Source organism: Sabethes cyaneus, chromosome 2, assembly GCF_943734655.1.
Source record: "Sabethes cyaneus chromosome 2, idSabCyanKW18_F2, whole genome shotgun sequence".
Classification (NCBI taxonomy): Eukaryota; Metazoa; Arthropoda; class Insecta; order Diptera; family Culicidae; genus Sabethes; species Sabethes cyaneus.
In genome coordinates, this window is record NC_071354.1 from 86,202,267 (window position 1) to 86,346,445 (window position 144,179).

Genomic DNA, 144,179 nt, shown 5'->3' on the forward strand with positions numbered 1-144,179 from the left:
AATGCCCTATAGGCAATACAAGTTACAAAGTTAGGTACATACTAATAAAGAACTGTAGCAAGCTTCAAGCAGCGTTTTAATCAAGAATTTTCTTCGGCTGCAAGGGGCTGTCCATACACCGAGTGTGTAACCGTATAGCTATGGTAGAGGCAGGGAGTGAAAATGCCGCTTGTACTTGGAAAGACGTAAGAAAGTATAAATTCTATCCAACATTCACTATTATATTGTTCTGATCGTTTTCGTGAAGTAAGTAGATCAGATTTTATACAGACGACATATTGTTAATAAAGATTGCTTTGTAGACAGTTGTTCAAAGGTAAGCAAAGCAACATTGAGTTACTAGCGAAATTGAGTTTCTAGGCCAAATGAACAAAACCGTTTGCTTTGCTTTTCCCGTGTAAAACTCATGGAAGAAGTAAAGCAAACTCTTTTATTCATACGGGCCAATATCAGCTTTGTATATGAATAGCCCAACAAACAATTGTGTTTGAGAATAGCTTATTCAACTATAGTACAGCTAATTCCCGTGGAACAAGTACTTGATAAACTATTATACAACAAAACTGTTACCTGGGAGGTAACTTTCAAGATCTAAAGTATAAACGTAATGTTAACTTAATTTCAATAAACATGTAAAAGTTGTTAGAGATTATGCCGTTGCTATTAAAGAAAAAATATTTTTCAGATCAGTTTATGTTCAGTGCGCACTTGCATCGGGAGCAACCCGCTGACAGTGCATGTAAACATAAAAATTTTATCTAATAGCCGTTACTCCGTTGGTGAGATGCACCAAATTTCTATTTCACAAAGCTCTTCCAATATCATTGAATGCCATAGAAAACTACATGCTCAACCGCTAGCGTCTCCTGCATTGATTGCGTCACGTTTGCATGCTCCAAATACCGAGTGAGGCTGCAAATTTCACTAGGTAGGTGCTCTCACTTCGGTGTCAGGCGCAATACTGCAGTTGACAAGGTGGAAAGGATGCCACGAATCCCATAAACAACCCAGCCTTATCAGGAAACGAGCCCCGGGGAAGATGAAGGCAATTTGGCTGATGTGATAAATTTTAAACATGTTTCCAATTTCACGTGGTTGCGGTACGCCGCGCCGCCGATGTTCGTTTACACGGTGTCCCGGCTTGTTTTACATATCCTTTCTATTTTACGGATTCATTGTGCAGTCATAGTGCCGTGCACGTGCATCTGCCACACAATCGGATGAGGTGCATTCTAGTTGCTAAACCAAAACCACATCGCGTAAAATAAAAGCAATGAAGTAAACTTTTTAATTAAAACTCGTATGAGTTGCGCGGATTAACAAATATGGTTATGTTGATTTGAGAAATATGGTTATATGGAAATAAGTTTAATAATATGCTTCGTTATCTTCCGTACAACATTGAATTGCCTCTGCCTAAAATAGATTAATCACTCTATTTGACTTTAGTATAAGTAGAAGATTATTAATATAACTCAGCTCCATTTGGAGTATCGCTAGGTTGAATAAACAAAAGCATATGCAATATTTTTTCTGTATACCTATGTATATAGTATGTCATAATAGTCAATAATCACATCACATTTGTTGTATGTAGTATAGAGCTACTCAGTTATTCAACAAAGACCAACAGAGTCATTTAGGCACTTACTTTGTGTTCATCTCCTCCAGCATATCCAATATAGCGAAATGGTATCCTTTGCAAACTGTCGATATGCGATGGCCATGGCTAGACTAGGTCGCCAAAAAAGAAAAATGAGAGTGAAGCAGGGCAACACAAACAAATCATAAAGTGCTGAATAATGCTAAGTGTAATGATCTTCCAATTGATTTCTTCTCGCATCAGCGGCGGCATTCAATGGCAGTATGTTAGAACATAGGACCCAATTCATGCATAACTGATGTCTTCATCATAGAAAGTGTTTCCACAACAATCAGTTGAAAGGAAAACTAGAGCGTGTACTTTATGATCGTTATAATCTGCTTGCAATCGCAAGCATAGGCAGATCGGAACAAACAGTGTGGGATATGAAACTGGGTAATTTCTCATATATCAATCATTAGCTATCTACACGCATAACTTTTAGAAACTGGCTTTTATCAGGGATACGAAATTAACTGATTGATGTACTGGAATCTCTCACTAACAGAATAAAATGTTTGGCTAGATAAAGATCCAATTGATTTGCAAATAATTGCATAGAGAAACAACTCAACCTAAAAGCATTCATTTTACGATCAATTATGTAAGCGATAATCATTTTTTGATATGTCTCCAGTCGATAATAGGTAAATATTGTTTGACACACTGGCACTGCTTGCAGTGACTGATTGATCAGCCCACAAAGCTCCTCCGTCATTGATGGTTAAATATTTAATGTTCGTAACTGACAACATTTCCCTAAGCAGCAAGTTTATATAGATAAATCAGAGCATCCATCGGTGTACGTTTCGCACCGGCATTTCTAACGTTACCAATCTAGATTTCCAGACAGAGCGTCGGCGACAGGTTGATCGAACCGTAACTCGAGGCGGTATTGCTCAATTTTTGATGCCATATTTAAATAAATTGTTAACAAACAGGTTTTCAGATACGCAAAGCTAAAAGTTGTATCAAAGATTATGTTTTGAAGGTCTTATAAAAGTTCAATATAGTCAATACAACTTTAAGTCAAACTGAATTTAGAAAAAATGGAATTTTTGGATTTAGAATACTGCAATTAAAATTTTTTAGCACTTACAGTTAACATTTTATTACATTTTTATTTCAAAAAACTTTCAAAGCCTTACACGTACCACTCACAATTTATCCTTAGAAATTGTAACAATACAAGATGTGTGTTTGACGTATCCTACTAGTAGAGCTGAACGATGATACTCCGCTGTACGGTAGTAATGTTTTCCCAAATTGAGTGACACGTGTAAATCACGCTAATTGTTTATCTACTTGGGGAACACAAACGCTGTCGTTGTTGACGTAGAAACTAGAAAAGAAATCAATATTTGTTCAATGAATCATGATAATGGTTATGGGGTCGCATCGTTTACAGATTTGATTGGAGTAGACAATGGGGAATTTCCATTCAAAGTGTATGTAATCTATTTAATGAAGACATTTGGTGAGTTAACCTTCTGAAGCTGACTTTCAATATAATACCTAATTTTGCTGATTGCTAGGTGATTACTAGGATGTTCTTTTGATCTTGTGTTGCGTGTTCTCCGTAATTTTCAACATGGCTTCAGTCAAACGTACGGTTCGGAAATTTAATAGCAGTGATTCGTATTTGGCTAATTTTTAATCTTAGCACAGGAACAAAAAAATTGCTATTGTGAATATTTTATCATTGAAATAATGTGAATTGAAGAAAAAGCCAACTAAAATTTGTGTATAAATTTATGTAATGGAAACTGGAAACTTTACCAGTTGACAAAATCCGAATTGCCGAGGCTTTTGTTTAGCTCCTGCCATCACATTCTGTACAACCACCTCTACCACTTTGACTTCTTCAGGTTTTAGCTTACGAAGGCCCAACATTTCTAGATATTTCGATTGAGCGGAATGTTCTGGTCCATGGGCACCACCAGCATGTTGCGGCATACCACTCAATGGCTTTTGATCCGTACAGGCAAGATGTCAAATCCGGCTAAAACAGCACGGAACAATCGAGAGTTCATCAGTCATCAATCAAGAAATGCAGCAACACTTTTTCCAGTCACACATGCTCGTAAATTTCCCAACAAAAGCGGTAAACACTGCCAAACCAGATATTGCTAAGCGAACTTCAACAGATTCATATGCCTGAAAATGTCTACCACCTGTCCCCTTTTGGTTGCCTAGCATCTGGCACCAGCACGGAAAATAGCCTGTTCACCCTAAAGCTACGTTAATTCCGGTTAGCAAACTTGATGTCTTCTGTACTTAAATAATGGCAGTTGAGCTAATTCAACCGGCTTAATGCGACTCGTTAAATGTTTTTGCGTTTTAATATGAAGGAATGGAGACAAGTGCTTGAAACAATACAAGCCACTCCGGTTTTATACTGAATACTGCTGACTACGACGACCATTTTAGCAGGGTAGCTGTCGGGCAATCTAGCGACATGAACTGCCCATCGTATCCGGCCAGCTTTAGCCACCTTTTGAACACTGGATTAGCCGTAAAGCTGCGCGAGTTCCTGGTTCATTTTCCGCCTCTAATCTTCTTTCTCCTGTACGCCGACGAAGATCGTTCTTTAGCACTCGTCTTCCAAAACCCTTCTTTTCTCCTTTGCGCTTTAGTCTAGTGTACTGTGTACCCAAGAAACATTTTTGTTTAAGAATAGCTTATTCAACTATTGTACAGCTGAATCAAACGGAACAAGCGCTTGATAAGCTGTTATACAACAAAAATGTTCCTTGGGCAGCCACTACCACAGATGTTCTGCCGATAATATCATGCCATAGGCAAATGTTGAAGATCGTGGCCCTCGTATTGATATCCGCTCAGTTTATAACACCGTGTAGCGCTATGTTGAACAGAGAGATCTCCTTGAGATCGAGTGTACTCCATTAGGCATATGGACGATAGGTATACGTCCATTATGCCAACGCCTAATCTCCGTATGCCTACCGTCCGTATGCCTAAACTCCGTACGTCTTTCGTCCGTATGCCTAACGTTGCGCACCACTTGAGATCACCTTGACGAAGACCTCTGTGTGATTCCAAAGAACTTGACAATCCACCCGAAATCCAAACACAGCACCGTGTACCATCCGTCATAGATTGAATTGATTGATCAGCTACTTTGGGAAGTCGTTCTTGTCCGCGATTTTCCAAAGCTCTTTTCAGTCGATGGTACCTTATGCAGCTTCGAAGTCATTGAACAAGTGGTGCTTGGGAAATCTGTATTCTGTAACTGACGGGGTCGTAGTCGTAACAGACCAGCACATACGAGACCCCCTATAACAAGCCTCAGGGATGGCAAACGTTCGTGACTTATTGCCAAGAAAATACCTGTACTAACCTGTAACCTTCTGCTTAAGCTATTCCTGTTATTTACGGATTTCCCTCGGGTGACACCTGCCTTGTGCTATCGGGGTTTCACTTCCGGCAGAGCTGCTGACCGTGATCAGTTGCGGTCAAGTCGGCGACTTTTGGCACGGGGTTCGATGGCTTACTCCCGACGCTTCGCCTGCGGGCGCACTTAGGAATCTGAACAAGCGCGATGGCGACGACGTGGCGGTACTGCGAAGGCGTCGATGGCAGGGACGCTCTTTCAGCTTCGGGGTTAACGGATGTGGTAACAACGGCGGACCTTTGCGGACGTGAGGCCCCAAAGTCGGTACAACTCATGTACAGTACGGGGTCACGTTAGAATACGTTGGATAAACGCAGGAAACTCAGGAAACGAAGGAAACGCAGAAAACTCAGGGGTCTTAAAAGCGAGAGGGCCTTTAGCAAAGCAAAGCCTTGGGGTTATACCGTCTTTAGACTTCGTTAGTGGGATTATACGAGCCGAAAGACTTCGCAGTCGGCTATTAGAGTACAAGAAAATTAAGGGGCCAGTGCACCGATCATACTGACTCTATCTAGTAAGCACCGCCTAGCTGATATTCGAACGAACGACGACTGGCTTGTTAGACCAGCATCGTACTTCGAAGCTACCTGGGCGGCTGTAGGGCCTTTAGCATTAGGTCTATAGCGGTCATGGTCGGGAGTGTGGTCGAAGAATTTCTAAATAGCCATACCTTTTGTTGCTTTGATATGCACGCCATTTCTTTCCTCCTTCAAGCTCTCGGTATTTCTATCTTCCACTTTTGTCTTCCTTCTTATTTGTGTATTTGTTCAAACTCAAGCTTCTGGTCTTATTTCGTCTTTTTATGTAATTTTGTGCACTGCTGTGAATTTAGATTTTGACGGTTTGACTTCAGACAAGGTAATGGCTTTGATTAGCAATTCTGTCCAACAACCTTTGACATTTCTTCGCGCCAAGAACGCTACTCTATCTTACTTATCGTTTATTTGCCGTTATCAATCCACGCTAGCTTGACTCCATTTTCCGCCCTCTGGTGGTCCGTCGGCGGGCAAAGCTCTCCGCAATAGGGTGCTCCAAGCACTTTCTTGACATAATATTGCGTGACATATATGAAATAATTTACACGCGCGACAATCTTCTAAATCTTGGGCAGAGATTAGGCAGACAGTCCCTGCATCTGCCGCAGTGTAAGAACTTGATCCGTTGTTGACCGTTCTTCGAAGGATAGATAAATTTCCACAAATCTGTTCATGATTGATGAGAGTCTGCGGAAAATAATTTGGCACAGCAGTTTTTATGCGGTATCCCAATTTACTGCCATCTTGACGTAGGGCTACGTCTTTGTTTACTATACAGCGACTGGGTATCACTTTGTGAAAACGAAAATAGAAGTGTAACGTTTGAATGAAAGATTTCAAACGCTAATAACTACTAAACTACTGAACGAAACTGAACAATTTATATGTCGTTGGATAGATAAAATGATCAGCAATTTTAGAGGGGGATAAGAGAGAAATTTTAAGCAGGGCGTAAGAGGGGGAACTCCAATATAAATAAGACACAAATTTCCTCAAAACTCGAGAACTAATTAAGCAAATGGAACCAAATTTGGTATGTGGGGGTTTCAGGAGACAGGATTTTTTTCTATGGTGTACTGAGACCCCTTTCCCTTCTAAGAGGGGGGGGGCTCCCATTCAAATGAAATACAAATTTCCTCATAACTCTAGAACTAATCAAGCAAATGGAACCAAATTTGGTATGTGGGGGTTTTAGAAGGCAGGATTTTTTTCTATGGTGTACTGAGACCCATCCGTCTTTCAACAGCGGGGAGGGGGTTCATATACAAATGAAATGCAAATGTCCTCATAACTCAAGAATTATTTAAGCATATGGAACCAAATTTGGCATGTGGGATTTTTTGGAGGCATGAATTTATTTTATGATGGTTTGAGACCCCTCACCCCTGTGGTAGGAGGATAAGGATTCTCATACAAATAAACAGAAATTTATGCGTATGTGCCATATTTTCTGCTACATAACAACCTTCTCGGAGCAAAAGACAGTGAATTGACGCCGCTAACTTATGTGCCTGTTGCCATTCATGTCAAAAGAGAAGGACATTCGAATGCCACGTCATATTTGGGATGAACGTGCTTTGGCTTTGATGTTATTTGTAACCAATGACCCTTTTAAAGGCCACAAGCGAGTTAAAGTAAGATTATTGAAACATGTCAAGCTACGCATAATTATATTTAATACAATAATCTGTGGGCTGGTCATTCATTACTATTTCATCCTTTATGATGCACGCAAGTGATTTTTAAAAGAAATCTCTATGTCGTAATGGTTGCAGGCGTTGTACTTATAAACCCCCGTTCACGTATTTTCAAAGCCACCATTGCATTCAATGAAGAATTGAATCTGAATATTTCGCTCTTCTCTTTTATACATTTACTTAAACAATGGCACTCACAGATTCTTATAAACATACATATGCTAGAAATGCTGTTTACATTAGTCTTTAATCTAATGATCTGATATAGCCCTACGTCACCCTTTCGTACAGCCCTTAGGGCTGTATACCTTGTACTTTCTATATCGGGTAAATATTTCCATCGTTCCACATCTCCGGTAGCTGCTCTGTATCCCAAATTCTAATAGTGTTCTTCTCATCTATCACCCTCCTGCATTCATCGTCAAGCCAGTCGTTCCACTGATTTCGTGCCACGCGCCCGCGGAGCTATCCGCTACACTGCTAATGACTGTTTTCATGGTATTCCAGCATTCCTCGAAAGGGGCTTCGTCGAACTCGTCCTCTACCGGAAACGCAGCTTCGAGAGAATACCCGTAGTTTACGGCGACATCTGGCTGCTTCAGCCGCGCGAGATTTAGCCGAAGCTGGCGTCGGTACCGAATGCTATTTACAATGGAGAGTTTTAGGCGCATCTTGGCTATCACTAGGTAGTGGTCCGATTCAACGTTAGCCCTTCAATAGGACCTGACGTCAAATATGTCTAAGAAGTGTCGACAGTCCATCAAAACATGGTCGATCTGTGATTTTGTTTAATTTAGTGACCTATGTAGGTGTACTTATGTCGGAATCTATGATGGAAGAAGGTACTAAATACGACCATGTTCTTGGAGTTGACAAAGTCTATAAATCTTAGGCCCATTTCGTTGGTCAGCAGGTACACTGAACCCTGAAATCACCGGTTTGTATTCCTCCACATGGCTGGCCGAAGCATTGAAATCCCCGATGACGATCTTCATATCATGTTCTGAGCAGCGGTCGTATTTTTTCTATTTATTTATTTACTACGTCTTCAGTAAAATACTGTACAGACTGATCTATGCTAAGTATCTTATGCTAGTTTGAAAATGATGTCTGCTTACGTGAAAATCGAGCACTTCTAAATTATTTAACAAGCTAAAACATTTGTACATCGGATGGTTTTGTCCAAAAACTGTTCTGTGCCTTACAATATGTATTAACGAACGTTGTCGGGATCGTCGGGCTGGGACGAAAAAGTTCGCTAGTCGTAATAGGTCGGGGCAATCAATCCTATTGCACAGCACGTCAAAAGCAAACATTCTTTGAAGGTATATGCGTCGTTGGTTCAAAAGCTCCAGTCTTATCAATAGGCATCTCTGCTCATACGGCGGTAACCTTTGCGGTTCGTTCCATGGCAGTCGTCGTAATGCGAAACGAACGAAACAACGCTGCACTCTTTCAATGCGAGCGATGTGAGTTGCATGGAAAGGTGCCCAGATTTGAACAAAGTTTGCAGTTCATTATCACTCCCAAGTCTTTTATCGATATAACACGATCCAAACGGAAGCCATTTACACTATAGTCATAAGTTAGCTGCGTTCGCGCTTTGGTAAAACTTATTATTTTGCACTTTGTTGCGTTCATCTCCATGCCATTTAAGACACACCAACTGGCTATGCTGTCAACGTCTTGCTGTAGAGCAGCACAGTCGACCAATGAACTAACGGTGCGATATATCTTCAAGTCGCCAGCGTAGCTCGGTAGCTCAAGTCATTCACGAACAAAACGAAAATCAAGGGACCAAGATGACTGCCTTGCGGTACGCCAGATGGTGTTGAAAAACTACCTGACTCGACCGATCCTAATTTAACGACTGCTGATCTATCCAATAGATATGACTTCAACCATGCGATGAGCCAATGAGGAAAACCAAACTTCTCAAGCTTCTTCAGTGTCAATTCGTGGGGCACTTTATCGAACGCCTTGGCAAAATCCACATAAACGCTGTCCACTTGACATCGCTTTTCCAAACTAGAGTTGAGCGTGCTAGTGTATGCCATAAGATTTGTGGTAGTAGAGCGATTTTTCATGAAGCCGTGCTGATATTCACATATTATGGGTTTAGCCGCAGAGTACATTCTATCGTGAATTAGAATTTCGAACGTTTTGGCTATACAACAAAGAATCGAAATCGGTCGGTACTTTTTAACATCGTGAGCGTTACCGGCTTTTAGAATAGGTGTGACAGCAGATAACTTCCATGCTTCTGGAAAGACACTCTCCGAGAGCGACACGCTCCAACTGCGCGTAGAATTCCTCTTTGTCGTTATCGGTACTTCTAAGGTGAGGGCTATGCACGTTGATGCTGCTTATATTGAAGAACCCTTCCTTGATTCTCAACCTGCACATTACAGGATGGATTGGCCACGAACTAATCACTCATTTCTACATCCTACCCATCACTATGAAAGCTGTACCCTATATGTATGTTATGCCGCAGCTCTGGTAGATCTTTATCCATCAACACACCTCCTGCAGCGCTGCGTCGAACTTGCAACTCTTCAGAACGTCGGAAAGTACTCGAGTGCTCGCTTGGAATTTCCACAAAAGTTGCTCGTGTTCCGGCTGGTATGTATCACGAGAAGGTAGGGATAGAAGTTACTGCATAAGAGGCTGTGGTACCCTATAGGGTATATTTTATGCCTGGTACAATATATTTCTTCAGGGCGAATACTACCACGACAGTTTATACAGTTTTAGAAAATTCAAACAAACTTCATGAACATCGTCGTTTACAGCTTCTGGGAACGTGTTTTGGCTATCTTGTTTTGTTTATTGTCGCGATTTGGAGTCACAACCTTGTATAGTTGTGAACGATGCTACCAGATTGTTTGTGACATCTCGCATGGAGATTCTTTTTTTTTTCGTAACACCCTTTATACTAAAATGTTGTTCATTTGCATTAGCGCATCACAGTTTGCGTTTCAGAAATATTTTATAGTTAAGATGACCGTATTCTATTATGATCAGAGCCTATTCTGAATAATGTTGTAGGAGATAGTTAAGATTGTAATGGTGTTTAAAAGCAAGGCATTATGTATAGCAATTTGTCTATTGCAACGCTTTTTTCTTCTTCAAATATTGCTGTCTATGGAAATCATTGGCAAAAGTTTATAAATGATAAGTGTTGACATACTTAGAATTTATTAACAAATTACCAAGTAATAAACGTTCAAATCCTGACCCTTTTCCGAGGAAATCGAATTTTTAGATTATCATTTTCGTGTAACTATTGACTTAATATTATTGGTTCACAGTGAAACGAGTACGCGGTAAAATGCATTTTCCACGAAAAATCAACAATCAATGCGAAGCCCACCTACCAACCAATTAAAAGCACTGGAAGCTATGTGATGGCTTCAACATTTTGATTGTCATTAAAAAAATTGTTCCATCAACCACTCAAAAGTTACGTAATTAAGTTCCCTGATGACCGTCCACGAATACCTCCGCCTGGCGACACAATTAGTATCAACCATCGACGAAATATACACGCCAAAAGCTGCGAAACGTACCCAATTTATTGGAGCCAATCGAAAGCGTCCGATCTGCGACATAGAAAAAGTTTTCCGCTGCGCTACGGCACCAAATCAACAGACCATCCGGCAGCTGATGTGCATTGCTGCTGCTGCAGCTACCACATCAGTAACGGTCGGATTTCCAGAAGGGAGCCGCACGAGAAACTTTTCAGTTGGCATGACTTTTTCGCCTTCCTCCCCGAGGAAATGCTATGATTTCGCATCAAAAGTGCATGTTTTAATTAAAATTCGCAGAAACGCAGTTATATTTAAGTCGCAAATATAAAATTCATATGCTTACGAAGCCAATTTCCAATATATAGAGCTCCCATTATGAGCCACGGTGGTCCTGAAAATCATCATTGTAGTCTTATAACCTTGTCTGTAAGTTTTGAGCAACTACATCAATTCCGAAAATTGTTTTTATCAAATGAAAGGCATTACTATGCGCTTTTTTATGAAAATTATTGGGTTGAAGCGTAAGATTCTTTATAATTTTAAAAGAATCGATGATAATGTTTCCATAGTGTGACAAACTTTTTAATATTTTTGTGAAAAGCTTAGATTGTTTGACATTACATATCAAAAATTCAGATAATGCAATGGAGACGCATGGTATTTTTTTTAAATTAAGTACAGGTAGTAGCAGTAGTAGTAGTAGTAGTAGCCATATTTTATTTGAAAAGATACATACTCTGCAAGGTGGATTTAGGCAGTTTTTTTTTCGCTAAAGAATAACTATCCCTAGGATGGGCCAGCACGTCGGAAACTGCTGGGTGAAGAACAAGATAATTGAACACTTTATTTGCTGCATTTTGGCAGCAAAAAGCACTTTCGCCAATTCGGTTCGATGACCAGACATTTTTGAGCTGCCTGCTGCTGCTTTTTATGTATACATTCATATCTTACAAAGCTTGGCTGCTCCCAAAGAATCAGCACATTACAAATTAAGAACATAAAAGTGGTGATAATGATGACAGAATTGCCAAAAAAGGGAGTGCATTAATCATGTGATAAGTCTATAAGAACTACAGCTTAGTGAAATTAAAACGGGGAAATACAAACGCTACTTGTATAGTGGAACACATCCTTTTGAAGATAGTTTAGATTTTGAATGTAATATGATATTTTAGATACACTTGAATGATTATACTTAATTATAAGTCCAAAACTACTAATACTTCATATCTATTTGAAATCGATAAAAAAATCAAAATAAGTAGGTAGGTAGATTGCTTGCTACCTACCATTCTAAGTAGCTTCAACTATATTCTACTAAGTCCACGTCCAATGAGAAAAGCGAAAGGATTGTGGTCGTCAATTCGTGTATAATTTTTATGGACGTCCCCTTTGTACGCACTACGTAAATTGAATTGGACAGCATTTCCTTTACCATCAACTAGAGCACGCTGCATAGGTACTTATAAATATACAAACACGGGTACAGTGGTACAGTCTAGCGAAATACTATCTAAATTAAACTTTTATGTACCCAGTCGTAGCTTAAGATTGGCAAATATTTTTGGAAAACTCAAACAGAACAAGCTACGTAAAAAATAGCCCCATCAATCGCATGATGCATTTTTACAATAAGCATTGTGAAAGTATTGACATCACCATGTCCAGGAAACAGCTAAAAATATGACTAACCAATAGCAATAATACATAGTATGTAAGCAATCAATATATGTAGTGTATTGTATTGTATATAGTCTACTTTGCTTGACGAAATAAATAAATTGGTTGAACATTCTTCGGGAATTCACGCTGCAGTTGGCACACACCCTTTGTTATCTGCGAAATATTGTAGTCCAAGCAGATCAAGAGCAAAAAAGTAACTTCAAAAAAATGCTGAGTGTCAGTACGAGTAATAACTTTGCCAGCCATGAGCGTCTCTTTTCTGGTCAGGAGCAGCTCTTGGCGGCTCGACGGCTTGTCCCTCAACCTAGTGAGTGCATGCACTCCAGGTTAGGAGCAGCTTTCGACAGCGTTTGATTTCAAGCGGGCGGCTGAATTAAGAACGTGCTGTCGCGGCACTAAAGTTGAGGCGGTAGCCTTAGGATGAAACTCGGTAAAGTGGCCCTAGTAAAGCAACCTACCTAAACAAAGTTACTATGAACAATCAAGACAATTCTACCCGGAACATTTGACATGGACAAAGGCAACGAAATAAGGACATGGAATATATGCTTGGTATCTGGAACTGCAGATCGCTGAAATTCGTGGGTGGCCATCAGGTGCTCGAACAACTAGAACCCCGAAAGTTCGATATCGAATCGCTGCAGATAATCTGTTGCAAAGGCGAGTGTGGAGGATCCGAGGCGACAAGACCCAATTTTACCAGAGCGGTGGAGCGATCAACGAGCTGGGAACGGGCTCAATGCGAGGACTACACCATCATAAACGTCCACACGGAGGTATGCCCGACGACGTGAAGGGTGCGTTCTGCGCATAACTGGAGGCAACCTACGACAGCCGTCCGCCACCGGACATCAAGGTCATCATCGGGGATCCCAGGTATGTAGGGAAGTGATGTACAGTGATCGGTTCCTACAGCCTGTACACCAGATCGAACGAAAAGGGACAGTTTCTCGAAGCTTAATGATCACAAGCACTGGTTTAACGTGAAATGCCGTTTTTCAAGCAGAAGTATTTGCAATATACATCTGTGCAACAATATGCTTGAAACGAAAGTACAGGCTTGCGAAAATCGATATCTTCACGGACAGCCAAGCAGCACTACTGGCACTCAAGTCCGCCAAATGCGTGTCCAAATTAGTTTGGAAGTGCAGCACAGCATTGAGGGAGCTCTCCCGCCAAAACAAAGTTTTATTACTTTGGGTGCCCGGTCAGTGCGGAATCCAGGGCAATGAATTTGCTGACAACCTAGCAAGACAAGGATCAGCTCAGCAATTTATTGGTCCTGAACCGTTTCTGGGCACCTCCACATCCGCCGTGAAAGGCGAACTGATGACATGGGAAAAGCTAGAAATAGCATCCCGTTGAAATCAAACATATGGTTGTAGGCAAGCCAAACAGTTTATCTACCCAAACCCTGCAGTAGCTAAAAAACTACTCCACGTAGTGAACTACGCACAATCACGGGACTCCTAACAGGACACAGCCTCGCTCTTTATCATTTAAAGAATATCAGCAAGGTATCATCCGACACCTGCCGCTTTTGTAACTCTGAACCTGAAAGTTCAGCGCATCTGCTCTGCTATTGCGGAGCTCTTGCATTATCAAGGCACAACTTCTTAGGAAGTTTCCTTCTTACTCCATATCAGGTATGGAGCCTAAATCCCAAAACGGTCATTGGCTTTATAAATCATGTAGTACCGAATTGGGGCACAGGATTACAACTATCCCGCTCAACTCCATCAATGGGTATGAGCGGTCCGTAAACTGTGTACAACAATCGGGGCCTACCACAAAAGACGATCATTAAGACTGTCGCAGTGGTCTTTTAACCCAATGCCCTTCTGGCATACAAAAAAAAACGTGGAATGCTAGTAAGCAGTAAAGAAAAAAAAGTGCTTGAAAACCCTATCTAAGCGTTGCCACGAGTGAAAATTTGCCCAAGTATCGACGAGTGCGGAATGAGTTGGTCATGATCCAGAAGAGACAAAAACGCCAGGAGGAGGATGATTTCATAAAGGATACACACCGAAGTCTGACATGTATACAGAGACGAGGCGGAAAATCTTATTATAAACGAGTACGAGGTGGTCGACAGCTGGAAGCAGATTTTCGATTAATATTTCAATGGCGATATACAGGGATACCTCGATATAAGACAACCTCGTTATAAAACAACCTCGATATAAGACAATTCGATATAAGACCATATAAGGGGCAATAGCATTCGAAGGAACATTTTTCTTGTATAGTAGCTTATCATGCGCTTTTTTTTTAATTTTGCTGATAAAGGTCACGTGGCTTTGGTACCTCGAACGATCGTTAGAGCTACCAAAGCCACGTGACCTAGCGGTGACATATTGGACATATAAGGGTCCCCCACCTGGGGTGACGAAATTGAATATGCGATAGAGAAGCAGCGGACGGAGTGAGATCTGCCAGAAGGCAGAATAGGACGGAACTAACTCCATAGGAAAGAGTTCCATTGGGAACAACATTCAAATGTATTGATCGAAACAAAGAATTGCCGGATAAAGGATGCAACAGATTTTGTAGAACTGTGCCAGGCAAGCTTTATGGGAATGTTACTACAGATAAAATTTTCACTCTAAAACAAATCCTCCAGAAATTTCAAGAGTACAACATGGCCGCGCATCATATTTTTGAGAATTATAGGGAAGCATACAGTACAGTCGAGCGCGCACAGCTATGGCAGATAATATACGAGAACGGTTTTCCGAAAAAAACTGACGCAACTGACCAAAGCTACCCTGGAACGAGCAATGTGCTACGTGCGTGTTTTTGGGCACTACCAAGTTTTTGAAAATATGCAGACGGTTGCGGCACGAAGATGGAGAAGATGTTATTTAACGGCGCCTCGGCGTATGATCCAGCGAACGGGCATCCTAACGATAGATCGTAGTTACATCCTAGTTACAAATCAATGTGACTGACTGATGTCAACTGAAAAATACTGCGTGCCAAATTTGAAAAGTTCTGTGAAGTTTTTTTTTGAATCGGTACACTGATGCCGTGCCTGATGAAATGCACTACACGCTCAAAACAAAGCAGCCGCGACCGGTTTCGGTGTAGTATTTGGGGTAACGATTTTCAACATTTCGGGAACACTCGGTATCGCGTACGCTAGCTTCGTTAAAGTACTCCGAAAATATGCTGGACAAGCGTGAACACGTGTCTTTTTGCTATAGCGTTAGTCTTTCGTATTCCCTTTTCTATTTTCATTTACTCACAGGACCAATTGTAATAAATGAGGCGCCTTTATACGTGTTCTTGCAAACTTGAAAATACCGCTCTGCGGTGAATGCCGATGTCAGTTAACAATCGGAGATGTGTTGACCAAGTGCATTGAAATCCGGCGTTGAAAATATTACATATTCAACATCACTGGCGTTGCGTAATGCTTCCTCCACTTCGTGTTTGCTTGCATATACAGGCACGGCGTGTAAAAAGAAACGAACTTTTGCGTCCTTTTAGGCAATGGTTGCGACCGTAGCTCGGTTCGGTTTTTTTGCCCATGGCTGCCCGAAACCACACGCCCTCCATTAGGGTGGTTCACCAATCCCGGTATGCTTCTGAATATTGCGTCGTACAAAATTAATACTTCAAATGTTCATTGCTCTAGCTGCGGTAGCATTGTCAAGCCATTGTCGTTTGTGGTAGGATTAAGGCATGTTCATGTCTTGGTCACTCTCCATAGGTCTTCACGAGAAGTTCATAAAACACCTCCATCGTGTCATCGGCGCATCTCGATGCTTTTTATACATTCCTATTTAGAACAAAATAAACTTCGTACCTACTGATTATTCAGGTCAGCAACTGAAACTTTGTTAACACTAAACGGACTTTCGGTAGTTTTCACTATAAAATAAACACGTCGTTCTTCGCTAACGTTCTAAGTTGGAATGCCAGATTTATTCTTAGCTATTCATAGGTTTGCTGAACAGCTACAGTGTGTGTACATTATGTATTTGTTTATATTATGTAATTCCCCCGAAGGGGTTTGGATATTAGGTCGACTGCTATAGATATTTACATCAAAGTATTTTTATGATTGGAAAGGTATATTACAATATCTTCCCTCTTAAGATACTACTTATTAACATTCATTAAACCTATCTAAATACATTCTTATAAACTATACCAATTTGTAATTCTCCGCACTCAGGTATTTTACTTGAAATAAACAAAATTTCTATCGACCTTCTTCTTAAAAACTCTAGAGGATCTTCTTAAATTTTCAGTAGGATGTCTTCCAGAGACTCCTAAATCATTACAATCATTGGAACGAAATACCTTAGGGTGTATTTCACTTCTGACTGGCGGTGGCATCTCGAATGCGGGTGGAAATCCACAGAACAGCTCCTCGTCCTCGGATTCCGCATATCGCCTTTTTGTACCTCGAGTATGCTCCGCCGTCTGTTGGTCCAGCATCTGAAGCGCCACATTACGCCTACGTTCAGATTCCTGTATAAGTCTAATCTGCCCCCTGTGGGCCGAGATCAAGACTGATCCTATCGAGATCTGAAAAACATTCGTAGAAATCCTTTTAATAAATTTTGCCTCTAACCATTTTTGTGTTTCATTTAGTTTAGGATTTCTATAGTAAACCTTGTCTCCTGCGATTAATTTGCTAAACGGATCTGTGGGAGTTTTTTCAAATTGTGTATAATTTTCTTTATTTTCAGCGGAAGCATTTGGAAATATTTTTTCGTGATGTTTATTAGGGTGCGTTAAATCGAGAAGAGTTTTTGGCCTGTAATTTAAAACCCTCTCTGATGGGAAATCTCCCCCTTCTGTCAAACAACTGTTTCGGTAATTAAATAGAAAATAATCCAACTTGTCTTGAATATTTAAATTTCTCATTTCAGGGTCAAGCAAAAGTTTTTTTAGAACATCCTTTGCTACTCTTACAAGACGCTCTGCTTGTCCATTGCTCTGTGGATGGTAAGGTGGACTTTTCATTACCCGGACTCCTTGCCTCTCAAGAAAATGTATAAAATGTTGAGAATTAAAGGGTGGTCCGTTATCGGTTACTACCACGTCTGGAATACCGAAACTTGCGAAGAAATTTTGGAATTTCTTCGTGGTTTTTTCCGCATCCGTGCCATGTTTCATCCAAAATATTTCCAGCCATTTCGAAAAACTGTCGACTATTAATAAAAACGTGTTTCTTTCGTGAAAGAAAAAATCAGCATGCACACGGCTGAACGGTCTAGTAGTTGGGACCCACTCATATGCTATGTTTTTACCTGGTACTACAGCCATTTTTAAGCAAATATCACACTTTTTGACATAACTTTCTATGGCCATATTTATACCAAACCAGTAAACAGATCTTCTTGCTAATTGTTTCATTTTTATGACACCAGCATGGTTTGCATGGAGAAGTTTTAGTATTTTGTGCTGCAGAGAAGATGGTATTACTACTCTGTCTTTGAAAACCAAACAACCTTCAACCAATTCCAGTTCTTGATGCTGTGAATAAATGTCCCTTAAACTTTTCTCCAATCGTTCTGGCCAGCCATGTTTAATAAAATATATTATTTGCTGCAAATGACTGTCTTTTTCTGTTTCCTTAGCTATAAAAGAAAAATCTAAGGGAAACTCCGTAGAAAAATTTAAACTGTTTACACTACCCGACTCAATAGCCTTTGGGACTTCAATTTTAAGTGGAAATCTAGAACAGAAATCAGCGTTGCTCATTTTCTCTGATGGTCTATACAAAATGTCGAAGTCGTATATGGATAATTCCATAATATAACGCTGAAGTCTAGTAACAAAAATTGAATTTCGCCCAGTTTTCCCAAGAATTCCCAAAAGAGGCTTATGATCTGTGAAAACTGTAAATTTCTGGCCATATAGAAATTTATGAAACTTTTTTATTGTTGACACAATAGCCAGCGCTTCTAGGTGGAGAATAGGATAAGATTTTTGTGCCGAATTGAGTGAGAAAGAAACAAAACTGATAGGTCTTTCTACACCGTCGACTAAATGGGCTATTACACCTCCCAGACCATAGGAAGAGGCATCAGCGCAAACAATAATCGGTTTCTTAGGATCATACAAGGTTAGAATGTTAGCATTTAGCAACTGTAATTTGCAGCTTTTAAAAGCCTCGTTACATGCAGGGCTCCATACGTACCTAGCCTCTTTCGTTAACAATTTATACAAAGGATTCAAAGTAGAAGATAAATTTGGAAGAAATTTTCCATAGTAATTGATTATACCTAGAAATGCTTTCAGTTGAGTTACGTTTTCAGGTACCTTCGCTTGTTGTATGGTTGCCACTTTATCAGGATTTGGTTTTAATCCTTTCCCAGAAATAATGTGTCCTAAATAGAGGAGTTCGTCGACAAAAAATTTACATTTTTCAAAATTCACCTTTATATTTGCTTTTTTCAATCTGTCCAATACTAAAAGAAGATTTTTATAGCACTCCTCAAAGTTTTTTCCAGCAATTAATACATCGTCCAAATAGCAGAAAACAAACTCCAGTCCCTTTAAAATAGTGTCCATAATTTGCTGGAATATGGCCGCGCTTGAAGAAGCGCCCTGAGGAAGCCTGTTATAAGTGAAAAGTCCTCTCATTGTATTTATTATCACAAACTTGCGTGATTTCTCTGATAGATTTAATTGTGTATAAGCATTGGACAAATCTAAAGAACAAAAAACTTTGCAATCAGCTAAAGAAGCGAACAAATCCTGGGCTGTAGGCAAAGGGTAAGTATTAGGTATTAGTACTTTGTTTATTGATGCCTTGCAGTCGATAACAAGACGAATGCTATTGTCCTTTTTCATCACAACTACCACCGGTGAAGCCCATAAACTTGCCTTAATAGGCATAATGATTTTATCTTTTTCCAGGGCTATTAAATAATTGTTCACTTTATCTTTTAAGCGATAAGGTACTTCATACGCCTTTTTAAAAATGGGAGCATCTTCGCGAAGCACCAAATCAGCTTCAAAACCAATGATGGGAGACGAAATGTTTTTATCAAAAATGTTTTTGTAATTGTATTTAATTTCACCTAATGCTTTATCTGCACGACTTGGTAACTGTAGGGAATTGATCAAAAAAACATTGGAGAAACGTTGCCTCCAACCTTCACAAAACACATCGAGCCAATCTCTTCCCATTAAGGGAATGAAACGATGTTCACTATTCAGCACAATGAGCTCCATTTGAGCCTGTTTGTCATTGACCAGAACTCTAACCACGATACTACCTAATATTTTTAAAGTCGATCCGTTAACTACTATAAGCTTCCGTTTAGTCATTTTTAACGAAATATGTGCTAAATATTTAGCATAGTCAAATTTGCTTATAACGGATACAGATGAGCCACTATCAACCTCCATTCTAAGTATTTTATCCTCAATAGTAGTCTCTAGGAAACAAGGTTCGCTAATTTTATTCACCGATTTAATCATAAAGCATGCATAATCACCTGGTGAATCACTGTCGCTGTTGTAATCAATTCGTAGACGCTTAAAATAATCAGGCACGTTACCAGAACCTTGTGTATCTTCGACAAACTTCACCGAACTCCTGCCATTTTGTTGATTTTTCAAGCGATAGCAATTTTTCTGAATATGGCCTTTCAATTTACAGAAGTTACAAATGAAATTTGCATATCTTCCTCTGCTAGACTGCCTACGCTCCGATCGCTCTCTATCATGATCACGGCGGTAGACCTGCCTATCCCTGCTTCTGCTTCTGACACGATTCCTATCATTGCTATATCGAGTATGATATCTTGGCTCTCTATCTCCTAACCTGCTTTGTACGGAAAGGACATTTGCTGTATAATCCGCATTCAAAGCATCAGCACTAGATTCCACCATCTCTGTATTTTTTATCATTCTTTCTGCTACTCGCAGGTTTAAGTCGTCTACCTCTAGCATTTTTTTTTGCAGTTTCTTATCAAAAACACCAAAAAGCAACTGATCCCTAATTGCCGACTCACGAAATGCACCAAAATCACATTGCTCTGCTAAAAGCTTCACCGCCAGAATGAAGTTTTCACCGGATTCCGCCGGGCCTTGTTTCCTATTGCGAAATCTAAGCCTCAAAATCGTATCCGACTCAACTTTGTCAAACCTTTCTTTCAGTTTCTTTGTTATTGCTTCATAACTGAGAGTTTTTAAATCTGTACCCGGATATAGCAATTTCAATTCCTCAAATATGTGCATACCGGAAAAACTCATAAAGATATCCTTTTTTTTATCATCTGCAATATTGTTGCAGGAAAAAAAATATTCAAGGCGCTCCACATAATTGGAGAAAGACGTGCCCATGACGTAAGGGTCAATGCTTCCCATTAGCGCCATGCCTTAAATTTTACTAAAATCCGATAGATAGACAGTCGCTGAAAGCGTAGAGCTGTTTTTTTCCGGTACCGGTCCAATCAATCCAGTGAGAAAAATCCAAAATTTCCAAAAAAAGTCCTAAAAACTCCGAACGATGATGTTCTGTTTGGTCCGAATCTATCCTACAGTATTTGCTTTAGCATGCTATTATTTAGCCGATGCTATTAAATAAGCGTCGCTAGCGACCGGCTAGTTATCAAAAAAAAGAAAATAGAACACAAAAGAAACAATTAGTTCAATGCTTAGATTGTGTAACTAAACAATTTCTATTATGCTTTCTCCTTATACAAAACGTTCCACTTTCTAAAGCTTTCTTTGTTCAATAAACTTACCTGTTGAATAGAAAACAATTCCACCCCAAACGTCGAACAAAACCCTGTCCGGAAAAACACGGGAAAAGCTTTTCCCCAAACTGCTGCGCCACTGCGAAATCAATAAAAAAACTTGCCCCGGTACACGTCTGTGTAGCAAGAAAACTTTCGCACCAATACTGAACACACGCGAAACCAGATTTTCTCGTCGCCACTGAAACTTTGTTAACACTAAACGGACTTTCGGTAGTTTTCACTATAAAATAAACACGTCGTTCTTCGCTAACGTTCTAAGTTGGAATGCCAGATTTATTCTTAGCTATTCATAGGTTTGCTGAACAGCTACAGTGTGTGTACATTATGTATTTGTTTATATTATGTAATTCCCCCGAAGGGGTTTGGATATTAGGTCGACTGCTATAGATATTTACATCAAAGTATTTTTATGATTGGAAAGGTATATTACAGCAACTTTCTATGATTCTAGGAATAGGCATAACCAGAACAATTCCTCAGTGGGGGACGCGGTCACCTCGACTCACGAGATGGATGAAACCTTACCAATAAAAAGCAGCTTTTGATCCTTCGCTCACTGTTCTCGGCAACGTTTTGGATGGATTATCAATCGCATTTCATTCTTATTGTTGTCTAAACTCGATTGATAGCTCATTATGGAATATCTGAAACTTTTCCAAAATATTTGCTTTTTCAAAATGTGCTTTTTATATTTTTATCACATATTACGACCGTACCAAGGTATATGAATTCCTCAACTATGCCATACCGTTCTCCATCTAGCTCCACCTAGGCACCAACACCGTTTGGTTTCCCACGTTCCCTGCCAGCAATCATATACTTCGTTTTGGTGGTGTTAATGGCAAGTCCCAATCCCGCTGCTTCCTGTTGTAAAGGTTTTTTCCACACCCTACGGTTGGTTCCGATGATATCGACGTCATCCGCAAAACCAAGAAGCATGTGTGATTTCGTGATGATCATCTTGTTCTTTGCCACGTTTGCTCTTCGCATTGCGTATGGCAATGTTTAATAGCACGTTGGAAAATGCATCCCCTTGTTTCAGACCATCCAACGTCTCGAAAGCGGCTGAGGCCTCATCCGCTGTTCTGACGCACGGCTTTGACTCATTCAGCGACTCGCGCGAACCGGCATCATTAATTTCATCGGAAAACTATGTTATTGCATTATCTGCCACAGCTCATTTCGTTTGACTGAATCGTATGCCGCTTTAAAGTCCACAAACAGATAATCGCCTCTATTCTACATACCAATCGGGGCCGGATCCGATCAGAAATTGCGCTTCGATCGGAATGCATCGTATGCTATAACTCACGTCGATCGGGACGTTTCTGATCGGAACGAGCCCGCGCGGAATGCAGAATCGAGGCGAATGAATCTGCAAGTTGTATTCCCGGAACTTGTCTAGCAATTGACGCAGGGTAAATATCTGGTCCGTCGTGGAGCGACCCTCACGAAAACCAGCTTGATACTCGCCGACAAAGGATTCCGCTAACGCTCTCAGTCTACAGGACAGGATATGGGAAAGCACCTTTTAGGCAGAATTGAGCAATGTAATGCCTCGATGGTTTTTACACTCGAGTCGATGTGCGATGTCGTCGGTGGAACTAAAATGGTACAAAAAAGAGCTTGTCTGCTCCCCATTCCCACTCCAAAAATCGATTTCGTTATTCTACAGAGCAGGATATCTTAGTGATATTATAATATAAGAGAGAAGATAGTTTGCTTGAACTATTCAATTTAATATCGCGTGCATTAAAGCTTATTTACAAAACCTGGTTGACTCCATATTTTTGTAATTACTCATACCACAATGGCGCACCTACACTCTATTCGGGTGGATGCTTTTTTCTAGTAGTCCCAGGACATCAATCAAATGTCGCGACTTTCTTGATCCCTCCTGTCTATTAAGAAGTTATTCAACAACCTTCTTTCATAGTATACAAAAAATATATATATATACCTATATATATTGCAAAATATTTGTCTGAAAATATAGACATATTTCCATTGTGATTTAGTGTTTGCTTTTACCCCTCTGCTTTGCTTATTGTTCCAAGTACTTTTGTAGCCCTAAGTATACTTTCTAATAGTTGTTATAGCTTAATCCCAGATTTTATCCGTGTATTTACTTATTTCAAATTTAAAATATACTGCGCCTAACTACCGAAGTTTTGCTATGCTTGTCTATGTTTTCTACTAATCCACCAAATGGATATATTTTCCCTTCTAAGACAGTTTCTTCAGGTGCTTCTAGCTAAAGCATTTTCTTGAGACATTTTTGCTACTGTTTCTACTGGAGAGAACAAACGGAAAATAGCTACGCGGTAACCGACACAATTGAAATGAATTCTATATGTTTATTCATACTTTATGCACTATTGCGTACGTCCTAACATAATTCCACTTGAGACTAGCTCATTTTTTGCTCGCAAATAAACAACGCTTGTCATATCATAGCTGTGAGTAAGAAACTGACTTCATGCCTAAAACTACTACGATTAATCTAAACGAATAAGAATATTTAACAGCAAATACAACTAAATAAATCTGTAACTATTAAATACAATTTGAAAATTTTAAAAAATATAGTACATAATATGCCTTGTTCGTCCGAGACCTAATTCATCCACTTCTTGCAGTTGGGAGCGCCGCACATACAGGAAATCTTATGAGCATCATCCTCAATATCAAACTTGTAATCATAGGACAGTTCTTCACCGCGATTGATGCGCCGCTTGGCAAAGATGATAATGCGAAGCTCCCGTTCGACTTCGACGATTTCCGTCACGCAGTTTGGATTGCATGAGTGATTGATATACCGAGCCAGCCCACCGGAAAGTGTCGCATCTACCACGCGTTCCTCATCCAATCGGAACATATAGATACCGCGATTCTATGTTAAGAAAAAAAAATTAGACACGGCGAACATGCTTAGTGAAGTGAATATCTTACCCTTGCTTCGTATTGCTTTTCCCGAAGCTCAGAAACTTCCGTACGGATAACTTCTCCGATGTACTCAATCACCATCGTATGCTTTTCCAAATCTCGAGCAGCATACAGTCCCAAACCTTGAATCTTGGAACGCGCCAGGAATACATTGTTACGCCACTCAAGTTTCATTTTTTTATATTGCGAACTTTTGGAATGTACAAATTGTTTACTGTAAGGGCAGGCAACCTCTCCGGCGGGTGAACTGGTGGGAACGAATGCCGGCCGTTGGCTAACCGATCCGGTTCGCTGGGTATGTGGTTTCTTCCAGGTTAGAGTGTGTTTGAGCTTAGGCTCTGTTCGAGCCGCCCCTGACGGATTGATTGCCAAAGGTAGCTCCAGTAAAGGATTTCTACCGTATTTGAAACGATAGTCGGTTAGTGTTTCGATGCCCGGTAGACTTTCCAAAATCCGCACGACTGCCGGTTCAGTCAGTCCGAACAGATCTTCGCCGGAAACGTATTTTGGAAATAGTTGAACAATTTGATTTTCCCTCCGGAGAACAGCCATCGGTTCCAAAATCCGCTGCCAAACGGCTTTTGGCGTATTATCCCGCAGTTCAATGTCCTCTTCTGCAGGTTCTTGTACTAGCACTCGAAATTCGGGTCGACCAGAAACATCCGCAATGGAGCATACATATCGACAGCGTTTGTTTGGCCGTCGCATTGACCAGTAGAATCGCATCTAGAAATACACAAATATGAAAAAGATTAAGAGATATTTAAAACGAAAAAAAACATCAATACTCACGATTTTGTACCCAATTGGATAGATATAGTTTGGCGTGTGGAAGTTCTGCAACTGATGAGGTAATAATTGACCCACGCTCAGAAAGATCAAGCTGCCAACCCGTAGGAGATTGTTGGATTCGGAATGATGCATCACAGAAGCCACCTGGCGGCTCTCGTCCCTATCCACGTACACGCGCCGCTGAACACTGAGGGTCGTCAGCTCGGAATCTTTTTCAGTCTTCGATGCATGTGACTGACACATTGTGGATTTGTTCTTGTAAAAAACACAATTATCCTTCATGGCACAACTGAGATGATATACATTAGCACAACGGGTCTTGAAACACTTGATCGTTGCTCCCAGATTGTTACAGAAGGTGCATGCAGAGCTAAGACTTTGCTGTAGAGCGTTCTCTAGATTCATTAGAGCACCGTTGATTGTTTCGTACACTCCATCCGACCAGAGCGCACAATTTAAATGAACCCATTTGTCAACGTCATAATTTAGCAGCCGCGACGGGCCGTCAGCCACGCCATCGCCGATGGTATGGCAAAAAATACAACGTCGTGTATCGTCAGGCATTCTTGGAGTCGGTGTCACAGTGATGTTCATTCGGAACAACATCTCGGTAATTTCTTTCTCTGACGGTTTCTTATAACGATGAAGAAGGAAGCAGTTTGATGCGAAAAATTTGTATTTTACACCTCTGAACTGCTTAGAAGGTGGTCCTACCTCCTTGTCCGCTTCGTCAAACTTCTTTTTCCGCTCATTTATTAAGGAGTCTCGACTGTCGAAGGATTTAAAACTGGCCATACTTACGTCAGCATCATCCATCAGCTCTTGCTTGACATCGGTATTGTTAACACTTAGATTGTCGTCCATGTCCAGGTCATATTTCGAACTAAGACTTTCGCGTTGTTTGCCGGCTTCACTACCAAGCAGTTTATCCTCCAGAATGTTCGTAGGACGCCACTGAAACTGTCGGTAGCACACTTTGCTACAGAAATAGAGTTCTTCAGATTCCAATTCCTGGTTAGCGTTATTCGATAACAAAGGAAATTCCGATGGCTTCGCAGTGATTAATGTGTTCAGTATTACGACGTCACAATGGCGACAAAATTTGGCAGCTCCGTTTAAAATGGTTTGAATATCAATCGGGGCGCCTTCTTTTCCATCCCGACCTTTGGTCCTGTACAAACCAAGTTTTTGACTGGGGGGAGTAGTAGTGCGCTCTACGATTTGATATGCCATAGGTGGTGGTATTTCCAGAATGTTTGCTAAGTCCCGCAGCACACCAATAATGTCCTCTGCAGCGGAAGATGTTAGAGTGAGTGTGACTGTCACATTGCTGGAGTCCTTCAGAGGCGTCGGTGGTCCAAATCTGGATTTAATTCCCAGAGGCTCTTTGCTGCCTTCATTCTCCTTGTTGCTACCGGGCAGTACACTACTGAGGGCCTTATCAGCGCTAAGCGAGATTCCTTTCTTCAATCGAATTGGAACAGGTGCCACAATCGGAATCAAAGGAGACATTCGCTTGTAGACTGTTGTTTGCTCATCTTCGCTACACTCTTCTTTAATAACTCGCAAACCAGGGAAGTGAATTGGCGAATCCCATCGGACATTTTCCGGACTTGAAGTACTAACGATCGTATCCGGCGAATCCAAATCGCGATCTTTGACGAAGTCATAACGATAACGATCGTCAGTTTCGAATTTGATTGGTGGAAATTCTTGATCGTAGAAACCTCGCTGCGTTGAAACTGGAACCGGTTCCGGTGGAGGTTCTTTTGTCCCAAAAGGTTTCGTGTTGTAAAAATCGGCAACATTAGGAATTTGAGCATTCCCAAATGAACCGCATAGGTCTCCTGTTGCAATGGAATAGTTCTTAACGTTGGTGAACTTACTAAGTTCACCCGTACCGAACAGTTGGCAAACTCCGTAGTTTCGCGGTAGTAGAGGTTCGAGAATTTGCATCGGAGGAAGCTGTCGAAGCTGGAGCATCAACTGATCGATGTACGTGTCATAGTCTTCCTCTAATTTGGCGGACTTCCTTGGTTTCTTCTTCGCCTGGTGTTGTTCTTTGTTGGAAAGGATTTGCATCTGACGCCGATTTTTCTGGTATTCTCGACGCTTTTTCTTTTTCAATTCGTGGGCAATTTCCGCAGCCGTTTTAGGTGCTACCTCTGCGGCTGGCTGTTGTTCAGTTGGCTCCTGCTTGCTTAAGGTCAGCTGTGGTTCGCGCTTTATAGAATCAGTTGGAGTCGGAACAGGTGATGAGAAAACTGGTGAAGGACCGGTAACTAACTCTTCCGGGAGCTCCTTTTTTACTTCCATAGGCGTGACAGCTCTTGGCATCTGAGAAGGTGGTTGTTGAAATTGTTGTTCCGGTCTTATCGCCGAAGCCTGAACCGGTGTAGGTTCTCTTTTTATAAAAGTTACGTTACTGACTTCGGCTGAAGATACAGAAGCTTGTTGTGGCGGGTGTGTCTGTTGAACAGGATGCGTAATCTGGGTAACTGTCATTTGGCCGCATTCGGTTTTAACTGTACTCTGAACCGTAATTTGTTGGCTGATGGAACATGCAGCAGCTGCAGCAGAAGCTGCTGCTGCTTGCATCATTTCCTCTTTCTTCATGCTAGCAGCTAGCATATTGGCGGCTAAATTTGGTGTTGGATGACTGGCTGATATCGACACAGATGATGGCTTGGACACAAACGAAGTTTCTCTAGATACCAACTTGCTAGTTGTAGTTGTCTTTTGCTGTGCCTCGGTGGTAACCGTGGAACCGCTGGTTGTCGTAATCGTAACCGCTTGAGTACTGATTATTTGAATTGCGGGAGGATTCGCTGAAGGTGGAATTACCGGTCTTGCCAATTGGGCTTCTAAGGAGCTAACAACGCCAAGGCTAGGAGCTCGTTGGTTCGTCATCAAACTTGGTACTGGACGAGAAATCTGCGGCGGCGTTGGCGAAGGTGTTGATGTTGAACCAGTGTTCTGAAGAAGCTGCTTAAGCAGCACATTTTGACTATCCGATTCCGACTTCGCTCCCGAAGGAGTTGTCATTGTGGAAAATTTGCAACCCCCTCCTATTTGACCGGAAGATGAACTAACGGCGGACGAAGACGAAACGTTATTATCGTCTGCGCTATCTACTGGTTCGCTTTTAACAACACTAGAAGCTTCCAAACTCAACCGTTTTCCAACTGCTTGTGCAGGTGTTTCCCGTGGAAAACCGGCAGGAACTTCATCAGTCGACTTTGATCGTCGGAACGATGGCCCTTGGAGCTGATTCTGCAACAAAGTAGACATCGTTGGTGTGTTTGTCTTCATCGGCTGAGAAAGTGTTGCACTCAAAATACTCGTCGTTGCAGTTGACATCAACGAAGAATTGACCACTTGAGGACTTGGCCCAGCACTGGAAATTACGCCCGGGCGAGAAGTCATTATTAATCCCGGCGGTTGACTGGTTATGGTCGATACTTCACTGAAGTTAACGATCCTTGTCTGAGGTTGTTGCAATGTGCTACTTAGAATACTTGCTATACTGCTCGTGCTGCTACTGTCCACACTACTTTTGGCAACTTCCGCTGGTTGAATTCGAGTTTGACTTTGAATTATAACGCCCGCTTGCTGAATGGATTGATGCTGAATTTGCTGTTGTTGAAGGGTGAATTGTTGGCTTTGTTGTTGCATTTTCATTTGCTGTTGCTGTTGTTGTTGTTGCTGCTGCTGTTGCTGCAATTGCTGTTGATGTTGTTGGTGCTGCTGCTGTTGCTGTTGGGCAAGCACAACTAACTGCTGCTGATGCTTTTGCGCTTGGGCCTGACTAATGTGTTTCTGCATTGGTGCACGCACTTGTTTGACAACCAAAATATTACTACCGCTAGAGGAAACAGCAGGTGAAATTCGTCCAATTTGCAACTGCTGATTAAGCAGCTTTGTACCAGGCATGGATGAAATTGAAGCTGTAAGTCCACCTTGGTCCGATTTGCTAGCATTGGACGCATTGGCCACAGCAGCCGCTGGTAGAATGGTTTTTCCGGAAACGGTTTTCAGAATACTTGCGATGGTCTCTGGTTTACTCATGTTATCTCCCTTGGTAGGAATCACAGTGTCGAAAGTGATGGTAGAAATTGTGTTGGCAGCAGTTGATAGTGCTGTAGAAATTATCGTTCCGCCCGACTCCGGTTTCAGTTGACCAACCGATGAGGTAACCGTAGTGGAGTTGATCGACGACATAATGGAACGCACCTGCTGTGATACGTTCATTGCGTTTATGGTAAGTTCATTCGGCTGAGATAATGGTGATAATTGAGGCATGGCCGAGACTACTCGCTGCCCTGCTGGTCCCAAGATTGGACTTTTGGAATTCTCTCGCGACTTGGAAATAACATGAACTGGAATGACGCTGTGTTTCTTCATTTCCCCAGAGTGAGAATCATTCGAACCTTCTTGAGAGCTGATGGGAGGTTCAACTTCGGACACAGGAGCTTCTGCCCTTGTTGCATCATCGACCAGTACAGCATCGACCTTGTCCATGCCGGAAAGTTGTTCCACATCCTCTTGACCAATCGAACTATCCGGTGAAATAGAATCGTCCTCAAAGATTTTAGTTGGTAACGAGGTGTCTTGCGTAACTGTAAGCGTAGATAATTTGGCGTAACCTAAACTCGGCGATGGAGCTTTTGGTTTAGATTTGGCAATCAAATTATCGATCGGACTGGATGAACTCTGTGATGCTAGCTGTTGTTGCATTTTAAGCTGCGATGTATGTGGCCCCTGGCCGTGATGCGGTTGTTGATGTGATTGCATACTGTTTGACGTTCTCGAGAATGTTTTTGTAATGAACGCAGACGATTGCGGCAAATTGATTGACGAAAGCGTAACGATGCTAGTCGTGTTAATTTTTTGACCAGCAACTGAAATAACTGTACCTGATTGTTGGTTCTTCGAAATATTGGCCAATGAAATTGCTGTTGAGTTTACAATCTTTTTAGATTGGCTTTGCTTCTGCTGATTGGAAGAGCTTTCTGCTGGAGTTTTAGGTGGTGTGGCAGACATCGGAAAACTTTTCAATATTGGAACGGAAATAGTGGTATTTCCAATAGACAGTTTAGCCGTCGTTTCCGTGGCATCTTTTACGAGTTTCTTGTGTGCTGCTGATACGGTTGTAACGATTGGCGGACGGTTCTGCAGCAAGGTTTGTTGAATAGCAATTCGTCCAGGATAAGTTATAGGCTTCGGACTTTGTTGAAGGCTTACTGAAATAACGCTTGTATCTTTGGAAGGAGTTTTCATTCCCATCTTCGCACCATCGTCCCCAATCTGTTCCTTGCCTTCTTCATCAGATTTAGTATCCGGATCTTTGGGTCGGCTATCAATCATAGCTTCGAAATCTTCTGTAGTGGCAATATTACGCTCATTGTTTTGTTGTCCTTTATCACCACTTTCGACTGCTACAAAACGAACATTCGAATGCTCGCCATCCTTCGCCATAACTGATTTATTGACGTCACTCTTCTCTCCATCTTTTCCGTTATCTACGCAGTCCACTACAACATCTTGAACAAACAGATCGTAATCGCTGCTCACTATTTGCGCACCAAGCGGGCTTGCACCAATCTCATACCCGGAGTGACTGAACGATTCCATGATGTCATCTCCCTCGGTAGTTGATTGTGCAACCGAGCTTAAGGAAACCTCTTTCGCAACAAGTCGCTTATCACTCTCATCATCATAATCGAGCACCCTTTGCTTCTCATCGGGGCTACTATCGATGACGACGATATCATCGACAGCGGGTTCCCTGCTACCTGACTGTCCGGATTTCTGCACGATAGTTATGCGGTTGCGCATCATCGCTGCGACAGCCTTTTTCGCCGCATCCGCTTGCTGGCCACCGGCAGCCGCACTAGAACTACCTGCGGTTTGACCGGGCGGCTTGCTGACATGCTGCGGCAATTGTTGTTGTTGTTGGTGTTGCTGCAAGTGTCCCATTGGATTGGGAGTTTTTTGATTGCGCGCGTTACCCCACATCGGAGAGCCTCCTCGAAGTCCGAGTTTGATGAAACCATATTTACCGAAACAAGGTAGCATAGGAATGGGGTTCCCCGGAATGTTACCTCCACCTCCGCCACCACCACCGTTACCGCTGTTAGCTACGGAGCTACTTGAAGAACCTTCCATCGAATCCTGTTGCATATATTGGTTCGACGCGCTGGGAGGACGCCGTATCATTTGCGACTGAGGTGGTGGTTGCTGTTGTTGCTGCTGCGGAGGCTGTTGTTGTTGTTGCTGCTGTTGCTGTTGGTAGTATAGCATGGGACTCGGAGGCATTGGGGAGGAAGATGGTGTATTGCTTCCTCCCTGACTCAAAAGTGGCGAAGGTGGCTGTTGATGAACTGGACTCTGTTTGGCGAAGTTCATCTGTTGTTGATTTTGTTGTTGCATCTGACTGAGCTGCTGCTGAATGTGTTGCTGTTGTTGTTGGTGCTGTTGTTGATGCTGTTGCTGCTGCTGTAATTGTTGCTGCATTTGCAGTTGTTGGGGCATTTGCTGTTGTTGCATCATCTGTGGTAATTGCTGTTGCTGTTGTTGAATAATTTGTTGTTGCTGTTGAAACTGTTGTTGCATCATTTGCTGTCTCTGTTGTTGGATTTGCTGCATTCGTTGTTGCTGCTGTTGTATCATTTGTATATTTTGTTGCTGCTGTTGTTGTTGTTGTTGTTGCTGCTGTTGTTGCTGAGGTGTACCAGGCGACATGATCGGTTGAGGACTTCCGAGTGGCGAATTGTAGCCCGGCTGCATTGGCCTTACATTGGGATTCTGTTGCATAATTTGTTGTTGCTGCTGCTGTTGTTGTTGTTGTAAAGAATTTGCCATGCGCATTCGCACATTTGGATCATTCGGGATAATTTGTGGGCGAACAAAACGAGTTTGTTGCTGCTGACCCATCATCTGATTCTGAACAATGATATTTTGTTGTGAATATTGCCCCCCAGGACTGGTTACCATCCGACCGGGAGCAATTTGCTGTCCTGATACGCGATGTTGTGGAGAGGTCATTCTCGGAGCCGGGGAAGTCAACCTTCCCGGAATCGACGGCGATGGTGAGGGCCCTGGACTGAATGGATTTTCATCGGCTGCCTGCGAGTGCGGTGTTCCAATGCGTGGTGATGGTTGCATTGTATTATACGGAGACATTGCACTGTTTGAGTTCGTATGCTGTCCAGGGCTTTGCATAACCGAATTTACACTAGCTGGACCCGGACTTTGAGACATTAGCGGACCGGGAGAGTGTAGCGGACTTTGGTTCGGTTGTAAGATCGGATTGTTCAGTGGCGACTGTGCCGGTGCTTGATGGATAATATTTTGCTGTGAACTTGGTGATGGAGACATCAACGGCGAAGGAGGCGCAATCTGTGCTGGCGAGCTTCCAGGTGCCGTTGCCAAATTAGCTTGAATCTTTGCTTGCTGTTTGGTTTTATAATCCTGAATAAGAAGAGTGTGTTGCCGTTGCTGCTTTCTAGCATTGTCCAACTGTTTCTGAACGATGGCATGATCCGATGTGATTTGTGTCAATTCCTTCATGTCGGCTTCGGGAAGTTCGTTCCCAGCTTTTTTCAATTGGCGCTGTTTGGTGTTCAACTGCTTTTTCACTTTTCGAAGCTTACCGATTTCAGTTTCATAGAATTTGAGCTGATTAGTGAGCACAGTATTTTGTTGATTCATCCAATTCTCATAAGTAACCTGGATCTGGCGTTCCTGATCGTTGGTAATATTTTCCGGTGGAACAGGCGGTGCCGGTTGTAAATTTGCTTGATATGTTTGAATAGGCTTATGAACTGGTTCAGCAGGTTGCGCGATTGGCTGGACACTGCTTGGACCAGGAGCCATTGGAGGCGCCACTTTATTAAGTGGATTGATCAAATTAGCAATCGCTCCTCCAGGGACCGGCGTTTGAGGACGCCATTGAGGATTGATTCGCTGCTGCTGCATAATGTACTGGCCACCAGTGGGAGATTGAATTTGGCTGGGTTGTGATTGTTGAACATGCGGTGGTAGCTGACCAGGGTTTTGCCCTGGAAGTAAATTCTGCTGTATTACACGCATGCCTTGCTGCTGCTGCTGTTGTTGTTGCTGCTGGTTGTTCAGAAGCGACTCGTAGTCCTGTAAAAAAGAGAATAAACCGATTCAAATTGTTAGATGTACGGTTTTTGTAAGTAAATAAGAAGAAGCTTCAGCAGGCAGACGTATATGTTTACATTAAAAAACCAAGATTTTTGAAATCATGGAGGAATCATGGAAGAAACTATACAAAAGTAGATTACAAGAAATACAGTATGACCCCTTGTAATAAAGCTAAATACAAACAGGATACAAAACTAAATCCTACAGTAAATGTATCAGATTGACTTATATTTTGGGAAATGCATCGATAAGACAAAATCAATTTAAAATCATATGAAAATTAACGTTAGATACATGAAAACATTATTACAGCAACCCTTAATTTCTAAATCACCCTTGATTTGGAATTGCCTTCTAATCCATTTCCAACGCTAATTATGACGAGCCTCATGAAATAAGTAATGAAACTCACTAGTCCTATGTATTCTTGCGCTCTACTGGAACGCGAATCCCATGCAACAATTATCAGGGAATAACTTTCCACAATACTTCCTACACAATTCCTCTCCACATTCTATTTCATATGTATTGAGACCGTTATAGGAAAGCAGTAAGTTTTTTGGGAGAGACGGTCCACAGCGGACCAAACGCGTACCTTGCGTTGATGTCATTGAAAAGTGCTGTTTGGAGGACAGAAATGCAGAAAAGCTGTACAATCATAATGAAGCCACAAGGCAAATTACAGTGAACTGGCCAAGAGTTTCGGATAAGCAAAAGCTTTATTGTATGAAAAGATGAACCAATCTCGTAAAAGATACTCATCGAAACCTGATATGTTTAGGGACGAGGAGGGAAACCTGATCACAAATGAACGCGAGCTGGTGAACAGCTGGAAGCAGTTCTTCGATGGGTACTCCAATGGCGATATAACAGAAAGTGGAACGGAAATTTAACTAGGAGTGCCTACAAACGATAATAGCGTTCCGACTTCGAAGATATCCGGCAAGAAATCGGACAGCTAAAGAAAGTACTGACTCCCGACCGAGCTCTACAAAAATACTAAGGAACTACTAGCAACGGCTCTTCACTGGATGATTTTCAAAGATTTGAATTTGATGGAAGATGTGATTTGTCTTATCTAAAAAAGAGCGGTCGGCTCGGTTGCTGTATGGTGCTCTCCCAGACCTTGTCGACAGCAAAGGATTTCGTAGGGCAGTATCAGGTGAGGGCCCGTTATAAGGGCCCGTGCTGCTACGGATCAAATTTTTACATTCCGACAAATCCTCGAGAAATGTTAGGAGTACAACATGCACACACATATTTTTGTGGATTTCAAGGCAGCATACGATAAAGTTATACACCGTCGCGCAAAGCCGACGTAGTACAAAATTTGAAACTGTAACTTAGCTTACGGAAGATATATCTGCACTTGACGGCTTTGAACGAAAGTGTTGCGCAGTTTTTGGCAGTATATAAAAGCGGAAATCGGAGAGTGGCGCAGGCGAACCCCACCGACACTAACGTACTAGATGGCTCGATCGAAGCTGACTTGCGTGTGTCGAGACACACAACGAATTGGCAACCCAGGACCGAGCACATTGGAGAAAAATTCTTGACACAGTACGAACCACTCCTGATCAATGCCGCTAGATGAAGATGCTCAACCGTACGTACGATCAGGGATGGTCAATTCATCTACCAGAGCAAGGTAAAGCTTTCGAGTTGATGGACGGGATGGAAGACGGGTGGTGGTCAATTAGTCCTCGAACGCCAGGTTAAAGGACCGGCCTTAAGCATAAGCATCTTCAACGTTCACTTACCCTCATCTGGGAGTTTCGCTGATAACATGAAAGAATTCTACGGATAGTTGGAGCATCAATAAGATCACTGACCAAATAATGACATCAAGATCGCCCATGTCAATCAAGGAGTACAAACGGGTGATTGGAGCTCAGCGTACCAGCTAACCAACAAAATGGGCCAAAAACTTATCAACTTTGCCACCTCCAAGAAAATGGCCGTCATAGTATCTTCTTCCAGCACAAACTCCTACACAGGTAAAACTGGAGGTCACCAAATCAGGCAGAAATAAAGATCTACAACGCTTTGATTGATGATTGATTGCGGGACTTCTCAGACATAAGCCTCTGTTGATTTTCGCGTGGCTGAAGAAGCCGCGACGTCGCCGGAAGAAGACGAGCTAGTTGAAGCTTCTCTGCAAGACTGTTGGAACACCATCAAAAGATCTATCAACAGCGAAGCATGGACACTCCCCACATTCCGCAAAGGCTTTGTACCGCGATCCGAACAAATACATCGCAATACAAGTAGAATCTTAGAGGAGGGGTGTGAAGGCCTGGCAAAGAGGGAACATGTGCATTCCATAACCACTGTTCACTAACTCCTATCCCTACCTCCACGTGGTGCCGGCAGGGGTTTCCAACTTCGGTTGTCGTACGCTAACAGCGAAGGGGCACAGCTTCCACCTACCTTAAGATGGCAGCCCCGTCAACGGTATAGAGACCTTAGGAAAGCAAAAATGTTAATGAAAATGTAAGAAAAAATCTATCTGGATTATTGGCAACGACTTTTAGCATAAAAACACGGACACGAATCGCGCGCGGCGGACGGAGGGAGTGCATATCGGATAAAACTTGGAGGAAGATCGACGAACGGAAAGAGGCGAAAATCAGCATTGAGCGAGCGCTAACCAGATCGGCTAAGACAGCTGCCCGTCAACGATACGCCAAACTGGAGAGGGCTATTGAACGAGCTTGTATGCGGGACAAGAGAGCCTGGAATAACTCCCTAGCCGAACAAGGGGAAACCGCTGCCGCCGCCAATGCTGATATCCGCCTTAGTGGTGCCAGGATGAATACAAAGATGCCGCTAAAGGACAGAGCTGGTCAGCTACTATAGACCATCCAGACCGTACAGAACAGCTTAAGTGATGGGCTGAGCATTTTGAACAACTCTTCCGAGTTTTAAATGTCAGAGACCAACAAAACCAGCAGCGTATGACGCCTACAGTTCGTCAAATAATTGCGTCGACTCAGAGGCGCCATCGCTAGATGAAATTGAAGCAACCATCAAGAGTATGAAATCCAATAGAGCGCCAGGGATAGGTTGTATTTCAGCCGAGATGCTCAAAGCTGACCCATCTTTGTCAGCCCAAATGATGCATCAGCTTTTCAGCAATATATGGGAAGCCGCAACTTTTCGGGTGGACTGGATGCAGGGCATATTGGTCAAAGTTCCTAAAAAAGGAGCCCTAACTGAATGCGGTAACTGGCGTAGCATTACGTTGCTTTGTATATGTATTACTCTCAAAGTACTCTGTAAGGTAATCCTCAACCGGAACCAGGAGAAGATTGACACTACTCTCCGGCGGCAGCACGCTGGATTCCGTGCAGGCTGATCATGTGTAGACCATATTAGCAGATAAACGAAAAGGCGTTCGACCGTCTCAACCACGAAAACGTCTGGGGCGCACTTAGGCGTAGAGGAGTTTCAGATGAACTAGTCCAACTCATCGAGGCTCAGTACGAAGCGTTCTCGTGCGAGATTTTGCACAACGGCATCTTGTCCGACCCTATAAGGGTTACTGCTTGCGCGAGACAGGGCTGCATTTGATTGCCGCTTCTGTTTCTCATCGTGAGATATTAGTTGGAGCAATTGACAGTAGACCAAATCGATGATTGCCTTGGAATCCTCTAACGATGGAGCAGCTAAATGTCCTTGTCTGTACTGCTGTGTGCTTGCGAAACGTGGTGTGCGTCTCAGCGGAGAAAACGCAAAAACTGCAGGTATTTATTAACCGGTGCCCGCGATATATCATTTGTGCCTGGTGGCCTGACAACTGAATATCCAATGAGGAACACCATTATTTCATCAACAGCCGATAACAGCAGAAACTCGTGAATGTAGGTGGAAGTGGATCGGTCACACCTTGAGGAAAGGAACGAACTAGATCTGCAAAGAAGCACACGACTGGAATCCGCAAGGACAGCGTAGAAGAGGCAGACCCAGAAGTTCATGGCGACGCAGCTTAGCCAACAACATCCAGGCTGTAGACGAGAACCTGTCGGTAGGTAAAAGTCATAGTGTGTAACCGTCAACAGTGGAGATCTCTGATTCCATCCCTTTGTTCTGCCGGACCGGCGGACATGGACACATAAGTAGGTAAGTAAGTAAGTAGGACGTGACCGAACGTGAAAAAGGTGTCAACCCCTACGATATGCGAATTTAAGAGTGCCATGAATTGCATGAAGAACAATAGATCAAATGGGAAAGATGACTTCGAAGCGGAGCTTATTGAGATATACCCGCAAAGCTGATCATTTGGCTGCAACATTTGGAGTAAAGAACAACTAGTCGAGTAGTGGAAAGATGTGGCGGCAAGCTGGTTTGTGAGTTCTATCGTGCGATCACTGTTCTCATTGTCGCCTAGAAGGTGCTCTCTAAAACCATCTCTCACAGACTCTCACCAATTGCGAACAGATTTATGGACAGTTATCGGGCCGGATTCGTTGAAAAACGGTTATCGACGAATCAAATTTTTACGCTGCGGCAGATCCTCCAAAAAGGCAATGAATACAGAACCCCTACGCAACACCTATTCATCGATTTCAAAGCTGCATCGACTGCAAAGAGCTATGGAAAATCATTGACGAGACGAGGCGATTTCCTCTAGAGCTAGTCAGACTGATTAAGCCTAAGATGGATGGCATGCAGTGCTGTATGCGGATTTCGGGTGGATTATCAAGTTCATTTGAATTTTACTAAGCGCTCACTATCGGTTTCCTAAGCAATTGCGATCAAACAGACCTGACTCCTGTAGAAGACTGTTCGCTACGAGCATAAAACATGGACAATGCTCAAGGAGGACCTGCGAATGATTGTTTTAAGAGACATGTGCTTAAAACGATTATCGGTAGCGTACAAGAGAACGGGAAGAACTGAGGATGAACCTTGAACTCGCGCAACTCTATGGCGAACCACGCGGGTACCGTTGTTGACCGAGTACCGGACGTTTACCTCGCAGGATGGTTCTTGCCTCGAATCTGCTGGGAATTAGGTGACCAGAAATATTGATAAACTATCATCATACCAATCCGGTGACCAATAAAAAACAAACTTACACTTATTCAAAAGTGATCAAATTTCTACAAAAAAAATCAAACGTGTAAATGTTGGTTTGTCGAAATTTCTAGATTCTACGCTATAATCCAGCTATGCGCTAGACAACCATTGATTTTCTCAATAAAACATTCACATAAGGGTCAACAAAAGCAAAACTCGAACTATTTGAAATTACTAGTAAACAAAACGCACTGTCAACGACTGGAAAAGCAAAAGCACACGTTCTCTCGAGTTTTGCCAGCAGCAAACCCTTACCTGTTCGTTTAACATGTTCGATTGCAAGCTGTTCGGATTGGTGACATCGTTGATGGCCAGCTGGCCAGCCTGCTCTCGTTTTTCTTGCTCCAGTAAATCTTCAAGCAGTAGTCTTTGCTCCTGTAACAGTTGGAATTTTTTTTCTCAGTTTAGGTTGTGATCATTTCTTTGTTTTATTAGTAGAAGCAAGCGAATAACCACAACGGTGCAAAACTAGAGCACACGCAAAACAAAAACACGTGAGATAACTAAATTTGCACGTGCATTAGTTATTAATGCTGTTACTACTGCTGATATCATGATTGTGCGTGTTGTTCGTGCTAATCGTCTATGACTACATGACAAGCGAATGCCGAAAGTGGTTTGTATGTATTTCTGGTGAGCTTACATAATGAGAGGGGTATGTTCTTTGTATCCTTGGTAAAAGCTACCACCCCGAGCTAGTTAGATAACAATCAGATAACTGAGTAACAAAACTAGAGCTGGAAGGGGTTTAACGTTACAATAAAATTGTAATAGCTAATAGCTGTTGATGTTTTCTCTCGAGGTATCCAATTATTATGTATTATTGAAATAAGCAAAAATTCACGTAAATGTAAAATTTAAAAGACTACGATAATATAGAAATACATTCCAACATGTGGAGAATGATGAATTATAAACAATATCCTACGAAATCTCTGAGGAAAAAATGTGATTTCCTTAAATGTTTGGCTTGGAGCTTGAAGGATTAATATATATGTTATAATAACTATATCAAGAAATATGTACTTCCATCTATTAAGCAACAAGAATTACGTTAATAAGAACAAAACCAGTTTTTCAATAAAACAAATTTTGTTCAACCGAAGTCTCAAGCAGTTCAATATACTATCGTTCTACTTATTGTTTCGCCATGAAAAAGACTACAGAGCACGGGAACGACTGAATGCTGCTCACAATCATTTAGTGTGGATACTATTGAACTGATAAAACATCAACTATATACCAGTAGCATTCATTTCTCACTCTCCTCTTCCCTTTTGCCCTTTCTAAAAACAACAGGTGATAATGTCTATGTCAACGGGATAGATAGAGCACTAAGAGGAGCACTAAAGAAAACCATCTGCTGGGCAGCTGATTGCGGTGCGCTTTATTTACTTCGTTCTAAATGCTGATTTCCGTGAATTGTGTAAAGGCAGGAAGTGACGGGCTGACTTGGCTCACCTTTAGCAGCAGCGAACGTCGGGCATGAGTAGTGGAGGGTGACGTTGGTGAAGAAGCGCCACTATAGTAATAATTACTGCGATGTGGATAGATGCGCGTCCCCGCAAGAAGGTTATTATCGGCTAAGCCAGAAGGACCTCCAAGGCAAGGTTGCTGATATGACTGCACCGGTCCGCATTGGAAGGAACCCGTTAGGGGAAAAGGAGGAAGTGGTTGTGTTGATGGTGGCATTGGTAGTGGGGTCGACAAAGGCACAATTGGCGTTTGCAGTTGAGGATCGGACAATGGTGCTGACGGCGGCAGCGGTAGTGGCAGAGGCGTAACTTGAGAATGTTTCTTTACACAAAAAGTGTTTGGTTGCGCGAAGAAGAACAACGATTATGTTTAAATATATGATTCAAAAGAAATATTAGAGAAACATTTTTATGAAATAAAGATAATTATTATAATTAATTTTACTGTATGTACACACATGCGTAAAAAATAACAAAAAATAGAATAAAAGGTGAAAATTAGTTTGAAAATACATTCGCTGTCACTGACAGTTTTGCAAAACAATAATGTCTTTTGACTGTGGTGGAGGGAACATATTATAAAAACAAACAGTCACACCAATCATTCAGGGAAATAGAAACGAACTTGCAAATAGCCAAAAACTACTTTGGAACAATAGGCCAAAACAAAACTAACCTGATTAACGGCTGCAGAGCCTTGAATGGTGCCTTGCTGACTACCGGGATATGGCGGCGGCGGTTCTGGATACGGCGGTGGCGGTGGTTGGGGCTGCCCAGGCGCAGTTGTCGGTGCACTGCCCGCCTGAGGCGGTTGTTGTTGAATTTGCTGATGCAATGCCGGTTGACCAGTAGATCCAAGCGGTTGCGGTCCTGGTTGGTGCTGGTTCGTAACAGTTTGAATTATTCGGTTACCCTGGATTTGGTGCACTATACGGGTTTGCTGCTGTTGACCTTGTACAAGATTCTGCTGCACCAAACTGCCTGGATGACCCATTTTCAACTGCTGCAGACGAGTTGGGTTCGACAATCTGTATGAACAAAAGGAAATAATGAGTTATTACAAGGATTTGGAATAATGCCGCAACAACTTACCCGGTTCGGACCGTAATTGAGACAGTATTATTTGCATTCACTACACCAACAGCACCCTCTTTGGACAGAAGTTGTGTACCAACAGCCATGGGTTTTCCCATTGCGGCTGCTTGCTGCACCTGTGACAAATACAAACATGATATACAAAATGATTAGCTTTTGAAAATTATTAAGCATCGCTTACCTGTTGTTGCATCTGTTGTTGGATTTGCTGAAGGTGTGCTGGTGTCAGCATACTGGGTCGAACAGCCTTCATCTGGCTAGCCATCAGCTGCTGTTGAAGTTGCTGTGGTGGTATCTGCTGCTGAGTCGCTATTTGCTGTGCGCCTATCAACTGTTGTAGCTGACTGGTCTGTTGATGACCGATCATCTGCTGCGGTTGCATAGGCTGCATGGGTTGCATGGGCGTCTGCTGTGATAGCATTGTTTGCCCTGACACCATTTTTCCGGAAATTTGCTGTTGCGATACCACTGTGGTCGCACTAGTGGATTGAACTAACGTCGTTGTAGCGTCAGAAACGGCTAACTTGGAATGTTCAATATTCATTCCACTTTCCGAACCTTCCGGCTTATTTGATCCAGAAGCTGAAATTTTACTTTTATCATCTGATTTATCTCCTTCTGGTTCCTCCAGTTCCAAACTGTCCAATATGTTGGACTTTTCGCCATCAGTTGTATCAAGTTCGGGGTCCGCGTATTCAAGAATATTGAAATCTGCACCCATTTCGGCGGTTAACGAATCTAACAATTCGTCATCGTCATCCCCGAGTCCTCCAAGGATGTCACCAACTCCCTCAACTTCGCCCATCCCAGCATTATCTTCCTGTTCCAATTTCTCCAATTCAGCTGAAACACTATCTGGTATTTCTGAAGATCCGTCTACCGGGCCACCCGACTGCGTTTGATTGTTACCGGCGCTTTGACCACCGGTATTTCCAGACTGAGCAACGGATGCCGGATTAGTTGTTGAACTCGTAGTCGAAGGAGGTACGTGAGCTTCTCCCTCGCCCGCGAGGCGTTGTGCGATTAGCGCTATATTCTGCTGATCTGTCTGTGATGTAAGCGCTGCTTGCTTAGCCATCTGCTGTTGCACAATCTGTCCACCAGTGGGCATTTGGCCTCCGAATGTACCGTCAGGACGGTTAACACCGACCGGAAGTTGCATTCTTTGACGTAAAAGTTGTTGTTGCTGGAGTACGTTCTGCTGTGTAATCAACATTTGACTCATGCCACCAGCTCTAACTATTTGTTGTTTTACCATAACTGCACCACCATTTGGTCCGGCACCAGGTACAGCTATCACACCACCACCAGGAGCACGGATTGTGTTGGTAGGCATTTGTAGTCTTGGTCTAGTCATCATATTAGGTGGCAGAGGTTGCCGGAATGTACCGTTATCAGAAGAAACCGGCGGTAGTTGAGGATTGGCTAGCTGTTGCGGTACTAGCTGTTGTTGCTGCGGTTGTTGCGGAATTGCTTGCAGTTGACCAACTGATTGTTGATCGTCCAGAAAAGGTGATTGAGGTTGCATAGGCTGCGGCGATTGTAACGTCGTTTGCTGATTCTGTACCATAACTGATGTTGGACCCCCAGTTGGTATTTGCTGACGTTGAAGTAAATCCCGCAGCTGACGATTGCCCTCTTGGACAGGTTGTTGATGGAATCCATCTGAATGAGGAGACGAAAAAGGTGATGTTTGTACTGGCCCGAACAGATCTCCAGGACGAGTGTAGACTGTGGGACGAGTTTGATTGCTAGAAAACTGCGGTCTAGGTGTGCCTGGTGCTTGGGCATACGGAGTGTCCAGATTGATTCGCATAGCCGTCTGTGTATTCGGTACTGCTGATTGCCCAGAATATGCTGGGCTTCGATTTGGCGTCTGTATTGGACTTTGGTGGCCAACCGACCGAGGAGTCTGTGGCGAATGGTGAACATAGCTGTCCGGAACGCCTTCCGACGGCGGTCTGTTGAAGTCTAAGCCAGTTTGACTGGCCGGTGAACCTGGTAACATGTCATGCGGTGACTGGGGTGGTTGAGATTGTGGAGAAAAGGGACTTTGATTGAGACGAGTCTGGCCGGGCAGCTGGCGCTGCTGTCCCATAGGAACCGGCATCGGACGTCCGGGAATACTTCCTGGATGGGGAAAGTTCGACACCGGACTAGAGGGCGGATTTTGTCCGAGTGGAACCATTCTACCCTTATTCACTGGCGATACAAACTGACTGCGAGAATTTGGCGACGGACTAGCCATTGGACCCATTGGAGAACCTTCGGTGGATACTTGCAGCTGCATTGTTGGATCTGTGTAAAAAGGCTACATATTAGCAGTGGGAAGCAGGGGTTGAGGAACAGCAGACTATTTTACGGAAAGGATGTTTACCAGAGACTTTGAAAAATAAGTTACAAACGTGAAAAATGACAAGGACATTTTCCCTTCCTTATTTATATTCATCCCTCAGCATCACTCATCAGTACAGAGTTTGACCGATAAGTAATATCTGTAATTGTATTGCAACCCGACTATACGTTGCAGGTGTAGCGCACGCGAGTTTGTTGATTTCGGTCAGTGTTGCAAAGCCGGTACTCGTGTGGTTTAATTTTCTCACCCATGCGATCTCGTTCGCGAGTAGACTTGCATTTGCATCTCGGTCGAACTCTCTTAATTATTTTTTCATGCATTGCCACGAGTGTTGGCGAATGTTGTTTTACCTATCAACCACAGATGTCGCTCTCGTTCCCGAGTAATTAATACCAATCGCTCGTAAGGCCCGCACTCTTACCCGCATGTATAAGCTACGGCGTAAAAAAATGAAAAAAATAAAATAAAAAGTAAAGCAAAATCTGTAGCCATACATCGCGTGTACCTCACGGACTGTTGGCAGCTCACGAGTTATTGGTCGTGAGCGGGTTGTGCAGAAAGACGCTACGAGGCTGTGCGCTCACGTGTGCAGGTAACAGAAATTATACATACTGCACCAGCAGTTGTTTTTCGTACGTATGCGTCGGTGAGAACGCGTTGGATGTTATGCTACTCATAATCGATTGCGTGCGAGTATGAATCGTTTGCCTCTCACTCGATTTGCAACGTAGACTTCGGTAGGGGAAGTCAGCTTTCGAACGAACGTTCGCTCAGTCATCTCCGGGAGAAATGGCACGGTTTTCCACAACTTGTTTCCGTCTTGCGTGCAAACCATGATGCAGTGATCGTTGAAGCAGACGATTGCCATTAAGTTGGTAGATTGCATAATCATCCCTGAACGTACAGACATCCCTTTAGCACGGGTTAGCAACGAAAGGCTGAAAACCATAAGGCTGAAACACGACCCGCCGTCGGGAGCGAAAGCGCAGCCCCCCGCAGAAACCACCTCTATTTAGGTGCATGCATTTTCCTAGGTTCACTGACTAGTAAGGGTTAGCTTTTAGTTGAATCCGAACGAGCGGTAGCGAGTAAGGACAGCATATAAAGAACATTTGAGCAAGTAGAAGGCCGCGAAAGTTTTCTATGACATGCAAAAAATCTCCAAGATAATGCGCTTCTGTTCAGCCTTATGATTTTTCAGTCTTATGTGATATTCAGCCTTTTGGTTTTCAGCGTCTCGTAGCAATTTTGAGACTTCAGCGTTTCGAGATTTCAGCTTTTTGATTTTCAACCTTTCGTAGGAGACCCACTTCGCAGCCGGTTATTAAAGTAAGTGACTATCAATGAGCTAGGTATAATGATCCTACTGACTCTAGCAGCGACGCCCAACCGAGATTCGAACATACGACAACTGGTCTCTTAGACCAGCATCGTACCTCAAATTTGGGGCCCTTGAATACGTCGGCGAGCACTCTCGTGCTCCCCTGGAAGTTGAAAGATCGGCAGTTCCACGTCCCGAGCTTGCAACCCATAATCCGTTTTCTTACCGTTGATCTATTCCAATTGTTCCGGTCCAAATTTCGTAATTCTTAGTTCTTTGGTTGGAATAGAACCCAAAGTGTTAACGGCAGTGGTTAGAGAATTCGCGAAAAAGTGGTTATTTGAATCGAAGAACATTTCTCATGGTACGTTCATGAGAAATGTTCTTCGATTCAAATAACCACACACCACTCGCCGATAATGTGCGTATCAGCTTTAACCCTTAAATGCACAATGTTGTTTTAAAACAACATAGTGAAAAACATCGCCAGAGTAATTATGTTTACCGCCTTTAGATAAATAAGTTTTCTTTATAAATGATGTTTTTCAGCGTGCGCATTTAAGGGTTAAATTTCATCACGAAGAGAACCTCATTGTGAACATCGGAATTCGTTCAAAAATTATATTAAACATTGAGTGTGTTCGGGTTTCACGGAAAAGCCGGCCTTTACTCTTCGAGTGGCAGGGCCCAGCATCGTCGAAACAAACAAATGAAATGACTGTTTCTTACCTTTGTTTCATTTGTTGAACAGAACGTTTCAAGCAAGCTTCAGCTGAAATTGGTGACTGTTTCAAGTGACGATGATTGAAAGTCAGGCACCATGTTGTTACTTGTTACTTAAATGTTACTTAAGCTCATTTCGCTTGCCTACAAAGTTACCGGTCTTCCACTGAATATTTGATAGAAAAGTACAAATGAAATTTTAAAACAGATCGTGATGAAGTGAAATCGGTTTTACTGACGCTGACTGAAGCCAGTTTTGAAATGAAGCGGTGCTGCTTCAGTTGAAACCGAAGTTCATTGTTGAGTGACGATTTGTAATTAAGGGTGACGTTGTCGGGTCCTACGGAATGGTCAGTGAGAACTGTCCAGCCACTCGCTGCAACGTATAGTCGCTTCGCAATACCTTCACTGACATTACTTTTGGACAAACCTCGAATAAACAAAATTGTTCAAAGCCATTCAGTACTTACCTTGAACTCTCTGATCGGACATAAGCATATGCTGCTGGTTTTGCTGTTCCCGGGCACGCTGCTGTTGCAGTTGCTTCCACTGGCGCTCTTGTTCGGCTTCGCGCATACTCTTTTGCTGAGCGCTTATCTTGTCCTGATCCTGTTTGAGGCAATTAGTAGTGTCAACCAAAAGTCGGAGCAGCAAGAGCAAAGAGAATAATAAGAGAAACGGTGCTTTAAAACGCAGCTTTTTACTTTCACAAAATGCATATCGCTTGACGCCAATATCACATAAATATATGAATACAGAGCAATAATTTTTCAACAGATATTCATAATTAGAAAATAAATACATAATCTACCGTTAATTGAAGCATAATTTTGCTTAAATACTAATTGTCATAATCGGAAGTCGTTTAAAGAAATTTTCATTAGTATGGTTTAACAGCTGCCTATGCAATAGTATAAATCCATTTCGAAGCAGATGATTATTCGGCTTTCTAATCTGCATTGTTCAACCCGTTCTAACGTTTGATTTGGTTTATGATCTGTTGCTAACTATGGCTGGTGAAATTATTCAATAGTGACGAATTGATAGACTTGCAAAGTTTCTATACGCAACAAAGCATGTTTGTGAGCGAATACAGTTAACAGATAACTCTGAGAGGTTATTTGTGCAAGAAACTATTAAGTCGCTCCGCTATTTCATTGTAACAATGCAATTTATGTACAAATTAATAATTACTAGTGTTTCAATTGACAAACATGTGGCAAGTCATCTAAATACGGGAGCTAATGATACAGACGAGGACTGTTTCCTGGCTTTGGTTGGTAGTAAGGCAGGGATAGGATCGAATTATAGAGACAAGTCTTAAAGGCTATTCTAACGATCTTGCTGGCGGGTTGATTAAAATGAAAATTTCTTTAACAGGGTTTTATCAAAACGCAACACACTGCGAGTGATGGGAACCAATGACGTTGAAGTGGAAAACTGCTTCAACTGGTACGGTAATCTTTAATGGAAGAGAGAGAGGTAAAGTATGGTAACAAACTAAACAATAAAATGAACAGAACATGCGAGAAAAAATGAATTAAATGAATCAATGAAACGCTTATGCAACTTGGTTTGACGTGCATTCTACTAGGAATTAAATGGAATCATGCAAACTAAAAGGTTGAGAGTGGCACAAACCTACAGGATCTGATTTTTTTTTTCGGGGTGCTAAACAAAAGTTTTTCACCAATATTGGTCCTAATCTGAAGGCTCTACAGTCGAGCGATTGCACTAACATGCTATTGATCAATCATAATTCTTCATTCGGAAAGGCCCTATCAAATTACCAGTCACAGGAAAAAATGCTTCTTTAAAAACTAAGAACATTGATATTTGACAAGAATCAATCAAAACAAAATTCAAAAACCAGCCCTTAAAAGCAAGTATAAAAATCTCATTTTTTTTCAACTCTAAACAATCAGCAAAAACACCAAAAGGTAGGCGTCTATGAGGGAAAAAAACTAATCGTCAAATACAGGTTCAACAAAAGCATGGCATTAGAATAATCTAGAAAGTAGAAGTAGATGCAAGAAACGGCCAAACACAATCAGCAGAATTTACTGTAGTCAAAACTTAAAACAAATAGAACAAAAATCCGTCAAACAAGGTGTGTAAAAACAATAAAAGTTCAAATCGTTTACGTTTGCTAGCTTTCATGGTTCTCACCGTTTCTGGTGCGGTAGTAGAAGTGGTAGTAACAACATTAGTAGTAGTAGTGGTAGTGGTGATAACAGTAGTAGTAGTAGTAGTAGCAGTACTAGAGGAACTACTGGTGAAAGTTGCAGTCGTACTAGCTCCTAGTAAACATGTGTCGAAGGTGGTGGCAATGGTAGTGGTAGTTGTGGAGGAGGAACAGCTGGTCTCGTTGTAATCAGTGACAGCATCGTTATTTTTGCACATGTTGCTATTATTGGTGGTTAGTGTAAGTGTGTTGGTGGTGAGTGTGACACTACTATCAATAACATCGGCATGGTCATTCTGTTTTCCGGAACTATTTTCACTAGAACTGCTGTTTAGGATACCTTCGAAACTTTCATTTCCACCGGATTCGGCTTGGTTTAAGGTTATGTTATTGCTTACTTCTGTGTTTGCATGCGTGGCGCTAGTCATGTTGGTGAGACATTGGTTGTGTGTACTCGTTGTGATTGTGTGTACAGATTGAGATTGCGCCTGGCTGAAAGCTTCGCTTTGGCAATGCGCTTCGTAGGAAGCCGTATCTAACGATGGCAATGTTCGCATGATTTCTGAAGGAGTCAACACCCGGATGTGCTGATCATTGTTCGCTACATGCGGTGGCAAGTGCGGTGGTATGGATCGAGAGGAACCTAAAGTTTGAGGGCGCTGCGGACTGTATCCAGGGCCTGCCGTGTCATGAGGATGAGGACGTTCCGTTGGTACAATTATTTGTTGTTGCGATTGCAAATGTATTGGAGCTGCGGCTAATAAAATTTTTGGTGAGCCATCGGGACAAACATTGATAATTTTGTTCGCGCTGCCTCTCGCATGCGAATGTTGCATGGTGGGATGCTGGGCTTGCTGCTGTTGCTGTTGGGCAGCTATTTTGTTAATTGTCTGTAAGGATGCTGCCAAAATGGGAGACTGAATAGCGGAACTGTTTCCAATAAAATTGAAATTAATGTTCGAGCTTTGCGGCAAAAACGGTCGTATGTGAGTGAAACCAGGACGAATGACTGCACTTGAATTAGTGTTAAAGTTTCCGTTAGGATTAACCGTCACATTCGGCGCTGGACCACTGCGTAAGCCGTACTGATGATGGTGTACCGTGAAATGGGGCGAAATGTTTGTCGCAATCACATTCGGTACGAAGATACTCGCTCGGTTATTGCCAATAGTGAAAGTTTTCATTACGTGAGTAGTAACCGGTTGACTGACTACCACGTTGACATTGTTTTGTGGAATAGCTTGCTGTTGAGGAGGTGATGGTTGCAGTTGTGACTGTTGAATATTTAGTCCCATTCCGAGATCAGACGGTGAACTTGATACGGACGCAGGGTTCAAGTTCGAAAGGTTGATGAAAGTATTTGCTATATTTGCAGCCACCAAGAGATTAGCTTTGTTACTTGCGGTATTCAACGATGCCGAGGACTGAGACCCAGCTTCAACGGACGTGATGACGTTCGCAGTCGCATTATCGCTCATTGTGTTTGACCGTAATGGGTTAGTAATGATAGTAGTTGTGCTAGTGGTGGTTGCAACAGTACTAGTAGTTAGCTTGCTACCGTCACCAATAACAGAGTCAGTGGATGCATTTGTATTAGTATCGTTAGAAGAGGAAGGTGTTGTGTTACTATCAAGAAGGGTACTAATAGCATTGGAGCTAGATGCTCCTGTTAGTTCGTCTAAGCTATCGTTTCCATCGTCCAAAGAATTTCCTTGCACCTCGATTAGCTGCTGTTGTTTGAGGACTTGCTGTTGTGGCTGCTGCTGGCGTTGTTGCTGAAGTTGCATCTGCGTTTGGAGCTGCTGTTGCTGCTGCTGCTGCTGATTCGTTATCAATTGCGAGTGCTCGGCAGCACTGATCAGCACCGAGGAATCAGTAGCAAGCTGGCTCTGCTGCGAAACGACGACGGATGATGGTGGTTGTGATGATGATGATGAGGAAGGTGATGGGACAACATTCACTTGACCTGAACTATTACTATTGCCGTCTTTAGGTGACATTTGTGGTACCTGAATCGTTTGGAGGGCGGGAAGTGTGGCAATATATGAACCATAACCGCATTGAATAATCATTGGTTGGAGGTGGAATATAGTATTAAACAAATGGGCAAAGCTACGAATTTATTCGGGATGCTTCTTGATTCCTAGATGGATGGATACTATCGTATTTCTGTATAACCCAAATTAAATGCCTCAGACAGCGTGAAAATTTTGCCAAAAATATTTAGAGCATTTCCAGGTGAAATCTTCCAAAAAAATAAAAAAAATCTTGCATGACCCTCTCAGAATGAAACTCAACAAAATCTTTGAAAAAACCACAACTTGAAAACGGTAGTGGAATGGCGTCTAACGAAAAGTTGTTCATTAAAAATATGTTTAGCTATTTCACCAGGAATTGTTTCTAATAATTAACACCTTTTTTCGATTATAGCATTTAACTTGAGTCAACAGTGAGTGATTTGTATTGATTGTTAAACTCTGGAAATTCCATCTTGAAACACTGCGAGAATTAAACCCATGGGCAACGAACACTGAATTAAATAATAAAACAATGTAATTTCATTTGTTTGCAATTAGTGGAAAAAATAAAAAAAACTGTACCATGAAGACAAAACATAACAATGTTTCAAAAACTTGTTACTTAACATTTTTACAGAACACATAACTTGACCAGATATACGAAAGAATTTGCTGTGTACGTGTTAGTTACAAAACAAAAATGCTCGATAAAAGATGGGAAAATTAGTCTTTCAAACATAAAAAAAACAAAAGCATTGAAAGGTTTTTGAAAAACAGTATGAAACCGAAAGTAAAAAAATGGCACGGCGAATCGATACGCTGCAGAGCGAGATGAGTTGGATGGAGCTGTGCGCTTAATGTTTTGAAATCCCTAGCATTGTAACCTCGAAATAAAGTCACCACATCATGTTTTTATACATTTTCCTAACCTCTTACAGATTTAGATCGCGCGAGACAAACAAAAACACATAAATAAGGCTCGCAAAGAAATGTTTTCTTACCTGTTGAGATTTCTTCATCCTAATGGCGGACCGATTGTCCCTAGCCTGCTGCAGATAGGGTTGCTTCTGTTCGGTAGATAGCAAGCGCCAGCGCTTGAATATCTGTTTGCTTCTATCGGTCCAGTTCGGATAATCTATCTTGAGTTCAGGATGTTGTGTATTACAATACAACACGGAGGAAATCGTGGCCAATTCTCCAAGAGCTGCAAAATAGAGGAAATACAAATTGAAGGTTGTACAACATTTTCTCGAAAACCATTTCCCCAAAGGATATTTCCCTAAAACTTATTTTCCTGTACGTATCCTTTTCCCGAATGCCATTTCCCCGAATGAACTGCTTCCCCGTTCACCGTGATGTCGTTTTTCGCAGAAGCATGGGACGATTATTGATTATCGATATCAATAAACTGACCGCTGGTGTATTAGGAAACGCACTCGATGCGAGGTTGACAGTTGTGGATTCAAATCCCTCCTAGACAGTCAATTATTTTTCACAGTTTGTATATCTATTTTCCCACAGTTCATCCAATGTTCGTTCTTCACAAAAACAAATTTACTCCCTCATAAGAAAGTACAAAGTAATTTGACCTGTATAAGTCAATACAAAAATGACAAAACTTGTACAGCAATGTCTTATTGAATATTAAGGTCATGTTCGTAAAACTCAAACACTGTTCAATCTATGTGCAAACCTGTACGACGGTCTACAAACTCAAAAAACCCTTCAACGGCGGAGAAATTTCGAATGCAGGCAGTTTGGTTCGTGGGATCCAAAGGTTGTTCGGAGAAATCTCGGCTCTGGTCGATCGGAGTAAGCGTTGCGATGCACGAAACTTTAAAACAGTTAAGATTGCCAGTAAATCGATCTCGCCATTTATTATCTTCGCATCACAAACTGCCTGCTGAACCTTCCTACGACACTCGAGTGTTCGAAGACCTGGGAGACGACTTCTATCTGGGTACGGCGCTAGATTTACTAAATCGTGCCAAGATAAATCTCTTAACGCGAACCTTACAAAACGTTTTTGAACTCGTTCGATGCTCAGACTCCATGCCAGCTGGAAAGAGCGTCATACCAAGCAAGGATTTTCAATTAGTGAACGTACTAAGAAACATACAGCGCCTACAGACAGTAAGGGTCATTAAAATCACGAGCAACTTTAGCGATGAAACCAGCCTGTGGAGAAACATTTGATATTGCCGTGATGCGATGCGGTGATATTGATTGATTTGATTGGACATTGATAATTCTAGACGACTTGACTACCGATGCGGTGAAAAGTCATCATTTGACATTTCGGGATATTGATAACAAGTCAGTTTTCCTGTGCCAATCGGCAAACAAATCTAAGAGCCTTTGTAGCTGAACAGAGTCATCTATAGAAAGAATCCACGAATATAATTTAAAATGAACAGCATACATCAGTGTGCATCCAACTCCTAGTAGCGAAACAATATCGTTAAAAAAGAACACAAACAAGAGAGCTCGCATGTTGCTGCCTTGAGGAATACCCGAGCAGTTGGTAAATTGGATTGGGTAGAACTCTGCCGCACAAATAGGAACAGAGCCATTTCGTGACATTCCGAGATCCGAGATCACGTCAATCTGTGCTTTTCGTCGCATGTAGGATATTCAGGTAAACGTGAAATCCATAAAGCTCGTGTTTACGAATCGACCAGGCGTAAATCCGTGTTGGTCGATAGAGACATAGCATTTTGTTCTAGCAAGAATGAAATACTTACTACTATTTCTGAAAGACTGGTAATAGCGCCATTGTACAATGGACGAAGACTAGGGCTGGAACACCATCAGGTCCAAGACAACACGAACGTTTCAGTTTTTGGCAGCTGACCGAATCTTATCTGGAGTTATCTCGAACGTAATAATGTCTACTAAATTAACAGGAACATCAGCAGAAGCCATGACAGCCTCAGAACCAGATGTAGATGTATCGACGAACACGGAAACATTCAGTTCATTCGAGGAATCAGTACATTTGGAAAAGCATTTCCCTTCCTATAGTCTTACGCATATTTCTACTTCAAAAATATTGGGAAAGGAAATCTAGGTACACCTGGAAAAAGGCTTGCGATGTATGTTTTTTTTCGTGATTTGTTCATGAATTCTACCCGGGAAAATCAGTATTCGAGTTAATGGTTATCGGGGAAAATCGTTTTCTGTTTTTGAATTAAGAACTTACGCTCGTCCAACCGCATCCGCTCGGACATTTTTTGAGCCGCCGATGAACCGGTTAGCGTTCCCATGCTATCGTCCATCGGAGCTAGGTTTGCCGAAAGCTCCGCACCACTTGTTCCAGGTAGCATTGCTGGTGGAGCAGTTGCCATTCCAGCTGGAGCGGGCGCTTGAAGTGGTTGACCCGCTGGTGCCCATTGTGTTTGCCCCGGTTGTACGTGAATGGGTGATTGTTGTTGCGGTTGCTGCTGTGGATGGTGAGACAGCATGCCAGGCATAACTTGCTGGGTAACAATCTGCTGCGGTTGCTGTTGTTGCTGCATCGGATCCGAAATACTGAATTGCGGCCTGTATCACGTAGACAAATCGTATTAATATCATATACCTGTTATTATTGCATAAAGTCGCGACAAGGATTAAAATCATACAAAATACCGATAAGACTAGCGCTTGAAACAGGTGGCAGGGTAGGAATGGACGTGAATGCAATGCCAATTTTTTTGGGAGTTGATTCGCTCAAATTTCTTTTGTGTTCGCAGGTAAACCTAGATGAAAATTTTCAAGGAAAGTGCAAAATTGATGAGTATTGAGAGTAAAAGTGCATGACAGGTCGTGAAATTGGTTAGAGAAATTGGAATGATCGTTTAAGGCTAAGCAGTTATTACTATACAGGGAAAGTGTAAAACAAGATCTGTGAAAAATAGTTACTCCAGCACACTCCATTCCTACCTTTGCGGGAGAAAGTTATTAGAATAATACCCCCGGTTAAGCTGCTGTTGCTGCTGCTGTTGTTGCTGTGGACTTATAATCATAGGTTGTTGCAGGCTTTGAATTGGGACCTGTGACTGCTGTTGCTGCAGTTGCTGTTGAGTTGGAATAATTGGTAAATGCGGCTGCGGTGTGGTCGGCGCCTGAATTGGAGTTCCAGGTGTACCAGGTTGCTGTTGAAGTGGCGATGGCTGTTGCATCATTAGGTTTGGCCCCATTGACTGATGCTGAGGCGACTGCTGAATGTGAGGAGATGCCATGCCAATCGGGCCCATCATCGGAGTTTGAGGCGATTGCATACCGAGGTTTACTTGCAACGATGGATCAGCCAGCAACGGTTGACCCGTGGGCGTGGGAGGTTGCGGCGATTGATGCACGTGAGGCAAAGTTTGCATTCCCATTGCGGCCGTGTTAAGGTATCGTTGGGATACAACTTTTTTGGTAGCGTCTATACTGTGCGATGGAGTAGACGTATTCGACGTGTAGGGTGTCATTGAATTAGCAAACATCGATTCTTGAGATTCCTGTGAAAAAAGGGATGAATTATTTTGCGTTTATTTGCTTTCTTCTAATACGATTGAAATAAATTCCAGGGCTTCCTTTTTTTTGGCAAACATTCGTTTTATAAATTACTAGCTTTGCTAATTCAAAAAAAGGAATACCCGGAATTTTTACAATTTGTATCGAATCTTACCTGTGACTCATCCGTCAGAACGTTTTTAAATATTTCCTCTACCTCCTTACTATCCATGTTACCTAAATTATCGAGGTTGAAATCCGGACTCAGTATGTCGGCTAGTTCGTTCTTAGATGTTTTGGTCAATCCATCTCCAAGCTCGGCGTCCGCCGTCAAATCATCGAAGGCGGCAGATGTTTTGGTTAGTTCTTCGTCGTCATTCATTATGCGATTAACGAAATCTTCCTCGATTAAATCGTTCGGTAGCCCGAAAACATCCTTTAGGGCTTCCGTGTCGCTATTATCATCATCTTCGGTTTTTATTGCGCCCGTCCCATCATCTGCTAGGATGCCACCGGCTGATGGCCCTGGAGTGGCATGGGACGACTTTGCCACCAAAGTCTGAGCTTGTTCCATGCTTTGTTGAAGCGCTTTTTGCTCCTGTAGTAATTTTTCTTCCTGTTTAATTTTCATCTCCTGCACGTATTTGAGTTCGTCGGCGTTCAATTTGATAGTTTTGTCGTCTGAAACGTCACTCTTTATGTCGTCATCGCTTTCATGTGGTTCAAACTTAACTGTACTGTTAGAATTTAAAAGCGATCTCCCGAAAAAAGCATCTTGTAGTATAGTTGGGTAAATTTCAATCAACTTATTCTTCTGTTTTCGTCTGATTGGTTTTTTCTTCGGTTTTACTTCTGGTGTTCCTTCGTCTAGCTGTGGAACAACCCCATCGGCAGGTCCATCCTCGTCATCTTTACCGTCTTTTGTGCGAACGGCTCGATTCCTCACGAAAAATCCTCCGATGCCAAGCTTCTGAAGATTTCTTTGACGTTTCTTGCGAAGCACCACAACACCCAGCTCATTGGTAAATAGAGCAAATCCTTCCGGTGGTGTCGGATCGTTCCACACCATGCCATCTTTGTAAATTTCGGCTTCCTCCTTAGGATCCAAGGGTTCGACTTTAACGTCGTCAAACGAGTTATCCAAGCTGCTTCCTGCAACCACGGATTCTATCGCAGCCAGTATCCCGGCATCTTTGTCTGTCGATGGAGGTTCCAGTTGAAGCTTTGGCTTTCGTTTACCACGCTTGCCGAATTCGGCTTGTAATGCTTTGATCTGATGCAATCCATGCTCGCTCAGACATACACCGTCAACGTAATGATTTCCCTCGAGCGCAAGGGGGATTATTTTCTCCTCGGGCTTGGGAGTGGACTTCGGGGTGGAAACCGGTGTTGGTATAATTTTCTTTTTTGGAATCAAATGAGGCGGCGGCTGATCAAATGGTCGACACAATAGGCAATTGTACCCGTCCTCAGCGCACCGTTCAGCGTCATTTTCGGATTTGATTTGATCGCAAGCACAATGCAGCCACCGTTCACACTGATGGCACTGGATAATCAGTTCTCCTTCAGTATATCCTTCAGCACAGCATGGACATTTAACTTGACTAGCACACGGACCACACTCAGAGTAATTATTTAACCAGCTGCAATTGTACCCAGGATCATTCGAGCCACACTTCAAACATATGGCACACCATTTGCACTTCCAATTTCCCTGTGGAACATGTTCCAAGGGTGGATTCATACAGTAAATATGATAGGAAATGTCACAATCATCACACAGTATAAGACGAGCTTCGTCGTTACGTTGTCCACATCCTTCGCAAATTGTGCAATCTAAGCAGCGCCATCCTTTCTGTAGTATCACTTTTGTAACCTTCACATTGGTGCAATAAGGATGATAACACTGCCCACACTGAGTGCACGCTATCAAACAACCTTCTTGATCGGTTCCTATAGCACCGCACATAACACAAATGTCCTGAGTCAGGACAAACTTGTCTTTAGCAGAACACAAAACAAGACGATTATCACCGCCCGGTTCATCTTCAGACGCTTTGGATACTGAAAAATCAGCCGTAGGCCGCTGCAAGCCCAATCCAGGAACTCCAAAAATGCCACGCATTTTTGCCTTTGGTCCTCGTTTTCTACTGAAATCAGCCAAACGCGACCTCTTCTGGAAACCTTTCCCATTGCCTTTTGGCCGGCTACCACTAGCAAACGAGAGTCCTAATCTTTTTTTAGCAATTTTACTGGCCACAAAAGGCTTTCCTTTACCAAGGCCAATATCACCTGAGGAGTTTCTTTCCCTTGGCTCAGGATCCACATCCATTGGGTCATCATTTAAACTTTCCTGAGATGCAGTCATACTTTCTTCATCAATACTGCTATTCCGTCGCATAGCTGCTACCCGCCCGGTATGAATAGCCGATTTACACGGATTGCAAAGGTATTCATAATCGGCATTATTTTCCTTCTTCACATGATAAACCGCCAAGTCCGCTTCCGGATCACAAGTACTATGCACAAATTTATTACACCCACTGCATTTGACCATTTCCCGATGGGCAGCTGCTCGATAAGCTCGGTGACAAATCGGACAAGAAAACCCTTTGTTCCTTTGCTGGTAGCAGGAATCACACACCGTATAGTGTGCGTGCCACCGGGACGATGTTCCTGCTCCCGGCGTCCGGGATCCACAATCCGAACAAACCCTACAACAGCGACACTTCCAGCCATACTTCGGAATCGACGTCATCACTGGCCGCAGACAGCTTGCATGGTAAATTTTATCGCACTGTTCGCAACCAACTGTCCGACCTTCGCTCGAATCTGGCACACGACATATTTGACACTTTTTGCAGGACGAACACTGCCAACCGGCTCGCACCCCCGGCAGCTGCGCCAAACCTACGCACGCCCCATGGTAGTGATCGCCACAAATCGAACACATCATCAGATTACCAACGTCTCCTAGGGCCGAACATTGGCGACAATTGATGTCCTCTGTACACACTAAAGGCACTTGTCCGAGATGCTCCTTGCAGAAGCAGTTGTACGATTGAATCACTTGAAAACCACCTGCTGCAGCAATGCACGGGTAGTGAAACGATTTCGGGCAGGACATCTAGGAAAAAAATAATTTACAAAAGAGACAGTTCGGTGGAATTTTCAAAGCAAATTTTTACCTTGCACGACAAGCTGGCTCCGTGGCGAGAACAGAAATAGCACTTTTTGTTCAAAGCTTGAGCAACGACCACCTCGAGATTGCTCAATGTTCCCGTTACGGTGTCCCGACTAACACCGAATGACCAAATAGCACAGGATCGATGAATATAGAAGAACCCAGCATCATTGATTGCCGCAAACTCTATCGGATCAGAATGACCGATTTTTTCCAACTCATCCACATACTCTGCCGTTACAACAGGGTTTCTGCGTAGAGAATAAAATTAAACCATTACCCTTAATATAGCAACTAGACAAGTGAGGTATTCTTACTTGCACTTATTCAGTCCCTTTTGCCTTTTGTTACTGTTCAACAGCGGCGGCACACCAAGAGCAATGCCTCCGGCTGCTGCTTTAGGACTCCTATCACCGAACATTTCCAGCGCAGATTTCTCCTCTTGTGATTGTAGAACGGCCGCCACTGTCATTTCCACATCGTCTTTGACTTCTATCCGTAACATCTCACCTTGACCGAGCTGGCTGCGTTCGGCAAGATTACATAGAGCACACAATTTACCTGCGTATTTTTCCGGAAAATAAGGTGACTCCTCCGGTGCCGGCATGAGGGCCGCCGCATCAGTTTCCATTTCTGCCGTTGGGGTAGAAGCAACCGAACTATTGGCGGTGCTCCCAGCCGGAGTTTCATCGCTCGGAGAAGGCAATATAAGGGATGTTAGACCTCCTCCTGCTCCGCCGTTGCCGTCGCTCACCAGACTGGTAATGCCGGACAAACTGTCCGATTTCCTTTTAGGAATACTACCACGAACAACATTAGTACTTTTAAATCTAAAATGTGGGGCTGGAGTAATTAGGAACACTACACTATTTACGAGGGAGTGTCAAGCTACCTTTTCATAAATTTGTTTTCCATGCTTCCCCCGGAGATAGAGCTTCCTGTTAGAACACCGCCGCTGAACTTTAACGTTGGACCGGACGTGAGCGGGGAAGTGCCACCTCCAGTGCCGCTGCCTCCTGTTGGTGTAGTGGACATTTTTACGAACGGTATAAAATCCTTTTTAGGTCTCCCAGGGCCACGACGCAGTGCCGCGGCAGAGGGTTTGCCTCCGCCTAGACCGTACCGACCAACAACGGGGATCGTTAGAGAACGAACTGCTGTTAGCGGGCCGGAGGACGGTCCTTGCAGGGAACGCGGTTGTCGTTGTACGCCACCACTGCTATTACCACCGCTCGACGCTGCCGTGATCTGTAAAGGCAGCTCCAGCGGTTCCTCAATGGGTGAAGACTGGCAAGTTATTGGAGTGGTGGTAGGATCTAGAATTGTGTCTAACCAAACGGGAAAAGGTACGGGGAAGAGAGAAAGGGTTGATTTCTTCTAGTCGGTTGCGTGAGAGCGCTTCTAGTGTAGCGGTGAGTATTTTGTTTAGCTGTTTTATTTAGCACTACTTCAGGGAATTTAGCGGGAAAAGCGTTTGGATGCAGAAACGCTAGACGATACGAATTGTGCTTGATAGTCTGCAAAATTATAACAAAAAAAGCAGTGCAAAGAATTAATACCGGCAACTAAGGAGTAACGGAACGAATCAAATATTTATATTTAAGCTGATTTACATGAACAGAAAGTTAAGCGTGGATTAGGAGAATAATTGAAAAAATATTTTTGAATGTCTTAGCCTCAACCTCAAATGGGTAAGAGTAAAAAAAGAAATATACCATTCTAGTAAAGTGCAATTCTTGTTGCTTCACTCGTTCGAGCTAATTGTCCTAAATATTTTAGTGTTGTAATAATACAATCGTTTCATTTCATTTTTTCGAACCAGAAAATAATTTGATAGTTTTATTACTCAAGAACCAAATATTTAGATAGAACAGCTTAGTCGTCTCCTGTGTTTATTTTATTCAGCACAGCAATGCATAAGCATGAACTTAATGCTGTAAGCAACGTTTCCCATGGCAAATGTGATTTTACCCTGTTAGCAACCTTACTGTAGGGGAAATACCGTTGACTAAAAACATTATTATTTGTAACACATCTCTGGATACAACTTCCAGCTTTCGAAAGGTCAACCCAACTTTGTTAAAAAATACACTCGTTTTGAATTTCCAATAGCAAAACCACACATAAATCTAGAAGATTATTAGAAATTATTTTCCAGAAACAATTTAAACCCGATTTGACTTTGAGGACAATAAACCGAAGAGCTATTGATAGAAGAAATAGGATATAGGCATGCATTTATAGAGAAAAAACATTGAGAAATCCAGAGTTTTAAGAAAATTATCGTAATAGCAGTGGAAAACGGATCAAGCCGGTTTGCAACGTTCGGCTTACCTAGTGGATTGGTTCCGGATAGAACATCTTGCTCTTGCTGCATAAAATCATAATCTCCGTAACCTCCATCAGTGGAGCCATCATCGAAGTCATCATCCACAATAATCTGCTCTGGATCCATGCTATATTTCATACAATACAATCACACTTTGAATTTTCTTCTTATTTTGCCATTTGTAACATCTTCGAAACATCAGAACAATGTAAATAAAACACTTCAAAAGGAAACCCCCAGCAAATCAACATTTTCCACAGTCAATTTTGTTTTCAAACAAATTTATTTCCACTTATTTTTTCCTCTTGTTTTTAGATTGGTCCGTTTCCACTGGTTGTTTTCGATAAAAACCGAGACTGATGTTATTCAATCACACTAGGGACAGTCTTTTTTAAAACCAAATTGATCTCTAGCTTATTAAATCGCAGATACGTCGATAATTGTTCAGTTTTTCTTCTGTAATCAACGAGGACGGAACTATACATTGCCACCGAAATTGAAATCATCTAAAATGCTGCTGCTGCTTCGAACGCCCACCGCGGTGGCGACAGCGACGAAAAGATGGTCGCCGCCATTGTTGATTTTCAGATTTTTCACTGGTCTCACTGTGAATTTTTCTGTCGCGATTTTTGCTCCGAAACTAAACGGCCCCGATCCAGAAATATCACCAAACGCAAGTGGGGCACTGGTGCAACCACGGACACTTACTTTTACTACATGGTTTTGACGATTTTATACACTTTTCCGGATCGATCGCGGAGCCACAGCCAATCGTTTTTCAGGAACAGTAATCACTTTAATGACAACACACAGCGTTTACGTGCGGGGCTTGCGGAGGGTAACTTTTCAGCCGCTTTCGCACTGTTGTAAGGTTTTAGTACATTTTCAAGATAATTTCAATAGCAACCAACGCTGGCAAGTCAGGATTACACTCTAGGCGTTGTTCACAAAGGACGTCCAGTATTATTCGGTGTCCCATTTTCGTCAGAGGGGTGGTTCAGACTACAGACGGTAGATAATCTACAGACGCGCAAAGAGAAAAATTACCAATTCGGCAACACTTTTTTTTGTTTATATTATTTAAACAGTTTTGGCAACTAGTCAGAATTGGATCGATCTTCCTATAATCAGCAGTAAGTTGCGTGAATCACCTGGTATGTTCCATGGAACTTCGCGAATTACGACGCATATTTTGCAAAGTGAACAAGCCAATTGAATTTTTTAAAGCATTATATGATATATCCAAGGTAACTAATCCATATGTTTTTAGTAAATCAATAGTTAAAGTTTTAACATCTCTGGTAGATTACAAAACTTTGTCTTCCCATCCTATACGAAACACAATTTTGTTTACTTTGCTCATTTGGTGTCTCGATTTGACGGTTCGATTGGTGTTTTATGCCACGCTCTTTGCGCGTCTGTAGATTATCTACCGTCTGTAGTTCAGACAACTCAAGCATCCCCACCGAGGGGCAACACTGTTGAAAATATATTACTTTTCCCTATGGAAATATTTTTTCAATAATGGCGGTTAGTTAAAACCCTATAAAGATATACATTTAGAGGGTTTTTTGGCTAGTGGGTCCAACTATCGGAAAAAAATAACATGCTTTTGGCAACTCTGCTCACGTCAAGTTGACATTTTCCCCCTTGCAAAACTGTCAAGCGTACGTTAGCAAAGTTGCCAAAACCATTTAAATATTTTCCAAAAGTTGCGCCCACTATCCGCCATTAAGCACGCGCAAAGGTGGATTAATATATGTGATACAGTGGACCCCCGTTCTTTTGAACTATTCCTCATGCAAACTAACGGGGTTAGTTTTTAATTTGAACAACTGGCAACTCTGCATATGCGTGATCTGGTCGCCCAACTCTTTGTTATTGTTTTGGTGGTTTGATTCAGTTGGAGTTGGAAGCAGCCAAGGAAGCAGCGAATATTTAATTCTCCGATCGGATTTCTATCATAATCGTTGGGAAAACGCAATGTGAAACAGATTAAACACGCTAAATTAGGACAAACAAATCGCGTTTATGCGCATTGTCTGCATAAGCAAATGATGTCATGTTGAGAATGACATTTAAACCATTTTTAATTTACATGTTGTGCAAACCAACGGGGTGCAAATTAAAAAGTGTTAAGATTGAAAGCGGTAAAGCAAACGAGGGTCCACGGTAATATTATGAAGTGTCTTGTCCCTCGCACGGTAATTAAATTTAAGTTTGTATACCGAGGGGTAAGACACTAAGTAAGATACGAAATCTTCATAATGTCGACTAACATTTGAAAAGGGCGGATAAGCCAAACGTCAAACAGACCGAGCGAGAGTTATTTTTTACTGGAGCATAGGAAAATGAAATCTCACTCGTTCTGTTTGACAGTTGGCTTATCCGCCCTTTTCAAATGTTGGTCGACATATTATCATTAATATTAGAGTGACTATATACAGAGTGGCGACATATCATCCCAAAAGTATGCAATGCGTATTTTCTTTCTCTTTCCTGCAGGTGCGTTGGATTGGTCGTCTGCTCGATTGGAATGACACTGACAGATAATTATTTTAATTTTGACATTGTCGCCACTCTACACTGAAATCAAACCATCAATTAGTTTTATATGCAACCCGCATATAAAACGTCCGTGTATCATTTGATTAGGGGCACATAAAATTCATAAACGCCTATTCACAATTAACAGTGTAGCACATAAAAACTATGGCCATTCTAATAACATGTAAGTGTTAAAATGACAATTCTTATTGAACCATCTTATACAATCTATTAGTTTTGGGTAATAGTGAAAAAGTATGTTCCACTGCATATAAATTTAGTTCGAATGAATTCGGCAACATGTCTGAATAGTCCGTGGAGCAATGGCCTGTTGCTGTGGTGCAGAGTTTTGCTTTTTCAGTAGTGCTTCTTCATTTTTCGGAAGGTAGATTGAACATTATTATATAAATAAGACTTATTTCTAATATGTTACTTTATTTATCAGAAAGAAGTTACAATATGACAACGCTGCTATCGGTTACGTAGTGGATTAGTAGTGAGCTCTTGGTGGAAACGGTAATCAGTTCGGTAAAACAATCGGAACTTACATTGTTGGAAATCCAGCCATCTGAAGCGGGTTAGAGCAATGGAACTTGCTGCTACTGAGGATAAGGCATTATCAGCATGCACTTTACCATCATATGCAGCTACTGTCCAAAATTTATCTTTTACTAATTGGGTGGAATATGTGATAAAACAGGTAAAAAATAATTACAATTTTAGCGTTGTTTGTTTAAGTTGTGGGTTTACAATTGCAGTTGAACTCTGTAATGGAATATGATGGTAAACGGCAAGCTACCTCCACAGGTTTTTAGTATTCATGAGGTAATGTCTACTTGTAACATTTTTCCAACTCGTTTTTAGAATTGGGCTCTTTCATGTGACTTCGGGCACGTTACTCGGTAAGACACACATACTGGATGCCAGGTCTAAGTCGAGAAGGAAACTGCTTCTTTGTCAGGTTTAAAACTTTTTCTGTTACAAGGGCCTACGTAATGCGTTGAAAACGGACGGGGTCTGTAAAATATTGTAACTGGATGCTACAATCGTACGTCTGCTGTAAATAAACGAATAAATATTATTCACCAAACCCTAAATTATTTCATTTAGTGAGCGACATACTATGAACAACGGTGATAAATTTAATAACAAATTTTATTATTAATGAATAACCCCAAACTATAAAATTCATATTCCGTGCATTTAAAATGTATTTGTAATGTTCTTTAATATTATATACGACCATGTAATAAATTATTTGTGCGGGTTTTATAAATTTTATATTTCTTGGCACATAAAGGTGTTATAAGAGCTGAATATACAATGTAAGGATTTGGAACATAATTCTTAAGTGCGGAAGCTAATTGCAAAATTTTATATGTGATGCACATACAATTTATTTAGCCAATTTTTTCAGTGTATATATAGTCATATATATATAATATTAGGCCCCCTTACAGCCCATATAAATGTATACCTTTATAGGGCTTTAGGTCATATCTAGCTTTTTACGAGCCATAATGGCGGACGTGTTCGTAATATTTGAACGGCATTTTTGACATTTCCCAAATACATCGCACGTTTTCTTTCCGCGCGTCTACGGTAAAATTAAAGAAATGTATGGAAAGAAAACGTGCGATGTATTAGGAAAATGTCAAAAATGCCGTTTAAATATTGCGAACACGTCCGCCATTCGCTATGACGGCGCCGCAGTGAAGACACCTACATTAGTTTCGAGAATGCGTGAAGCGGAATAGCGATTATGTTAAAGAGTGCAAAAGATAGAAATATGTCGGAAATAATTCTCACGCATTCAGCTGCGGGCAGTTCTGTAAGTGGAAAAGAGGTCGTGCGGTGCCGTCTTTGCGAATTATGGCTCGTAAAAACCTGGATAGAGCTAGCTAATTTGCGGTTGTGATGTTGGTGGTTTGTTTACCTCCAGTTTGAAAAACGTCATGGAAAAACCAACAGCAGCAGCAACAAATCGCGTGTACGTATACGAGGCATAGTGTGCGTACGGAAGCTGTCAGCAATCTCAATTTATGGGTGGGAACCAAGGGATCGGTCAATCGGCACAACCGTTTTTATGTTAGGCGACTTGAAACGAGCCTAACTGTGCCGATGCTGTACGGAAAGTGCCGAACTGCAAGATTTGGTTAAATTCGTCATAATCTGATAGATTTGGCAACCGTGCGAGATGATTTTGACAACTGGCAGTGCTCCCATTTCATATGTAAAATTTAAAGACCCTTCCCACCACTAAGAGGGGGGACTCTCATACAAATGAAACACAAATTTCTGCATAATTAGAGACAAGAGGTCGGACACTCAGCACACCCAAGTAACCATAAGCATTAATCTAAAACCGTATATTGGAAATAATTCTGCATCCCAAGTGCCAAACTTTTGTATATTAGCAATCTTAATGCTTATAAAACGTATATTAACATTGTTGATGCATAGAAGCATTAACGTAAATCAGCATTAAAGAAAACAATATATGCGCATATAACGTAACAATATAATGCATTTAGTCAATTGCATTAAAACGAGCCGTAAGTGTTGATGAACGGCTTGTACTTGACTTCTTATTTTGCTATTCTGCGGCCACTATTTGTGCCCTCTTCCATCTGACGGTTGTCGTCTTTTTCTACCCTATTGGTAATGCAGGATAAGTAGCTATGATATGAGAGGGAATATCACCAAGATTTAAATACGACTAATTTCACCTCACTCAATCACATCCGCTATGGTTTAGATAGCAAAGGTGCAAGGAAACGAATGAGGTTGCATGACTAACTCCCGGTTCGAGCCCTGTCTAGGTGGTAAGATTATTCAGCATTTCCAAAAATGGTTCGGTTTATCCTGCTCCCCTTGAGATGCAGCAAAAAAAAAATCGCTAGCTTTTTCAGTTTTTTAAATCCCGACCGAATCTATATTTTTATTTACCATAACAAGCAAACGATATGCCATCGAAACTTTTTCGATACGTCGATAATGTAGACAAAATGACGTTTCGTTTAAGCCTCAAACAAACACTGATAAGGCTTATTGGATGCTTGTGGCGCTGCATTTTAACAACCCGCTATTTCGCCTTTTTAGCATTATGTGAGTTCTACAGAAGTATATGAAGAAAAATATGCTTTTAATCATAGTTCTGTATGCTTATACAATGTTGTCCAAGGACTAGTGTTTAGTGCTTACTGGTTACTTGGGCATTGTACCGCGGCACTTCAGAGATATCAAGCGGCACACCTCTAAAGCCTTATAAAAAGAACATTTATAGGGCTTTACACAACGGTTCAATTTTACATATGAAATGGGAGCACCGCCAGTTGTCAAAATCACCTAGCACGGTTGCCAGATCTGTCACATTATAACGAATTTAACAAATCTTGCAGTTCGGCACTTTCGGTACAGCATCGGCACAGTTCGGCTTGTTTCAAGTCGCCTAACATAAAAACGGCTGTGCCGAGTGACCAACCCCTTGATTGAAGAACTAATCAAGCTAATGGATCTAAATTTGGCATGTGGGTGTTGTTGAAGGCAAGAATTTCTTCTATGGAGAATTGAGACCCATCCCTCCTTTAGAAAGGGAATTACGACCCCTCCTCCCTTTAAACCCCCTCCTATACAAATGCAATACAAATTCCCGCTTATCTCGAAAACTAATCAAGCAAAAAAAACCAAATTTGGCAAACGGGGGTTTTTAGAGGCGAGAATTCTTTTTTGATGAGTTAGAACTCCTCCCCTGTTTAGGAGGGAGGGGGGACCTCCATACAATTGAAATACAAATTTCCCCATTAACTCAAAAACTAATCAAGCAAATAGAAACAAATTTGGCATGTGGGTGTTGTTAAAGCAAAAATTTCTTCTGTGGTGAATTGAGACCCCTCCCCTCTTTAGGAGGGGAATTATGACCCCTCCCCCCTTTAAGAGGGAAGGCTCCCATACAAATTTCATCTTATCTCGAGAACTAATCAAGCAAATGAAACTAAATTTGGCATGTGGGGGTTTTTGGAGGCCATGAAAAAGCTATTCAAATTTACCATGATTCTTGAACAAGTAATATCTTCTCAGATAATTTTACCACCTTTCATGGTCATGTCTAGTAATTTTGACTATAGGATTCTGTTATATTGGTTATGTATCGGGGTAACGCCGAATGTAAAGCATAGTAATTTTGACCAGAACACTGCTTAAGCTAAACAGAAATCTTTTCTGCAAAAATTCACTGGTGTATCCTCTTAATTTTATCCTCTAATATGGTAACAATTGGGTCCTAAAATTTGTGATAAAAAGATGATTTTTTTAGAAGGAACGATAAAGCTTCCCATTATGACTACCAGAGTATAGTTTTTTCTTTTTTAAAAAGATGCAGAGCATTAAAAAATTAAAAAACAAAAATATTGTAATTTATTCTCCCTTGACATTAGAGATCTTTCTTGACATAACGAAATAACACGTTTCTGGCAACAATGATAACTTTTTGTCACTGGCAACTCTGGTTTGACATTAGAGCAGTTGATCGTTTTGACAGTTACAGCTTCGCAGTTGTCTCTTGTGCTTGTCTGCGTTTTGCTGGTCGTGAGGAAGTGGAACATCAAATTTGTACTAGTTATCGGATAAAAGTTTTGATTCGGGCAATGTATTCCAATCCATCGATTCACGGTGCTAGACTTTGTCCAAATCTAGTTTGCGCTAAGAACGACTAAACGATGTCAAACTGATGGCCAACAGTATAATCTCGGTACAATCGACCCCGCAGAACAGTATGAAAAAAAAACGCCAGTCGAAACTGACACCGTATAATCAATCAGATTGGTATGTTCTGCTACTCCGACGTGAATCAGCAGTAGGGCGAACGGCTGACCAAAAATTTCTGTGCGTTTCTAACCAAACACGGTCGCATCTCGATGGCGGGTGTTGCATCCGAAAACTGACTTTTTGCAACTTTTGACTTTTTGATACACTATCACATGAACGTGAAGCAGAGATGCCATATTTTCTAAAAAAATGTCTGCAACTGCTCGAAAACCGAAAAAATCGAGCAGTTTTCTGGCTACTCGAATTTTCTGGTTTAAAAATAATCTGCGAAAATCTGCACACTTTTTTAGGAAGTCTGTGAAAGTTGAAAGAGCTTCGAACAGAAATCTGCACCAAATCAATAAAAGTCAGAAAAACTGCAAATATCTGCAAATTTATAACGATCTGCAAGACCGTTCCAAAAATCTGTAATTTGCAGACAAATCTGCAAATCTGGTATCCCTGACGTGAAGGTAAACAAAAAGTTTTTCGTGACATTTCAAGACATACTATGGTTTCTTTTTATAATTCGTGTTGTCTAGACATCGCTTGACACAACCATGCACAACTATAGTTTGTCTATATAAGGTTGCCCAAATGTTTATTTTTTGTTCAAAATCTTACAAAATTAAAAAAAAAAGGTTTTTAACGGCAATAGCCTAAAAATATAAAATTGAATATCAAAATATGTGTTCCTAACCCTAACCTCATCGATTCAAGCTAAAAACGACATAGGGCTTTAGGACCCAATTACCGCATGATTCTTGTTTCAGTGTAGGTTTATTTATTTTTCTATAGATCTACTGACCTCTATTACTTTTCTTAAGTTGGGTCAGCCCTGCGAAATGGTACTTTCTACGAAAAGATTTTCCGTGAAATGGTCCATCCCGCATAAGGTTTTTTTTGAGAAATGGCATTCTGCGAAACTCTATATTCCGCGTTATGTTCAAACGAGATGTGGTGTTCCACAAAGTGGTATTCGGCTAAATGTTATACAATCATGGCGAATATTTCAATGCTATCCGCTATATTTTATCAGGCTAAGCAATGGGGGGAGTTGTTTTCTACATGAACTCCGCAGAAACTTGCAAAACTCGAGATTATGACAAAGGTCATCCGAGATTCACGATTTATGGTACAACCTAGGGTACAACACATTAAATGTGCCACAAATTTTGTGGCAACCCAGCTTTCCACGAACGATAATGGCGGATATTGAGCACAAGTGGGCACAATCTTTCGACATTCATTGGAGGAGCATCAGGTTCGCCCTGAAGGAGTTACTATGGGAACATCCATGATTGTTTGTTGTTCAAGTGTAAAAATATAAACATTGTTTAGTTTTCGCACATGAAGCGAAACGTATTGCTAATTTTCCACCTTTTCGTGTACGATGAATAATTGAACAGATAAGAAGTTTTATGGATTGTGGCTTCGTAGTTTGCGCATACTTCGGAAATAACGTCCAAATGCGCAACGGAAAGTTTCTTATCAGACCGAGACGCTGGCCAACTTGGCTACGGCTCGACCAATATAAAGTTAATGCTTGTCTGAGTGCACGCGAGTATTCAATTCGCACAATACAAAAGGATATTTTTTGAGCCGGTGCTTTCAGGAAATTATGACCACAAACCACAAAAGTTTGCTTCCGTTCAATTATTTTCCTCTTCCGCTGATCTGTAAAACTTAACGATGTTAAGTTAACATTTTTACAGTCGAACAACAAACAATCATGGATGTTTCCATAGTAACTCCGTCAGGGTGAACTCGACGCTCCTCCAATGAATGTCAAAAGATTGTGCACACTTGTGCTCAATCACCGCCATTATCGCTCGTGGAAAGCTGGATACGAAGTTTGTCGGGTCAGCTAGTGATAATGATAAATATTATATTGTATCTTTGACCTAAATTCTGCAAATCTGATGCCCCTGCTGTTTTAGTACAAAGCTTTTCGCACTTTTGCTCCAGTTTGACGTTAGTCAATGTTTTCTTCTACCTTCTTTCTGTCAGCGTAGATTCGGCATTTGCCACATGTATATTACATCAGTTAACTAAATTCCCTTAAATTTGGTTGAAATCTTTATCAAAACGGGTAAATATATCAACATTTATTAGCTTCTTTTATAGCACATCGCTTGAGTCAGTTTGTTGCGTCGAAATCATTTGTAACTAGTGAAAAACTGCTTAGTTTCCTATCGCAGAACAAAGCTTGGTTGGTACCAAGCCTATAGTTACTATATATATAGTTCGGCGGATTCAAAAATCGGGAGCCAAATAAACGTCAAAAGCGGAGCCAAACGTTTTTCAAACTTCGAATTGTGGGACTAATGTTAATAAACACACTTTATTTTCATAGAACTAGTCATTTTCAACACCCACTAGCGATTATTTTCCGTAAAAACCTGCACATTTCTCCATAATTTCAAATTTAATTTCAAAAATCAGGGTTGCCAATTCGCCTGGTTTTCTATCCGCCGAACTATATATATAGTAACTATAACCAAGCCCCGTAAACAGCATAGAATTACTAATGCTACGGAAACTAAATGTGTCGTTGAATTAAAACTTTGTTTTTTCCTGCAGCAAATTTACATTAACAAAATGGTGTTATCGTGTCGGTTCTACAAGCAAAAATATCCGGAGGTTGAGGATGTTGTCATGGTCAATGTTCGTTCCATCGCTGAGATGGGAGCATATGTGTACCTGCTGGAATACAACAACATCGAAGGAATGATTTTACTGTCGGAATTGTCCCGTCGACGTATCCGTTCGATTAACAAACTGATCCGAGTAGGTAAAACGGAACCGGTGGTTGTTATTCGTGTCGATAAATTCAAAGGTTATATTGATTTGTCCAAACGACGCGTTTCGCCGGAAGACGTGGAAAAATGCACGGAGAGATTTGCTAAAGCCAAAGCTGTGAACTCGATTCTGCGGCATGTAGCGGATATGATGAAGTTTACCAACGAACAGCTGGAGGAGTTGTACGAAAAAACAGCTTGGCATTTTGAGGAAAAGCTAAAGAGCAAAGCCGCTGCCTATGATGTTTTCAAGCAGTGTGTAATGTAAGTATTGAAATGTGGTTCCTTATTTGTTGTGTTAACGTGAAACTTAATTTTAGTGATCCTACTCTTCTTGATGAATGCGGCCTGGATCCAGAAGTGCAGGAGTTATTGTTGAGCAACATTAAGCGAAAACTAACCTCGCAAGCCGTTAAAATTCGTGCCGATATTGAATGTGCTTGTTACGGTTATGAGGGTATTGATGCTGTTAAAGCTGCTCTGCGAGCAGGATTGGAACTCTCAACCGAAGAACTGCCCATAAAAATAAACTTGATTGCACCTCCGTTATATGGTAAATATGTAATGATAATTAGCATTTTTTGATTATTAAAATTTTGTTTTAACCATCAATCAAGTCATGACAACCTCAACACCGGAAAAGGCCGATGGCCTGAAAGCACTGGAAGTCGCAATAGAAAAAATAAAGGAAACAATCGAGGAACTTGGCGGTGTGTTCAAGGTTCAGATGGCACCGAAAGTCGTCACGGCCACTGACGAAGCCGATTTGGCACGCAAAATGGAACGAGCTGAGGCAGAAAATGCGGAGGTGGACGGTGACGACGAAGAGGATGAGGACGAAGAAGGTATCAAGTATAATCCGGACGGCGAAGAGGACGACGTTGATGGTGATGATAAGGAAAATAGTGCCGACGAGAGTGAGGACAAGAAAGAGGAGTAAACTACACATACCAGCAGTAGTTGAAAGCAAATAAACAACTGATCAGGAAGGAGTTATTAGAACACAGCAACACGTCGTTTATTCAGAACGCCGTTTACTAACTTTAATTATTTAATAGAAATTTACGAATCATAGGTCACAATCATTTGTTTTCCAAGATTGATGTTTTGTAATTCCAATGAAAGCAGTTTGTCAGTTTTGCTTGAATATCTCAACAACAAATATACCAGACGAACGAAAGTATTTAAATTGGTGTTCAACAGTATTGTTTTCTGATGAGTGATATTTCCTTAGATAGAGAAAATAAGGCGAAATACCAGCGCATGAAAGCGATTTGGTTTTAATCTGGTAAGTATTCCACAATAAACAAGTAAAATCATGCAATTTAAATGATAATTCTATATTGTAATAATCACGCAATTAACGATCATTATAAGTTTCATCACGATTTAAATGTCGCAAATGTTAATTAAGGTGCAATTAGTCGTCATCGATTCCGCCAATTTCAAAAGCAAAAGTTTTTCAAAGTTGTTTTGTTGTTTGAAACAAAAATTCTGTTCATGACAATATACAATATACAGCACGGGTCTCCTACGAAAGGCTGAAAATCGAAAGGCTGAAATCTCGAAAGGCTGAAAACCGAAAGGCTGAAATTTCAAAAGGCTGAAAGCTACGAAAGGCTGAAAATCAAAAGGCTGAAACATCATAAGGCTGAAAAATATATAAGACTTCGTCTATAAGGTTTGCCAGGGGAAAGCAAAGCAAACAGAACTGTTTTATTCATACGGGCGAGTATGTCATAAAACTTTCGCGGCTTTCTGCCTGCTCAAGTGTTCGTTATATGCTGTCCTTACTCGCTGCCGCTCGTTCGGACTCAACTAAGGGATAACCCCTACTAGTCAGTAAACCTAGGAAAATGCTTGCACCTAAATAGAGGTGGTTTCTGCGGGGGGGCTGCCCCCCCGCAGTGGCCGGCGCTTCCGACGGCGGGTCGCCGGCGAACACTCGCGGCCTGCGGCCGTCTCGTCCTGAATCATCTAGGAATGTGTTTGGCACATAAACATGGGATCATTGTAAAAATTTACTGGAACACATTGAAACGAGATGAAAAGCATGCAATGCCTTCTCAGTGCACAGGTTAAGCTTAAATGATACGCTTTCCCCGTTGGACACTATAAAATGCAGTGTAATTATTTTTCATAATTTATAAAAAATTATCAAAAATTAAGTAAGTTTTCTTCGATTTAAGTTAAAATTGTGAAAAATTCTGAAATTTCTGCCTTTAGCATTACATACACATTGTTTATTCAAAGTTTCAGCCATTCGTTATTCAGCCTTTCGAACATTCAGCCTTATGAGATTTCAGCCTTTTGTCCATTCAGCCTTATGTAGGCGTTACTTAGTTTTCAGCCTTTCGAATTTCAGCCTTTCGTGTTTCAGCCTTATGATTTTCAGCCTTATGTTGCTAACCCATACAGCACAATGTGATGAGTTATATTTCCGAAATTTTATTTGCATTATTTTTGGATCCTACAAATTGTGAGTTTCAAAAATACTCAAATTGCATGGTTTTGCAATTTGAACCTCCGTTAAATTCGTATTGGGTGTGAATTTTCAACGTTTTATTGATATCTATTGTAAGCATTCCAAAACTTTCAATTTAAAAGTCGTTCACCATTGTTCAAAATGTTGGATGATGTTATTTAATTCCTTACATTCATCTCCTTCACCTCATTTCACTCGCGGCGGGTCTTCTCTTACAATCACCATCACCTCACCTTACAATCCTCGGGTCCTTTTGCTCATCTAAATTTTTTATGAAAGTTGTCTGACAGCTTCCTGCGTAAACTGTGTGCGAGTCAGTCATTGCAAGATGGTGAGAAGTGAGCCCAAATGTCACACGTACATGCTTACTTCTTAGTCGGGGGGACTTTTGTTGTATCAAGAATTACTCTCCACTGTGCCCTGTTCTGGGCTACTCGTCAATTCGTTGAACGTCTCGACACATGCAAGTCGGCTTCAAGCACTCGAGTGCCGATGGGGTTGAAGAGAACTAATTTCACTGCACAGTTATCTGGCATCCTTGCGACTTGACCGGCCAACCGTAATCTCTCTAATTTCGCCAGGTGTGCAATGGGAATCTTTCTAAGAAGTGTCTGCAGCTCGTGATTCATACGCCTGCGCTATTCTCCGCCTTCCATTTGTACATTTGCACTCCACCAAAAATCGCAGCACCTTTCGTTCAAATATATCAAGTGCACGTATGTCTTCCATAAGCAAAGTTCTTGAGGCTGTTCGTAAAGGACTACCGATCTGATTAGTGTTTTGTACAACGTCAGCTTTGTGTGGCGGTGTATGCTTCCTGATCCAAGCGTGTTGCGGAGGAAAAAGTAGGCTCGACTGTCAGCTTGATTCTCCTTACTCGTATTATATACGAGCTCATTGTCGTCAATAGTCACTATCCGTGGGAAACAAACGTTGTTTTTTCTGGAGCCTCTTCCTTCCGTATATTTGGATGTTGGCACATTGATTTGTAATTCAATCCTCCAAGCTCCCGTTTTTAGTCAGACCTTGATTGTCTCTACCGTTCCAAGGTTTCTAGCAACGATGTTGAGATTGGCTGCGAAGGTTAGTCGCAACTTACAACCCTCTGCGGGATTCGAAAGGAATTTCCGAATAGACGCACGAGAGTGCCCCGGAAACTCGCACGTAGCACATCACTTGCTCCAGGGCAGCTTTGATTAGCCGGGTCAGTTCGTCCGAAAGACCGCTCTCGTGCATTATCTGTTAGAGCTCGACTGTATCGCATGCTGCGCTGAAATTTAAGAGAATATGCGTGGGCACTTAGCATTCCCGAGGTTTCTGGAGGATTTGTCGAAGAGTGAAAATTTGATCCGTAGTAGCATGGCTCGCCATTCAACCCATCGGATACGGTTCTAGGATTTCTCTTACTATTGGGGATAGACGACGAAACAAAATCTGGGAGAGCACCTTATAGACGGTGTTGATCAGCGTCAGAACCGGCGTTATAACGCGCGAAGCTCTGTGTAGTTTAAGCAACTTTGCTTTTTTTGTATGCTACACTTACTTACTTACTTACTTAGGTGGCTTGCCGTCCTAAGACAAAGCCTGTCGAACAAAGTTTCTCCATGTAACTCGGTTGAGGGCTACCGCTCTCCAATTCCTCGGGCACCGAGTACTCTCCGCCAGATCTCGCTCCGCCTGGTCTAACCATCTCGCTCACTGCGCTCCTGGTCGTCTTGTTCCTACCGGATTTGAGGCGAACACCATCTTTGCAGGGTAGTTGTCCGGAATTCTTGCAACATGTCCTGCCCATCGTATCCGTCCAGCTTTAGCCACCTTCTGGATACTGGGTTCGCCATAAAGCTGTGCGAGTTCATGGTTCTTCCTCCGCCTCTATACTCCGTTCTCCTGTACACCGCCGAAGATCGTTCTTAGCACTCATCGTTCGAAAACTCCGAGCACTCGCAGGTCTTCCTCGAGCATTGTCCATGTTTCATGCCCGTAGAGAACAACCGGTCTAATAAGCGTTTTGTACAGGGTGCAATTTGTACGGGGACCGCAATTGCTTGTGGAGCCCAGAGTATGCACGATTTCCGCTGATAATACGCCTCCGAATCTCACGGCTGGCATCATTGTCCGCCGTTATCAGTGAGCCAAGGTAGACAAATTCATCGACTACCTCAAACTCATCGCCGTCGATCAATATACTACTGCCCAAGCGGTGTCGTTCGGCCTCGGTTCCACTGGCCGGCACGTACTTTGTTTTAGACGTATTTACCTTTAACCCAATCTTTTCTGCTTCGCGCTTCAGTCTTGTGTACTGTTCAGCCACCGCCACAGATATTCTGCCGATAATATCCATGTCATCGGCAAAGCAGACGAATTGACTAGATTTGTTGAATATCGTGCCCCGCGTGTTGATATCCGCTCGATTCATACACCTTGTAGCGCTATGTTGAACAGCAGGCATGAAAGACCATCACCTTGACGAACCCCTCTGTGTGATTCGAATAAACTTGACAATCCACCCGAAATCTGAATACAGCACTGTGTACCATCCATCGTAGATTTAATCAATTTGATGAGCTTCCTGGGGAAGCTGTTCTCGTCCATGATTTTCCATAGCTCTTTCCGGTCGATGGTATCATACGCGGCTTTCAAGTCAACGAATAAATGATGCGTGGGAACTCTGTATTCACGGCCCTTTTGAAGGATTTGCCGCAGTCTAAATATTTGATCCGTTGTAGACCGACCTTCGACGAAGCCGGCTTGATAAGTTCCCACAAATCTATTCGCAATTGGTGATAGACGGCGGAAAATGATTTGGGACAGCACTTATAGGCGGCATTGAGAACGGTGATCGCTCGATAGTTCTCACAGTCCAACTTGTCGCCCTTTTTATAGATCGGGCAGATAACCCAATCTTTCCACTCCTCCGGTAGCTGTTCCGTATCACAAATTCTAACAATTAATCGGGGTAGACAAACGGCCAACTTTTCTTTTTAATAAGCTCCGCTCCGATGCCATCTTTTCCAGCTGACTTGTTGTTCTTTAGCTGCATGATGGCCTCCTCAATTTCGCCTATCGTTAGGGCTGGCACCTCTTCCCCGTTTGTTGCACCGTCGAAATCGCTTTCCCCGCCGCTATGGTTCTCCGCCTGGGCGCCATTCAGGTGCTGTTTCCACCTTGTTACCGTTTTGCATCTTTACCCTATACGCTTAGGTATAATTGGAGATAAACGCAATGTGCCAGCAGCTTACTAGAGTTCAGCATGAATTTGATTTGTATAATTTTAGAATTAGGTTGGGGAAGCGATTAATATTATGTTAAAATTATGCTGTTACAAATTGAAATGAATATAAATAAATATAAAATATTAAAGACTCAAATATATACATTAGGGACAAAATAAGAATAAAATAAGCATTCCGTGTAATTAAAAAGACGTTAAAATTAGGCAAGATAAATTAGCTCACTGTGCTTAACGAAAGACAAACATAACAGCACCGAAACCTTGAGCGCGAACGTAAAACGCATAAGTAGAGTTCAGTGGAGTGAAATCCTGAACCGAGTAGAAGATCCGGCTTGTCCTTGATAAGTTACAGGCGATCATTTTGGATCGAGTTGCGAACAGTGCAAGTTTTACATATTTAGCTTGCGTTATATTTCGATACCTTCAATGTGCTACAGTGCAAGTCAAATCAGCAGTACAGTGCAACACATTCCGTTAAGGAAATTAAAGAATCCCAGTCAGGGCCCATTAATGCTCTTAGAGCAACATCCGAGAGAATAGCCACGAGTCGACCGGTATCGGTATAGGACCGGTGTCGTTGGCCGAACGATATGCGATTAAATGCAACATAACCGCAACCGCGGACAATCCCTGCCTTAGAGGTCACACGCTCTCATGCCAGAGGCGGTGACGGGCTAAGATACAGCAACGATTCTAGTACCACCGGGAAAACTTACCCCGCAACCGCGGTCAAACCCCGCCTGTGAGGTCACTCGCACTCCAGCCAGAGGCGGTGACGGGCCTGGGTTAATACGAAGCCAAAATCCCGCAAAATACAAACACCTACGTAAGGCCAGCAGTGCCACCCCGCCTTCGAGGTCACGTGCACTAGCGCTAGAGGCCGTGACGGGTCTGGGTACCCCTGAAGCTGCTGTCCGATCCCACACAACATTCGCAGTTCGCGGTTTATCTTCGAGAATTTGTCTTCGTCAAGTGAATGGTCGGCCGACCCCGCAGAGAATGAAGAAAAGTCCAGTGAGTTTATAAAAATAAAAATTAGTTGTATGAACAGTAAGTAGAGTGACTTTGATTCCTTGATCGAAAAGTAGACCCGAAGCCGACTATGAAAGCCTTCGTGCTCCTCACAGCTGAGCTAGCCAGAGAAGAGGCCATGAGAGCCCAGCCCCTACACGGTTCCCAGTGGTTCGACCAGGAACTTGGGGTGGGAGGCCCCTCCGGCCTCAGCAATAACAACCTATCGGTCACCTCACGATCGTCCGTCAGAATACTGCCAGTCTTATCCCGGCACATTTCGGCTCGCGGCACAAAGCCTTTGCGGGATCCGTTCAGTTTCTGGTAAAACTTTCGCATTTCCTGAGAAGGATGCAGCCGCTCCAACTCCTCTTTTTTACCGCTCTTCCAGGAAGCGGTTTTTCTCCCGAAAGATTTAGTTTCGCTGCATATTCTTCTGTTTGTATCTTTACACGTTTTGACGTGTAACACTGCGCATGTTGGCCGCCCGCGCAGCGTTCTCCTCATCCATCACCCTCCTACGTTCATCGTCAAACCAATCGTTTTGCTGATTCCGGGTCACATGCCCGATGGAGCTCTCCGCTACACTGCTGATGGCTGTTTTGATAGTGTTCCAACAGTCCTCAAGAGGGGCTTCGTCCCGCTCGTCCTCTTGCAGCAGCGCAGCTTCGAGTGAATGCGCGTAGTTTGCGGCGACATCTGGCTGCTTCAGCCGCGCGAGATCTAACCGAGGCTGGCGTCTTAACCACCACTAGGTAGTGGTCCGAGTCAACGTTAGCGCTTCGATAGGATCTGACGCCGATAATGTCTGAGAAGTGCCGATTGTCGATTAAAACGTGGTCGATCTGTGATTCTGTCTGATTTGGTGACCTCCAGGTGTACTTGTGATGGATTCTGTGCTGGAAAAAGGTACTATGTACGGCCATATTCTTGGAGGCCGCAAAGTCGATAAGTCTTAGGCCCATTTCATTGGTCCGCTGGTGTGCACTGTAGCTTCTAATCACCGGTTTGTATTCCTCCTCCTGGCCGACCTGAGCATTGAAATCCCCGATGACGATCTTGATATCATGTTTTGGCAGCGGTCGTATTCACTCACCAACTGCGCGTAGAATTCATCCTTGTCGTCATCGGTACTTCTGAGGTGAGGGCTGTGCACGATGGGTGAAGATGCTTATATTGAAGAATCGGCCCTTGATTCTCAACCTGCATATTCGAAGATTGATTGGCCACCACCCAATCACCCGTTTCCGCATCTCGCCCATCACTATGAAAGTTGTACCCCGCTCGTGTGTGTTGCCGCGGCTCTGGTAGATGGTATGTCTATCTCTGAACGTACGTACCGTTGAGCTCTTCCAGCACCTCCTGCAGCGCTACGATGTCGAACTTGCGGTTCTTCAATACGTCGGAGAGCACTCGAGTGCTCCCTTGCAAGTTGAGAGATCGGCAGTTCCACGTCCCGAGTTTCCAATCCATAGTCCTTTTTCGTCGCGTGGGTCTATTCCGGTTGTTCCAGTAAGAATTTATTTGTTCTTCGTTCCGTGCTTTAGTATTTTTCGTGATGACGGCTTGCAAAACCTGCAACACCAACCTGCTGTTTCGCCCGAGCCCGGAGTGCCAACGAAGCTCGAAAGAGCTCTCCTTTCCTGTCAGCATACGACCTAGGCTTCCACCGGGGTTGGTTACTCGATCTCCACCAAAGTTGCTCGTATCCCGGCTGGTACCACGAGGAGGTAGGAATAGGAGTTGCTGAATAATAGGCTATGAACCACTGTAGGGTCTATTTTATGTCTACACGTGCACAAGGCACCGACAGTACGCATTATTCAGCCGTTTACCAGCCGAAATGCGGTCATATATATATATATTAATATTTTTTGAAACGGTGGTTCTACAATTGACGAAGCGACGGTAAGGGAAAGAAATCCGCTCCGCGGGGAACCTTTCCGCTCTTTCCTCTCCTTCACCAAATTTTTTTATTTTTTTCCCCTACCGTGCCTTCATCAACTGTAGAACCACCGTTTCAAAAAATATTAATACAACTGTAACTTAGAAAATAATTTTTACTAATCTGCATATGAGCAACAATTTTTGCGGATCGTTTCGTATCGGAGTGAAGAGAATCCTCATGTCATTATCATTGTTACAAATGATACTGATGATTGAATGAAAGTTTGGTGTCGAAATGAAAGTTTGGTATCGAATCAATTTAGTATCGAGCAGCTTGAATTCTTGAAATCCTGATAAATGCAAAAATATCTAGAAAACATATTTTCAAACATATTTTTTGATTATGTGGATGTGGAAAAGGATATTTCGAATATATTTATGTTTTATTGTATTAGTAATATAGAGAAGTTTCACTTCCAGTTTATTTGTTTAGTAAATTACAACACAGTGAACAAAATTTTACGAGCAGTGAAAACATGACTTATAGCAGACAAATTGTTTCTAAATTATAAAAAAATTATAACATTCAAAGAAGATCATTACAATAGATCGACTAGAATTTTCATTCCTACACTATCAGGGTTAATTTGATTCCGCATTTCCTAGAATTTCAACAATGATCTCAAAAACTAATCTGTTTTTTTTTAAATTTTATTATAAACTTATCAATAATCTTTGGCACGATCCTATGCTAGAGGTCGAGTTGCTCTTCGCAACTTTATTGTCAGCTGTTTCGACTCCGGTTGGTAGCAAGCTGGTTGGAATGCAACAGCGACGATGGCTCAATGGTCAGTGTCGGCAGTGGTGAGAGGGCTGCGGTAGGATGTGAATGTGATCGCGACGGCATCTCCATCTGAGCCGGCGACCGTGACGATGACGAATGTGCTCTTTCGTGACGTGTCTGCTCGCTGAGCACGGCTGAAGTCGGAGATGGATTAGGTGAGCTGTCCATCAGTAGAGGACTTTCGGAGTCCAGCAGCAAGTCGTCGGGAACGGATGAATTTATGGACAGCTCATCGTGAGGATGCTCTGACCCGGATCCCTGTTGTAGTTCTCCGGGAAGATAGTCTTTCCAGCTTCGGAAGAGATAGCGAGTGAATTTACGTAATTGTCTAAACTTACAGTAGGTCGCACCTTCAGCCGATTGCAGCTGCTGGGTCTGAATGAGAAACCCTTTCTCTTTGAAGGTCTTCTCCAGAGTTTCACGTTGAGTTGAACGACGTGACCGCCGTCGTGCCCGGCGTGTCTCGCTAGATTCCGAATGAAAAGAGTGCCTGTTAAGCGTCCCGCCGGGTGACATCAAACTGCTCAAGCTGGCGGCACTCGGAAAGTCTGGGATCTGTAAAACCTCATTGCTCAGACCAAGCGACGGGGGTGGTAGATCGCAAGCAATTTTTTCCACCGGTGGTGTATTCAGGAAAGCTCCTGTGGTTGTCGTTGCATGAAGACTGCTCTGCTGCAGGCTTTCGCGGGGAAAGAATTCATATCCTCGCATTGATTTATCTCCGGTTCCGGAATAGTATCGAAAGTTTCCGCCAGAATCAACGCTTAGCATCTTTTTCTCCTGCAGACATGGTTTGGCACCACCGGTGAACTTGAACTTGCAAATGCTTACCTCAGTCGCTGGGTTTGTGCTGTTCTCCGCAGGAACAGGAGGAATAAAAATGGCCGATCGTTTGCGCTTTTGAGCTGGAGGGGAATTCTTGTTGATGGGCGGTAAGGCGTCTGAAGTGTTTTTTGCGATTTTTTCTGGTTTTATCAGCTGTGAAATAGGTTTGGGCACTAAAGTCTGTTGTTGTTCGCGTTTTGTTGTGGCTGGAGATGTAGGTGGCGTAGAGTTAATAGGAGAAGTTTGTGGAAGTAGTGTTTCCGTTGAAGTGCTTGGAACCGAGCAGGTTGGCGATAAACTTGGCTGTCCCGGTGAAGCTGTGCTGTTAGTACCTACCAGCTTTTGATAGTATAGTGCCATGGGATGAATAAAATTGCCCATATTTGGCCAATACATATAACCGGGAGGGGTTTCAGCAGTCGACGGAGTATCTCCGCTGGATGATGTGCTTATTTCTGCGCTATTCAGATTTGGCAGTGACATTTTCATGTTTGCGGCAAGAGCTTGATCAGTGTTAACGTCCGAAGGTGTGATAATCGGTGTTGGACAGGCAGAGTCAAACACATCATCACTTTCATCTTCCGAGCTTGACAAAGTAAGTGGGTCTCCGCCACTATCTCTAACGCATAGATTTAAAGGTTCTTCACGCTTTCCTTTGATGTTTCCAGTGAGACCGTTTTCAGAAGACATTAGCCTCCGCTCCAGTAAACTACTACTTCTTGTTTGGGTCCTGTGTCCATTATTGGTTCTGTCCTGCGTAATTTCCGTTTTAGGAGTTCCAGGAAGAATAGTTCCGTAATTTTTGTAGATCAAATGACAAATATCTGCTTTTTTTGGTTTTCTGCCCCTCCTTGGTTTGGAATTGTCTAATGTCATCTCCCCCATATACGGAAGGTCCGTATAGCTGATGACCTTGTTCCGTGGGCTTTGCTGATTATTAGAAGCACATCTTGACGTAGATTCTCCGCTACCTTCGATATCATCTTTAACCGGCGCCAACGAAACGCCTTCTTTCTGAAGCTCCAAAATTTTCTGTAACCAATTTCTCACCGTTTCGTTTGTTTGATCTTCACGTTCTTGAGCCACGTGTCTCTCCATTCTGCTGGAACGGGTGCCACAGTTGCTTTGTTGCTGTTGTTGATTCCGCCTGGCTGTTGCGTTCTGAGTTGCCTCATAATGGTCCAAATATTCCGGTGGCAAAGCCTGATGGTGGAACCGTAGCTTAAGCGGCCCTTTACGTCGTTGACGTCCCGCTCCACCGGCTGCAGCCCCACGCCGATTGGATGTAGTTGTAGAGCTTTTTCTCGTCGTTGGTAGAGGTGAAATCGGTCTGTCAGATAGCTCAGGCGAAAGAATTGATGCAGGGACAACGATGGTGCTGCGATGTTTCTGAGTGGGTGGTGGCGTTGGTGATGAACACATTGACTGAGAAGCAGTGGCAACACTGAGCTCATTATCGTTCTGATTGTCGTTGGTCCCGCCAGAGATGAGTGGGTCATCTGAACTGCGTCTATGAAGAGAAAATTGAATAATTGTTACTAAAAAAGGCAATCATCACACGGTGTTATACTTACAAAAATTTGCTTCCGTTGTTCGTGGTACTCCAAGGATATAGATCCCGATCGGTTTCCTCAAGTTTACTACCGTCGTTCGGCTCCAACAAATCGCTGGGCTGACCCAATTTGAGATCGTCAGCTAACACCGTCGAAGAGTTGCCTACCGACACGGTCCCATTTTCACTGATCGCACCTTGATGATGGTTATTATGAGGTGTCAATCCTTGGTGATGATTGTGATGTATGTGTAAATTATAGTTCTGGCTTTGGCCTGCCGAGATAATCAACGAGGATCCCGAGCCAAGATCTTTATCGCTGCCTACAACACTTGCTCCAAGAAGACCATACTCTTCCTTGGAGAAGTCTTGCATACTACCACCAACTGAAACAGAATAAAAATAAGTGGAAAAAGCACAGTTAGTAGACTAAATTTCCAACCGGTTTCTTACTAGTTATATAAAAATCTACACTATTCCACCCACTTAAAATTCTTTTACTTCATACAATCGTTGTATGTCTTCGACACTACTGAACATGTGAACCATTCCTCCAAAACTGCAAAAAAGCCACTAAACCTATGCAACGACTTTCCGCCAAATCCAAACTTCCTTCTAGTCGTGCAGCAACACTTGACGCGGTGCGAGCCGCGCGATTTCCATATTTTCGCCTTCCGGGAAAATCGTAAAAACCACTCTCGAGCGCGCACGTTTGTATGCCACTCACTCCGAAACGCAACGCAATGAAAATTCGTAAATTGGATGAAAATAGAACAAAACAGTGGTTAGTGGTGGCATTTTTTTCCGCTCACTCCACCCGCAACGCAACGCATCGTGTAGTAACATTTTTCATAATGCGCTCGCTTCGTCGCTCGTCGGGTAATTCGAGCACTCTTCAAGCGGGATCGCGACGAATGTTTTCGTGCTGCGGCATAACCAAGTTACACATAGTGTTGGTCATTTATTGCCCGGATCCCGGCTGAGCCGCTGCGTTCGGTCGATCAGTCGGGTCAGTCGGTGGCGGCGGTGGCTGAGTGATTCACCGCCTAAAAATAACGTAACGCTCTCCGTGTGATTTCTCTACCGAGTCCGTTGTAAATCACTGTTTCCATGCACTGCAGCTTGCGTGCAGTTTGTACTCCATCCCGAGGATTTGATTTGTAATCAAGTGGAGATATGTGATCCATTGATAAAATAGCCACAATCACAGCTACATTGGTGCTCAAAAATATTGAAAAATAAAATTTGCTAGATTTTAAACTATTCTTGCAGGGCTTTAAGAGTTATTTTTCACCCATTTTTAGTTTTAAAATAAAATCATTAGCGAAGCAAGGTGCTGTGAATAAAATTATCATTTGAACCAATAAATTGAATAAACGTGCTTTTTTGCAAGATAATTCCTTGTAGATAAATTATTGTTACCAAATTCGCCTCTCAAGTTTACCATTGGTTGACGTGCTCTGTGGTAAGTAGCGCCATCTTGTCGAACCCGCATGTCGGTCAGGCCAAGTTTCTTCCGATGCTTACATTGGGAACAAAAATGCCCCTAATCATCGACCAATAGCAGACTGCATTGGCAGTAGCGTGGCGGCCATCTTCATCGTCGATAAAATACAAACCAATGATTCCGCCGTTTCATGAGCCGAAGAACTTGGAAAAACTATCTGAGCATTGCCTTGGGAAAATTGGGCTAGCGCTGTGAGTTAGCCACGATCTGGGAAAAAAGCGTCACAAAAAGGATGACTTTTAATGAAGAATAATTACTCCGGGATTATGACAGACCCACGTTTTATGAGAGTGTAAATCAGTATCGTGATCAGTTTCCCGCAGAATTCAGGAATTTGTAGCAACGAAGAGCAAACCTGACCATGACCACAAGTAAGCACGAGGTCGACGGGTAGAAGCGGTTTTTCGACGAACAGCTCAATAGCGAAGTTACAGAAGGAGGGGAAATGGAGGTTAAACTACAGCAGTCCCCCGAATAACGCGGTTTCGAATAAGAACGTTTCCAATAAGGACGGTCTCCAGTGATTCCATTAACGCGGTCGAACGTCCTTATTGGAGTCTACGTAGCATATGGGAATTGACCTAATTGGTCCCAACATGGAATAACTCGTGATCCGTATAGAAGGTTAGTGTCTTCGACAGAGTTGTTCAGTACATCAACGAGTTTTCATTGGATTATAGTATTGCGGAATTGTCTCACTACGTGGCGCTAGCGTATATAAAATACTCTTATACAGGCTATATCCTGCGCTGCTGACTGCCTATAAAGTTCCGGTCTTCGGGAAGGTTGCTCAAATGACTGCCATGATGGCATGAAAAACAGCGCAGCGTGTATATGTACTATGTTTACACAGGCTGTATCTTGCGCTGCTGACTATCTAGAAGGTTCCGGTTTTCGGGAAGGTTACTCAAATGACTGACACCTTCAAGATGGCATGCAAAATAGCGCAGAACCGACTCACTACTGGGCGCTATACATAAATGTGCTATACTTAGACAGACTGTATCTTGCGCTGTTGACTATCTAGAAAGTTGCGGTCTTCAGGAAGTTTGCTTAAATGACTACCACCTTCAAGATGGCATGATACCGCAATAGCGCAGAACTGACTCACTACGTGGCACTAGCATACATGTGATATGCGTAGACAGGCTGTATCTTGCGCTGCTGAGTATCTAGCAGGTTGCGATCTTCAGGAAGGTTACTCAAATGACTGACACCTTCAAGGTGGTATGGAAAATACGCAGAACTCACTCGCGTCGCGTATATGTTGTATTCTTATACAGGCTGTATCTTGCGATGCTGAATGCTCTACGCTCAATTTTATTCTCTAGCAACATTTACTACCTGCAAAAAATCTATCGTGCTAATCTAAAAAACAAGCAAAGCCATGGGTTTATACCGTCTTAAACATTACCCTTCTTTATCGACAGACTTCGCAGCCTGCTGTTAGAGTACAGGAAAATTACGGGGCCAGTGCAACGATCCTATTGACTCTAACTAGCAAGCACCGCCTAGCCGAGATTCGAACATACGACGACTAGCTTTTGTTAGACCAGCATCGTACCTCGAAGCTAACTGGGCGGTCGTGCTAATCTACCAACTATAAATGCTACTTCCTAAATGGCCTGAGAAATCCCACCAACTCACTTATTCAAGTAGTCTCAGTCACGTTAACACATTTCCAGCTACTTTCTAAACATTCTTAATGATTCGTGAACAATTATATTTTCATTTTTATCACTATTTTTTTTAGTCGAAACTTGCAACAACTTGATAGGCATTTATGTCTCACAGCAGTAATAATGTGAAGTCAAAGGCATGCGTAATGTTACTTTTAGTAATTCAGCTTTCTCGTGTTGCAGTATATTTTTCATGTCCGTTGCATTTTAAATATGAGGAAGAAATTTCATCGACTGCCAACGTTGCATTTTGCAGAGAATTTTTGTAAGCGACCAGCATTGTGTTAATTAACGAGCAAAATATTAGCTAATTTTCCTACTAGTTAAATAATCACTGTCACTTAAACAACCTTTCCGAAGAAAGCAACTTCGTGTACATTACCAAAATCGTGAGTTGTGACAAACACAAAAAAAAATCACAAATACACTAGTGCCGTCCGTTGAGTCAATTATGCATTATTTTCCGTACCATCTTGAAGGTGACAGTCATTTGAGTAACCTTTCCGAAGACAGCATCCTTCTATATAGTCACCAGTGCAAGTTACAGCCCGTTTAAGCATATCATGTAGACACTAGCGCCGCGTAGTGAATCAGTTCTGCGCTATTCATGCCATCTTGAAGGTGGTAGTCATTTGAGCAACCTTCCCGAGGACCACAACTTTCTAGATAGTCAGCAGCGCAAGATACAGCCTATTTAAAAATATGACATATTCGCTAGCCCCACGTAGTGAGGAAATTCCGAAATACTACAATCCAACGATAAGCCCTCGATCTGCTGAACAACTTTGTCGAAGATACCAACGTTCTATCCGGTCAAGCTCACGAGTTATTCCATGTTAGAACTAATTAAGTCAATTCCCATATGCTACGTAGACTCCATTAACGCGGTCCCTATTAGCGTCCTTATTGTTTCATCTAAAAAAAGGGCGATTTGTTCGATTGCTGTAATTACGGCCGCAATATCACTGATCAACGCTACTTACGCTACTCTGCAAGATCTTATCACAACGTCTGCGCCCAATAGCAATAAATTCTGTATCAGATGGGCTTTATAGGAACCCATGCTTCTACAGATCACAATATCATTCTGCGACCAGAGCCGTAGCGTAATATTGTGACGCCCTTGGCGGAAATCCAATTTAGCGTCCCCTCATTTCTTAAATCAGTGCTCGTTTTAAGTTTCTCACTTTTTCGTATTCGCCCCTTACCCAATACTTAGAATCATGTATTAAGCCATCCATAAAAATGCTTCGACACCAGGTGGCTTTACAGCTGTTAACCAGAATCTTCGCTATGGCCGATTAAAAGATAGACGTCGGTATATTATTCAACTTTTTCATGGCCTAGCGATCAGGTCCTCCTCCGGTTTGGGCTCAAAATTCTTGAAGTAAATGCTCCATTTGAGCTGCATCCTAAAATTTACTATCTCCTCTAGTGACCTCTTGGCTTAGGCCAAGGCCAGGTCCGGCCAAAAAACCACATTCTTTGGGCAATACTTTTTATTGAAGGCGGCAATTTCCGGTAGGTACTTCATACTGTATCTTCGTATCTCCTCGTCTACCGTAAACCCTGAACGAAATAAAAGCGGCTTGAACATTCTCTGATCGTCATCCACAGAAGGATCTTCTTCGGGAACTTGGGACGGAAGATATACTCGACGTCATCACTTACCTTTTTGGTGGGGGACGTAAAGTACGGTCCTTTGTCAATCGTTGCGTACAGCGTCAAATAGTTTTCGTCGCCTATTATGATCACGACATCGTGCTTCGCGGGAAGATGTTTTCCACAAGCACCTTCAGTCGTTCTCTGGGCGATTGGCTGGTACTCAGGCACGGTCAGCTACGAGTGACGCTTCCGCATAAAAATGTCCATTTTGGCCAAGTACTTCTTCACCGTTTAGCCGGTTCCTCTGACCTCCCGGCCCAAGGCGCGGAACGATGAGGCCACTTTGCGTTCGATCTGCAGCGGCGTACAGCACTTTCGCCTTTCTCGCGGAAGAAGGTGTTGCCAATATTAAATTGCTCTATTCGTCGGATACGAAATGCTTCATCATATCCAACTTCTTTGCTGGAAGTACGAACAAAGCATCGAGCGTAGTTGTTTGACGGTTTTCACTATGGCTGCTGCATTCAAATCAACTGATAAAGTGGCATGAAAAATCGCTAAAATCAGTATAGTTTAATGCATACGTTACTTCTAATCCTTTACTGAAATATACTCTCTTTTTGGCGCCCCTAAGAGCTTCCGCCCTTGGCGGGGACCAGTCTGGTCAACCGCACGCTACGGCGCTGTCTGCGACAAGTCCTTCAGAAATATCAGGAGTGCAATATGCCCATTATTGGCGTAATGCGATGATGCCCTTTCTGGTCAAAACACGTATTGTCCATCTGCATGATGTTTTTGTAGAAACGGGATCAAAATTTTCTTCAAACATTCGTCTGGTGCATCTAATTGATAGCCAAACCAGAGGGCTTGTTATTGAAGGCACGAGAAAGAGAACGATGTCCTTCTGCGTCCATAATTTTGGCTGATCTTCCATTACCTTGCTAGCGAATAGTTGTTGGGCATCTTAGGATATGGTCTACAGTCAAAGCCGCTACATATTTGCTTTTTAAATGTTGTACCGTATACTTTTTGCCGAGATTCTTATGGCTGTTCGTAGAAGTGTACAACGCGTTCTCGAAATGCCTCTTTTGTCGACACCATTTTAAGCAAAACTGGGCAAGCATAAAAAAACAAAAAATGGACACAAAAAGTGGAGAGAGAGAGAGAGAGAGAGAGAGAGAGAGAGTGAGAGAGAGATAGCTAACATATATATACTCTCATTTGTCTCTGAACTTGTTTGTTGTTGAGTATAGGGGCCTCGAAAAAATTCCAAAATCTTAGTTGCCACCCGTTATAACATTTCGCCGAAGGCCATATCGCATAGTACCGTTTCGTGGAATACCATTTTGCAGAAAACAATTTCGCGGAAAGTACCAAAACACCAAAAACCCTTTCGCGGAAAGTACTATTCCGCGAAAAATCGTTTGACGGAAAGAACCACTTCACGGAAAACCATTGACATTACTAGGTACTTATAGGGTACTGCTATGTGTAAGTTTTATTTAATTTGGTACTCTGTAAGAAGAAGAGGTTAGGGCAATGTAGCGATTTGATTGCTTGCGCAGTACTGGCTAGTATGTACTATTAACATACTCTTATTTATTTAATTGGTTTTTCTTTTTACGGCATGGCCTGGTTGAAAAGGAGTTCCATCTGATCTAATCAACTTGTTTGCTGTGCTCCTGGACTCCATATTTCTACCGAATCTGATCTTCGAAATTCTTTGCAACATGCCCTACCCGCCATATCAGCCCAGTGTAAAGTAAAGTAGTCTAATGAGTACCTTATAAAGAGTACACTTTCTCCAGAGACTCATGCTCCTTCTATCCCTCTCTATCATAATTTTTCACCCCAACATTCCTCCCTAAATCCCTTTCATAAAAATAAGCAAAGCTTTGGAAACGTTTTTCTACGATTTGAGATTCAGTCGTGCAGTAGGCGAATTACAGGATTTCACATTGGTGATCCAGTGCCAAATTGTAAAATATTCAAGCTTCGAAGGTTTTGCGTGGAAATGGGTAGACAATTATATTCGCAACAGCAGATGAAACAGGCTGGACTCCATTTATGATTAAAGTTACACAATGGAGTGGAAACTTAGGTTGATTAGATCGTATATTAAGATTGAGCTGGGAAAAGGATAATTCGTGTTAAAATTGAGCCGGCGAGAGGGCTATGGCCAACGCATATTAAGGTTGAACCGGAAAATGCTCATAGCTAACATATATCAATTTGAGTCATGAATAGCCCATAGCCAACGTATGTTAAGGTTGAGCTTGAGCCGACAAAAAGCCATGCTCAACGCGTATTAGAAGTGCGCCGGGAATAGGGTATGGCCAACGCAAATTAGGATTGAGAAAGGCCAATGTTTTGAAAATATTAAAACGTTGGATAAGAAGAATATCATGGCCGTTGACTTCAGGAAGATAAGGTTCATATACATTCAATATCAATGATAAGATGGTAGATACGAGCTTCAAATGGTGAGTTGACAACCTGGAAGGAGCGTCAAACACAGCTCTGGTCCTCACAAGCTCCCGCCTCACGCCTCCACGAGTCATATGATACCAAATGCGGCGTAGCCTGGGCAATGTTGTCAATCTGACAATAGCGAAGTGAGGAGGTGCGACGCGAATACTGGCGCGGTAACCATGCTATCATGGCGGTAGAGGAAATGCTTCGTCAAACACGAGCGTCTGTTCACCAAGGAGGTGCGGCTCAAACAGCGTCTGTTCTCCATGTTAGGGGCGGCTGATTATTATACTCGTCCTTATGCCAGCAGGGACTCTAAACAGTGCTGTGCACGATGGTCCTCCGGCGAGACAGGGGGTTAGGAGCAGGCCCAACAAGCCGCCCTGGAAAACAAAAAGTTACCAACAACGAAGAAGAAAATAGGGATCGGAACAATCGGCGTCGACCCACGCGACGAAATAAGGACTACGATTGGAAACTCGGGACATGGAATTGCAAATCGCTCGGCTTCCCGGGTTGCGATAGGATAATATATGATGAATTACATCCCCGAAACTTCGAAGTCGTAGCACTGCAGGAACTTTGCTGGACAGGACAGAAGGTATGGAAAAGCGAGCATCGAGCGGCTACTTTCTACCAGAGCTGTGGTACCACCAACGAGCTGGGAACCGGCTTTATAGTACTGGGAAAGATGCGCCAGCGTGTGATTGGTTGGCAACCGACCAACGCAAGGATGTGCAAGTTGAGGATTAAGGGTCGTTTCTTCCATTACAGTATCATCAATGTGCATTGCCCACACGAAAGGAGACCCGATGACGAGAAGGAGGCGTTCTACGCGCAGCTGGAGCAGGTGTATGATGGCTGTCCGCGACGGGACGTGAAAATCGTCATCGGTGACATGAACGCGCAGGTAGGACGGGAAGCTATATATAGACCGGTAATCGGGCCAAACAACCTGCATGCCGCAACGAACGACAACGGTCAACGATGCGTAAGTTTTGCAGCTTCCCGCGGAATGGTAGTCCGAAGTACCTTCTTCCCCCGCAAAGATATCCACAAGGCCACCTGGAGATCACCAGACCAACCAATAGAAAACCAAATTGACCATATTCTAATCGACGTTAAATTCTTCTCTGATGTTATAAACGTTCGCACCTACCGCAGTGCGAATATAGATTCGGATCATTTCCTAGTTGCAGTCTGCATGCGCTCAAAGCTCTCGACGGTGCATAACACGCGTCGAAGCCGTACGCCGCGACCCAACATCCAGCAGCTACGAGTCACCGGAGTTGCCCAGGAATACGCGCGGCAGCTGGAAGCAGCGCTATCAACGGAAGAGCAACTTGGCGCAGCAACTCTTGAAGATGGTTGGAAAGGCATTAAGACCGCCATCGGTAGCACTGCTCTAGCGGCACTAGGTACAATGAATCCGAACCAAAAAAACGATTGGTTCGACGGCGAATGCGAGCAATTAGTGCAGGAGAAGAATGCAGCACGTGCGAGAATGCTGCAACACCGTACGAGGGCGAATGTGGATCGATATACACAAGCACGGAACAGGCAAAGCTCGGTCTTCCAGAGGAAAAAGCGCCAACAGGAAGATCGAGATCGCGAGGCGATGGAAGAACTGTACTAACGTGTGCTAACGATAAACGGAGGTTCTACGAGAAGTTAAACCGTTCGCGCAAAGGCTATGTGCCGCAGGCCGATATGTGTCGAGACTCAGACGGTAATCTTCTCACGAACGAACGTGAGGTGATCGAGAGGTGGAAGCAGTATTATGACGAGCACCTTAACAGCGATGTAGCTGAACATGGAGGTGACGATATGGCAATAGATCTTGGAGCACGTGCAGAAGACGACAGAATACCAGCCGCTGACCTCCAGGAGGTAGCAGAAGAGATCGGTCGGCTGAAGAACAATAAAGCGGCTGGGGCTGATCAGCTACCCGGCGAGCTGCTGAAATACGGTGGTGACGCACTGGCCAGAGCGCTGCACTGGGTCCCCAGCAAACATTTTGGTCTGTATAACTTAATTCTAAATGAGATAAACGTCAGCATATAAGGTCTATCAAATCATATATCATGCGCAGAAACGGCATATACATGCAAAAGTGGAGGCGATATACATGATTTAGTTCTTCAGAATAATTGAAATGCCGACAAAACAAAACAGTTTATACGACTGAGCCCATTGACTGGATTGCATTTCGACACAGTTACGATAATATTTCTACTCTACTCTTCGCCTTTCCCCATGTGGTAAATGGCAAGTGTCAAAAATTGCATACAGAGCAGGCTATTTATAGCCAAATTTTCGCCCTGAAAGTTAATGAGACAAAAAAGTAAAAGCTTTGCTGAAAGCTTTTTTCATAAGCTTCCAGATATTACCGACCTGTCACAATATTTAACTTTTTTTGTCTATATCATTTAAAACAAGTTGTACTCACCTGGTTTAGAACCAACAATCACCCGTACCACAGTATTTGTTCATTACCTTTAAGCTACTGGTACATCAGTACCTCAATGATATTTTTGCACATCTTAAACCGACGTCATCGTACATGTAAGCAATGAGATCTTATCTGATGCATTGAACATGTAAGAACGGATTTGATTCATTCTCATCCGACATACGAGTTTGTGTCAATTGTGACTGAATTACAGTGTCGTAAATAAGTTTGCATTTGATCGGTAATATCATTAAAATTAAATTAAAATGCTGACTTCATGGAATGATATGCAATACCTTTGTTAGCATTCCGCGGTACAGATTGTTCTAAATATACATTAGAATACGTTATATGCATATTCATATTTGATTACATGGAGATAATATTATTAAAGCTCAAGTACAAAAATGTTGTCTGTTATTTCAGAAGTTCTTAAAAAGAAATTAAAAGTTATTTAAAATAGAATGCTGAACATTTAGATGCCATAGAACAGCTCAAAATTGCTTACACCAATAAGCATAAAACATTATTTTTTACTGTACCAGTTTAATGCTGAATGTTTTTTTCCAATTCCACTTAACATTTGCATTTCGTCTGAAAAGCCATAAGATGCACTGATATTAAGGCATTTAGATTAGCGAAATGGATCATAATCTAGACTTGCCCAGTTCTGAGAAATACTCTCCTTGGTCAATTTTAAGATTTCCGTTCGTTTACTTACCTATCAGAGAAATATCTAAAAAATTATGCGTTTCTATTTTTAACATTTTTAATTTTTAAAACGTTACGTTACGTGGTTTTAATACGCCAAAAACAATCAAATTCCTCAAAGAGTGCTTTTTCAAAAAGATCTTTTATTGTCTTGTCAGTATGTCTTAATCATTATATGCTTGCTGCTTAATATTTGGGCGGGCTTATTTGAATTATTAACATTTTTAAAATAGTTAAAAAAGTAATTGTAAAAGTTTTTCAAACCAGATAATAGTTTTTTTAATATTCCGCCACAATAAATATAAGTTCAATTTTAACAAAAGAATTAAATAGATATTTAAATTTAAAATAAAAGCGAAGAAACCGTTAATTTTTTTGGTTGACAAATCTGCATTAAGAACGTATCATTGAAATCTCTCTATTTTGTTGTTTTTGTTGTTTAGAAATAACAACAAATTTGAACGTGTTTTGATGGAAATCATATTTTAATGCACCTAGAATCTTATGATTATCACTGCTTGTATATAAATCTAAAACGATGTCATATAAGACATTTTGCAAAACATAATCCGATATAAACTGTAATTAAATACGATTATATCTTCATGATAGCCATTGTTGGTAACTAAATCTAAGAAATCGTCATATTCGATATTCGCTAAGCATAACCCGATTATCTTTCGACCTATTTACGATTTTTACTATTGATTCGTATATCAATCATCGTGTGCATTACATACGATGAAATTTACACAATGTGCTTACAACATGTGTACATTTATACGAGTCCGATGTGATATACATTTATATAAGATTAAATCTCGACATGAATATACGATATCTGGTTTGCTGGGTCATTGTCAAGATTTGGGAGGATGAGCTACTACCGGAGGAGTGGACGGAAGGCATCGTGTGTCCGATCTACAAAAAGGGCGACAAGTTGGATTGTTGCAATTACCGCGCAATCACACTGTTGAACGCCACCTTCAAGGTACTCTCCCAACTTTTATGTCGTCGACTATCACCATTTGCAAAGGAGTTCGTGGGGCAATACCAAGCGGGATTCATGGGTGCCCGTGCCACCACGGACCAGATTTTCGCGCTTCGGCAAGTGTTGCAGAAATGTCGCGAATACAACGTGCCCACGCATCATTTATTCATCGACTTCAAATCGGCGTACGACACGATCGATCGAAATCAGCTATGGCAGATTATGCACTACTACGGATTTCCGGATAAAGTAACGCGATTGGTCAAGGCGACGATGGATCGAGTAATGTGTGTTGTTCGAGTATCCGGGGCAGTCTCGAGTCCCTTTGGATCTCGAAATGGGTTACGGCAAGGTGATGGGCTTTCATGTTTGCTGTTTAACATCGCTTTCGAGGGTGTGATAAGAAGAGCGGGTATAGACACGAGTAGCACGATATTCACGAAGTCCGTCCAGCTTCTTGGTTTCGCTGACGACGTTGACATCATTACACGTACCTTTGAGAAGATGGCGGAAACGTACATCGGACTGAAAGCTGAAGCCAAACGGATAGGACTTGTCATTAATGTATCGAAAACAATATACATGAAAGGAAGAGGTTCTAAAGAAGTGAATGCTGACCTCCCTCCCCGGATTCATTTAGACGGTGATGAAATCGAGGTGGTAGAAGACTTCGTGTATCTGGGCTCACTGGTTACCGCAGACAACGACACCAGCAGAGAAATACAAAGACGCATTATGGCAGGAAATCGTGCCTACTTTGGACTCCGGAGGACGCTGCGATCGAACAAAATTCGCCACCGCACGAAGTTAACAATCTACAAGACGCTGATTAGACCGGTAGTCCTTTACGGCCATGAGACATGGACTATGCTCGTGGAGGACCAACGCGCCCTTAGTGTTTTCGAACGGAAGGTGTTGCGCACCATCTACGGCGGAGTGCAGATGGAAGACGGAACGTGGAGGAGGCGAATGAACCATGAATTGTATTAGCTGCTTAGGGAACCACCCATCGCTCACACCGCAAAAATCGATCGCCTGCAATGGGCTGGGCATGTCGTGAGGATGTCGGACGACTGCCCGGTTAAAAAAGTTCTCAATAACGATCCGACTGGAACGAGACGGCGGGGCGCGCAGCGAGCAAGATGGATCGATCAAGTGGAAGGCGACCTGCGGACCCTACGTAGACTACGTGGCTGGCGAATTGCGGCCATGGACCGAGTAGAATGGAGACGACTTCTTCGTACAGCAGAGAAAACCACGGCCTGGAGCTGATTAAGTAAGTAAGTAAAGTATGGTAGATACTGGGACGATTATGAGTGTCCTACTGCACTAAGAGTGTAAATAAACTATAGTTGACCTGGAATGATTTATTTTACGCAGGGGTAGGATGTGGCATCCTGGTATTAGTACCATAGTAGAGGATTTGTCTGGATGGTGTAAAGTGTGTTGTTTACACATTATTTGGATGTTGCCGGTAGCGTGTAACTGGGACAGGAAGAAAGTGTTAGAGTTGGTGGACAGCTGGCCGGATAAACAAGATCGGGATTCAGTCGTGCAGATGGCGAATTACAGAATTTCACACTAGATTAAAGTCATTTAAAGCTTAAACTTAAGCAGAACGTTCTGTAAAAGCTAGTTAAACCCCGTCGCAGTAATCTTTAAGAATAACTTCTCATAATATATCCATGTATTATGATGAATGACGAAACGTATTGCTTCAAAATTTTTAAATATTTTTCCGTACAGGAATTTTACAGGCTAGTTGAAAAAATGCCCCTGAACATCTGATATAACAAGGCCAAATTTCCAGAAAACATTTTTTCTGGCAAGCATGTTTTAAAAGTTCAAACATTTGTAACAACAGGTACAGCAAATGTAGAGATTTATTAACAAGAATATCTTGAAAAGCACCTGCTGCGTTTCCTTAATCAAAACGCAGGGCAACTGTTCTTCTGGGCAGATTAAGCCAGTTGCCATTACACTGAAGATACTGTTGCATAAGCATAAGCATAAGCATAGGATACCGTCCGTGTGCTGCTACTCTGTTATTGATCAGGACCGACGACTTACACTGAAGATACTGTTGCATGGTAAAAAACAAAATAACGTTATGTACGGCCGAACGAAAAATACTGGTTGATTGTGAAGGTGAACTTCAAGAAGCTCGGTGGAGAAGTATCAACGATTCCTGAGTTTCGATCCAACTGGTACAACGCTTCGAAAAAAGTTGGCAAGGACGTTGCGCGAAGACTAAAAGACCGAGTTACGAGAAAAGTCCGGACAGAAGTATATGAAAATAGATCCACATATATTTAAGTAAAGTTCTGTAACATAATTATAAAACGCAAAGCAAAGCCATGGGTATAAACGTCCTTAAGAACTTGACCCTTCTTTATTGACAGACTTCGTAGCCGGTTATTAGAGAACAGGAAAACTACGAGGCTAGTGTAAAGATCCTATTGACTCAATAGCGGCACCGCCCAGTCGAAATTCGAACTTACGACGACTGGCTTGTCAGATTAGCATCGTACCTCGGAACTAACTGGGCGGGCCAACATAATTATATTTATCTTTAATATAAAGCAAAAAGTTTGAATGAAAAACATGTAATTTTTCTATGGTATTTTTTTCTGTGCACAAAATTAGGTTTGGACGGCCACAAATCGAAAATCAGGTTTAAGACTACAAACTGAACTACAAATCACATTTTTAATCACAATACCATAGTATCAGAATCATTTGGTAGTAAGATCGTTGAAATTAAGTAAGCGTTTCCGGAGAAAATTGGGTTATTCTTAAACCGCAAAACGCATGAATCAAGGAACAGATGACTAAAAACACATACACACACACATACAACATACTAGCCGCATTCACTAACATAAAGAATTGCTTATTGTTCAATTCGTTAAACCTCATTGATTGGTATATGAAACTTGGCCTTCTGAACCCTGTGAATTTTTGGGAATAATTTCTAACAAAAACATTCCACTGTAAAATCAAAACAGAACTGCTTGCATCTTTTTATACTAATATGACTTAAAATCGATGCTGAGGACTATAACAATTGAATTCGAAACCAGTAAAACGAAGTGCTCAACTGATCAAAATATGTTATTTTTCCGCCAATACTACGACTTCAAAAATTAGCCACCAAACAATGATAAATTTTCGAATTACCAAGGATTATCATACGCCATACATGAATCAAAATAAACTAATGCGGCTGTCAACAGGCGGCGCTATTTCGGCCGGACGAAATTTGAGCACCAAACATGTTCTATATTCAGCTTTCCTGGCACGATGAGGAAATTCTGTGTTTCAGCAAACATAGACCCATATTGTGCCTTTCTTTACGCTTGGTTGTTGAACTAGGTATGTTTGAAACTTGAGCCATTAAAAAACTTTCCCGGGGTTTTGAATTGTTTTTTTTTATGTTGGCGCAGTTCAAAGTGGATTTAGCGATGAAACACGGAATGTATTTTACCCGAAAACAGCAACTCTGGCAACATCTCCGATACGATCATCGGGTAGGAATTTCTAGCAAAGTATGCAGAAAACTTGAACCGATCTCCACCAGTCACTAAAAGTAGGTTAAACTAAATGGTCTCCTAGTTATGAGCAGATACTCTGTGCATTATCATTGTAACTTCACTTGTTCGCGTATTTATAACTACTGAAATAAATCAGAAGTCCAGCAGTGGTAAATTCCATAAAAGGCAATCACTAGCGGCACTATGAAAAACTGGGTGATCTTGCACCGTACGCGAGATCAAGATGCTCTCTTGTATTTTCCGACACGTCAACGTCGCGACGCGAAGCGAGTCGAGCTAAGACTAGATCTAGCTGAAAATTGTTCGAAATAACGTTTCAAAAGGGAATCAAAACACACACCGTCTCGTCCTCTTCTTTCTTCCTCCACGGGCGGACACCTGCCACATCACCAGCACCCGCTTCCGATGCTCGTATTATTACATATAAGCAGCGATGCTGCTACCGTGGCCGGTTTGAGCGCATTTTCCTTTTTTTCCTTCGCCCGCGACGTATCGTACAACCATGCCTACATACCCGCTAATTCATTCACAGCTTCGCAGACCATACGAAGGTGGTACGTCACATTCGTATTCGTAGTGGAGACGCGCTGTATGCCTCTGTGCGGGACGGTTTATCATTTAGAGCAGCACGGTGCACCATGCGTTCCCATTGGCATCATATCGTTACAAAGTCATGGCGGCAGGGGCAAAATGCATTGGCTGAAGCAGCCGATGATTCAGTTTAATAATGATTGGTACATAGGTATATAATATCTCAAATTACCGATAAGATCAACAGATTCACCTAATCATTTTGTCCCAAGAGTAACCGCACGACGGGATGGGACGATTGACTCATTCGGACATCGTTACCATCCACTTGGCTTTTGGTCAAATTTAGGTGAAGCAGCGAAGCTACATTCGTATACGATTTGCCAGTTGCTGTAAATAATTTTCACGGCATGTTTCATCGTTGCTTTGCATGCAACATTGTAATTTACGTGATAAAATAGGACCAATAAGTTTTGCTACGTTTAATCAATGCAAATGGTGCAAACAATTTCACTATTTGAGTGACTTTTACGTCTTTGCTGGTACCAGTATGTCTAATCTGTACCTAATGTGATTTATGCCATCAAAAACCAGCGTGAAAGAGACTCGAAGATTTGATCAAAACAGGACACTCGGCCATAAGGTGCAATGCTATTAAACTTATAAGTGAAGTTTAACACCCTTTTTTCATAAATGCCAAATTGTATAATTCCAACTGCGCTGATCTAATGTGGCCAGTCGTAAATCTGTTCCCCAATTGCAAAGCCAGCACATGTCATTCGTTGCATATTCGGCTGTTGCCAGAGATTGCCGAACCAATCGTCCCACACACCCAAAAACCGACCAGAAACATTAGTGCAAACATCGGACCACGTTACAATTCTTTTAAAGCACTAATTTAGTCAATTTTTCCCGAAGAAAACACCGCCCAGACCTCGCACTATTGAGATCGGAGCCAGGCAAGCAGAGTTTCCCTTTTGGCGCGGTCATACATAAGCGACCGGCGCGACGGTAGCGGCGGCGGTGACGACGGCGGCAGAAGCCAATCCTCACGAAAATAAACCAGAAATGAAAATCGGTGTTTTCTACCGCTGGTCTCTGATCGGGTAAAAATAGAACAACTTGGTTGGACTTCACATGTAGCGCAGTCAAAGAATGGTAAAACGCGCTCTGTCCGAGACAGGCGCTTCACATATGTGTTGGTTTCGAGGATTGTCAGCATTTCACCTAATATGGTATTCATCTGTGGCGAGGAAAATTCGTTCAAATGGACGGTGTTTACATTTTGCGGTGACTTAACGTAAGTTAATCCACTTTGTTAGCCATATTACGGTTGAAAATATCGATTGCATGGCAGGAATACGAATTTCGGCATTTCCGTCGGTAGTTTTTAATTACTTACATTGATTAGAAATGCACCAACCAACCAATGTGATATCTACTGATCTACTATGATTTACGGTTATCAACCGTTTTAGTTTTCGAGTAAAAAAAACACCTCGTCATTACGAATAAGCAACTATACACAGTTGGACCAAAGAATTATTCCTCTCTTTTAAATCTTTAGTTTTCCATATTTGGACCTGTTTACTTCCGCGGCGGGATTTATTATTCGGTATTGTGAAACCGAGTTTACATTTGTGTTCCTACGATTCTTGTAGGGAGAATATTTGTGATCGGGTTTATAAAATGTATTACGACTCGTATTCTCTGTGGTTGGTCAAAAATACAATTAGGCAATGTTTCGAAGGTAGACCACATTGAGGAGCTGCTCATTTACCCTCTAATGGGTAAGGCCGTCTGTAGATGGGTCCAAAACCCCTGCACAGGAGGATGTTTGAGACAGCATTTATGGTTATCACGTAAACATCAAATTGAGAAACCCTTATACTAGGATATGATGCAACCCGTGCTGGACACTAAGGTGGTAAAGGTTATATAGGGTACGGGAAGGTATTTCCAGCACACTACTAAATTCGGCATACATTACCTTTTTTGCTGCACTTTCCCAAATAAAAACATTGCCGCTATATAACCATTCTGAAACGAATGTAGCACTCATAAGCTTTAATGTGTTATAACTATTTTCATAAAAATGTTAGTAATTTGCTAAATTTTATTCAATAAACATCAAAACCACTGTTTTTCCACTTAGGCGACATCCATTTAGTACGTCACACAAAATTTGACCAAAATCAACCCCCCGTCTCCCCTTTGTCACATTTTGTCACACATTCATGACCCCCCTTAGAAAGTACGTCACGTCACGGCAGACCCCCCCCCCCCCCTTCCCAACAAAATAATGAAATATGCATTCCATCTTTTTTATTTCAAGCTAATAACATAACTATAATAATAACTGTAATAGCTATAATAACAAAACAGAGCCAGCAAATAAAAAAAGGAAAATTTTGAAAGAATTAGAACTTCCTGCTGGCGCCTTGGAAGAACTTTTCTGACGGATTTAGTCATTTTGTGTATTTTTTGCAATCGTGCAACATTACCTTAGATACGAAATTTAATCCACAAGTGGCACATCCTTCAGGGAGCTTTTGAGTGAGGGACAGTGTAGGTTATACAGAAGTACCTTAACACCAGCCGTGGAACTTCGGTATGAGTTTACGTTCATCGATTGAGTTCAGCACGAATATCAAGGGGAAACATTGCCAATAATCTCTGGTAGCACCCCGTAGCCCCTCAGGAGTTTGTGCGACCGCTATTTGTGGTTGCAAAAACCTTTTAGGCAGGACAGTACTCAAGGAGCTCTGTGGTGTACAGTATATTCTGCAAAGCCTTATGATTTCCCGAATAAATTTTCCATTTGAAATTTGTTCATGTGACGTCACATAACTTTATACCCCCCTCCCCTCCCCCTTACTTCACAAGTCGTCACGATTAGGTCAACCCCCCCTCCCCCTATGAGCGTGACGTACTTCATGGATGGCCCCTTACACGTAATCAGGCTGAAAAAACCAGCAGCAATCGCTTACGCGTATCCGCTCTTGATGATGGTTTGGAAAACACACAATTATGATCACGTTTACTTATTCTAGCAACTAAACAGCTGTGAATATGATGTCATATAACAATTCTGCTTCTTTTCATCACGGAAGTACACAAAAATTGCCCTCTAATATGAAAATATGAACCAATTTTCATTCACTATCAATCTGCAGCATTTTGCTTTTAATTTCAGCATATGGTGCTTTATTCATACTACTACCAAGATGTGATGCAGTTGCCCCTGAAACACTTCGATCGTGTTGACATAGCTAGTATTTGAGTGACAAGCACTTGCTTCTGGTGCTAATGTATAGAGTAGGGCGGGGCATAAGTGCGATGTTTGAAGTTGTCATCAATTTTCGCGAGATATAAAGAAGAACAACAACAAAATATATTTTATAGTGATGCAGCTACTCAATGTCTTTACATTCAACTATAAATCATCTGGAATAATAGTGTTATTGAAAATAAATTCTTCATTCTTCTGAACCAGTGCCGATTCGCACTTTTACCCCACTAGCGGGGTAAAAGTTCGATTACCGCGGGGCAAAAGTGCGAAGCTCGAATCCATGAAATTAGCACAGCAGTAGCTAACAAAACCATATTATCGTCAATCTGCGGTATGTTTCGGTAAGGAATATTCTCAATTTACACCTTTCCTATTTTCCGCTGGTGTATTGCAGCCTCCGACAGATCGAAACTTTCCCAAACGTTTGTTTTATGTTTCATCAGCGGAAAAACATTGTTTTCCTTCGACCAACATCTGTAGAGCACAGTTTTCTGCAGATCTTCCATTTCTAGTATCTGTAATATAGTGCCAAAAGCTGTATATAAGCTATACATTTTTACCCCGTCCGTGAATCGCACCTTTACTCCGCTAGGCGCTTGACGGGGTTTGATTAAATTATGGAAAAGCGAAATATATTTTGTAAACTCTTTTCACCGTATTTTCAAAACAGATATGCGAGTGATGTAAAACAGTGCTATAAATTTTCAACAAGTAATATCCTCCTGTTGATATCGTATTACCCGTATAGCAAAAAATTACATCAAAACCTAAAATAACATTGGCACATAACTCAGCAACTATGCTTCGTAAGCAACCAAAGTTTACGTTAGATTCAAGCAGTCAAAGTAGTCACCCATTAATGCCAATGTAGTCAATTTACTCGAATCTGCACCGATAAATCATTAAACCGCCTCCTTACTCTATAACAAAGGTAAAAATGTAGTTTCAACCACATTTATGGTTGTTTTACGCGCAAACAGAAATTTCATTTCGTTTCAAACTGATATGTATGATTGAAATGAAAATATTTACATCGAAAACTCAATTTGACAATACTTTACTTTTAATTCAAAACTGTTATTTTCTTGATTCAAATAGAATTTCGTTTCGAAACAAAAATATATTTAGGTTGTTATAAAAATTTCGTTTGAAACAAACGAATTTTTTCGCTCCGTGATAGAAACGAAACCTTTCCCCGAACAACCCCGTTGAGAATCGCGGCTATAACGCTGACGGACGAACAGCGTCGCCCGCAGTACCTTACAAGTCGCAAGGACTTGCATAGTGTCGTCGTCCCGTCAGTAAAATGAGTTAGATTCTCGATCCATGAATCGAACTTTTACCCCGTCAATAAATCGAACTTTTGCCCCGCTAGGCGCTTGACGGGGTTTGATTAAATTATGGAAAATTAACATATATTTTGTAAATTTTTCTCACCGCAATTTCAAGAGAGATATCTGAGTGATGTAAAACGCTGCTACAATTTGTGAATAAGTAATATCCTCCTGTTGATATCGTATTTGCCGTACAACGAAATATTACATCAAAACCGTTCTAAAATAACTTTTACCCATAACTCAGCAACTATGATTCGTAAACAACAAATGTTTATGATGGATTTAAGCTGTCAAAGTACTCACCCATCCATGCCAATGTGGTCAATTTACTCAGAATCCGCACTGATAAATCATTGAATCGCACTTTTACCCGCATCGTACTTTTACCCCTCCTTACTCTATGTACGATTCAATGTTACACTAGCGCCAGCAGCAAGCTGTTGTCATTGCAAAACTAGTTATCTTCAATGAGCCGATATCTAGGCAATACCGACACGTTATCCATCGGTCTCTCTTTTGATCGGTTTTTGAAAAGCATCTATGATTAGGGCAAGGGAGGGTATTTTGAGCCCATTAAGCAATGGCATCTATTTTTCGGCTTATGGCCTAGTTCTAGTGAAAGAACAGGTGTTTTTGATGTTCTTTGATTACTTACAGTCTTGAGAAAATAGCTATAACATATTAAAATTGAATGTCGGCAAAGTGTTTTTACTGGCGAAAGAAAAAGCAAATAGGCTGAATTTAGAAACCTGCTGAAAATACCCTCCCATACCCTCCTAATCCCTGTGTAGGCTATTTCGGCCGGTCGGATTAAAAAGCACAGACACCACTATATAAAATGGGCCCAATTTAGCCGCAGCGACTTGATCATTTCTCGCGACAATAATTCAAATTCAGCAGCGTTTCATTAAGACCAAAATACACGCCGATATGCACTAAATATTATTCTATCAACTGGTATAAAAATCTTGTCTCGAATGAATATAGTTTCAACGTAATTCCTGAATATTGTTTAGGCTACCGCTGAAAATACCCTCCCATACCCTAAATGCTCAGTCGAGAACTACCATTGCCAGAAGCGAAATTTAATCAAATTTTGAACCAACATTTAGTTTAAATAAAATTGTTCTTGAATTGGTATTGTTCTTGATTGTATTTGAAGCAAATTAGCACTTTTTTGAATTAAATCATTTCATGTACATTTAATATTTGACTTAAATAAAGGACATTTACTCACGACTTTTTATCATTCGCCTTTCATCTATGTTCTTCCAACTTTCTTCTTTCATTTTTCTTCGTGTGATTTTTCGATTCGGTGGTTCGATCTTTTTAACAGCTTGTTTCTTTCCAGCAATTTATTGTTCTTGTAGCTGTTTTACTGTCGTTTTATCGTCTCTTCATCGTCTTTTTTTCGGTTTATCCTGCATGCTGTTCAACATCGCTTTGAGGGGGTGATCCGACGAGCGGGCATCGAAACGAGAGGCACGATTTTTACCAAGAGTAGCCAACTTCTTCTAGGCTTTGCAGATGACTTCGATATCATTGCCAGGAACTTTGCGACGGCGGAGGCAATCTACGCCAGACTGAAAGCGAAGTCTAGGAGAATTCTGCTAAAAATAAATGCGTCGAAGACCAAATACATGAAAGGAAGAGGCTCAAAGGAAACAAACGCGCGCCTCCCACGGACGGTAACCGTTGACGGCGACGAACTAGAAGTGGTAGAGGAGTTCGTGTATTTGGGATCGCTGGTGACCGTGGACAACAACACTAGTAAAGAGATCCAGTGGCGCATCCAGGCGGGAAATCGGGCCTACTTTGCCCTTCGTAAAACGCTACGATCAGGAAGCATACGCCGCCGCACGAAGCTAACAATGTACAAAACCATTATTAGACCGGTAGTTCTTTATGGACTTGAAGTCGTGACGCTGCTTACGGAGGACATACGCACCCGTGTTTGAGCGGAAAGTGCTGCGGACGATATTTGGCGGAGTACAAACTGAAAGCGGAGAGTGGCGAAGGCGTATGAATCACGAGCTACAGGAGACGAGTGCTTGAAACAGCACGAGCCACCCCGGCTCTATGCTGCCAAAGAAGAAGAAGAATCGTCTTTTCCAAATCTATTTTTAGTATTTTCGTCGTTTTTTATTATTTCACGAGCAACATGTCAAAAGGTTTAATATGCAAATGAAAGATTCTCTTTGCGTCTCCTCTCTTACGCTTTTTACGGCGGCTTAAACGCATTTCAACTAAATTTGTTTTAAAGATTAGCTTTTTTCAACTGCTTTTCACCGTTTTTGTCATTTTTATTGCTGTTTTGGCATCTTCATTTTTATATTGCTATTTTGTCGTTTTCCCCGTGTTTTTTCGTGTTGTCAGTTTTGTTGCATTTTCATCACCTTTTCTCGTCTTTTATTTTCATCGGCTTCCGGCCTACTTATCATCATTTTTTCGATGTCTTTTCATCATGTTTTCGTCGTTCTCATGTCACCTTTTCGGTATTTGTTGTTGTTTTTTCAATGCCTTTACACCGTCTTTGTGTCGTCTCTCTGTCGTATTTCAATCATCTTTTCATTTCATGAAAATATGTCATTTCAGTATGACAGAAATCATACTTACATCACATTTTCGTTGTCTGTTCGTCATTTTGATCTCTGTTTTCGTATCTTGCGTTGCTTTGTTCAACGGCAACAACAAAAAGGGTTATCTTTTTGTTGTTATTTTGCTTCTTCAATTTGGTATCGTCGTTTCGTCGATTTCTCTTCGTTTTTTGTCATCTTTTCCTCGTTTTTTGTTGTCGTTTTGTCATTTTGTGTTTTGTGTTTTCAACACTTCTTAGTAACTTTTCTCGTCGTCCTCTTTATTGTCAAGACAAAAAAAACTGACACAAAAGACGATCATTAGGACTATCGTAGTGGCCGTTTAACCCAATATAAGCAAGACAACCAAAATGTGGTTTTCATTATCGTTTCGTCGTTCTATACTATATTCGTTGGCTTTGCATATTTTGTCGCCTTTTTGACGCTTTCTAAACAATATTTTGTGGTGTTTTTCGTTTTTTTTGGTTGTTTTGAAGGTTTTTTGCTTTGTTCTCCGTTTTCGCTGCTGATTGGGCGGTATTTCTTCGTTACTTTGTTGGCTTTCTTTACTTTTACTATTTTCACAGCGTCTTCTAAAAATTTGGCACTTGACACATTCCAGCGTTACGGGACACTATCCCTACTATGCAGATCGGTTCCTATTTCATCAAATCCCTGGCATTCTAGTGGAAAATGAAGTACTCCTTAAACAACTATTTTACAAGGTATTTGCCAAAAAATTTTTGAAACAGGAGGCGATTCACAGAGTAACAATGGGTGGTAATTGTGTTCCGTAACGCTGGAATGTGCCACTTGCGGGTTTATAACTTTCTGTCGCTCTAGCTTTCACCTTTTTTCTTTGTTTTTCTGAGTGTTGTGTACTGCTTTTTGTTTTGCAGTGGTTTTAAAATGTCTTTTTGTTGTTTTTTGTGGCTCTTATCATCATCTTCGCCGTATTTTTATTTTTTCTGTCGTCTGTGCGTCCTTTTTTGACCTCTGTTTTTGATATTCGATTTCTTAGGCTGCTTTTTGACAAAAATGTCTTTTTGATACTATATTGGCGTCTTTCCGTCGTCATGTTGTCGATTTTTCTTCGTTTTTTGTCATCTTGTCACTGTCTTTTGTCGTCTTTTCGCCGTTTTTGTTGTTGTCTTGTCTTCGCCTGTCATCTTTCTCTGTCACATTTTTGTGTCTTTTTGTCATCTTCTTATTTTTGTTGCCGGTTCGTTTTTCTTTGACATCTGTTGTTTTCGCATTTTTTGTTGCTTTTTTCGACGCCTTTTTGCCGTTTTTCTCGTCTTTTGTGTTGCTACTTCGATGTCCTTTCGTCGTATTTTTGTCATTGTTTCGGAATCTTTTTTACATGTTTTGTCTCGTTTTTTAATGTTTTTGGACATATTTTGTTGTTTCGGACTTTCTTTGTTTGCTGTTTCGGCGTCTTTTTGTCGTTCATATGATTTTTCATCATACATACTGTCGTCATATTCTCGTCGTCTCTTTGTTGTTTTTTTGCCTCTAGGTTTGACATTTTTGTAATTTGTTTCGGTGGCTTTCTGTAGTTTTTTTCCTAATTGTTTTGGCGTCTTTTCGTTGTCATTTTGTCGATTTTTCTTCGCTTTTTAATTAACTTATTATCGTCTTTTGTAATCGTTTCACCGTTTCACCGTTTTTGTAATTGTCTTTTCGTCATTTTTTTGGTGTATTTTTTCAACGTCACGTTTGTTGTCATAAACACAAAAATGTTGTCTTTTTACTACCTTTTTGTCACTCATTCGTCGTCTCTCTGTCATATATTCATCGTCTTCTCTTGCATACATTCTAACGGATTTCACAATGAGAATGGTCGATCACTCCCAACCACATTCACTGTGCAATTTCACTAATTTAGGTCAATCATTGGTATGTGCAATCTAAGCTAAGCTAAGCCTTTTTGCCGGATTTCAAATGTCTTTTTTGTTTTGTTTTTGTTGTTTTGGTGTCTTTTCGTCGTGTTTTATCATATTTTCATGTCATTTCACTCTTATTTTTCGTCGCCTTTCGTCGTCTTTACGCCGTCTATTCGCCATCTCTTCGTTGTCTTTCCTTCGCAGGTATTTTAATCATTTTTTCATTACTTTTCACTCTGTTTCCTGAAGACTTAAATGTTATGTCAACAGTCTTTAATTATCGTGTGAAAAAAGTAAATCTAAATTCATAGAACTACGGATAAATCCGTAGATCCAGCATCACTGCCCAGAACGGTGCCTGTGGAGTAATCTCTAATTTGAGAAATTGTACAACTCCAGGTACCATCAGTCCTATAATACAAAAAAAATGTCCTGTAATACAAAATATCATCGCGCGGGAATATCATGTGAAAAGTGCTAAATTAAATGAACGAAGATTTAAGAGCTGAAGAATATCTTTAACCTTGACAGCGATTCATTGTACGGAGGGTCTTAGCCTCTACGATAATCCTGATTTTCCAATCGGAAAGCGGAATGCTTATAAGGCCGGACTTACCGATCCGGCGTTGCGGCCAAATGACGAAAGGGCCCCGATGTTGTATAATGCTCATCAAAATGTTTGTGAAAATCCAAACTACTTGCATGTCAAGTTGTCAAAAGTGGCGAAATCAACTGTCACCAGCAGGACAAAAGTTTTCGGTGAATATTTGCAACAGCTAGAAAGGCTTGATAAAGGAAAAGTCGACAGCCGAAATCAGCAATGACGGCAAAAAGCATAGCCCGCACGTTTTTTTCTTCCGACCAAGATATCGCAAACAGCTGCGAGTATCGTCTACAACCTTGCATCCAGCTAAAAAACGAGCCGGATTATCGACCTATAAGAAGGTAGTGAACCCAAATTGTGACAATTGTGGTTGTACAGGATGATGCTGACGAAGTTTACATCGATTGCGATGGTTACGGATAGCGAAGCACACATCACAGTAGACTTTACGCAGCTTCCTGGGCGCGGGGTTTGAATGGGAAGGGAAAAATGGCACACATTTTCAAGGTTGTGAAACTTTCGAAGTTCGTTGAGAAATTTTGGTTTGGCAGGTTATCTGTGTATCTGTGGTTTGATAAGGAACATTTTTATCGCAACCAGCACCGACAACCAGGAAATTTACGCAAACGAGCGCCTGGAAAAACTTTTGCAGTCGTGCTGCTTTGGCCGAATTCCTACCGTTATGGAACAAAGGCAATAGGGTGGCCTGCCGCCAATATCGTACCTCAAATAATGTAAAGAAAGAACTCAAGAGCTCTATCGACATGCCAGAACTCCGCTCAATCGAGAAAAAATGAGCAATCGTCCGAAACCCATAGAAGATCCGAAAAAGCTGTTGGTAGCGCAGGGCAGTTTAAGGCCGGACAGTCAGATATTTTCCCTGTATTTTATAATAATTAAACCGCAAAAAGATAAATAGTTTGATTTTTCAATAGAAAATTTGATTTATTTATTTATTCGAAACAAATATCGTTTCCGAATATTGGACCGGATGATATTTCTTTACTTAAAAATGTTCAAACAGCTTGCTAGAACCATTAGGGTGCCGCAGGAAAAAATGCGAAAATGTTTAAACTTAAATACTGGAGTAATTTGTGTAACTAATGACTTATTACTGGACAGTATAGTCAGTTAGTTGACGGTGTATTTGTTTACGTTTGCAAATTTGTGAAAATGTAAGCCAAAGTAGTAATTTCGAGTTTACTGCTCGCCCAGAAGACGTCGAAGAAGATTGCCAATGTGGCAGGATGCCATTTGGCAATCCTTTATGCATTAAAAAGCCTCTTCAACCTGATTAAGCATAAGCAGCGGAAGCCGGAAAATGGAGAGAACGTAGTTTCAAAGCCAAGAAATCAGTTAGATATATAAACCGTAGGCAGTATAACTATTATAGTAGGTATAACTATTTACTGTTTAGTGTAGTGAGAAGAAAATAAGAAGACTGTCAAAGCTCTACTACTCCAAAAATACATTAATTATAATAACATTTTTGATATCCGCCTAAATTCGATAAGATGTCTAGCATTATTCCATTCGATAGTTTCACACAATGTTTGCAGCATGATATCATCCATTTCGCCAGATTCGGTCAAAATCACTTCAAATTTTTCGTTTCAAATTTATTGTCATAAAACATCATAAAATCAAATCTCCTTCAATAAAGAGCGCACCTCTCGGAGCCATACCGAGTCGACACTTGACCGGCGGACGGGAAAATGGTCAGCCAAAATCGGTCAACGGTTCATTAAAAACCAAATAAACTCTTCAAATATCGTCAGTTTTAGATAAGCCAAATAAACGCCAAAAACAGAACCTATAAGAGCACATCCATCGACGGTGGACCGCGAAATTATTGCTTGGGACCGTTTGCCCACGCTTCCACACCCCCGACATGTTTGCGACATGTGACGAAAATGGAACTAAATGACCCGCCGGGGCGCGAGTCCAACCAAACAGGTCGGTGAGTCGCACGAATCGGCACGACAAAAAGGCACTCAACCAAACTCTCAACTAGGCTGACGGATGAAATTGGCTGAGATTGACTAGGTGTCACAGAGTTTTCGACCGTATAGTAAATATCGGTAGTCGTTCAAGCAAAAAAAAAAACAAAATTATAAGATTCTATTTTTCCTTCTAACTCGAGCCTGTAATTTAGCAGCAATTAGAACTGAAACTGGTTATTGGGTGTAATAACTTGTTACTAACAATTTAGATTGTGAAAAATATTTTAACGGTAATGAAAAGGACTGCTGAAATTTTAAAACTATGATCACGAACGGATAATATAGTAATGAATTTTGGCTGGGTCCATAAATTAGTAACTTTTGACTTAATAAACTAAGTACCAAGAAAATTAACAATACTTCACAATATTAAAGTAAAAAACTGTTGGCTATTTGAGGTGTTATATTGCTAATATCAAAACAAGCTAAATATCTATGCATTTTTTTCCTTTTGTCGTTTTAGCTTCATGTCATATATTTTAGTTATGACTCGTGGGTGCAGAAATCACGTAAGCGGTACGCTCGTCGCTTTCCAGGTGTGTGGAGGCTGTTTATGATGTTACCCATGGGAGTCAAATCACACTAAAATCTGACAGTGTTGAGTGCCGATGCTTTGGACAAACACGAACCTATCGTGTACCGATGTGTTGTGTGCCTGCGTTGCGTGCGATATTGAATGATATTGAAAGCGATGGTGGCGATGGCGTTAAATACCACTTGTTGATATGTTCGATACAAATTGATGGGCGCGTTCGATGGGAACGAATGCTTCCAGCATGGTTTATTTGGAATTTGATTACCATAATATGCAGTAAAATAGAGATTAACTTCACTGAGCCTCCACTAAGATGATGTAAGATATAATATGTCATCGAATTACAAGTCTTTTATATTGAAAGAAAATAATAATTTAATGATTTTAATATTCACTTTCAAATGAATGGGGTAATGATACAGGATGATATATGTTGCTTAAGAACTTATATCGCCATTTTTATATTAATCGGCTGTAACATTATTTATGTGTTATAGTTCAAGTTATTGGAAGCAGTCGTTCAACGCTCCAAAAATAAATTTCGAACATGTGCTACTTTGGAGCAGTTCCGCGTTAGGTAGGTAAATGAATATATTTGAAGCTTTCTGATTCGGATTATACTTTCCCTACGTGTTTTATAAGTAGAAACATGGACAATTTGATTCAAGTCTCATTTTCAACCTTATGTTCGAAAATAGACGCTGAGGAAACCTGCCAAGTCGTAGGCGAAATACGTATCAGTCAAAAGTAAAATATATGTAGTAGAACTAAATTGGATAAGTTTTCTTTTTATTTAATTTCCAGGTTTCGTATTCCACTAAGACGCTTCAAAAACTTTAATCAATTTTAACCCTCTAACGGTTGAGACCGTCTGAAGACGGCCTTCGGTTTTGGAGCTCCAGAGCTACGTACGAAATTTGTCTTGAATTGACAATATGAAAAATATATTTAGAACAGATTTCCTGACATTTTGATATTAATATCACAACATTCTGACCATGCGTTCAAAAGTTATCATTTTTCATAAACAAGAATTCCGAAAAAAAAACTATGGTGCGAATATTCCCTTTTTTACTTTTAAAGAAAAAGGACATCTAGAACATTATGTTCGACCTCAATTTTTTTCTATAGGTAATTTACATGGTATATTTCAGTTTTGTGGTATATGTGAACTAAAAAAAATATTTGAGTTAGGCATGAAAAACGAAAGAGAGAAATGGGACTATTTCATAACTGGCGATTGCCCGTTAGAGGGTTAAAAAGGACTTATTTATTTCAACAAGTCCTTTTTAACCCTCTGAAGGAGGGGAAAGAGCGGAAAGGTGAGGAGGGGGGGGGGGGATATCGGTAGCAATGCTTAACAAGTAGTCATTTTGACTCCTACCTTTTGTCCAATGCTGGAAGGTGCATGAGCTCTCCCCCCCCCCCTCCTCACCTTTCCACTCTTTCCCCTTCTTCACCAAAAATTTTCATTTCTATACTAATACCGAAATACCGGTTTTCACCAAAAGGGCCCAATACCGAAAGCCCTGGTGCTGATGGAGCTCGTAGTTTTATTAGAGCAATTTCTGCTCGAAACGCTGAAAAAATTGATTTGATTGGAATGAAATTTTTCTGACGTGTTGGGTAAGAACTTTTTTTCGAAACATCATATTTTGAAAACTACTTATTTGTTCAAAATAGCGTCAAAGGGAAAGTTGTAGGGAATTAAGTGTATTTTTAGAAAAAAAATTACACTTTTAGAAAAAAAATTACACTAAGATAGCTGAAATCGATGTTAAAACTGTATGTACTCCATTGATTCAAATGCAGTGGGACTTGATTCGTTATCTTTGAAATTTTTGAAAGCTATTTGTCCTTTGATTATTAAACCAGTAACGCATTTGTTCAACGCTATTGTCACTACCAGCGTGTTTCCTAAAGAGTGGAAAAGAAGTAAGATAATCCCTATTAAGAAAAAATTCAATGTGAATACTCTGAAAAATCTGCGCCCCATCAGCATTTTATGTGCTTTGTCGAAAGTATTTGAAAAAATTATCAAAACACACATTGGTAGTTATATCGAACGATTTAATTTGCTAAATTGCAACCAGTCTGGTTATCGTAAGAAACACAGTACAAAAACTGCAATGCTGAAAGTCCTAGATGACATTGGTTTAATAATCGATAATGGTAGACCTGTTGTGCTGGTTCTTCTTGACTTCTCCAAAGTTTTCGATACAGTATCGCATAAAATGCTGTGCAATAAATTGACGTCATCGTTTGGGTTTGCAAGACACGCTGCAAATTTAGTAAAGTCCTATTTGAGTGAGCGCACTCAAGCAGTCTTTAATGGAGAATATTCCCAATTTATCCCAATTGTCTCTGGAGTGCCTGAAGGTTCAATTCTTGGATCAATCTTTTTTTCTCTCTACATAAACGATCTCCCAAGTGTGCTTCACTACTGCAAAATACATATTTTCGCTGACGATGTACCGCTTTATTTCGAGTGCGCCGACAAAAGTTCTCTTGATGCTTCCATCAAATTAACAGTGATCTGCAGAGAGTTTTCGATTGGTCTAAAAGAAATATGCTGACGTTGAATCCCCAAAAAACTCAAGCTATGTTTTTAACAAATAATGCTCATCAAAATTCATTAAAACCAGCATTATAACTGAAACTTATAAATCTAGAGTTTGTCGATAATGCAACCAGCCTAGGAATGTTAATTCAGTCTAATCTCGAATTACGACTACTACTAACTCTAAGTAAAATTTCAAAACGAATTTTACATCAAAATTTTATGTCTAATTTCAAGTATTATTTTTGTCAATTTTGTTTCCATCTTCAGGTTTAATTTTAGGTTCAATTTTATGATACGATATCAAGTCCAATTTCAAGTTATATTCAGTTTCAATTTCAACTGTTTTATAATGCAATTTCAAGGCCAGTACTAAGCCCAATTTTCTGTTCAATTAATTAAACGTAAAGTTCAAGTTCGAATTCAAACTCAAATCCAAGTTCTAATCTAAAGGGTATCTTACATCAAATTGTATCACGGAAAAATGCTGTATAAAATTACCCCTTGGGTATTTTCTCTTGAAAATTTGGGTAGAAATAGCTTAGAGTGTACCCAGCTAGCACCAACTCGTATATCAATGTACGAAAACTATCGTAAATATCTCCTAACAAACTCGAAATCGTAACTAAAGCTGGATAAAGTGGGATCAAGTTGATTCTCTGTCGTATATAATGATAATGACTGACATACATACGATTTTCAGCACAAAATCGTAGAGTAGTACGAAGCGACTCGCGCTTCATCGGATATTATCGTATATAAATACTTATATAGTCGTAACGCTCAAAATTATTCGTAATCACGTATATCGCCTCCAAAATAGTACGGATATGCCAATTTTACCCATGAAATGCGATTTATTTAGCTTGTATATCTGTACGTAATGCTGATTTTTACCTTTTTTATACATATGAAAATGCTAGCTGGGTATTGTTTACACTGTATTGCTGCCAGCCTTTATATCTACATCAGATACAATTTCAGATTTAATATTAAATTTGAAGTCCAGGTTGGATCATATTTTCCGCCTTTTCTATAAATTTTTTTTAAGGGGGGCTCTACTATGGAAGGCCGAAAAATAATGTATTTTTGTGATTAACTTTCGGATGTTGGGATTAGAGCCGAGTGTTGCGGTATTTTGGTTATTTATTGAGGTATATTTGAATAATAGTGATTATGTTGTTGGCAGCTAGGCCCGTGGATGCTTTTTAGAAAATAGTTCTCTGCTGACGATGCGCGCCGAGAACCAACGGATTTCTAAGATTTTGAAACTATAGGTCAACATTGGGTAGCGGTTTTTAAAAATTCGAAAAATTACCAAAGGAAAACGTGATTTTTCATCAAAAATCGCCAATTTCGCTTACTTCGCCTAGTTCGTAAAGATTGAAAAATTGAGATAAAAAAATAGTTACGTAGCAATTAGGATACATAATTCATTTTTACATGCAGAAAAAAAATTAGCCTAACCAGTTCACTATATTCTGAGATACTCGTACCGTCAGCTGAAAACACATGGTTTCGAGAAAAACGCATTGAAAGTTTTGAAATTCATATACCTATCTTTTAATGAAAAGATCCGATAACATTTCTCTTAAAGAATCTAGTGTCGATTTGAAAAGAAGTATGAGTCTTTATTGCTTAAAAAGTGTACTGCCTATAGCGTTTCAAGACACCTTAAATTGCGTTGTAAAAAGTGTTTTTTGCTGTCAGGCGAAGCTTCATTTTAAACAAGTTGTATCATAAAAAGCATGCAAAGCGGCGGACTTCATTTTCAGAAAAGTTATTTATTACAGGTTTTCTTATAAGTTGATTGAAGTAAGTAGAGCCAGATATTTTCACATAATAAAATAAATTTCATAATTCTGAGGAAACTACAGAAAAACTCTAAAAGTAGCTGGGTTTCAAAGACCAGCAATAATCTTTTAGAATGTTAATGGCCCCACTTCTGGGTACACCAGTAGCAATTGCCCTTTCCAGATCAGTTGCACCATTGAACAAAAAAAAATTGCACTACTTACTTCACATCTAATCGCTGTTCGAACCGGATACTAATAACAGTGACTCACCTTTATATAATCCATATTCAATAAACAATTCAACGCGCTATATTTCCAGCTTTTCAACCACAACCTCGTCAGCAGATAGTTCACAGTCTGCACAATCCGCACAATCCTGTATCTGCACTATCTTCGATGCCAACCAATTTGGTTATTTTATAAAAGCCTGATACAGATTATGCTCTTCGCACTGATGAATCATCGTTATACTCGCTTCTCTTGGTTGTCCTTTCCGCACGAACCTCGAGCATCGTCCGCAATTTCATTCAACATTGCTGTACCTTCGATTTTTCGTGGTCCATTCATAAAAATATCGCAACACTACAACAAGATAACTTCATTCATTCTTTATGTCAATGAATCCATTCACACACTGCTTTTATGCTGTCTTTACGTTTTAAACGATACCTCAAAAGTGATTCAACCGGCACTGGTCTGGCAAGCGATATAATTGAAGATAATTAATTTAAATTATTCGAGTCCGATCAAATTAAGTTTACACTCTACTGTCACACTGTTCGTCATAGAAATTCCTCGAGGGAAGGTGCACTATGGAATCGGAGAATTTAGTTTCAGCTAGGAAAATTTGTGATTTAAATTTGCTAATCACGTAAGGTCCTTTACGCGTCCTTGAAGGTAACCGATTACCGCCGGTGTTAGCGACGCACCGCACAAATCGCCTGGATGGACACCTGAGAATGCGATCGCGATACGCGGAAACTTGCGACTTGTCTCGAGAAGCGATTCAAAACAAATAAAGATATAACTGAAAGCTTCTTGGAGCGCTAGTCTCGCAAGGAATCTGCGACCGCCGCGGACTGGTTGTAGTTGGTTGCTCTTGTCTGTTGTGTTATGAAGGTACCTACTTGGTGGTTGGGCAGCCATGAACAAATGATTCGTTCAAAACGAACCTGTCGTAAGAGGTTTTATGGTCGTTGTTTAATCAAAACTTAACATGTTAATGAATTAAACTGCAATGAGATTCTAGCTATCGTTTAAAGAATACGTTAAGTTTCCATTCCAATATCAGCTTAGTTTGTGGTCGGTAGTAGGTGACTGTACTGTACACGCTGAGCCTGAGTGAGATCTCTCTTGAACCAATAACAGCGTTAGGAGTCGTAAGGCGCAGTCGAACATCCAACGCTCCGCACACGGACCTGGACGGTCGAGTTTGAAAAGAGAGAAAAAGAAACGTTGTGTGTGGATTACAACTGGAACTTGAAAATGCGTTGGTGTCAAAATTGCCCTCGGCTGCCGCTGTTGGTAGGCATTTCATTCAACTAAGTGGCGTTCGTATCTACTCGCAAAGCTTGTAGACATCCCGTGTTATGGTCATATTTTTGCTTCTTTCACCGCCGAGGTTGACTGCATGAAGCCCACAAGTTGATACGTTTATCGCCGCAAGTGTAGGTCGCTATCCGGAGCACGTCTGGAGGTAACCAGCTCACCTTAGTCCGTGAATCTGTTCTGCATCAACGTTGCAGGTCTCAAACAATTCCTACAGTTGACTGCATGGACGTTGTTTCAATTTGTTTCGAACACATATTATTTTCATTTTAATTTTACGAAGTTAATTAGTTCTTCAAGTATTATGAGAATAATGAGTTTAATCCTGAGGAGCAGGCTTGGCATACACTCTTGCTTTGATTTTGCTCTTTTGATTACTTCTCCTTAGCCAAGCAGAATTTGAAAAAGTGGTGTATGGGGCATTTGTAGAACTAGTAATTATCTATAATATTGCTGAAGAAAGTGAAGTTTTATCTTTAGTATTTACGGAGCTGTAGGGCAGCAATGCCGTTGGTAGTAAAAGAGGGTAGCAGCCTTATAGCGCCATAAATACAAAATGCACAGTAATGCTTACTTCAGCAATATTGTAGATATTAACAAATTCTACAAACGCCCCATATATCACTTTTTCAAATTTTGCTTGGCTGAGAAGCAGTAATCAAAAGAGCAAAATCGAAGCGAAAAGTGTATGCCAAGCCTGCTGACGAGATAATAAGGTTAGGCGGACTTTCGCTGGACGCATTAGGTTAATTTACCAATTGTTGTCCACCTCCCATTTTTGACGTATGACTACGTCTTACGGCAAGGTTTGGAATAGGGTGTCATTCCAAAAAATCAAAAAATGCGAGCGTCATGAAAAAATTAAAGATTTTGAGCGCTAATAGCTTAGCGGTTTTCAGATCGATTTTAAATAATTTTGTATTTTTTTGAAACGATGGTTCTACAATTGATGAAGGGACGGTATGGGAAAGAAATGAAAATTTTTTTGGTGAAGGAGGGGAAGAGCGGAAAGGAAGAGGGGGTATTGGTAGCTATGCTTGACAAGTAGTCATTTTGACTCCTACCTTTTGTCCAATGCTGGAAGGTGCATGAGTCGAACCAAGCTGTAATCTGAGATTGTGACCGGATTCGAACCCCCGAACCCCGCCAGGGCATGTGGTTCGCTGGTACTTGTACCTTTGAACCATAGAGGCACTGGACAAAAGGAGACCGCAAAATCCACTTCTCAAGAATAGCGACGCGTGTTGGTTGGGTTATCGACACATATTGTGCCGCTTCCTGCATCAATTGCAGATTACCACCGAGCGAGAAGTTTTAATCTAACTACTATTTACTTTCAGGACGACGACACTGTGCCGGCCCTTACGACTTGCAAGGTACTGCACGTGACGTTGTTCGTCTGTCAGCGTGTGTTAGCCGCGTTTCTCGGCGCGGGTTTTCGAGGGAAGGCCCCGTTCCTATGTAATAGACTAATCTCAAGTTTTTAGTCTTGACCTTGAAATGCGGTCATACTTATATTAATATTTTTTTGAAACGATGCTTCTACAATTGATGAAGGGACGATATGGGAAAGAAATGAAATTTTTTTTGGTGAAGGAGGGGAAGAGCGGAAAGGAAGGGGGGGGGGGGGGTATTTTTTCTCGCTCGGTGGTAATCTGCAATTGATGCAGGAAGCGGCACAATATGTGTCGATAACCCAACCAACACGCGTCGCTATTCTTGAGAAGTGGCTTTTGCGGTCTCCTTTTGTCCAGCGCCTCTATGGTTCAAAGGTACAAGTACCAGCGAACCACATACCCTGGCGGGTGTCGGGGGTTCGAATCCGGTTATAATCTCAGATTACAGCTTGGTTCGACTCATGCACCTTCCAGCATTGGACAAAAGGTAGGAGTCAAAATGACTACTTGTCAAGCATAGCTACCAATACCCCCCCTTCCTTTCCGCTCTTCCCCTCCTTCACCAAAAAATTTTCATTTCTTTCCCCTACCGTCCCTTCATCAATTGTAGAACCATCGTTTCAAAAAAATATTAATATATGTATGACCGCATTTCAAGGTCAAGACTAAAAACTTGAGATTAGTCTAATATTTTTGTGCCAATCTTCTACGCATCAACCCCAATAAAGAAACCTATTGATTTCAAAGTACATACTATTGAAAATTAAAAATAATCAAATATTGTCCAATTGGAAATCTTCGCTTCGTGATTGGTATGGTTGCAAAAAACGCCATCATAGTTTTAACGTGTTTTCAGAAAAAAGTAACAAACTCTCCCCGTCCCAACAGGTCGAAGTTTCTTAGCGACGATTGAACCCTAGACTAATTTGATATCTGTGTTTGGACATTACGCGCGAAAGAGTGACAAAGTCTCCCCGTCCCAACAAAATTCATTACGAACGCAATTAAACCTAGTGCAATTTGATATCTGTGCTTGGGAAGTACGCCAGAGTAGAGAGTACAAAACCACCCCTATTCTTCAACCGATGTCATCGTTTGAACATTTAACCTAATCCAATTTGATTTCCTGAAAGTAAACAATTTTGTTAAAGTATAAAACCACCCCTTTTTTTAACCAAGTTTATCTTTAAACATTGAATCTAGTTCAAATTGAATCTAGTTCCTGAAAGTGAAACGTCATAGAAAAGTGAGCGGTAATCCTTTCCTTTTACCAGACTGTATCCATATAGGTACTGCAGGGCTCAAGGAATAGCAATTCTCAAAGCGAGGAAAATCAGCGACTCTTTTATCCGAGAATAGTTTTGAACGTTTCACTTGCTGCTTTGCGTTAGTTAGTTGCCTGCAATTCTTTACATGGTTTCAATATTCAAGCATTACACTTAGTAATTTCTTTCGAAAATGATGGACAAGAAAGGGCAGGAGGGATCGGTAGTGATGTCAATGCTTATTTTACCGTCAACTCAGTGTAAGGCAGTCAGGGACAAAACATTTTGCAAACAACTTTAACTTACTTATATAGTAGCTTTCAATCATGAAAATGGATAAAACCTTGTAAAAAAATTATCGACTTGCAATTAGGCTTATACAAATTTGAAAAAACGTTTATGTCACCCCCCCCCCCTTCAAAAATTTTCGAAATTTGATGGGGCAAAAACATAAAGTGCAATAATGTTACATTCTTTAATGGTAAGCAGATTTTTACAATTCAACAAGTTTACATCTCTAAATTACACAATTCGTGCAAAGTTGAAGTAATTTACCCGTTAGTCTGGATCAACTATCCTACACCATCTGTGCTTTCTGATTCCTGCTACAGGTCACAGGTAACTATTGTGCTTAACCTTTAAGTTCCGACGCCAAAAATTGGGGTGCTTGGAATTAGACTTTTGGCCCATTTACTTTAAATTTTGTTCCATTTTAATTCAAATTGCTTCAAAAGAACCGAATTAGATTGAGGCATCAATCAACTAAACAATGTATTAGTGAAATTTGCTACCACTTTTGACGAAGATATTCCGAATTACTGTGGGATTATATTTTACTATAATCTATAATTATAATCTGGAAAAATATACACTGGTTTCTTCTCCTTTGTTTAGTTATTGAAGGTTTGATGTTATTATTTTTTTCTTGACCCCCCCCCACCCCTTGAGCAATCTTTTGAGACCAGGACATAAACTTTTTTCCAAATTTGTATAAGCCTTATTTTAATTTCTCAACATGCGGAACAGTCAAGCCATTTCAACATAACAATTTTTTGACGTCATCAAAATACATATATATGTAAATAGTGTTTGATGTTGAAGTAAAGATTTGAGGCGCTATTAACATTCATTTAAAAATAATCGAATTTTCTCAACCTGCAGATAAGCTCAACGAATGCTGCATGTAGCATGTATATGTACATGAAAAATCGTGTTATTACATGCATGGATACATGCTACTATCGCTACAAAGAGACTTACGTAGTACTGCGTCTCCTATGCGGTCGTGTCGGTGTCTTGTACACACGACCCCCGAATGTACTATTTCGCAGGGGTGATCCTCTTCTTACTCGCTGTCGCTCGTTTGGACCCAAATGAAGGAAAGTAATAGAGGTCAGTATACCTAGGAAAATTTTATAAACCTAGACAGTGGTGATTTCCGAGGGGCGGGTCGCTGGAAAGACTCGCGGCCTGCGCCCGTCTCGCCCTGAATCATCTAGTGTTACTATAGATAGTTTTTGGTGGTCTTGTTATTAAATAATGTTTTATGGGAGTCTAAAATGTCTGCAGTTCGATTAGTTTTTGAGTTACGCAAAAATTTCTGTTTTATTTGTATGAAAGTCCTTATCCCCCTACCACAGGGGTGGCGGATATCAAACCATCATAAAAAAAGCCTCCAAAAACCCCCACGTACCAAATTTGGTTCCATTTGCTTGATTAGTTCTCGAGATATGAGGAAATTTGTATTTCATTTGTTTGGGAGCCTCCCCTCTTAGAGGAGGGAGGGGTCCTATAATTCACCATAGAAAAAATTTCTGCCTCCGAAAACCCCCACATACTAAATTTGCTTCCATTTGTTTGATTACTTCTCAAGTTATGAGGAAAACTGTATTTCATTTGTATAGGAGCCCCCCCTCGTAAAGGTTTTAGGGGACCTAATTCACCATAGAAAAAATTCTTGCATCCAAAAACCTCCTCATGCCAATTTTGGTTCCAGTTACTTGATTACTTCTTGAGCTATGCAGAAATTTGTGTTTCATTTGTATGGGAGCCCTCCCCCCTCTTAGTGGGAGAAGGGGTTTCTGACCATCATAAGAACCTTCCCCGACCCCAAAAACTCCTACATGCAAATTTTCACGCCGATCGGTTCAGTAGTTTTAGATTCTATAAGGAACATACAGACTGATATTCATTTTTATAGGCATAGATTTGAAAATATTAATGCTATTAAAAACCGGGAAGTTGTCAAAATTTGGCAAATCACTCTTAAGAAAAGATTATGAATTATCTAAGAGTTAAATAAGTTACCTGATCGAATGGACCTGGTGAACGGGGATTACTGCACGGAATTTAGCACTTTAAATGCGTTTTTCTAGCAACCATGTTTTTCAGCTGGTAATACGTGTATCTCAAAATCTGCCGATTCCGATCCGATTCCGGGGACCGATCTGCCTGAATTTTTTTGGAACAATCGGTTATCTAAATTTTAATGTAGCTGTTTCCCGAAATCAAAATGCGTGAGCTTTCAACAAAGCAACTTTAAAAATTGTGCACAAATGCTGTACAGAACCACGCAGGCCACTAAGAAACTTAGTACCTATGTATATGATGTGACCAAAAAAGTAGGCACGTCGAAAAAAAATTTATCGCGCAAAAGAACAGCTAATTGGCGAACCCATAAGAAGCAGAACCAAAACAAGAAGCATTAATTAGGGTCACGGTATGAAAGAAGTACGATACGATGCTTGCTGAGATTCGAAGTGCATCATAACGGATGGCGAAGCATACGTGAATGGACACTTGACCGGAAGAAAGCTATACGTTGCTGTAGATGGCACAAGCTCAGAACTTTACAATGTCATATCAGGAGTTCCGCAAGGCAGTAATTTGGAACCACTTATATTCATCTTACTGATGAATGAACTGCCTATAGTTGACCCTCGTATTAATTTACGTTGACGATGTGAAGCTCTTTTATCAAGTGAGAAAGCAGGAAGATTGCTTAAAGCTTCAAAAAGATTTGCAAGTTTTGCTCGTTTCTGAGCAGGGTTAAGAGCTTAGGAGTCAATCTAGACGCAGGGTTGACTTTCAACGATCACTTGCTGCAATAAGAAGATTCGCAACGGAACTGAATGACCCGTATACAATCAATCTATATACACTCAAGTCTTTTTTTACACAGGGATACGTGTCGTTAAAATAAAACCGTTTAAAAAAACCGCGTTAATTCGAAAAATGTTGTAAAAAACCGCGTGAATCCAAAAATTGTTATAAAATAAACCGTATCAATTTAAAAATCGACGTAAAAAAACCGTGTTAATTCGAAATCATCGAAAAACCCGCTAGAATTTAAAAATCGCTGAAAAAACGGCCGTAATTCGAAAAACGATGTAAAAATTCAAAAATCGTCATAAAAAACCGTGTTAATTCAAAAATCGTCATAAAAACCGCGTTAATTCAAAAATCGTAAACCGTGTAAAAAAAGGGGCTGGTACCGAATGGCCGAAACACAAATGGCCGAATCACGAATGGCCGAAATCCAAATGGCCGAATTTCAATAACAGTCACAGAAGGCCGAATCACGAAAGGCCGAATCACGAATGGCCGAATCACGAAAGACCGAATCACGAAAAACCGAATCACGAATGGCTGAATCACGAAATCCGGTAGGAACAAGACGACCAGGAGCGCAGCGAGCAAGATGGTTAGACCAGGTGGAGCGAGATCTGGCGGAGAGTACTCGGTGTCCGAGGAATTGGAGAGCGGTAGCCCTCAACCGAGTTACATGGAGAAATTTTGTTCAACAGGCTTTGTCTTAGGACGGCAAGCCACCTAAGTAAGTAAGTGAATCACGAAAGGCCGAATCACGAATGGCCAAATCACGAAAGGCCGAAATTTTTCGGAATGCCTCAATAACTACTCAATAAAAAACCATGAATTGGCAAGTAGTTAACAAATAACTTTAATCAAACAAAAAGCAGCTTGAATTTTGTCAATATTTATGAAAAATTTGCAACTGTTCAGAATTAGGCACTGATTTGAATATGGTGCTTGCACGGTACTACTATTAAACAAACAAAACATGCTTTACGAACGCCTTTGTTGAACGCTTTGTAAAAGCGCAACTGCGTCAACAAAATTTTTGCTGCTCATTTTGTGAGCATTAACAGATTTCGAGTAGATTTTTTCGTCTATTTCTCGGCGCGAATTCGAAACATCCCCTTGAAGAATTCTAAGGATGTCCTCTATCGCCTCGGTTGTTTCTCGTCGGATTCCCGTTCTTCTTCGGCCAATCGACTGGAAATGAAATCTAGTTTTGGGATAAAATATGTAAATTAATAAATTTCCACGACAGAAAAAGATACAGGAGATTAAAAAAAATCAGTTTTTGACATACCCCCAGACAACCCGGAATATCTCCGGTGTCCGCTGACTATTACCAATTTACCATATTTTCAGAAAACTAGGAAAATTTCCCCGTCGAATACGATTGGTTCCATCTAAAAATGTTCATTTTTGTAAAAGTTATGGTCGTTTGAATTTCATCAAAATTTTACATGTCCCGATCCCGATAACCCCTGTAAGCATATATCTACGAAAGATAATTTTTATACTGGTTTTTACCTCATATTTCTTAATTATAAATACATCTTCATTATAAGGTGCGAGACGTATTTACCGTGTTAGTAGCAAATGTTTCCTAGATGATTCAGGGCGAGACGGCCGTAGGCCGCGAGTGTGCGCCGGTGACCCGCCGTCGGAAGCGCCGGCCACTGCGGGGGGGCAGCCCCCCCGCAGAAACCACTACTATTTAGGTGCATGCATTTTCCTAGGTTTACTGTCTATTAGGGATTATCCCTTAGTTAAGTCCGAACGAGCGGCAGCGAGTAAGGACAGCATGTACCCAACGTTTGCGCAGGTTGAAGGCTATGAATATTTTCGGTCGATTATGACATTCGGCCATTCGTGTTTCAGCCATTTGTGATTCGGCCATTCGTGATTCGGCCATTCGTGATTCGGCCATTTGATATATTATGCCATTCGTTATTTCGGCCATTTGTGTTTCGGCCATTCGTGATTCGGCCATTTGTGTTTCGGCCATTCGTAGGTAATCCAAAAAAAGAGTGTATGTGAATTCGCAAGTGTGATGTGGAGGCCAATTAATGTAACATATATGAATAAATTGAAAAGGGTACAGAAAAAATTCGTTCAATTCACCGTGAGAATTTTAGGATGGAGAGGAAATACGGCGATACGACAACGATTATTTGGAATCCAGCATAATTGATAACCAGAGTACAGTAGTTCTGAGGAGACCAAGGCCCGTCACTACAGACCACCGTCGAAGTAACTCCGCGCGCAATGAACCAGCCTATCACTTTATGCAGCTAATGAACAATTTTTGAAGCATACTAAACTTAAATATGTCGACTGATACTATTTGGGAAAAGCTTAGGGTATTTCGGTGCCCAACAAACATTTTTGTTTAATAGTAGCTTATAGCAACAAGTTATTGTATAGCTAAAACCAATTAAACAAGCGCTTGATGCTATACAACAAAAATGTTCCTTGGGTTTCCTATCGTCATCTGTAAAATACAACTACCGGCAGTTACCAGGCATCCATTACATGCCATATTTCGTCGGCTTTCTCCATACCGAATGTTCCGAGCCGAAGTTTCTTGATTATTTGTAGTAGTTTGGTTCAAGTAGGTTGGTTTACTAGGGCCACATTGGTGATGGGCCATCTTGGTTTTAGTACAGAAACAACATATTTGGCACTAGTCAGGCGTTATCGTGAGCCGCTCCAAACCTGGAGTACAAACGGTCGCTTAATTGTGAAAACGTCCGGCCGTTAAAAGCAAACAGACACTCAAGACTGGCAAGGCTATTCCTCATAGCACTTAGCAACTCTTAGCATTCCCATGATTGCCTCCCCAACCTTGTTTTCCATCCATGTTGGTTGTCCGGTATATTTTATAGCTACAGGTACGCAGGGCGGTAACGGTACCCATTATCCAGTGGGCCATTTATAAACATATACTCGTGTTTAACATTTTATAGAATCCTAGGACGTTTCGGCCCATTTTGTATTGTAATTTTAAAAATGCCCATATCCATTTTAGCTTTCCTTTATGAAGACTTATGGATGGAGACTTTATAGATTGGGTGGTTAGATCAGCCAACAATTAGCCTATTCTCTCAGAATTCCGGTGGATAATTAACAAACTGACTTATACGAGACAATTTATATAACGGAGGTCTTTGCAGTAGGCTGGAATGGATTGGTAGAAGAAAGTAATGAAACAAAGTATCTCAGTATTATAGTATCCCAGAGAGGAATAAGACGTTAAGGGAACAGAACGCAAAATAAGAGATAAGCACGGATCATTGAAGCAGTATTTACCAGGTTCGCAGTTCGTTGTTTGGTTTTGAACAAATTTCTTAATACGTTTAATGTTCGTAAACTACACATCAGCTTCTAGCCAGTTATCTAAAATTGATGGGCGCTGTAAGTCACGCAAAAAATCAAAATAGGATATCTCCGCCGATCACCAGAAGATGTGTGATTGTGACCTGGTGGTTTAACTTTAAACGCAACTATGAAATCTAAGAAACCGATAAAAATGATATACAAAACTCAGGTATTTAAATTTGGCCTCATCAAACAAAGGTATATGAGTATTTCAAGGCGTTATTACACTACAGTAAATTACAAATTTGAACATTGCAAAATGTCAAGCATTATCAATCTATCACTCACGTCCGGCTCGCTACACGCAGACCTCTATACTTTTTTATTTCACAATTCTTTTATGCATATATTGCACACATTCAAACTGCGGAAGTCCAATCAACCAACCAAAATTAACGACAATCCTTCCAATCGCGTGTGTGCTCGTTAATTACCCAAATACTGCTCTTCGACTGAGATACATCGGATATCTTAATTCAGTTATTAATCTACCTCTGTTATCACCGCAATTTCTCACACGCCCTGGCGTGGTTTCGGCGCAGCAGTGGCAGGTGAAAAGCGCTTTTGATTTACAAATATAACACATTAGTAACACACAAAACGAAACGGAAACGACAGCTATCTTAACCGACCGCAAAGCGGAATCGCGTACGGAGTAAGCCACCGAAAATCAGCCACGCAAGATGAGGAATATTCAAATTTATGGTGTCAAGACCATAAATTTTCGGTGTCACCAAACGGTGCGCCACACGCTGGTTAATGATTTGGTATTATTAACTAAGCGAGACGTGGAAGAGTCACAAAGAAACCACATCCGATGGGAATTAGTAGGTCTAACGCGCTGAAATGCATCATCCTCGTTCGATAATGCAATTTCACGCGAATGGATGCATTAAGCTTGCCGATCATTGAACGATAGGTTTAATCCATCCAGGAAATACCAAATTTGGCGTTAATCGTCTGGGCGTTGCGAATAACGATTGCATGTGACCGGATCAGTAAACGGTCGAAACGATCCTCTAACCTTGGACGCGGATTTTGAGTTCACCACGAGGGCAACAATTATGATGGAAATCTGGTATTCGTCGGAAGGCGCGGGAGGTATTGCGTTTCTTTTGTCGCAGCATCAGCACGAGGTAGACAGCAGACCAAAGACCATAATCAACACTATTTGCAGGTATTTGTATATAATGCAGCGCACGCTGTCGGAGGTGCTGATCTCGCTCGCGTAAATCTGCAGGTATAAATTGATGTGTGCGATACGGAACAGTTGCGGCAGTGCTTTATTCGAAAAACTTTATTTATTACCTACGACTTGATTAGATTTAATAAATGTTATACAGACAATTCAGGATTTAGATATTTTTTTGAATACAGGTTGTGACCATTTAAATTAATTAGCAATTTTGACCAAATTCTAGAATAGTGATTATCATAGTTCAGTTAGTGAGTTGGTTCCTTTTTGCCGTTTATCGGCGGGAGCGGTAACACCGCATCGGTTTGGCGGCAACGGAATGCACAGAGCACAGACGATGGAGCGCGACGTGTGGATTGTCATTTTTGTTTTCATATATGGCAATAACGGGTCTCTTGCTCCTCGCTCGATACCTACTGAAGTGTGTATTCATTATTTGCCAGCAGACAGCCCATCGTGGAGTGCGCGCCGTGCGCAGGAAGGCGGCAGCAGCGCAGCGGTAGAAAACCAGCTAAACACCCACGTGTGTTTATTATTGTTGCTGTTTCGCTTTCGCGCGGGTTGGTTTCTTTTCCTTCCATTCTGCTGGTTTATTGTTTTCTCGCGGTCATGCCACGATGTGTTGACTGGTCGAACGCGTTGTTCAGGTTTCCTATATCACAAATTTAGCTTTAGGAATCGCCACCGGTAATTTAACCGGATTCAATCGGGCGCGCATCTACCTGTGGAGAATGGTAGCAGAATTAATGTAGATTAGTGGGCTTAGATTTAGAAACAAAACGTGCATTCGACTCTCCTACAGATTTGAAAAGGTTTCTATTTTTTAAATTGAATTTTAATTAATAGCAAAGAAAACATTCAAAGGGTCCAATTTCAAATGCCTGTTAAACTGATAAAAATCGAAATTCAAAGAGTAGATCCGTTGATTGATTCAGTTTCAATATTCATAAGACAGGATTTGGCTGGTAAATGGCTGGGTAATGCGTAATATCGATACCTCGCGTACCTGCAGTAATAAAATAGACCCCACAGTGGTCATTAGCCTCTTATCCAGCAACTTCTCTCCCTACCTCCTCGTGGTAACCAACCCCGGTGGAAGCTAAGGTCGTATACCGACAGGGAAGGAGGCACTCATGCATCAGGAACAGCCTTGCCAGCCGTGCGCGTCTGACTCCAGGTTAGGGGCGGCTCGCGACGGTGATTCCACTGCACGGTGAATCGCGTTTCCGTACCAGATATGCGGCGGAATCCCAGGTTAGGGGCGGCATACAACAGCGACTGATCCGGAGCGGACGCCTGACTTATGAAACGCTGTGTCTCGCCAGCTATACCCAAGACAGCAGCCCTGTCCGCGAGACTTGGCATCGCAGCCCCAGTAAGGCAGTATGCTTAAACAACTTTCGCTAGGAGAAATTCAGGAAAGGAACTACAACCGGATAATCGGCATGGACCCAGGCAAAAGAAAAAGGCCAACGGTTATTGGAAACTTGGTACTTGGAATGTCAGGACTCTACTTGAACCGGCACGCGCGGGTATCCTGGCAAGAGAGCTGCAAAAGATGAAGGTCGAGGTTGCAGCCATCCAGGAAGTGTGGTGGCCGAAGACGAGAGAACGTGAATTCCGTGCAGTAGATCCTATTGCGGGCACGACATTCAAGTATCACATCTACTACAGTGGCGGCGATAAAGCAGAGCATGGAGTCGGATTCATATTAGGACATGGAAAACAAATGAAGCGTGTCATTAGGTGGAGGCCGTCTATGCGTGTTGAGAATTAAAGGCAAATTCTTTAACTACAGTCTGATAAATGTGTACGCACCGACGAACGACAAGCCTGATGACGTAAAAGAGGCGTTCTATGATCTTCTCGACAGGACATATGGAGAGTGCCCAATACATGACATAAAGATAGTCATCGGGGATACAAATGCACAGGTCGGACGTGAAGAGTTCTTTTGTCCCGTTATTGGTAGAGAAAGCCTCCATCCTACCACAAACGACAATGGCCTGAGGCTAATCAACTTCGCTGCAGCAAGAGGAATGGTTATCTGTAGTATCCATTTTTCACGATGGAACATTTGGAAGCACACCTGGAAATACCCTAATGGAGAGGCCTGCTCTCACATCGACCACGTTCTGGTTGATGGCCGGCACTTTTCTGATGTCGCAAACGTGCGATCCTTCCAGGGACCTAACGTTGACTCGGACCTCTATCTCGTAGTAAGCAAGATCCGCGCCCGGTTGTGCAACGTATACAAATCGAAGCCAACGAGGAAGATACGACTGAACATTCGGTGGTTATCAGCGGAGGGAGTTGCTGCAGAGCACTCTCGGAAGACTGATGAGCGGATCGGTGAAAATCTCGGAGAGAACCTGATCGAACAGTGGAGACACATCCACGACGCGATCAGTACTACAGCACGGGAAGTGTTTGGTACTACTGCTGCAGCCACTTCCAGTGAGTGGTTTGACGCAGAGTTGAATGGTGAACAATATGGAACGGTCAACAGAAACAGGATAACGATTGAGGATGATGGACAAGCTGTGGATCCACCAACTTTGGACAAGGTTAGGAAAGCAGCGAGAGAGCTGAAAAACGGCAAATCAGCTGGAAAGGACGGCATCTCCGCCGAACTTTTGAAAATCGAGAGCGAACGGCTGTATTGTGCAATCCATCAGGTTATACTAAAGGTAAGGACTGAGAAGGAATTACCTACGGACTGGTTGGAAGGTCTCATATGCCCAATTTACAAAAAGGGCCATCGACTAGAATGCAGCAATTATCGAGGTATTACTCTCCTCAATTCTGCATACAAAATTCTCTCCCGCATCCTGTTTCTCAGACTGAGGCCGTTGCAGGAAACCTTTGTTGGCGAATACCAGTGCGGTTTTCGAAAGGGACGCTCCACGACGGACAAAACGTTCACCTTGCGACAGATCCTCGATAAATTCCGGGAATTTAACTTACAGACTCATCATTTGTTTATAGACTTCAAGGTGGCATACGATTCAGTTAAACGAAACGAGCTGTGGCACTTTATGCTTGAACATGGTTTTCCAACAAAACTGATTAGGCTGATACGTGCTACTCTTGATGGTTCAAAATCAAGCGTCAAGATAGCGGGTGAGACATCGGACACGTTTGTGACGTTAGATGGTTTCAAGCAAGGTGACGGACTATCGAACTTGCTGTTTAACATTGCATTGGAAGGTGCTATTCGAAGGGCCGGCGTGCAGAGAAGCGGTACCATCATCACGAAATCGTATATGCTCCTAGGGTTCGCGGACGACATCGATATCATCGGTGTTAACCGTAGAGCTGTGGAAGAAGCATATACGCATCTTAAGGAGGAGGCTGCTAGGATAGGGCTTATCATAAATTCTACCGAAACAAAGTATATGGTGGCTGGTAGAGAGCGTGGTAGCCCTTCGGGTGTTAGAACTGCGGTGGAGATAGATGGAGATACTTTTGAAGTGGTCGACCAATTCATTTACCTTGGTACGTTAGTAACATGTGACAACAATGTGAGCCGTGTAGTAAAAAGGTGGATAGCGGCTGCCAACAGGGCTTTCTACGGATTACGTAGCCAGCTGAGGTCCCGTAGCCTACAACTCCGTACAAAACTCGCGCTCTATAATACGCTAGTTCTCCCGGTGGTACTCTACGGCCACGAAGCGTGGACGTTGAAAGAGAGCGACCGACGAGCTGTTGGCGTTTTCGAGCGTAAAAACCTGCGATCACCTTGGCGGCATATTAGACGAAGGAGTGTGGCTCAGGCGCATGAATCATGAGCTATATCAAATGTACAAAGATACGAATATTGTGAAGCGACTAAAATACGGTAGGCTACAATGGGCTGGCCATGTAGCAAGGATGCCGGTTGAGAGGCCAGCGAAAACAATATTTAGCAGAGAGCCCGACAGAGGCTGACGACTTCGAGGCAGACGCCGTACCCGTTGGATGGCGAGGATGCTAGAATAGCGGGTATTAGGGGCGACTGGAGAGTGGCAGCCCAAAACCGAGTAATGTGGAGACGGCTCCTGAATTCGGCATTGATTCGATAAGCGGATTGTCGCCGAAAAAGTGAAGTAAAGTAAGTAAGACAGGATTTATGAAATACGGCGTCTCATTAACTACAGTTAAGAAATATGTAAAAAATTGAAAACTAACCCTTATTCTTGTTTACGCTGTTCCCTAAATGCGTACGAATAATTTGATTTAGTGGTTGCTGAACGGTTGGATTATGGATGTTATAGCATCGGTTACTCGCCAACCTGTATGTGGATGTCTATGTTGAGGATAAAAGGCCAGTTTTCGTACACGTGTCGACACAAAGCACCCGACGACGAGAAGGAAGCGTTCTATGCGCAACTGGAGGCAACGTACGATAGCTGTTTGCCTCGGGAGCTGTTTGGTCATCGGGAATATGAATAGACCGGAGATCAGGTCCCATAGCCTGGATACCAACACGAACAATAACGGCCAGCAATGCATCAAATTTATAGCTTCCCAAGGCCTGGTGATCAGAAGCGCTTTCTTTACCCGTAGAGATATCCACAAAGCCACCTGGAGATCATCTGATCAGCGAACATTGAAGCAAATCGACCATATTCTCATCGATGGCCATCAACAGCATACGCTCCCTACGGGGTGCGCTCAAAACTATTGACGGTGCATACCTCGCGACAAAGCCGCCTTCCTTGACCAAACATTCGGTAATTTGATAATCCGCGAATTGCCAGAACTACGCGCGTCTGCAGGATGAGGCTCTACCATCCTCTGTAGAACTAGGTGCATCGACCCTCGAAGACGCATGGAGCAGGATACGCTCGGTGACTGGTAACGGTTGACGACTGCATTGACGTGGATTGCCAGAAAACAATGGAGAGGAAAAAAGGATTTGCAAAAACTATCTAAGCATTGCCACGAGGTAGAATTTCGCCAATTATCGTGGGCGCGAAGTAAGTTGAAAACGAACCTCAAAAAGAAAAGAGGATAGAGATCTTGGAGAGCTAGAACAACCATTCTGGGCTAATGTCATGCCCAAGTTCTATAAGAAGCTTAACCAATCTCGTTTAGAACTCATACCAAAGCCAGATATGTGTAGAAATGAAGAGGGAAACCTGGTTACAAACGAGCGCGAGATTGTCGACAGTTGGAGCCAGTTCTTCGATAGGCATCGCAATGGTGATATAACAAAAGGAGACTGAACGGAAGTTAACCTATGAGTTCCTACAAACGATAGTAGCGTTCCGGCTCCCGATCTCGGAAAGATCTGGTGAAAAATCAGTCAGCTGAAGAACAGTAGAGCCACTAGAAAGGATCGACTTCCGGCAGAATTAGCAACGGCACTTCACTGGATAATTTGAAATATTGGAAATATCTTGTGAATTGTAGACGCCCAGCCTAGCTTCGAGGTACGATGCTGGTCTAACAAGCCAGTCGTCGTATGTTCGAATCTCGGCTAGGCGGTGCTTGCTAGTTAGAGTCAGTAGGATTGTTGCACTAGCCCCGTAATTTTCCTGTACTCTAACAGCCGGCTGCGAAGTCTGTCGATAAAGAAGGGTAATGTCTAAAGACGGTATAAACCCATGGCTTTGCTTTTTTTTCGTGAATTGATAGAGAAATGATGAAGTTATTACCATCCAAACATGATACCTCTCGACGAACACATTTTCAGTTTTGGATTTCAAATTAAAACATCGCCGTCGTCGTCGTCGTGGTCAGTAGCCTAGAACCGGCGGGGGAGCCTCGTGCTGTTTTAAGCAGTCGTCTCCATTCAACACGATCTTGAGCCAAACTCCAATTTCAGTTTGTTCTCCGCCAAATAGATCTCCTTACTCTACCGATCCCAAACACACAAAATCATCTACCACTTCTAGTTCGTCAACGATTACCGTTCGGAGGAGGCTCGCTTTTGTTTCCTGTGAGGCTCTTCCTTTCGATGTAAATGCGTTTTATCTCAAATCTCCGAGATTCCATTTTCAGTCTGGCGTAGATTGCCTCCGCGGTGGCGCGCTGTCGCAAAGTATCGCAAAGTATAAATCTGTGTTATTATCTAAAATAGTTGACAACACCATTAAAGTATAATTGTATTTCAAATAAAATGTGGACACCCAGTTGAAATATCATCGATTAGCTAACGTCCTCTGCACTTTATTAGTTTATTTTGACACTCTACATTTCAGTTATTTTCTTACGTAACAAGCAAGCAACTAACTGATGCAAAGATGCAAATTAAACGCCCTAAATCTAGTTTTCCTTCAGATAATCGCTTATTGTTCCTTACTGTCTTTACTTACAATTTTTTTTTGTTTTGCGACGCTATGAATTTAAAAAAATCAAAAAATGTCGTTTGCTATTTTCTGAGAAAACAGGAGACCTGGAATTTTTTATATATTCTTTCCCATGCATTAAATTTTATGAAATTCTAAGATCCTTCGGTTCATTTTGTGCAATATTTTTAAAAATGTCTCTTTTGTGTTATCTGCTGTGTAGCATATCGTGCCATCTTGTCAAAACCACAAGTAGTTTAAGCGCATGTTTTCTATTTTTGCGAAAAAGAGCCGGTCTCTTTTGGGAAATCGTAACAGCGTTTTAGCTTTATTTTTGAAGAAAAATGAACCGAACTATAGTTTTCAATGAAAACATTGATTTTTGACGATAACTTGTGGGCTCCTCAATTAATTTCGCCCATTAACATAGCTATGCTGCTTTACGTTTAATGAAAATAAGAAGCAATAAAGTGGCTGGCCGTGGAAGTATAATTCTTTAGTGAAACGTGCACGAAATAATCCTGGGCCTTTGCCTGCAGTCCAGGAAAAACTAGTTAAACGTGACCCGTGAGTATTCTGTACTCTCTAAATTTACATGCAGCAGCAATACATCAGTTCCGAGAAGTTATCCTTGTTTATTGCAACACATATTTCACCAAAAAAATTAATTAAATCGAAAAAAATTGAAAATTGATTTGACATTTCTCGACCAACAATTGAAAAGGGCCCAAGTCCAAAATGTAAACAGTAAGTTATTTCTTGCTGGACTACTGTGTTACCTGACTCATAACGAACCCCTATTTCCGAAATTCTAAAATCTCTCATGCTTTTATTTTTGGAGTAAATATGTAATTTCATATGTTATATAGCTGATATTTGTATGCTCTATTCGAATTTATGATCAATTAAACGAAAAACCAGAAAGTTTGTGAGTTACGAGACCCTCCCCCGTATATAACGTATATTCGTTATGAGTCAGATAACACACTAGTATAGGAAAATAAACCCTCACTCAGTTTGTTTACATTTTCGACTTGAGTCCTTTTCAATTGTTGGTATTCACTTATTTGTGGTAAAATTAACTATTTGCGTTGTCTAAAAAACTTTCGAAATACTTTCGAACAGACAAACAATTCGCTTGGACCACAAATGCACTTTCATTTTAATAAATCGAAAAGTTCGTCCTCAAGAAGGATCAAGCTATTAGTCATCCTACCTTTCCATTTCGCACGCATTTTCCCATGCAAAAAGTCGGTTGAATCGTTTTTATTCATTGGCAGCTTCCCGCTGCTATTGACTGAATGACTTACCTCGATAGTCATTGGTACCATTCATTTCATAAATAAGCAAGTTGTAAAGTGGCTCGTTTTGTGTGTAGGAAGACTTCCCAACATCTTGTATACGACTGTCAATTCCAAAATTGGCAGTTAATCTGCACCGTCGCTCCTTCGCAGTTCGATTTTTACGCTTCGAAGCAAACCACAGCGTGGTTTAAGATATATACTACAGCCTGATTGTACCATGACGTTTGACATCAGAGGAATACTATGCAGTACAGTTAAGTGTTTCAAAGTTTGTTAACAACAGATGCAAAAATGATCTCCACCGACATCATGATTGTTTACAGTTATAAATTAATTATAGATAAATTAACTCATAATTTAAAATTATAATTCCACCCAGAAAGGATTCCTGGGTAAAACGGTGAGTTATGAAGTGTTAAGAGTTTCTGCCTGAGAAAGCGTTTTGGTATAATATTTATATGAATCAACTGAATGTGTTGAAATAATTTAGCGCCCTAAAAAGGGCCCAACATTTCGAAGCACCGATTCAATTTTTCTCTATGTCAGTATAAGACCTTTTAGACACGAATTAGATTTTATTGAAAATGTCTTTAGCTGATGATTTTTTGATAATCAAAAAATTTCCTAAAGACAAATTGAAAAGGTCAAAACGAGAATTTTGTGTTCCCTCTCAAAATGCTATATTAATTTCTTTTATGTAGGGTTGCAGGAAATTACAAAGAAAAACATCAAGGTATCAGATCTAAAAAACGGACGAAAGACTACTGTTAAAAAAAGACAAAATGCATACAGTTTACAGTTTTACAGTTCTGTCTGTCTGTCTGTCTGTCTGTCTGTCTGTCTGTCTGTCTGTCTGTCTGTCTGTCTGTCTGTCTGTCTGTCTGTCTGTCTGTCTGTCTGTCTGTCTGTCTGTCTGTCTGTCTGTCTGTCTGTCTGTCTGTCTGTCTGTCTGTCTGTCTGTCTGTCTGTCTGTCTGTCTGTCTGTCTGTCTGTCTGTCTGTCTGTCTGTCTGTCTGTCTGTCTGTCTGTCTGTCTGTCTGTCTGTCTGTCTGTCTGTCTGTCTGTCTGTCTGTCTGTCTGTCTGTCTGTCTGTCTGTCTGTCTGTCTGTCTGTCTGTCTGTCTGTCTGTCTGTCTGTCTGTCTGTCTGTCTGTCTGTCTGTCTGTCTGTCTGTCTGTCTGTCTGTCTGTCTGTCTGTCTGTCTGTCTGTCTGTCTGTCTGTCTGTCTGTCTGTCTGTCTGTCTGTGTCTGTCTGTCTGTCTGTCTGTCTGTCTGTCTGTCTGTCTGTAACCATACCTCAACCACAATGGTACTTTCCACGAAAAGATTTTCCATGAAATGGTACTTTCCGCGAAGCAAAATTGTCATTTTTTTGTTTTCACTTATATAATAATTGGAATAAGCTTCTAACTATATAAAACCAACTAAAATACAACATGTGACATCTCTAAGTCGGTACTCGAAGTTGCAAAACTAGTTTGAAATAGTTCATTTGTTGTCACATATAATGTCCAGGTTCACATTGGCCATACTCGGACACGTTCTGGGAATGTTCCGGACACACAGGAAAGCGACCAGCTTCTGAGTCAAACAAACCCCATCATGCGACCTCACTATAAACTCAAGATAACAAATTACAATAAAAAGGAGAAAAGGCCAGGAAGAGATTTGAGCCAAAAAGGACATTTTGAACAATTGAATTGGACGAGCACGTGAATTATCAAAACAACGACACGTGGTCTTGAAAATACTGCCTGTCTGTCTGTCTGTCTGTCTGTCTGTCTGTCTGTCTGTCTGTCTGTCTGTCTGTCTGTCTGTCTGTCTGTCTGTCTGTCTGTCTGTCTGTCTGTCTGTCTGTCTGTCTGTCTGTCTGTCTGTCTGTCTGTCTGTCTGTCTGTCTGTCTGTCTGTCTGTCTGTCTGTCTGTCTGTCTGTCTGTCTGTCTGTCTGTCTGTCTGTCTGTCTGTCTGTCTGTCTGTCTGTCTGTCTGTCTGTCTGTCTGTCTGTCTGTCTGTCTGTCTGTCTGTCTGTCTGTCTGTCTGTCTGTCTGTCTGTCTGTCTGTCTGTCTGTCTGTCTGTCTGTCTGTCTGTCTGTCTGTCTGTCTGTCTGTCTGTCTGTCTGTCTGTCTGTCTGTCTGTCTGTCTGTCTGTCTGTCTGTCTGTCTGTCTGTCTGTCTGTCTGTCTGTCTGTCTGTCTGTCTGTCTGTCTGTCTGTCTGTCTGTCTGTCTGTCTGTCTGTCTGTCTGTCTGTCTGTCTGTCTGTCTGTCTGTCTGTCTGTCTGTCTGTCTGTCTGTCTGTCTGTCTGTCTGTCTGTCTGTCTGTCTGTCTGTCTGTCTGTCTGTCTGTCTGTCTGTCTGTCTGTCTGTCTGTCTGTCTGTCTGTCTGTCTGTCTGTCTGTCTGTCTGTCTGTCTGTCTGTCTGTCTGTCTGTCTGTCTGTCTGTCTGTCTGTCTGTCTGTCTGTCTGTCTGTCTGTCTGTCTGTCTGTCTGTCTGTCTGTCTGTCTGTCTGTCTGTCTGTCTGTCTGTCTGTCTGTCTGTCTGTCTGTCTGTCTGTCTGTCTGTCTGTCTGTCTGTCTGTCTGTCTGTCTGTCTGTCTGTCTGTCTGTCTGTCTGTCTGTCTGTCTGTCTGTCTGTCTGTCTGTCTGTCTGTCTGTCTGTCTGTCTGTCTGTCTGTCTGTCTGTCTGTCTGTCTGTCTGTCTGTCTGTCTGTCTGTCTGTCTGTCTGTCTGTCTGTCTGTCTGTCTGTCTGTCTGTCTGTCTGTCTGTCTGTCTGTCTGTCTGTCTGTCTGTCTGTCTGTCTGTCTGTCTGTCTGTCTGTCTGTCTGTCTGTCTGTCTGTCTGTCTGTCTGTCTGTCTGTCTGTCTGTCTGTCTGTCTGTCTGTCTGTCTGTCTGTCTGTCTGTCTGTCTGTCTGTCTGTCTGTCTGTCTGTCTGTCTGTCTGTCTGTCTGTCTGTCTGTCTGTCTGTCTGTCTGTCTGTCTGTCTGTCTGTCTGTCTGTCTGTCTGTCTGTCTGTCTGTCTGTCTGTCTGTCTGTCTGTCTGTCTGTCTGTCTGTCTGTCTGTCTGTCTGTCTGTCTGTCTGTCTGTCTGTCTGTCTGTCTGTCTGTCTGTCTGTCTGTCTGTCTGTCTGTCTGTCTGTCTGTCTGTCTGTCTGTCTGTCTGTCTGTCTGTCTGTCTGTCTGTCTGTCTGTCTGTCTGTCTGTCTGTCTGTCTGTCTGTCTGTCTGTCTGTCTGTCTGTCTGTCTGTCTGTCTGTCTGTCTGTCTGTCTGTCTGTCTGTCTGTCTGTCTGTCTGTCTGTCTGTCTGTCTGTCTGTCTGTCTGTCTGTCTGTCTGTCTGTCTGTCTGTCTGTCTGTCTGTCTGTCTGTCTGTCTGTCTGTCTGTCTGTCTGTCTGTCTGTCTGTCTGTCTGTCTGTCCCCAAGCAACACAGCTTGTTATAGAACAGTATAATATTACATATATCAGAACTACTCTATTACCTGAAAAGCGCAAAAAATTGAAGTCTAATGAAACAAGTATTGAAAGAAGTATATATCAGGTTATTTCATACCAATCTAAAACGTTATTATAGCATAAACTACAACTTGTTCTTCCAGTAGTTTAAATTTAGTAATGGCGACATAATAAAAACTTCGTGTTGACATGTTGACAAAACAAACATTATTCATTTGATATGAGCTGTCAAATAAATTCATGTTATCACAAAACATCTCAAAACCTTAATAATAACGGCATATGTTTTCAAAGTACGTTTATAGTACTCTTAAGCCACTACTTTCCACGAATATTATTTTCTAACATGTTTTGTGTGTTACTTGGGTCTGTCTGTCTGTCTGTCTGTCTGTCTGTCTGTCTGTCTGTCTGTCTGTCTGTCTGTCTGTCTGTCTGTCTGTCTGTCTGTCTGTCTGTCTGTCTGTCTGTCTGTCTGTCTGTCTGTCTGTCTGTCTGTCTGTCTGTCTGTCTGTCTGTCTGTCTGTCTGTCTGTCTGTCTGTCTGTCTGTCTGTCTGTCTGTCTGTCTGTCTGTCTGTCTGTCTGTCTGTCTGTCTGTCTGTCTGTCTGTCTGTCTGTCTGTCTGTCTGTCTGTCTGTCTGTCTGTCTGTCTGTCTGTCTGTCTGTCTGTCTGTCTGTCTGTCTGTCTGTCTGTCTGTCTGTCTGTCTGTCTGTCTGTCTGTCTGTCTGTCTGTCTGTCTGTCTGTCTGTCTGTCTGTCTGTCTGTCTGTCTGTCTGTCTGTCTGTCTGTCTGTCTGTCTGTCTGTCTGTCTGTCTGTCTGTCTGTCTGTCTGTCTGTCTGTCTGTCTGTCTGTCTGTCTGTCTGTCTGTCTGTCTGTCTGTCTGTCTGTCTGTCTGTCTGTCTGTCTGTCTGTCTGTCTGTCTGTCTGTCTGTCTGTCTGTCTGTCTGTCTGTCTGTCTGTCTGTCTGTCTGTCTGTCTGTCTGTCTGTCTGTCTGTCTGTCTGTCTGTCTGTCTGTCTGTCTGTCTGTCTGTCTGTCTGTCTGTCTGTCTGTCTGTCTGTCTGTCTGTCTGTCTGTCTGTCTGTCTGTCTGTCTGTCTGTCTGTCTGTCTGTCTGTCTGTCTGTCTGTCTGTCTGTCTGTCTGTCTGTCTGTCTGTCTGTCTGTCTGTCTGTCTGTCTGTCTGTCTGTCTGTCTGTCTGTCTGTCTGTCTGTCTGTCTGTCTGTCTGTCTGTCTGTCTGTCTGTCTGTCTGTCTGTCTGTCTGTCTGTCTGTCTGTCTGTCTGTCTGTCTGTCTGTCTGTCTGTCTGTCTGTCTGTCTGTCTGTCTGTCTGTCTGTCTGTCTGTCTGTCTGTCTGTCTGTCTGTCTGTCTGTCTGTCTGTCTGTCTGTCTGTCTGTCTGTCTGTCTGTCTGTCTGTCTGTCTGTCTGTCTGTCTGTCTGTCTGTCTGTCTGTCTGTCTGTCTGTCTGTCTGTCTGTCTGTCTGTCTGTCTGTCTGTCTGTCTGTCTGTCTGTCTGTCTGTCTGTCTGTCTGTCTGTCTGTCTGTCTGTCTGTCTGTCTGTCTGTCTGTCTGTCTGTCTGTCTGTCTGTCTGTCTGTCTGTCTGTCTGTCTGTCTGTCTGTCTGTCTGTCTGTCTGTCTGTCTGTCTGTCTGTCTGTCTGTCTGTCTGTCTGTCTGTCTGTCTGTCTGTCTGTCTGTCTGTCTGTCTGTCTGTCTGTCTGTCTGTCTGTCTGTCTGTCTGTCTGTCTGTCTGTCTGTCTGTCTGTCTGTCTGTCTGTCTGTCTGTCTGTCTGTCTGTCTGTCTGTCTGTCTGTCTGTCTGTCTGTCTGTCTGTCTGTCTGTCTGTCTGTCTGTCTGTCTGTCTGTCTGTCTGTCTGTCTGTCTGTCTGTCTGTCTGTCTGTCTGTCTGTCTGTCTGTCTGTCTGTCTGTCTGTCTGTCTGTCTGTCTGTCTGTCTGTCTGTCTGTCTGTCTGTCTGTCTGTCTGTCTGTCTGTCTGTCTGTCTGTCTGTCTGTCTGTCTGTCTGTCTGTCTGTCTGTCTGTCTGTCTGTCTGTCTGTCTGTCTGTCTGTCTGTCTGTCTGTCTGTCTGTCTGTCTGTCTGTCTGTCTGTCTGTCTGTCTGTCTGTCTGTCTGTCTGTCTGTCTGTCTGTCTGTCTGTCTGTCTGTCTGTCTGTCTGTCTGTCTGTCTGTCTGTCTGTCTGTCTGTCTGTCTGTCTGTCTGTCTGTCTGTCTGTCTGTCTGTCTGTCTGTCTGTCTGTCTGTCTGTCTGTCTGTCTGTCTGTCTGTCTGTCTGTCTGTCTGTCTGTCTGTCTGTCTGTCTGTCTGTCTGTCTGTCTGTCTGTCTGTCTGTCTGTCTGTCTGTCTGTCTGTCTGTCTGTCTGTCTGTCTGTCTGTCTGTCTGTCTGTCTGTCTGTCTGTCTGTCTGTCTGTCTGTCTGTCTGTCTGTCTGTCTGTCTGTCTGTCTGTCTGTCTGTCTGTCTGTCTGTCTGTCTGTCTGTCTGTCTGTCTGTCTGTCTGTCTGTCTGTCTGTCTGTCTGTCTGTCTGTCTGTCTGTCTGTCTGTCTGTCTGTCTGTCTGTCTGTCTGTCTGTCTGTCTGTCTGTCTGTCTGTCTGTCTGTCTGTCTGTCTGTCTGTCTGTCTGTCTGTCTGTCTGTCTGTCTGTCTGTCTGTCTGTCTGTCTGTCTGTCTGTCTGTCTGTCTGTCTGTCTGTCTGTCTGTCTGTCTGTCTGTCTGTCTGTCTGTCTGTCTGTCTGTCTGTCTGTCTGTCTGTCTGTCTGTCTGTCTGTCTGTCTGTCTGTCTGTCTGTCTGTCTGTCTGTCTGTCTGTCTGTCTGTCTGTCTGTCTGTCTGTCTGTCTGTCTGTCTGTCTGTCTGTCTGTCTGTCTGTCTGTCTGTCTGTCTGTCTGTCTGTCTGTCTGTCTGTCTGTCTGTCTGTCTGTCTGTCTGTCTGTCTGTCTGTCTGTCTGTCTGTCTGTCTGTCTGTCTGTCTGTCTGTCTGTCTGTCTGTCTGTCTGTCTGTCTGTCTGTCTGTCTGTCTGTCTGTCTGTCTGTCTGTCTGTCTGTCTGTCTGTCTGTCTGTCTGTCTGTCTGTCTGTCTGTCTGTCTGTCTGTCTGTCTGTCTGTCTGTCTGTCTGTCTGTCTGTCTGTCTGTCTGTCTGTCTGTCTGTCTGTCTGTCTGTCTGTCTGTCTGTCTGTCTGTCTGTCTGTCTGTCTGTCTGTCTGTCTGTCTGTCTGTCTGTCTGTCTGTCTGTCTGTCTGTCTGTCTGTCTGTCTGTCTGTCTGTCTGTCTGTCTGTCTGTCTGTCTGTCTGTCTGTCTGTCTGTCTGTCTGTCTGTCTGTCTGTCTGTCTGTCTGTCTGTCTGTCTGTCTGTCTGTCTGTCTGTCTGTCTGTCTGTCTGTCTGTCTGTCTGTCTGTCTGTCTGTCTGTCTGTCTGTCTGTCTGTCTGTCTGTCTGTCTGTCTGTCTGTCTGTCTGTCTGTCTGTCTGTCTGTCTGTCTGTCTGTCTGTCTGTCTGTCTGTCTGTCTGTCTGTCTGTCTGTCTGTCTGTCTGTCTGTCTGTCTGTCTGTCTGTAACCATACCTCAACCACAATGGTACTTTCCACGAAAAGATTTTCCATGAAATGGTACTTTCCGCGAAGCAAAATTGTCATTTTTTTGTTTTCACTTATATAATAATTGGAATAAGCTTCTAACTATATAAAACCAACTTTACGTGGCCTTACGTTAACACGGCGCTAGTATCTCAGATGCAACCTTCAACTTTTCAACCAATATTTTGTAACTCATCATATTTCTTGCCGAAAACACAGTAACTTGTGTTTGTATGAATTACATATAGGGGAAGACGGGGTAAGACGGCCCGCCTAAGCGAATAAATTGCTAGCATAAAATGTGTACGAAAATTCACCTTTTCTTGTTCCACACATGGAAAAGCATTCATTTATCTACCATTAAAAATTATATAAAGAATTAATTAGTCTATTTTTCCGTGATTTTTCATCAATTTTCGAAACGTCTAAAAATTACTCGTTCACAACCAGGCGGGGTAAGAAGGACCACCAAAGGGGTAAGACGGACCATGGCGGAGTAAGGCGGATTGTGGCAGATTTGAAGATTTCTTTGAGTTGTAAACACAATTTCAATATTATTAACTAAATAAGAACAAGTTCTTAAGGGGTTTTAGGTACATGCTAGAAGAAGGTATAGTTTAATTTAGAGACCTGCCAAAAGAAGGAATTTTGCTACTAGTTCAATTTTGAAAATAAGAGTAGACGTTATTTTACTCCACTGGTTTTAATTTACTCTTTTCTTGGCGTTATTTTGTTGATTTGTCAGCAGGACTTTTACTCTTTGAATACGCTTCACTTCAGGTGAAGGTAAAGAAGGCAACATATTAAATGAGCCGTTAAGTGATCATCGAATTTTGATTCCGTTAGATCCAAATTTACATTGATTTTGTTATTCGAATGGCACTTGTTGGCTTCTTTTGAAGTGGGAAGCTCTGTGTTAGACAGGATGATCTCAGATTCAGGGATAATTTTTATTACAGGTGTACTCTATTTCGAAAAAGACACTGATGAAGCCTGCACTGCCCATAAATGGAAGACAGTCCCATCTGCAAAAACGTGCAACTACGAAAAACGCTGTTGAAGCCACGACAGTTTTTCTTTAATTTTGAATCGATTTTAAAAACAAATCATCCAAATCGTCATAAAATCAATTGGATGTACGTAACAAAATACTTTTACAAGCAATTTGTTCACAAGTGACCTCAAATTTGTTCCAAAACTTAGAAAAACTGCCGAAGTTACTGATATGCGTTTATTTGTACTTGAATAAGCAAGAATAAACGCATAACAGTCACAGGCACAGGGCACAGCATGCCTTGATCCTTGCGTTGTCGGTGGCTCGGCAGTATTTTCAAGACCACGTGTCGTTGTTTTGATAATTCACGTGCTCGTCCAATTCAATTGTTCAAAATGTCCTTTTTGGCTCAAATCTCTTCCTGGCCTTTTCTCCTTTTTATTGTAATTTGTTATCTTGAGTTTATAGTGAGGTCGCATGATGGGGTTTGTTTGACTCAGAAGCTGGTCGCTTTCCTGTGTGTCCGGAACATTCCCAGAACGTGTCCGAGTATGGCCAATGTGAACCTGGACATTATATGTGACAACAAATGAACTATTTCAAACTAGTTTTGCAACTTCGAGTACCGACTTAGAGATGTCACATGTTGTATTTTAGTTCAATTCAGCAACTGATCCCCGTAGAGGATTCCGGAACATTCACGGACATGTTTAGATGTGGCCAATGGCGTCTTGAACACTTTATACGACTACCAATAGTCTAGATTTGCAAACCCGTGTATTTATAGGTGTCACATGATGGGTTTGTTGTGATTCAAGGTGCTTCTATGTTCCAATCCCATATATTCCGGAATTTGTTCCCACTGTAACTTCGGAATCGTACATCCGATCCAAATTCTCCTCAATAATGTTCTTCTAGGCCATAAAATCTCCATAAAGTCGCCATAAAGTCGAATCGGTCCAGGTATTTCCAAAAAACAGATGCTTATTGCTATATTTTTACTACTGTGACTGTTATGCGTTTATTTGTAATATGGGACTGACATAGTTTGATATTTTTTTCAATATCTTGGGAACAAACATAACTTTTTTGTTTGAAATATTGAAAGAACAGTTAATTTAAAGATGATTCCCAGGTTTATCTCAAAAGTGGTGAAAAGTCAGATGGGACTGTTATGCATTTATGGGCAGTGCAAGTCGTAAACGAAATGCGTATCTGTCAGAATAATAAAAAAGTTAGTCAAATTCAACAGCAAAAAGTTGATTTTTTCATTTAATATTTTTAAAATCTATTGAGACACTAAACAGAAGAACTTTAGGCAATTATGAGCACTATGACGTATGGCCCTTTTACCCCGTGAAAAATGGTCCGTCTTACCCCTAGTTAACAATTTACATTATTTTGCTTTTATCTCTCAATGCGTACTATTTTATATACCTTTTCCGCTACACACAGAACAAGAATTGCCCAATTAAAGTCAGTGGTAAGAGAAACGACAAAATACATAGCTATTTTTTGCTGAAAACCCTTAAATTTGTTGCTGCTGAAATTATATCGCATGAAGACACTGTGAACGAAAAGTTTGTTTTGATTCTAGTTTTGACGTCAGATACGGCCGAGTGCCGCAGGTTGTCTCGAAAGTGTTTAGATAGGCTAGTAAACAAAACATACTGAGGCATTTGTAGAAAATTTAAGGATTTCTTGACGAAATTGATGTGGTCCCTCTTACCCCGCCGGGCCTTCTTACCCCTTGTTCCCCTAGGTAAACTATGATAAAGTGATTCAAAATGATGTTCTTATCAAAAGATTGGGGCCAATCCCGATGCGGTGTTGTGGGTAGCCTTCATGCCACTCACGTCGAAGACCCAGATTCAATTCCCAGCCCCGCAGAAATCACGAATGATCCAAGCTGTTAAAGTGACTATAATCAAACAAAAAAAAAAAAAAATATATATATATATATATATATATATATATATATATATATATATATATATATATATATATATATATATATATACTAGCTGACCCGACAAACTTCGTATTGCCACAAATTAACCTGTGTTGTACATAAATCATGAATCTCGGATGATCTTTGTCACTTCTCGAGTTTTGCAAGCCCCCCAGTGGGCGGCGCTTCCGACGGCGGGTCACCGGCAACACTCGCGACCGGCTCGTCCTGAATGATCTAGTGTTACTATAGATAGTTTTTGTGGTCTTGTTATTGATTAATGTTTTATGGAAGAGTCTCGAATTTCTCGAGTTGGATTAGTTTTTGAGTTTCGCAAAAATTTCTGTTTTATTTGTATGAGAGTCCATATCCCCCTACCACAGGGGTGAGAGGTCTCTAACTATCATAAAATAAATTCAAGACTCAAAAATCTCCTACATGCTAAATTTGGTTCCATTTGCTTGATTAGTACTCAAATTATAAGGAAATTTGTATTTCATTTGTATGGGAGCCCACCCTCTTAAAAGGGAAAGGGGTCGTAATACACCACAGAAAAAAATTCTGCCATCTAAAACTCTCACATGCCAAATTTGGTTCCATTTGCTTGATTAGTTCTAAAGTTATGAGCAAATTTGTTTTTCGTTTGAATGGGAGCCCCCCCCCCCTCCTAAAAAGGTAAGAAGTCCTAATTCATAATGGGAAAAATGGTTGCCTCCAAAAACACCCACATGCCAAATATGGTTCCATTTGCTTGATTAGTTCTCGAATTATGAGGAAATTTGTATTTCATTTGTGTAGAAGCCTCCCCTCTTGAAGTGTGGAAGGATCCTAATTCACCGTAGAAAATATTTTTGCCTCCAAAAACCTCCACATGCCGAATTTGGTTCTATTTGCTTGATTAGTTCTCGAGTTATGGGGAAATTTGTATTTCATTTGTATTGGAGCCCCCCCCTCCTAATGTGGGAAGAGGTCCTAATTCATCACAGAAAAAATTCTTGCCTCCAAAAACACCTACACGCCAAATTTGGTTCCATTTGCTGGATTAGTTCTCGAGTTATAAGGAAATTTGTATTTCGTTTGTATAGGACCCCCCCTCCTAAAGTGGGGAGGGGTCCCAATTCATCATTGAAAAAAAAATTGTCTCCAAAAACACACATATGCCAAATTTGGTTCAATTCGCTTGATTAGTTCTCGAGCTATGAGGAAATTTGTATTTCATTTGTACAGGAGCCCCTCCTCTTAAAGTGGGGAGGGG

The 144,179-nt window shown here is 41.7% G+C and overlaps 3 protein-coding genes across 7 annotated transcripts; 1 reads left to right on the forward strand and 2 right to left on the reverse strand.

Annotated features, from left to right (window-relative positions):
* Window positions 1-22,968: 22,968 nt before the first annotated feature.
* LOC128737883 (histone-lysine N-methyltransferase 2C-like) lies at window positions 22,969-60,168 on the reverse strand. 5 transcript variants are annotated; one of them, XM_053832630.1, is made up of 17 exons: window positions 59,407-60,168; window positions 57,965-58,088; window positions 57,390-57,902; window positions 57,077-57,323; window positions 54,064-57,015; window positions 53,331-53,893; window positions 52,609-52,949; window positions 50,408-50,610; window positions 49,107-49,397; window positions 45,674-45,812; window positions 40,985-43,101; window positions 40,801-40,919; window positions 40,385-40,736; window positions 38,489-38,608; window positions 24,980-33,130; window positions 24,194-24,913; window positions 22,969-24,134 (listed from the first exon to the last, which is right to left on the reverse strand). In XM_053832630.1, the coding sequence occupies exons 1-17, from the start codon at window positions 59,537-59,539 to the stop codon at window positions 23,859-23,861; spliced, it is 17,361 nt and encodes a 5,786-aa protein (XP_053688605.1). In that variant the 5' UTR covers window positions 59,540-60,168; the 3' UTR covers window positions 22,969-23,858. The 5 variants fall into 5 exon arrangements, with proteins under 5 accessions (XP_053688605.1, XP_053688602.1, XP_053688603.1 ...); XM_053832627.1 differs by having other exon boundaries at window positions 57,390-57,872; window positions 57,965-58,400; XM_053832628.1 differs by having other exon boundaries at window positions 53,361-53,893; window positions 57,965-58,400.
* An 8,596-nt stretch (window positions 60,169-68,764) lies between these two features.
* Window positions 68,765-70,755, forward strand: LOC128734595 (eukaryotic translation initiation factor 2 subunit 1). Its single transcript, XM_053828869.1, has 4 exons — window positions 68,765-68,846; window positions 69,338-69,819; window positions 69,876-70,108; window positions 70,173-70,755. The coding sequence occupies exons 2-4, from the start codon at window positions 69,356-69,358 to the stop codon at window positions 70,493-70,495; spliced, it is 1,020 nt and encodes a 339-aa protein (XP_053684844.1). The 5' UTR covers window positions 68,765-68,846; window positions 69,338-69,355; the 3' UTR covers window positions 70,496-70,755.
* Window positions 70,756-78,954: 8,199 nt separating this feature from the next.
* On the reverse strand, window positions 78,955-96,335 carry LOC128735651 (uncharacterized). The gene is made up of 3 exons (XM_053830136.1): window positions 96,296-96,335; window positions 81,414-81,777; window positions 78,955-81,349 (listed from the first exon to the last, which is right to left on the reverse strand). Exons 1-3 carry the CDS (start codon window positions 96,333-96,335, stop codon window positions 78,955-78,957), a joined length of 2,799 nt encoding a protein of 932 aa, XP_053686111.1.
* Between the last annotated feature and the right edge of the window lie 47,844 nt (window positions 96,336-144,179).

Coding starts and splice junctions, on each gene's coding strand:
- LOC128737883 (XM_053832626.1), bottom strand. CDS start 59,539: ATGAAATATAGCATGGATCCAGAGCAGATTATTGTGGATGATGACTTC. Junction 45,813..49,106: donor AACAACAGCAGCTAATCGAG/GTGCAAGGAAAT, acceptor TGCCTCAAACAG/GATCAGGACAAGATAAGCGC. Junction 33,131..38,488: donor CGAACATGTTAAACGAACAG/GTAAGGGTTTGC, acceptor TCTTTTTTACAG/GACTACGAGTCGCTTCTGAA.
- LOC128734595 (XM_053828869.1), top strand. CDS start 69,356: ATGGTGTTATCGTGTCGGTTCTACAAGCAAAAATATCCGGAGGTTGAG. Junction 69,820..69,875: donor GTTTTCAAGCAGTGTGTAAT/GTAAGTATTGAA, acceptor ACTTAATTTTAG/TGATCCTACTCTTCTTGATG. Junction 70,109..70,172: donor GATTGCACCTCCGTTATATG/GTAAATATGTAA, acceptor CCATCAATCAAG/TCATGACAACCTCAACACCG.
- LOC128735651 (XM_053830136.1), bottom strand. CDS start 96,335: ATGATCGTATCGGAGATGTTGCCAGAGTTGCTGTTTTCGG. Junction 81,778..96,295: donor GCCAGAGTTGCTGTTTTCGG/GTAAAATACATT, acceptor ATTCTGTTTCAG/TTGGTGGTAGTATGCAAGAC. Junction 81,350..81,413: donor AACAACGGAAGCAAATTTTT/GTAAGTATAACA, acceptor TTCTCTTCATAG/ACGCAGTTCAGATGACCCAC.